The 126,272-nt window shown below is 43.1% G+C and overlaps 1 protein-coding gene across 7 annotated transcripts; it reads left to right on the top strand.

The window, feature by feature from the left end:
• The first annotated feature begins 12,256 nt into the window (after positions 1-12,256).
• On the top strand, positions 12,257-123,952 carry FGD3 (FYVE, RhoGEF and PH domain containing 3). Of its 7 annotated transcripts, none has more exons than XM_055709282.1 (19): positions 12,264-12,640; positions 72,745-72,915; positions 78,668-78,836; positions 79,999-80,596; positions 88,173-88,262; positions 89,484-89,620; positions 91,329-91,485; positions 95,500-95,638; positions 96,480-96,538; positions 99,519-99,665; positions 100,231-100,323; positions 100,766-100,845; positions 101,271-101,301; positions 101,809-101,910; positions 105,915-105,977; positions 111,913-112,035; positions 114,021-114,173; positions 116,658-116,798; positions 122,973-123,952. In XM_055709282.1, exons 1-19 carry the CDS (start codon positions 12,493-12,495, stop codon positions 123,195-123,197), a joined length of 2,826 nt encoding a protein of 941 aa, XP_055565257.1. In that variant the 5' UTR covers positions 12,264-12,492; the 3' UTR covers positions 123,198-123,952. The 7 variants fall into 7 exon arrangements, with proteins under 7 accessions (XP_055565258.1, XP_055565257.1, XP_027668403.1 ...); XM_027812602.2 differs by lacking the exon at positions 12,264-12,640 and adding an exon at positions 43,158-43,175; XM_027812600.2 differs by lacking the exon at positions 12,264-12,640 and adding an exon at positions 43,611-43,629.
• Positions 123,953-126,272: the final 2,320 nt, after the last annotated feature.

Raw genomic sequence — 126,272 nt, 5'->3', positions numbered from 1 at the left:
GGTTTGCTGTGCTTCGTGTCTATTGGCAAAAAGTCGCTGCTTACTCTTGCCTGACTCCAGATGCTTTAGTTTGAATAAATCGGGTAACTGGGCAGATTCAGAGCAGTGTGCAATTCTGTCAGCCTGTCTGAAGATGCTGCCGTGTTGGAGGGTGAAGCAGCTACCCCGCTGAGCTGGAGATAAACTAACGCGTCTGACTGTGCTCGGGGAGCTGGGTCAAAGAAAACTGACCGCTGCGTCACGGCTGTTGTCAGGCCAAGCCCTCATCTTCCATCTGTTCTCCCTGCTAAGGTTGTCTTTGGCCTTCAGATCTGTTGTGCTCAGATCCCGCTGCGAGCGTGAGCGCTGCCGTTCTCTCGCAGGCTCTTGTCCTGCGCCTGGGTTTGTGCAAGCTGCCGAGCAGCCAGGAGGTATCAGGTTGGGTCTTTGCTGCTGTTGCTTTAGAAACCAGCTGGAACGAGAATGAACCCCATTTTCAGGCACCATGTAATTTGTTTTTCAGTTGCAGAAACAAAGACACCTTACTCAGGAAGACCCGACTGTTCCACAGGGCTGTTCACTGTGGCTGGCACCTGCGGTTACGCTGCTGGCAGTGCGTGGGGAGAGGGGCACCTTCGGGATGTGGCCGAGTTGCACCTTCCTGTACGCTGCCAGTGAAACTACTTGTCTGACTTTGCATCACTGATCGTGGTTTTTAGGTTTTGTGGGTTTCTTAAGTTACTGCTTTTAGGTACAATACTACAACGGTAGAGGAAGAGAAACAGGTTGCATCTTTGACTTTTACCTTTTCTCCTTTGTGCTATATGGATGAAAGCCTGGGTATTTTTTCCCCCCTTTAAATAACATGAGATAGAGATATCTATCTTTTCTGACTGAATGTTTACTTTCTGTAAAAAAATAGTTGCTAAAAGCTTGTTGAGCCTTTAATTGGAACAAGGAGGGCACAGAATAGCTGAGAAAATGTCTTCTAAGAGCTGTTATGCAGAGGCTAAAATATCTTTCGTCACCTCAGTGAAATACGCAGTTAGGCTCTTGGTGATGTTCACAACCCCCCGAAGTTACCAGCAGTCCACAGCAGGACCAGAGCTGCAGCTCCAGAGAAGGGCTGAGAGCTAATGGTGATGTTTGCGTTCTGCAACACTTCTCATTGCAGAAGATGGTTGGGTCATGGAAAGAATGGTAAGAATACATGCCTTCTGCTCTTCCCTGTTGTTTCTTATTGCCTTTAGAGTGTTGTTATCATGAGCTCTCCTGATGCCTTTCCTGACTTGGGTTATACTCTTCATTCTCATTTATAAGGCTCTTCCCAGCGATGTAAAGTGGGACTGTCATTTTTGCTGCTTCGTTATATCTGTGGAGCTCAGGGTTCTTTTAGGAAACCTGACAGATGATCTGCTAGCAAAGCATCAACAAATACATCTTCTTCTATCTCTGTGTCATTTGTAGGAGACAAAATTGTTATTGCTGCTTCTGCCATTCCTCTGAAGGCCAGTTATCACCAGTTCCTGTCTCAGAAGGGTTGTTACTTTCCTGGAGGCAGAAAACTAGCAGAAGGCAGATACTGGTCAGATGCCAAATACCTATTTGTAGAAAAATTGGTGTGTTCCTGTGGGCATGAGGGGAAGGGGAAGTGGCAAGGGGAGAATGGAGGAAGTGGGGGGAAAGGGTGTAAGCATTGGGGCAGATCTAAAAAGAACAATGACAAAGGAGAGGGAGGTATGCAAGAATATGAAAGAGGCAGCAAGGGAAAAATGGCAGCAATGGATTAGGATGGACTGTTGAGCAGCTCGGAGCAGCTGGATCTGCTGTGGGCAGGGATTGTTTGGCACAAAGCCTAGGAACAACTCAATTCCAAGAAAGCAGCTGGCAATGTAGAGTAGTCTGGTCGTACAGACTGCATAGTGTGCGTTTCTCCATCTTAAATGCATCAGCTGGCACATTTATTAGCCATCAGGGGCGAGAAGGAGGCACACGAGACTACAGAAAGAGGGAACAGTGCAAGAAAATGAGGAGAACATGTGGGAGAGGAATATGTTTTCTGGCATATTTGAATGCTTTTTTGTGTGGTTTCGGAATGTCTCGTGCAAGTCTCCTGGGCTGCAGCAATCCTCTTTCTTTAAGCTTCACTTCATAGAATGATTTCCTATTAAAGTATATCAAGGTATTTCTTCTCATTAATATCAGAGTCAATCTAAGTGCAGCTATACTTACCTGAATATCAATATCAAGTGTAAGCAGGTACATCTGACTAGCCTTGGTTAGATTGTTTTTAGACGTGGTTTTAACTAAATTAGTTTCTGTGTTGTTATATAAAGAGAACTAAGTTTGCTACCCCAGCTGCCTGTGGAAAACTACCAGCCAAGTCAGTGTCTGTGTCGTACCAGCTTCCAAAGCTAAAATAGCCCAAACACTGCGATACTTTATCCTAGCGATGGACATGCTCCTGGGAGGGCTGGGGAATCCGTGAGTTGCAGTACTGTCTGGAAATTGTGCAGAAAATCATGGGCAGAGAGAAACAGAAGGATGATTAGGCAGAGAGGCAAGAAAGCCCGGCAGTGCTGGACGGGTCCACAGAGAGGGAGCCACACGGCTGGTATGGGTTATGTGGCCGTCAGTCCCTGCATGTTTTAGAACTTCATATTCACAGCTGGGATATCGCTGTGATAACCATCTCTAGCTTATTATCTCTGCAACATCCTCGGTAGAAGTCACTCCTTTAGCCCGCATTCGGTGCACCCTGCTAAAATGTGTAAGTGCCGATGCTGGTGTGAGTCTCCTGTGGTGGTGTGCGCATAAAGTTTGCAGGGTTTGTGCAGTCACAGGCTACTAGGGCTCCTGACACAAAATACAGCTATTCTCATGTGTAGTTGTTTATACTGGGGAGTCCAAAACTGGTTTAAGTAGTGTGATTTTTTTTTTTTTTTTTTTTTTTTTTTTTGCGCCAAGTGAGCTGCAAGAGACTAGAGGGGAGGGAAGAGCGCAAGTCTTTGATAGGCAGGACACCTGCCTGTTGAAGGCTTGATGGGAATGCTTGTGCGTTGTCCTTGCTGGCTGTTTTTTATTGTTAGTGCCCAGCAAATCAAGGCATAAGTCTGGACAGATGCGTTAAAATTTGTACGAGCAAATCAATTTATGCAGCATGGCTGGAGGATCTGGCCAATATGAAGGTGCCTTTTAAATTGTATTCTTTACAAGTCTGGCCATCACTGAAGATCAGAGCTGTTTTTTCTTCTATGTGGCATTTGTGCAGAAAGCGCCAAATTTCCAGTTCAGCCCCCTCACGCTCTGCTAATTAGGGAACTGCTGAATGTCTGGACCAGCTCTCTTTGTAATCTCAGTTCTGTGAAATAAGAACAGCTGTGGTCTAAGAGAAGGGAAGAGAATCCAGAATGGGAGATAAATATTGTTCCCATCTTTCCAAGAACTCTTTTCCAGATGTGAGGATACAGAAAAAAAAAAACAACAACAAAATATAGACGCTCAAACACCAATGCTTAAATTTAGCACCAGTGACTGGCTTTGAGGTCTTGCCTATAGAAGATGAAAACATTTTCAAAGGCAAAAACCATGAATAAGTTTACTGAAGCTTGCTGGGAAAAGACTGGATGCCCTGGTAATTCTTTCCTTCTCTCTAGTGTTTGGCAGTCTTGTAAAGGATTGTTTCATCCGTTAACTGAGGTTAAGGGTATGTTGCTGCAACCAGGACTTTAAAAGCTTTGCATCCAGTTTGCAGCTTTGCGAAAAAATAAATAAATAAATAAAAGGGAATAAGATAGAAAAAAAACCTTCCGCTTATAACTACACGGTAAAAAAATTGTGAAATAAATTATGCTTGACCGTGCAGCAGCAGCATCGCCTGCAGCTCCTCGGCCGTGTCGCTGGGGCGCAGTTCCGGCAGGCGGCCGCCAGGTGGCAGCGCGACACAGCGCCACGGGGCGGGCGCCAGGCGAGCGGCGCCGCGTCCCCTCCGCGCTGGGACCCTGACTTTGGTCTCAGTAATTCCTCCATTCCCCTCCGCTTCGTCCTCTCTTTAGTTTTGCCAGTGTTCCCCGTGGCTTTTCGCAGTTCGTCTTGAACGTGTTTCTTGCCCTTGTGACAAGTCGCTGGCTTGGCAGGTTTGGCCCGTCAAGCTTCACGGATGGTTACAGTGGCTGCAACCGATTACCCGAAGAGTCACGCGATAGACAATAAATGGAACCACAAGTGCAAAGAAGTTTTTCTGCTTCGTTTTTTGGATCCCTCGGGTAACTCAGCTCGGTTCTTGAGTGTATGCCACATAATCAACTACTGTGGGCTTGTGCTGGACCTGCTGGGACCAGGACCCTGCTCTGCCTGCTGATTTTAACGGCTGGTAGGAATGGGTTGTGAGCCAGCGAAAGCAGCGCGTTAGGTCAGCAGGCCTGCCAGAGCAGCTGCCAGCCAGCAAGGCTTCAGCCTGCACCCTCCGCCTCGCCCGCCCCTCACCGCGCGGTTGAGAGCACCGTCTCAGAACAGCATGGCCCAGGCTTCACCCCGGCTCAGTACAGCAGGCGGTGCCCGGTCCTGGGGCAGGCGGTGCCCGGTCCTGGGGCAGGCGGCTGCCGGCCAGTGAGTACTTGTACGGATTTCCAGCTCACCACTTTCCAGCACTACCAGTTTGCACGGGGGCTTTGCGAAAGGTAAAAAGCTAGGCAAGCGCTGCAGGGGGGCTTGCACCAGACATCCAGGCCCGTTGTACAGAGAGGAACAAAGCCAAAGCTATCGAGAGACATAAATCTCGTTACCTAATGGATCGCGTGGCCACACGTGCATGGCAGGTAGAGGAAACTCAAACACGGACTTTTATAGAAGGTGTTGCGCTTCGGCTCTCTTCCCCGTCATGCCTTCAGTGTTTGGGATCTCACCCTATTTTTAGAAGTCAGAGAACTAGAAATCTGCTCTTGCTTTGCAACTGATCGGGAAAAGATTTAATGCTGATGAGTGTACGCTGTGCTTCCTGCCACCGCCAAGCTACTTTCCATTAAGGAGCAATGGTGAATTCTGCATCTCTCGTCTCTTCATTCGTCGTTTCTTGCTGTTTCTGTTCTGGCTTGCTTCAGCACACATTTTGGGTAGGTGTACCTGCCCGCTCAGGACTCTGCCATGTACTGAATCATTCAGAGTCAGGATAGCTTTGCTTATGGAATGCTTTGTGCTTTGGCTTTGGTTGTGTGTCCTACTCATTATGCCTTCAATGGCAATTTCCTTACTTACAGATCTTTTTCCCCTTTTCAATGACTGCAGGAAAATCCAGTGTCTAGTCACAACACGATCAACTAGTCTGAAAAGTTACGAAGATGTGTCTAGCTGATGGCTCCCTTCTGCACTGGACCTGAACTCATGGTGTACCTTTTTGGTTACGATCACTCTTCACAAAAGAGAAATAATGCCATCGATGCTTTTACCACCTGGTAAAAAACCAACCCCCAGTGCCAAACAGCCTGTGTCTGTGATAAGACTGAATAAAAACATAGACTTTAGTGGGGAGCATCAAGGTATGAAGGCAAAAAAAAGAGGATGGAACTTTGCTACTGAATCATGGTAAGATGTGGATATCCATAGAGATGTGAATCATGGTAAGGTGTTGATATCCATAGAGATGTGGGCAAAAATTGGCCCAAGAGTGTTTCAAGCAAATTTGATAAGTACACAGAAAGGGCCTGGATGTAATGGCTTGCACTACCACTGCCACCTTTCCCTTTTTTAATGTCTCATTCTTCACAGAGGTAGAGTCTTCCTCTCTTTTTGCAGAAAGTATTTACACAGAGACATGTTTTGTTCCATTCTGGACACTGGTGGAGAAAAGTCTGAGACAGGTTATTCAGTTATTAATAATAACGGGGGGAAAAAAAAACCAAGTTGAGCAAACTGAGCTGCAGGTGACCGAATTCTAATTGTCAAAATGAAAAGCCTGGTTTGATTTGTTTATAAAGTTCTGCTGCCTAGTGCCGATGTAGAAACTACAGGAATGAATTCCAGTGGCTGCCTGCTACAGCTGGTGTCCTTTCTCAATAGGAGATGGACCTGCTACATCAAAAGTAGTAAATATTTCTATAGTTAATTGACAATTAAAGGCTGATAGCATTCCAGGAAAGACTTTAGTTTTCTCTTGAGATTTAAAGAAACTCCATCCTGGCTATGTAATTAATCTTCAGTTGTGTTTTTTCCCTCACAAGTGAAGTCATGTGGTAGAGTAGCTGGTGCGTGTAAGCCTCACAAACAGATCCGTAGTTAAGACCATGCTACTTAAAGCCTGCCTTTATTCATTAGAGCGACATCTAAGAAAATACAAGTATAAAGAAAACTAGAATCTAACATCTGTTGTCTATTAAGTGTATCCAAAATGTATGCACAAGGTAAAAATTACATCTGCTATATAATTCAGTAGATAAAGATCTAGAAATAAAAGCCCTTTAGCTAAAATGCCACTCACAGGTTCTGACTTCCAAGGAAGTTCAAGCTTTATACAAGTACATAAATTGCATTAGATTTTTGAAGAAGTCACGTAAGATGCTTACGCAGATTCAGCCTACCCAATAAATTCTATGAGGGGGCTGGCCCTCTTGACTCCTTGAAGACAGAAGATGCAAATTGCCTGCACTTTAATAAATCGGGTTTATTTTCCTGCTTTCCTGGGGGCAGATGTGGCACCAGATCCCCTGTGTGACAGCGAGCAGGCACATGGTTGCAGGGCAGGAGCTCTACGGAGACCTTTCTTTCCCTCTGCTTTGTGACTTAGCTCAGCCAAATCACGGACTGGGCAGGACTGTAATTATCACCATGTTAAATTGTAGTTGTAAGGGCAGCTTTGAGGGCTGCAGGAGTAAGCTGTGGGTAATTCTTAATACTATTGCGTTCATCAAGATCCTGGTAACACGTAGACCAGGTCTGTGAGAAAAGCAATTGATGATGGCTGGTTTGAAACTTTTATAAATGATCGTTTCAGAATGTTACTGTATGAGAACCTTCTAGCAGTTTCATGAAGGGTCAAATACAATCTGTTTTCAAAGGATGTACGTTTGTATTCTGGATGTTTTAGTAATAGATTATAGATTACATAAATATTGTACTAACTAATCACCATTTTGGTGATCTTTTTTCAGAGTAAAGAAATTCTACTAAATATTTTGGTTTCAGCTGATTTGCGGGGTCACCCATGTCACAGAATAATTACTTAATCGATGGGATATATTTTGAGTAACATAAAAAAGAGATGAGGATGATAAATTTTTCGAATCAAAATTCAAAAGAAGTCAGTGTTTGTTTCTAAGCCCAAATTAACTGTGACCAGGATGACAAAAATCAAGTGCTGTAATTCTCTCTTCCTGCTTAAAAGCTAAGCCTTACCGTCTGCCGGATCACTGGCGTGTCTTGCCATTTCTGGCCTCTTTCAGGCCAAAGCTGGAGTAAATTTCTAATCTAATGGTGCCCAGAAAAACAGTATTTCACTCTATTGTATGACAAGAGATTCTAGTTTTAGTACCGCTCCAATCAAAGCAACAAACTGACAGAATCTCAGTGTGGTTGATTTTAGGTTACTGAAAAGTTGAGGGTAAAATCTATGATGCCCTTTAGATTGTTTTAATATCTAACTAATAATTTCAGAAAAGGCTTAACCTAATTCCTTCTCAACGTCAAGAGTGTTTAGGTACCTCTCCTCCTTTCAAGTACTAGTTTATATTCCTGAAAGGCGTTGCTTTTGAAAAATACCACCCTTGATGCATGTGTGCCATGTCAGATGACTCAATTCGTAAAGCATATCTTGTTTTTGAGGGTAGTGCAAAATTGGAAATGTTTAATCGAATGGTGACAAGCTGTAACTCCTCATCTACTTTATAATGTGATAGAAAACAAGTTACAAACATGAGAGTTGAAAAAACTTTCTGGGTCGCTGAGTTCATCCCCCAATTCTGCAGATGAATGTACATCTCTGACAGCTTTCAGTAATCTAAAAATATAAATGCAAACCCACAGTAAACAGAATCCGGTACGTGCACAGAGGTTTCTGTAACACTGCTGTGTTCTGTTGTAAGTTTAGCCTTGGCGTTCTGGTTGCAGCTAGCAAATGGAGACACCCACTAAGAACTCGAGAGTCTGGTGGCTGCCACACATGTTGGCTTTTAGCTAAACCGGTCAGTAACACCTCCTCATGCTTGTCACACTCTCCTGTGCGTGTGGATAGTCACACGTTAAGTGTAGCTTTTCTGGTCAGGATATTAGGAGTCCTCTAATAGGGTCCTACCCTCATTTTACACCAGAGACACAAAGAAAGCGAGCGGATCCACCACCCTTTTGCTCATTAGTTATTTGTCCGGTAATATATGTATTTATATATATATAGCTCATTATTTGTCCAGTAAGGGCAATGCGATTATTGTTTTCCCCAGCCCAGCATTTAAAAGATTAAGAATGGCCCTGTTGCCTTCCTTAGGGACTCCACAAAGAACATTTTCAGTTGTGAAGATCAGGCTCAGGAAAGAGGTGACAAGCTCTGATCATTTATCTGTGATATGAATCTACTGCTGCTTTCAGAGAGTCCAGATAAAAATTCTGCTGTATATTACCTTAAGAAGATCTGAATCAATTTATATGAGAAAAAAAAAAAAAGTTAAATCAGCGTATAAATTATACCTGTGAAATGAGAAAGACCAGGGTTTGAAATGCCTCGATGCTGAGGAGAATTAACTTGATTCAAAATATAAGCCTTAGTAGTTATTTTAAGTTCAGCTCCTTTATGAAGTGGGGATAAAATACAGACTATTCCACTCTGCTATAAAAATCTTACGCTATAGCATAAAAGCTGCTACAGGATTTGTGTCTTGACTGGAGAACTGCTTTACTTTTATCTGCAGTTCCTTATTTGTGTCTCTCTGTTCTGTGGTTTGTTTCTTTTTTTTTTTTTTCCTCTGGATTCCTGGCTGCTCTGGTAACTGGTGTTGGTGAATGTGGAATAAACTTGCTTTTGCCCAAGGTATCATTAAAAAAAACAACCAACCTTACCTCAGTAGGGTTTCAGTTTAGAAATATTTCCCCTTGAAAGCTACCTTTGATGCATCATCTTTTCCCACTTTTTTGTGAATTTAAAGTGACAGAATAGATTTCAGTGCTACCATAAATTTTAATTTTTTTATTGCAATTGCTGGTTTCATCTACTTGTGAATGGGAAATAAAGCAGTACATCTTTCTCTGCAATTAAAAAGGCTCAGTTTCAAATTCACGAAAATGAGATTGCATAAATACTCAAAAGACATGTTGCAGTGATCTTCAAATGAAAAGTAGTCTCTTCAGAAAGGAAAAAAAAAAAGCTCTGATCAAAATTCAGAGACTTACAAATAAGGACTCTGTACACAAAGGAACTTTGTATATTCAGCAGAGTGTCATATGATGGCAAAAGCACATGAGGGTCACCCTGAGGATTACATCATCCGGAAGAGAACACAACATGCATCTCTTACATGAAGAGCATGTCAGACAAAACCCATGTATTTGCAAAGCCATAGCTTCTTGGTCTTCATTGTCTCATTAAATTTGTAAGAGGTTATTTTTACCCTCTTTAGATTTATCTTTCCTGGGCATGCAGTGGTAATCCTTATTTAACTGCAAAGCCTACCATGAGGGAGAATTAATTCGTGTTGAGAGCACTTTTCTTGTAAAAGAACATTAATGCCATATGACAGGCAACTTTTTTTCTTTTGGGGGTAGAAAGAGCAAGTATTTGTGTGAACTTTGCTAACCGCTTACACTTTGACTTTGCATTTATTGACCCTTCTCTCTTACCCTTGCATGCACGTGCATTAGACATCAAGGTTTTGAAAACAATAAAAAAAATCCCACAGTAAAGACCACATGCAGTAGACGTTGCCCAATGCTTCAAAGCTTAAAGAAGTATATTGTACTGTGTACAAAGTGCAATTTGCATTTGCAAATAAGATTTAATAAAGCTAAGACCTTAAGGTGCTCAGCAAGATCCAGTTCAGTGCAGAAGATTGCCAACCAGTTTCTGCTCTATTTAATAGAAGCTTTGACTCTGAGATTAAGCCTCAGAAAAGCAGAAGAGACAGAAATGTTGACAAGGCAGACTTGTTCCTATTACGACTTCCTTCGTGACACAGTGAAGGCGAACAGCTTGGGTGCCTGAGATAGGTTTAGGCGGAAGGGGCTTAACAGAGCTGGATACCTGCAACTCAATAAAAGGTCGAGTCCTGTATTTTTACTCAGGAGTCATAAACTGTGCTGAAAAGCACAATGCCAGGTTTTGCTCCTCACAGTTTTAAAGGATTGGATGCCTTTCAGTGGCGGTGGGGGGGGATTTAAAATATTCAGAGGAAGTGTTCCAGCAAACACCTCCCTGTTCTAACACCAAATCTGTACTGTTTTGCTTTTTTGCTGGTAGCATCTGCCTACCTTCCCAGTAGCCTTTATTCCTTCAAATCCCTAGCAAAGCTTCAAAAAGAGACCTTCTTTTATTTGTTCCTTATCTACTGGAATCACTGTCTGAGTCCAAGTTACTTACCTTGGTTGAAGAAATGTCTTAGATGTGAAGAAACTTGTATTGGCCCTTTGTTACAACCTTAGCTGGCTAGCAGCAACGGCTGCAATTTGATGTTTGCTTAAATTGTAAACTCCCTCCAGAATTAATCAACTGATTCTGGTCAGAAATACAAATTATATACTGTGATTGCCCAGACTGTAAGAGTTGAGAGCACCTTCAATGAAAAATGCTCTAATTCTCTAGAAGAAACACAAAGCAAAGCAAAATGCTGGCTAGGGTGGGGAAAGAACCGGACAGGAAATAAAATGATTTTTTTAAAGAATGCTGGTTATGTGGTGTTCTGGTACCATATCGAGTAGGCTTAAATGCTTAAAATAAACAGGTTTTTGTCTCAGCTTTATACTTCATAGCATGGACCTTGCTTTCTTGAGAGCAAAGAACCTGGGTAATTTTTTACAATGTTTGAGCTGGTTTCTGCTGCTGAGCGCCTGTCCTATGTAGCCACCATGCAGCAATAGCCGGTAAGCTCAGGTCTGCTCTGGTGGAAGTACTTCAGCGATGAGCCGCCTCGTTGGCCTGAAGCACAGGACTGACGTCAGGGAGCCATAACCATCGCACATGGCTACGACTGCGAGGAGCCTAACCTCTGAAATGGGTAGTTGTGTGTTGAATCTGTGTCTGCATATTAATGCTTTGAGGTAGGATTTTGAAAGTAACAGGTAGGATTTTGAAAGTAACAGATATGATTTCAAAAGGAACATCAAGAAATCTGGGTTGGTTCATTACTGAGAAATCTGTTCTCTTACGCTGGTTTAACTAGACCCTACTCACAGAGTTACTCTAGAACAGCAACTCCTTTTATTCTGGAATAGCTAGTCCGAGGAAATCCATTATATGAATTTCATTACAAAAATACGTTTCCATTCCACTGCACTATTGAAGTTACGCAAAAGTGTATTTCCGTAATGCGGCCTACATCAAAGCCAGACGTTTCAGGGATAAGGAGCAATGGCCAGTTACTGGGTAATAAAAAATGGACTAAAGCTCAACTTTAAAGTAGTTCACTTCTGAATGTACTGGTTTGGATTTTTTCCTGAAGGTAAATGCCTTATTCAAGGCAGTTTTACGTGGTTTCATTCTTTCGGAGACAGATTGCTTGATGCACGTTTTGGGCCTAACACGCGCGTGTTGCTCAGGGCTGAGCGGCCTGTTCTCCCAGGGAGCCCATCGCACCTCGCTGCACGGGCCGGGCTCTGCCTCGCCCGCCGCACCCCCAGCGCCAGGGGTGCACCCCAGCGCCGACATCGCCACCCGCCACCCGCCAAGGTGCGCGTCGCCCAGCCGCTCCGCGGCCGTGGCTGCGCTCCCCCCGCGGGAAGGACGGGGCCGGGGGCCCCCACGGCCCCAGCCCCGGCCGCGGGCAGCAGCTGGCGCGGAGCCCGCCCCGCAGGCCCCGCCCTGCCCGCGGCTTCTGGCGTGACTTCGGGCTTCGCCCCGGGGACGCGGTTCCCTGACCCCTGTGCCCTGAACCGGGAGCGGGGAGAGCCCCTCTGCGGCGCGGGCGGCCCCAGGGCCCTGCCTGCAGCGGGCCCGGCCGCCGGCGGAGCCCACCCGGCTGCCGTGAGGGGGCGCGGGCCCCGTCCTGCCCGGCGGGAGCCCCTCGCAAGCCCCCGGGGCCGCGCAGGCGGGGAGCCGCTTTCCTAGGAGCGGCCGGGCGGGAAGGAGGCGGCGGTGTCTTCCCCTCCCCGCCGCCGCGGCCTGCAGCGGGGCCCCCGCCTCCCGGCCGCCAGGAGCGACGGGCCGGCCGGGCGCGTTCCTCCCCAGGGCCGCGGCCGCACCTGGTCCCGCGGCAGCCGGCGCGGTCCCACTGGCCGCCGGGGCCGGGCCGGGGCGGGCGGCGCGGGGCCGAGGGGCGGCGGAGCCCGTCACGCCTCCGCCGCCTTTGGGGGCGCCTCGTCCCGCTCGCGGCGCCTCATGGCGCGATGCAGCTGCAGTGGGAGGGAGAGGAAACCCACCCCCCTCGCTCGGCGGCCGCCTTTGTAACCGCTCAGCCCGGCGCGCCGCCCGGCCCAACGCGCAGCAGCTCGGGGAGCGCCGGAGCGCGGCGGCGGGAGCAGATGGAGCCGGAGGGTAAGGCTGAGCCCCCCGCGCCGCGCCGGGCCCCGCTGCCCGCCCCAGCCGCTGCCCCCGCGTCGCCTCCTCTCGGCTCGGCGGGGGCCGGGGGCGCCTGGGCGGGGTGGGGGCGGCGGGTCTCCCCGGCGGGCGCGGGGGGAGCGCGGAGCCCGGGCCGGCCCCGCTCCAGGTGTGCGGGGGGCAGCGCGGCGCCCTCCCCGCCCGCCCCATCCCTCGCCGGCCGGCGGGCGCTGCTCCGCGCCGTCCCTGCGGCGCTGCCGGGTCAGGGCCCTCCTCCGCCCGCCCCTGCGCGGGGCGCCGGGCACCGGGCACGGCCCGAGCCGCGGGGGCGGGGGCCCGGCCTGGAGCGGAGCAGCCGGGGCGACGCGTAACCGCGTAACTTTTTTGTTCATTTTTTTCCCCTCGCCTCACGGGCGCGCTGGCCGGTCCCTGCGGCTGGGGCGCTGCCGGCGGGGGCAGGGCGGCGCTCGCTGGGCCCGGGGGCTGCAGCCAAGGCGCCGCTGCCCGCTGCCGCCCCCCGGCCGCCCCCCGCCGCCCCCCGCCGCGCCGGGCCCCCCGCGGGCACCGGGGCCTGCCCTGCCCGCGCGCCGGGGCTGCACGTTGGGGTAAATGTAGCACTGAGCTGTGTAAATACATCTTTAGTTCTCCTAAACCACATAAAACCGGTTCTGTGAAACACTTATTTTCGTAAGACTATTATTAACTGCATGGATTAAATTTATTTCCTGCCAATCCATATTTAGGCACTTATGAAGTGCAAAGTTTTTCTCCGCTCTCCTTTTTAAATACCTTTTGGAGCTGTTAGTGCTTATAATGTAAACCATTTCTTGTTGCAAATTGGAAACCTCTGAGCCATAATGGTCTGTTGCATTTAGCTGGCTGCCTCTTGTAAGCTGTACATTCTCATGAAAAAAAAAAAGGGGGGGGGGGGAACCACCTAGAACGAAAACCTTATGAGATTCACGTTTAGAAAATTGGCTGCATACATCGTAGCTGTTTTTTAAACCTCAGTACCTAAGTCACATTTTCCATTCCAAATATTGAGAGTGGTTAAACTATGTTAAAGGGATATACTCTACCTTGGTTCCCCTGCAAGCGTTAGGGAACTGTAACACAAAGGAAAATGGCTTTACAGTTTAAACGAGTCTGGAACTAACCACTTCTTGCAGCGCCTGATACACAGCAGCACCGGAGGGTGGAAAGGACTGTTGGCGATTGTTACTGACCAGAATTGGTTCTGTTGTCCAAGTGGAGAAGTATACAGAATGTAAATGGGATACATGTGGCAAGAAATACATTGATAAATGTATTCTTGCGTTCTTTGTAGGAAGTTTATTTTTGATAGAAAGCTAGTTTCGCATTGTTATTAGGATGTTTTAGTTACAGAGTTCATATTCAGACTAGCAGAGCTGTGTGTATAAAATCATACCCTGAAATAAGCAAGCTGGTTCTGTTCCTGATTTAGATTGTTTGTGACCATATTGTGTGTCGTGTCTCCTTACTTTAATGAAGCTAGACAAAAATGATAAAAATTAAATGGACCTTAAAGGAATTCCTTCCTTTGAAGAAATAAATCCTTTTTAAAAAAATGGAAGTTATCCACCCTGCTTCTCAGGTAGATAAAGGCTGCCTCAACCCAAGAAGGATTATGGTGGCGAGTTGCAGATCTGCCAAGGTTCCCAGTCTGCCCCGGATTCAGGGATATTCAGACAATTTGACTTCTGACATCTCCTAAACTGCGTGGGTAGCAGTCTTCGGTATGTTAAGATTGGAGATGGGTCCTCCCATGAGGATTGGAGCCTGCAGGAGCTGGAATACCTCTGTTAGCAGCCTCTCCTGCCATTAGTCATGGAAGGAGACAGATTCTCAAGTTAGATGCTTGTAGACAGGTGCTGTGCATATCCCACTGTATGCGTGAGTGTGTGGTGTTCTTGGCTGTGGCTGTCTTGAGTGAGAGATTATATCTGTTCTCAGAGCTGTGGCACCTGGAGTATGGTGATCTCATGGAAGTCTGTAGAGGCTAAGCTGGCTTGCTCTTCTTTGATCATATGCGCCCTGCTTGCATAGTCCTGGCTTGAATCATTCCTGAATGGAGCTGGAATTGCTGTTGTCCAGTCCCTGTTGGTGCAGTTCCTTGCATTTAAATGTATGTCTAAAACTCTTGATGAAAATGAAGCCGGGACTCTTTCTTGCTAGAGGAGCTCAGCCTCTTTCCAAAGATGCAGATGCAAGCCCTGTCAGCTATCTTCTGCAGAGGTGGGGAAGAGAGATGGGGCTGATACTGGGTTGCTCTTTCCTAAAGGAAACCCAGTGTAGTAATGCCATACTGACCCAGAGAGTTCTTGTGGATGGCTCCCAGACTCCAGACATCGACTGAGGTGATACTGTGCAAGGAGGTTGGGACTTCAGAGCTCGTTTGGTCTTGAAGTGCCTCAGAGATGCAAGAGAGGATGTTACGTTCAAACAAATAAAAATGGTGGAATCAAAATAGAGTGGTGATGGTCCTCGTGGCTTTTTGTGTGAGGTGAGGTTCCATAGCATGGTCCGGAACAAGGGAGACTGTCTTAGGTCAGTAGCAGTGGAAGCAGTTTGTCGAAACCCTGGGACAGTGGGAGGGAAAGACTTGGGAAGTCAGAGTCCAAGGCGATGACTTTTTATTTGTGCGTTGTTGGCATGGCAGTGTTTTCAAGACAGGCTTTCTGGCTGGGATTTTTCAAAGCATCTCAAGGGGTTTGTACCCAGAGCTCCCTGACCAGGTTGCTATTGCTATGTGTTTGGGGAAGCCGCCTTCTCAAACCGACCGTGTGTGATGGGGTGATTTGGAGACTGCTGCTCTCTGAAATGCTATCTAAAATCCAGGTGTTTTCCACTGTTTTTAAAAGAAAAATGAGCTAACTTCTGTAGGAGGTCTTTGGAAACAGCTTTGTCTTCCTGTGTGTCTGTAAAGTATCCGGCTCAATGGACACTGACTGAAGCTTGTCTTTTACTACTGACACAGATCAATAATAATGAATGTATTTTTCTAATTATTTGTATTCGAATTATTACCTTTTTTTGTTTTAGGGATCTTGTTAAGATTATCAGATGTGAGCAATATTGGTCTAAATGATCCTGCTTTGGTTACTGAGTGTGACTGAGTGGTCTGTATGAGAATTGAAAGGGCAGAGAGTATAAACACAGCAATGATTTGCTTAATGCTTGGTTTCTTCTTTGACTGTACACCGGTTTCTGCTAAAGCTATAAACTTGTAAAATCCTTTTGAGTAAGATTCATTTTCTTCAAGCAGTTTTGTAAACATTTAAAATATTTTTCATTTAGTAAATACTCAGAGCTTGAAGAATTTGAAACTGTTTAAAGGTGGCTGGTAAAAGGTAATAAATGCTTCTACTTTGCAGGGCTGGATGCAGATATGTTAGGTTTGAGTTGTTGATTATGTGGATGTTAATGTGTCTGAATGGAGGAAATGGTGTGGCAGATTAAAATTAGCAGCAACTGCTTTGGTATTCATTTGAGTTGGCATTACCAAATTTTAATGTGAAAATGAATGTTTCACTTGAGAGGCCTTGGTTTACGATTCTTGCATAATAATCAATATTGATAACCTTTTGCAAAATACGTCTCTGGTTCCAAATTCTCTGAACTAGTTGAAAGTTCCTTTTAAGTAAAAAACAACTTCACGTATGTTTCAGATATGGAACCAGAATTTGAGATAGCTTGAGGTAAGGTGGACTAAGGTACAAGTGGGAGAGAGGAGAGAGAAAATTCAAGGGAGCATCGTTGAACTCTGCTAGCTCTTTCCATGATGTGGCAGCTCCCAGGCCACGCTGCATACCTGCCGCCAGCCCTCGGTCTCTGTTTTCTTGTCCTCTGCCAACCCCTTCGAACACCCTGCTGAGCACTGAGCCCACTTTCCCCGAGCACAGCACCCTGGACCTCCACCGTGAAAATCCATGTGAAACTGGGGATAGATGTTTGCAGATGAGTGCTGTGTTCTCAGGAGCACAGGGTAGTTGGAAGCAGGCGGTCACGGCACAGAATTCCGGCTGGTTTGGAGGTTATGAGTCGTGAAATTTGAGAAGGCCTTTGTTGGTGGAACAATAGTGGAGGTAGGCTGGAAAGTCTTCCAGTAAAGCTGTTTGCCCCTCCCTCCACTCTCCCCTCTCCCATTCCCCAGCTATCTCCTAAAAGCCAGGTTTAGTATAACTGTATTTGCATTTTACACTTTGCAATGTCTTAAAATTTTATGTATTTTATTTCAGTTTGTGTCTTTTCACTTTACTGGCTATCATTAGGAGTTTCTGGTACCAAAGTACTACTGCGCGGTCACTTTACCTGGGTACTGGGCGAATGCTGCACTACCCGTGCAGGCAAGAAGCGCCGGTGCGCAGCGCGTGCTCCTGCAGTGCTGAGTGGAGCGACGGCCCCACGTTCGCCTCCCTTCCTTCGCTGGTAAGGCCACGGCTTTTTCTGGTGGCACTCACAGTGTACTTCTATGAGAAATACCCAGGGCGTGCAGTTGTGACCTGGCTACTTAGAGTTCAGTTACTGAGTTTAAGTGGCATTACTGAAAGCGCGTTGCCTCTGCGGTCCCTGACCGCTGCCTCTCAAATCGCTCTTCTGCCTGCGTTTTCTGGCGGTGTCGCTGACTTCTGGTGCTGTTTTCGTCTTTCTGTGAAATGCAGTTGTATTTCAGAGGTTATTGGTATTACCTGCTTCCTTGTTTTCCAGGTTGCACTTTTCTTACAGTTTATCCAGGCTTAGGACCCTGGTGTGGGAGCGAAAGCCCCTGATTCAGTTACTGTGGGAGGACTGGGCGGGGAGCTGGACGGGGAGGTTGGGGAGAGGAGGCTGGTGGTGTAGTATAACCTGGGTCCTGTCACGCAGGATTCCCTGCGGGGCTCGTAGGGGGCTCAGAGAGGTGATCTCATCAACTCATCACCTCCAGAAGCTCCATTAACACGGGGCTGAGGTTCCTACCTCAGAGCTGGGCTGTCTGGATAACCTTCAGATATCATCAGAATACTTTCCTCCCTCTGTCTTTCTTCTCTCCCTCTTAGCATGATCAGTGTTGCGGCTATGAACTCTAAAACCCCGTGACTCTTTGACAGTCAACTGTCAGCAGAAAAAAAGTTGCAGAAATGCTAAGATGGGATTTTTCTCCTGTGTTAAGACGCTTGATACCGCCTGAATGATGCAGCGTGCGTTGGTGGTGGGACTGGGAGGTCCGGGCTTACTTTCTCATGGCATCCCTGAGGGCTGGTCAGGTGAACGTTGGCGAGTCCTACTCTGTCCTCATGGCAGGCCGTAACAGCCTGGAGAAGGAGCTTTTTTGTCTTGAAGAAATGTATCAAGCGCTACCAACTTTTGTGTCTGGCTTGAATGCTGGTGAGCTAGAGAGGTCAATGTTATTAAGAGCAAGAATAACCATTTCTAAGGTTTTAAATTGCACAGGCACAACATCGAAATGTGTTGGAAGTATGGATTGCTGTTCTGGACCAAGCTCCTGACGTTGCTAAGAAGCTGTCATCAGGCAGAGGATGGAGTAATGTGCAATTCATGATCTTCAAATCTGTTGGTAGTAGCAGTAGTAGCAAAAGTATCTCTTGGGATGATAGAATCTTCAAGGCATCAACAGAGAGGGATGGAGCAGACTGCTGGCAACTGCTGTGAGAGGCGAGGAACTGCTAAACTTTGTAGATCCTTGTGAATATGGCTGTAATTATATTACTGTTATATTTTAAAATGCTGAAGCGTTGCTTTTTGAAAGGTGATTCTAGTTCTTGAATTTTTTCAAAGATTGATTTGATGCTGCTTCTTAGAAATTCTTTGGCCCGATGAAGATTCAAGGAGAGCGTATTTTTATGCTGAATTGCTGAATGAATCAATTTTGCGTATCTGCCATTTTTCTATCTTCAAGCATTTTGAATATTCTGTTGCTGAAGTATATAGAGGCACTGCTTTAAGTGTAAGTACCTCTACTGTTAATTTATGGTACTCATTGAACCGGTTAATTAACGTGAAAGGCTGAAACACTGATACTTTGGACTCTGGTTAGATGTCAGCCTGTTTCTGGAAGCCCAGCCTCTATGGATGGAGCATTTGGGTACCATGTACGTGTGCAGCAGGCATGTCTGTACACATCATCGCAGCAATGTGGATGCAGGTTTTTGGAGGCTACCAACCTTCGTGTTGAAGAATCTGATTTCTGAAAGTCCAAAGAGCCCAGTAGTACTGGTATTTTTTGGAAGGCAGAGAGACATTTAAATATCACTTGAGTGTCCGAGGTTTCTCCTGTTTATTTTAGACTTCTGAAAAGCAGGCAGGTGTCTAACTATAATGAAGGAATTTAACACTGGGTTTAGTTTTCTTAAACTCTTGGCCTCTTTTTATTCTTTCACTTTGAGCTTGCAGGCTCTGAGCAGAAATTCTCTCTTGGTAACTTAACCCTGAGCAAATATTTACATTCATGAGATTCTTGCTACTTCAGCAATCATTTTGGGCCTTGAGGTTGGAACAGGGTGAAAGTTACTGTACCAAACACTGGGGCTGGGGAGGGAGCAGGGAAAGGAAGCCTGAAGAAGCCTCCCAATACACTTTTACCATGTTTGGTGGGAATCACCTGTTTGGTGTATCTTGGTTGTCACTCCACACAAACATTGCCGAACTCCAGACTGAGATGTGCAGACACTGCGTTTCCTACCACTGGCCCTATGCATCTGGTGGGTGCTTGTGGTTTGAATTTCACATGCATCTTCAAATAAATAATGTTTGTGTAAGAACTGTAGTGATTGGAGTAGTAGAAGGGAAGAGTGAGATGGAAAAGAAGGTAATATCGGTGAGTATAATGCAAAAAACATTGAAAGGGATGTAGGAAGAGATTCTGGAGAAAGCGGTTTTTGAAGTTAAAATTAGTTAAGAAATCTGAAATTTGTAAAAGAGCAAACATGTACAAAATCAACCTGTGGACTGTGCAGAAATAAAGAAAAGGTTCTCCAGGGTACAGAACAACGGAGAACTGAATAAATAAGGGAGAGATCTCCCCCCAAAACCAGTGGATGAAAATACCACCAGATCTCAGCCTCCTGCGTTTATTTTTTTTCCTAGATTTTGCCGCTGGCCGCACCCTTTCTGTGAAAGAAAGAGGATGGCAGTGAACTCGGTTTCCCACCTTTTCTGGGAGAAATAGGCAGGCTGCTTGTGGCCGCTCCCAGCAGAGGCTGAACATGGATGTAGCTTCCTCTCCTGAGCCCTTCTCTGGGGTGCTGCTCAGGGTGATGTTGGGAGCCCTACAGGAGCGCTCTGGCCCTTGGGCTACAAACTGGGAGCCCTACAGGAGCGCTCTGGCCCTTGGGCTACGAACTGGGAGCCCTACAGGAGCGCTCTGGCCCTTGGGCTACAAACTGGGAGCCCTACAGGAGCGCTCTGGCCCTTGGGCTACAAACTGGGAGCCCTACAGGAGCGCTCTGGCCCTTGGGCTACAAAGCCCAGCTGCAGGCTTGGTGTGGGCAAGCTGCCGGCAGCGCAGGAGCACATGCACTCGCATAGGAAGGCTGAACTCGCAAGCCAGTACAAACTGCGTGTTGTAGTCCATCTTAAATTTGACAGAAAAAGGAATCGTGCCCCTGCAGCTAAATTTATAGTGTTGGTTGACATGGTTCTACTGGAGCCGTGGCTGAATCCGCACAAACTTACGCTGATCAAAGGTCTAGCCCCCAGGCTGCAACAGCGTATAGCTACATGTTGGAACTCTTAAGGTTTGCATTGAAGTAGCATGTGTGGTTTTTCTATTTGATTTCCCTCCCCCCCCCCCCCCCCCCCCCCTTTTTTTTTTTTTCTGTTTGTTGAATATCTGCAAAGCCCCAGGTTGGGGGTGGATGAATTTTTCCTGGAGGAACATCTGAGCCGTTCCAATTTCCTGTTGGGGCCAGGTGTGCCACCTCCGTGCGTCGCTCCCACTGGCTGCGGGAGTCAGTCACTGGTAGTTGAGTTTCCCATGGAGGAGCAAACGGTGCTGCCTGCTGAGCCCTCCTGGATCTGTTTTACTGATTGCTATTGAAACCCTTACAACCTGTTTCTCAGTTGTAAAAATGCAGATCCGAATATCCAAGTTGAGGGGAACAGTCCCTCCTCAATTATGGTGCAGCTGAGAAATGAATTTCTTAAAAAAAAAAATTCAACTTAAAGCAAATACATGCCTTGCCTTACCATTCCTAGTTTACTAATGGAAGTGCCAAGTGTTCACAGCTGGGGGAGACGAAGATTTCCTCAAAATAGTAAAATAAAAAAATAATAATAGAAAAAGTCTGTCTCATCCATACTCTCTGGAGCTGTTGGAATTGGGTCATTGCTCTGAGTTACGGCTGCTTGATTTGATGGTTGTGCAGTCAAAAAAGAAGTTGCTTCACTCGGAATGCAGAACAGATGCTTTTCTTATTCACTTGAAAGGGTAGTCTGATTTTTTTTTTTTTTTCTTTTCTTTTTTATTTCCCAGACCATGCAAGTCCCAGAAGTTATTTTAAAATTTGCTAATCCTCGTTAGGACAAAGAAACTGTGGAAAGCTAATTCTGAGGGTAAGAGAACTGTTGTGTTAGTTGTCCATCTAGTCCTGGGTTCAAGCTCTGCCCCTGGCCACAGCCACCACTTCAGCTGTGGAAAAACTTTGTAGCAAATGGTTACGGAACAGCTGGCACTAAGAGGTGCTTTTGTGTTTTTTTTCTTCCCCCCTCTATGCCCAATCATTTAAAAATTGGATTGTGTCTTAAAGCAGGAGGATTCATAAACTCAGAGAACTCATGGCCTCCACTGAAATAGAAATTTTCTTACGGCTGGTAACAGATTTAGGGTTGTTGGTATGTATTATTGTTGGTACATAATGAACAAATGTTCATTTCTAGTTGTTGAGAAAATACGTAGGAGTGGTGTCTTTTTTACTTCTTTTGGTATGTTTTACTTGTTTTGTTCTACTTGTATGTTCAAAAAGTATGTTAACAATAAACTTGGGGAGGTGGGGGACGTTCAGCTTGTGCACAGCCGCTTGTCCAGCAGAATGCTGCATTTTGAATTTAAGCTGATGCTCCCAAAGCAGGGATAAGGTGCTGGTAAGGTGCCCCCAGCTGGAGCACAGCGCGTGCCGCTCTGATGCTCCCTTTTCTCTCAGCTGTTGAATAAGGCTTCAAACAAAACCGCTGTTGAAAATTGAGCAGGATCTTACTTAATGATTATCTATGGCAGCAGAGCCATAGGGTGATGTTTTGTTTTAGGTTATGGTTGGAAACCCAGCAGCCTACAGGTGGTGCCTGGAATTTGGGAAAGCCTTGGTGAAATGCTGTTACAGGTGTTAAAGGTTGAGAGCGTAGGTTTTAAACTTGGCTTTTTGATTTCCACTACACGTGCTTTTGTACCTACATTGCTTGGCTGTCCCAGGCACACGCATATCAACTGCTAAGAGTGTATTCCAAACCTCCCAAACACACTAGATTGTCCTGTTTCATGATTGATTCCATCAGCTTCACCAGATGAACCTCAAACTCCTGTTGAGCCCTGGGCACCTGTTTGTCCCACTCCAGGATAACCGAGGAACCCTCATGTGCTGCCAAATGCCAGCCTCTCACTTGCTTTTTCCATTTCTCTGTTCTTGGTCTCTCACCTCTCCTGACATCTTGTAGTTCTGTGGTACCTTCAGGATATTCCTGAACGACATCTCTTTCCAAGATACGTTTCTGTTGTGGCATCTGCTTGGCTGACAGTCTGTAATAAAAATTAATAAAACCCAAGTTGTTACAGTTACAAGCTAACAGCATTGATCTTCACGTCCTTCTGGTGGCCAGATTGCTAAAATGCATGTTTGTACTTTCAGCCTTCTGAAACTTTTGGTTTTAAATTCAAAACGTTGAGGTTTGATTGTGTGCATGCAGTTTTGAGAACTGCATAATTGTGCTGTTGTGTTGCTGTTTTGGGGTTTGGGGGTTTTATTGTTTGTTTGTTTGTTTTGGTTGGTTTTTTTTTCCTTCAGAATTTGTGTTCCTCTATCTTGCAATGGAAAAAAACAATCTTATGTATTAAATCAGACTTTTCAGCATGTAGACTCTGGGTGTAACTTGCAGAATTCTGGGTGTGGTGATACAATAAATAACAAAATTGATCATTGTTGTCATCCCCTAGAAATGTGCATCCTACAGGGACTCCCTCAGCGCCCTACAGAGGAGGCACTTTGCACTAAAAACTGGTTTTTTTATTTCACCATGTAGAGGGCGAAAAAAAGATGAGGCTTCATGTAATACCCGTTTGATTAGTAAATTAGTATGTCATATTGATCTGTCTTTTGAAATGCATTAGAGATGTCTAAATGCCATCTACTTTAGTTTCTAAAAATACTGCAAAATCATCATTTGCACTGAAGGCCTTAATATACTCTTTTTGGAATATATTTTAAGTTTTTATTTTTAAAATGTTGGTTAGGATTTTCAAAGGGAGCACAGTTATAAAAGGGGAGCAGTTCAAATGTAACTTGAATCTGTAACTTCCATTTTGGTTTTATTTTTTTAAGACTTGAAAATCTGGTGGTAGTTTAAGGGTTTTTTTAATTGATGATTGTGACTGCAGTGGTGTCCTCTTGCTGAAAAGGCTTATGGCAGACCTGAAAATCAAGATTTCTGGCACGATGGTGCAAAAGAGAAGGCTGTCATTTAGTTCGCTGAAGGAGAGTATGCGCCGTGCTCCATTTTTTAGTTTTTCAGCCACTTTGGTGTTAAAAGACATGACCTGAAGGAATTTTGCATTTTTACGCCTGACACTTCTGCTACCAGGTATTGAGGGGAGGTCACACTTAAAAGGATTAACAGAGGATGGAACAAGATAAAACCTTGTCTGAACAGCCTGAGCAAGCAGTGCTTTGCATGGGTATTGATTCTGCTTGGACGTCTTACAATGTCAGTGGTTAAACAGTCGATCAGCCATATTGCATACCTAGGGACTCCTAGAGAAAAGGAATCTGAAAAATGCTTATCCAAAATAGAGCCTGGGCTGGAAATATTGGTGGTGATGTACAAGTTACTGTTAGATTTATATGCAGAGTTCTGCTTAAAATGATGCTGCTTTATTATATGTATTTTTAGATGGTGTAACAGCTGGGTAATAGACTCATGGAAATGCGTCTGTTGAATGGCTGTGTAATTAATGCTGTATAGTATGTTCGGAATAAAAGAACTGTAGTTCTCAAGATTGTTCTTCATAAGGACTGCATTTAGCAAATAGGCTTGATTTTCCTACGTTGCAAACGTGTAGAAACTGGATGTGGATTGTTGGATTGTTTCACTTTCATGTTTTGGCTTTGACTCTTACTGCTTTTGGGTTTTAGTGATGAAAAAGTGTTACCGTGTCTTTAGCTGACTCTTCAACTGACTCTGGATTTGTCCCCATTCCCTGCACCCTGCTGGTCTATTCAAAATGGTGTGTAGAGTCTTCGATTAGACTTGCTGGTATTGATTAAACTGTAGATTTTTTTTTTTCTTCTTTCTCATTTTAAAATATGTTCTATGTATTTTTAAGAGCTCCATGCTGGATGTCACAATTGCAGGATTCGAGTTAGTTTGTTTAAACAAAAAAACCCCAACAAAAACTGGAAGTCTGCATTTTTTCTGCATTGTTGTTTTTACATTTATTTAATGGCAGTCATGATAAAGTCTGATTTATGTAGGGTTTGTAGCATAGACTCAGCTGTGGTTTTCTACAAGCAGAATTGTAGAGAGCTTTAAGTGTTTGTAGAAGTTAGACAATGACAATATTTGGTGCTGCGCCCTGGCTGAAATATGTGGCTTGTAAAGTCAAGATACCAACATACATGGTCTCTTTTGTGGAGCTGGACTATGTGGGTCAGTGTTGCTGCTCTCTCTTCGGGCCCACCCATTAAGTCTGTTCTCCATGTAGTTGGACTACAAGGGCTAAAATCAAGATAAATGCATTTTCAGGGTTTCTTTTGTGGACTATTGAAATTAAATCTCACGTGGGTTTTGGTTTGGGTTTGGTTTTGTAGGGTGGTGTGTGTTTGGTTTTTTTTTAATATTAATTGCAGTGCACTCACTTCTTGAGAGCAGTCAGGATTATGACTTCCTTCCTTCCAGGCTGTTTTTCAGCACTGAGAATTGTCTTCTAAATATTTGGTCCAAACTGGCAGATTCATGCTCCATCAGAGAGACCTGCTTCCGAATCATTCCTGGCGCAGTAACTTTTCCAGAAGGAACACAAACACTTACAGTTTCTTCCTTCCCTCACCTTCTGTCATACTGACCATGTAAAAATAACTATTTGTGTTTAAATTTGAATTGTTTCCTTTTGCTAGTCTCCAAATTAGGCGTGCTCCTTAAGCTATCTTCTGCTAAGCCAGCTTGGAGGTGTCAGGACCTGGCTTGTTGGGGCTGAACCCGTACGCTAGGCTGAGGTACAACCAGGGCAGCTGAGGGTCTGCTGGCTGGGAAGGCAGCAAAATATTTGTTGCAGTTGGTGTTTGGGGGGTGGGGGGTTGTTTGGTTCAGTTTTTGTGTGTGTGTGTGTGTTTTTCTTAAGATCTTCAAAAATTACATGGCGTGCTGTACACATGACACAATACCTCTGTCCCAGTTGAGGCAAACAGCTGATCCTTGGTAATGTGAGCTCAGCTTTAGGTTGCGTTGCGAGTTGCCAGATCCGGGGATGAATTTCCCAGTAGAAAAGGAACGTTATCTTTTGAATTTGGTTGGCTAACCCTCTACTAAAAGTGGTCTCGCAATGTTTGCAAGCTAGGCCATGTCATAGTCTTGTATCATATAGCCAGGATTATTATAAACAGTGAAATGCTTTGCTCTGTCTGCACGGTCACGTTTAGTTTCATGGGTTTGGGGATGAGACTTCAAAACCAAGCACTGATCCTTGACTTTTCGTGTGGTAGGCACCCTACGATGCTAAGCAGACCCAGTACAGCAGAAGATAAAACAGTTACCAGTGTCTTGTCAGGGAAACCAGATTCTTCTGAGTTTATAGGGATTCAATATATCCCCTTGCAATTACTTCCAGCTTTGTAAGAAAATCGGTATTTATTTTGCTCAGGTTTAGGCCATAATTATACTCAGAGATCTGAACCAAGCTTGAGAGTTCCCTGCAAGTCATGGCATGAGTTTTCTCTCCTTAGTGTTCAAACGTTGGGTAATCCTTAGATTATTTTAAAGAGTGTTTTGAAGATACAGATTGTAAAGTAATGTCAGTGTCTTAAGATCTAGGATGCTTAACAGTTAATGATTTTCCTCAACATACCAGTGTCATTAGGAAAAAACCAGGCTATTATAAGTTGTTTTTCTACTCTCTTTTCCACTCTCTAATTGCAGGCTTGATATGGATTTTATCATTTAGGCAGCATGACGGACTTTGGTCAGTAAGAGTAGGAAATGACAGGGACAAATGTTTACTGTCTGCTACACCCCTCTGTTCCAATAGGAAAATAAAAGTAGGAACAAAACTATTTTATTTTTTTCCCTTCATGTTCCTCTTTGTTGGATGGGTGCGAGCTCATTACAAGGGAAATTAGTTGAAGAGGCTCCACATGGGATTCTGCTTATGAAGAACTTGGGGACGTCTAGAAAGACTAGATTTCTTTGAACCTGGGAGATGAGGAAACGTTGCAGCAGTCAAAGGTATCTGTCGTTCTCATGGTGGATATAGGATATTTTATGATTGGTGGCTTAGGGTGTTACATATATACTTGGGGCAGTGGGAAAAGTAAAATGCTGGATGCTGAAAAGGTGTGGGGGGGTCTGTTAAAGGAAGGAGCTTTGCAATGATCTTATTTAATGGGGAACACTCTAAACTGTTGAGGCTCTGGAATGACTGGGTGTCACAGTGGGAGCGGAGATCGCCTTGGCATCTTGTAATGGCTAACCAAGTCTAAGAGAAGAAAAGCATTTTCTGCATTTCTGCAGCTGTTTGCCAGTGCTCCACTGGTGCTGCAGGAAACTCCTAGTTCCTAATATTGTTAGGAATGCTTCACTGCCCCCTCCCCACCCCCCTCACGTTGCAAGCCTGAGTTACTACTGTGCTGGCAGGCGGCATACTTGGCACCAACAATAAAGGCAGTGCTAGAAAGATGTGTATTTAAGGAATCTCTAAGATGTATGTCAGGAGAAGAGTTCTTTAGCTGGAAGCTGGTGCCATAATGGAGTTACATCTGTTTGTATTGAATAAACAGGAATTTAATTGAGTCCTCGGAAGACCACAGTTCTCTACTGGAAAAAATGGGTGTTGTAGGAACTCTAGATATAGCCATGCTAATTCTTGTAAATCTCTCAGCTTCTTTCCATGCCCCTAAACATAGGGTTTGCAATCCCTAATGGGGTATGAAGACACCGCATTGAAGTGGCTTTACTTGGCACTGTGCTAAGACTTTCTGGTGCCTTGAGCCGTAACACAGCTTGATTCTGGCACCATCGCTGCACTGCAGTTCATAGAGGAGGGCTCTTCTTATCATATGTGCAGAGCGAGGAGCTTTTTATTCCTCTAGGACTAATAGCAAGACTGTGTCTTCACCGTGAAGCACCAGAGGTATATGCATGGGGCAGTGTACTGATCATTATTACTTTTTAAAAAATAAATATTTTCTCCTCCTTAGCTACCTTAAGTATTTTTAGATTTCACCCAAAACAACTGGATGTGGAATTAGGAGGTACTGGGAGGTAAGGTGCTGCTCGAGTGACAACTGTTTCAGCTTTTCCTGCGGTTGGGCAGACCATGTTTTGCACGAAGTCACTTGACAGTTTTTAATCAGGAGAAACCAGAAACTTGTCCCGTTTCAGGTACTGAGTTACAGTCTACACTTTAAACAACGGACCCTTTAGATGTTAGTATGCAGTATTGCACTTCAGCCCGACTGTGAATCAGCTATCTTTGTACTGAGCCTCGAGGTAATGCTTTTCGGTCTTTGTCAGCTCATTTGGACTTCTGACAGCTATTGAGAAAGTCGGGAAGAGGATTGGCTTCATTTCCTCTGATCTGTTGAAACTTTTTGTTTCTTCCTTACTTCAGCTGGTGCAGCTGAGGACTTTATTTGGAGTCTGAAAAAAAGAGGGTTAGGTTATTTGAATTGGAAAACCCTGCTGGAGTGGGGAGTTTCGGCTTTAAGGATGCCCAAAAGCTTGGGTTGGATCTAGGCGGCTTGTTACCAGCAAGGCAGCTCTTTGCACGAAGAACTGCATCCGTTGGTGTTTTGGATAACCTTTAAGGTTTCAGCTTGGTGTAAAGTGTGTAAACACATAGTCTCCCTTGCAGACAGATGGATCAGCGCTCTGTCTGTGGCATTGGCATCTGTCAACAGCAGCTGTCACTTGGGATGCAGAGGTGAGCAGTCCCTAAGAAATGTTTTTCCAGTGGGTGCTGCTTGTTAGAAATCCCTGCAGAGAATCTTGCTCTCACCTCCTCCTGAGTAGCCCAGACATTGTTAAAAATAATAATAATAATAATAATAAAAATGCTGCAGTAGTTGGCTTCTCTCTTGTGTCGGGTTTGGGGGAAGACTGGGTTTGGCTAGTCGAGGAGGCACGTAAGCAACTCTGGAAGAATTTTTATTATGGCTTCAGAAGTGAGAAACAGTTCCAGTTGGTGTTTTCACTGTTAGGATGTATTCTTAGGTTTTGATGTTTAGCAGTAAGTTGTGCTTGGGTAAAACATTGACTTTTAGGTTAAAACCATCAAAGAAAAGAAAAATAGCTGATGTCGCCTATGTCTACATCAGCAATAAATGCAGCCTATAGAAATGGATCTATGGAAGGGAGCTGGCGCTGAGGACTGTACGTCTGCCCGGTGTGTGTTTGAAGGGCTTTTACATCAGATGAGCTCCAGGTGGGCCCGGCAGCCCGAGTGCCTTTTGGCTGCTGGGGTGTGCTGGGCGTGCGCGCTCAGCGCCTCTTCTCGTTCCAGTCCCTCTGAAGGTCATATGCTCCGAGGCTGGGCTGAGCTACAAACCAGAATACGGTCGGGTGAGTCTGGCTTCAGAGGAGCCTCTGGTCAGAGCTGAGATGGGGACGGTGACCCACCAGCCCTGTGCAGGGGCTGGAACAGCCAGCTTGGTGGGGCCGTGCTCCCGAGCTCAAACGTGGCCTTGGCCAGTGTCCTCTGCCCAAACCTCTGATCCCACGCAGGAAAGGAGCATCAAAGAGTGAACTGATGCTGTATCCAAAAGGTGTATTTTGCTCATCAAATTAACTTCGGAGTAATGCTTGAACTTGATGTGGTCTTTCTTCTGTAGACCTTCACAAACACAGCCACGTTGCGGAGGCTGGGCTGCTTTCTCCAGCAGTCAGATTTTGCCGTGGTTTCAAGCAGTTACAAGTCGCTTTAGTGCCATCAATAGCCATGGTCTTCCACAGCAGAGGTGAAATTGTTTGAAAGGCCAGGAAGATGCTGCTGATTTTTCAACCTTGATTAGCAGTCATCTTCTTTCTAAACAGTCATCGCCTTTCTGAAAACTTGAGTGTTCTCCAAAGGTGGCTGCCCTGTGGTTTACTTACCAGGTTTGCTAAATAACGTATTTTAAAATCAATGCCTTTAATGTGATGCGTTTGGGGAGTGGGGGGTGTGTGTGTGTTGGGTTACTTTTAGAGTTGAAGCATTAAAAGTGATAGAAGTTAATCTTTTGGTCGTGATCCTGGCAAAGGCTTTTTTTTTTCTTTTTTTTTTTTCTTTTCTCTTTCTAGCTTCATTAGAAGTCTGTTACAGTCTGTCTTCTCTTCTTGGCTCGGTTTCTTCCCTTCATTGATAAGAAAGAGATAAAAAAAAAGAAATATTTTTTTAACATTATGATGTCAGAGGTAGTTAATCTTGGTTTAGAGGGAGGAGACCAGAATACGTGTTGAAAAGGCACAGAAAGAAATAGGAGGTTTGTTTTCTAGTTAAGTGTTTGCTCTTTTATTTAAAGCATTGCAGCATAACTGTTGGCCTTGATTAAGTTGTCTGATTTTTTTTATTCTTTTTCTTTTTTCCCCATGAGGGAAAACAGTTTGATGGATCACCAAAGGTGACTTTTTTCCTTTAAAGCCTCAGTTCCGGATTCAGTAGTTACATATGGATCTCAGATTACATTAAAAAAAAGTAATTTGCCTAAGGTTCTTTTGATGTCTTTGCTGGAGACATATGGGTTTTTAGTAGATTTCTGAATGCTTTTTGATAGCTTTTGGACAGTAAGTCGTAAATAAGTCAAGTTTCCTGAATTTCAGTAGGTACCTCAAATCCTTAGATGTGTCATGGGAGTCTTATGGCTGATCTTCTTCTAAACACCTGCACCTGATAGAAGTTTGTACTACTATTATTTGCATCTCTAAGGTAATAGGTAAATATTATCTTTGCTCAGTTTGTTTATTTTTACTTCCCTAGTAAAATTTGCCCTAAGGAAAGGTTACTTTCAGTGCAGTTCTGTGTCAATCCACCAGATGACACTTGATGCTTAAAGATGGAAAGATGAGTGGACTTGCATTAAAAATTCTGTATTCCTTTGTTGATTCAGAAAAAGAGTAAAATTCACAACTTATTTCCAAAATGTTTTCATATGGTCCTTGTAAAATTTTAGAAAACAGAGTAGACCAATGAGCCAGAACACTTTGCTGTAGCGATATTTTTTTTTTTTTTCTTAAGTATATCAAATATTATGTTGTAAAGAGTTCTGGGTGATGTTTTTTATCAGCCTGGACTCATGCCATCAGATACCGAACTTGGGAGATACCGACCTTGGGGTGAGCACCAGGAGGAACGCAGTGATGGAAGAAGTGGGGCGCAGTCCCTTTGTGAGAGATGCTGGAGCCATGTACACCTGCAGCTTCGTGCTTGTACCGTATTTATCTCAGCAATACTTTTGTACCTCTGTCACAGTTTCTCACTTCTGTTCGTCCTAAGAAGCAGTTTGTAATTAGAGGGAGGGAAGTACGAGACAGGTTGTATTTAGCTGTTCCAGGTCAAACTGTGTGGTATTTTAGGAGGCTTATAGATGTGTGAAAAGGCTCAGTGGCTGATTGGTAAGAAAAATGCATAATTTTATATGAAGTAATGCCCCTCCTGTCAAATAACTTTTGTTGCAGCTTTTGCTCTCTTCATGTCTTTTTCTTTACCCTCTGCTGAACTCTGCTAAGGTACTGTGCCTAAGTAATGTGATCAATTAAACTGCAATTTTTGAAGTAACGTGCCTCACTGGTGGTTTTTAATCAAAAGCTTTAAGATTAATCTAACATTTTATTGATATTACCTTTGAAATAATACAGCATAAGTAGCTAGCACATGAACTATGTTTCTTCTACCGATGGAAAACATAAATCCATGGCTGTGCCTTCCTTGTTTTCCAAGGTAACTTACTTGTATTTCCTTTTTATTTTATTAAGCAGCTGGTTTGCACAGCTCAGCAGAGTGTCTGCTCTGAGGCCCTCGGTCCCGGAAAGCACTTTTGCTTTATGTGGCTGTGACCTGGCATTAGTGGTTCAAGTGACTTTCTCTGAGACACTTGACGTTCTTGTTTCTCTGTCCTTGATGCTATTCGTGTTGATTAAAGGAGCAGTGTTTAACACAGGCATTTTCAATCTGATGCACTGGGGTATGGTGCCAGGATTTGGGAATTGTCCTGGATTGACTGAAGTGAAGATTGGTCATTTCCCCAGTGATTTTTTTTTTTTTTTTTTTTCTTTTTTCCTGGTTGGAAAATACCAAATCATGGCACCTGATATAATTCCTCTGGAACACTTTGCATTTAAACGTGCTCAGCATCCAAGATGCAGGCAAGGGGCTGGTGGCAGCACCCCTGGAAGTCTCTGCAGACCCGCCAGGCAGGGGGACCAGAGTTGAGGTGTGCCCTGGCTGCTGGCTTCGCTGCTGGACCTGAGAGGTTGCACACAGTGAGATGTCCTCGCAGTCCCGAGTGCTCAGTGCTGGATTTTGCTCTTTGAAATTACCTTTTCTGATGAGCAGTACAAAGTGTGAAGGGCTTAGTGTTTTATCATGGAATTTTGAAATCACAAATTCAGTGCCAGTATTTTTTACTATTTTAGTAAAAATGAATCACCACCATTTCACCCACCCCAGCTGATAAACCTAGTCTACCTTCTCTATTTTAATGCAATGTAACCTGTTACTGTTTCTCGGCACAACTGGTAAACGGCAAAAATGCAGAACAGGAGAAGTGAAGAGGAATGATATTTCTTGAAGATGTGGAAATCATCTGCTTAGCAGATGTTTAAAATAAGTCTTGCAACTATTCCGCTTATAGATGTGTGTGTGTGTGTGTGTAGCTTATGGATATATGCACATTCTTGATAGAAAGACTGAGTTCCCCTGATAAAATCCATGATCAGCTAGTGACGTTGCAGTTTATGTGTTGGCACGTTCACTTGTTGCCAAGTTTCAAATCTCTCCTGACATTCATCTTGGGAAAATTGAGGATCGGTCATTTTCGTTAGTGGACCCTTGCTCAGGAATTTAGTTTCAGTCTGCACAGCTGGAAAGGTTGGGTTGCTTGTCTGTTCACGACTGCTAATTTTAAGGAGCTGCAGATTTATGCTACGTGGCCCACCCTGTAGGTTTCCACTGTCTTTTTCTTTTTTTTTCTTTTCTTTTTTTTCCTCTCTTTCCTTAAGTTGAAGAGAATACAGAGAAGGCTTGGAGAGTTGCTCATGACCTGGCCTAGTGATAGGTTTCTTTCTAAATGATTGGGGGGGGGTGGGGGGTGGGGGGTGGGGAAGGAGGTGGAAAGAGTGGAGTGTGGAGCTGCAGGCATCTCCTGAGAGCAGACCAGAGTGGCAGGATGGGTGACTTCTGGAGAGCTGCTTCTCAGGGGTAGATTAAGAGCTGCTGGAGCTGAAGGCAGGCGTGCATGGGTAGTTCTGTAGTTAAGGTCCAGGTTTGCAGTGTTCAACATAAATGAACAGTATTTTATTTATGGATGCAGGATTTAAGCTGACTTTTGCAAGTCTGCGGTTCTACATTTTTGGGGTGATATACATTGTCTTTAGCCCAGGCAGAAGTTGAAATGTTGTCTGATTCAGTCAAAGGGTCAGTCTGGGATCAGTTTGGAAGGATGGTTAAGAATGAGTCGCTTGTAGCATCTCACCCAGACAGACTGAACTTTACAAGACCTGACTGTCAGGGTATCTCCATTTAGATGAGAAGTGGACAACCCTAAACACAGCTTGGAAAGTTCTTAAATGTCAGGGGGAACATTAAAGTTTGTGTTTGGAGGGCTGGCAAAATTGAATTCAATAGTTGGTACCCTTTGTGATTTGAATCTGAGTTTTTCTTTGTCTTTTATCATATGCACAGACTAAAAACACGTCCTCATCTCTCTTCCCCTTCTGTCTACCTCCAGCCCTTACACCTGTGCAGTATGTTAAAATAGAGGAATTCCATGTCTGATTGCACAAAAACTAAGCTGGGATGAAATAGTTTACAGGCCATGGTATGCACTTGTCATGGTCCCTGCTGCCATCCCTCTTCTCTTTCCCTCTGTTACCCAAATCCTTTGGTTTTCATTTTCACTTTTTTCCTTTTTTTCCTTTTCTTGTAATGCTTATGGTCAACTCCTTTGTTACTCTTTTTCTTCAGTTTTGTCTCAAAACCCTGTAAAGGAGTTACACTGAAAACATAAAGCAGTAATTCTCAAACAAGCTGAACTTTTAAACTGAGTGTTGAAAGGACTTTTCAAATTAGGCAATGGGAGTTTATGCATCCCTAATTAGAAGCAAAGCTAAGTGAGCATGACGAATTTATTGATTATAAACCTCAGCCTTGATTAAACATCTGTTGAAGCCCCACTTAATAAATTACAGCAGATTATTGCTGCCTGAGATGCAGTTATGGGGTGTTTGTGGGGCACTGGAGGAGCTGCATCTCGATACATTTTGTAGGACCAGTAAGAGCAATCTTGGGCTTCTGTCTGCTGTGTGAGGCTTGCTGCAAGGGTTAAGGAAGTCTCTTGTCCTTCTTAAAGCAACTTGTTTCCTTTAAAAAAAAAAGAAAAAAAAAATCTAAAATCTTCTCAAGGTGTACTACTGAAGGGGACAAAAGATAGCACATACAAATTTTTTTAAAGGATTTGAACAGATCCTGAAGGCAGGCAGAAGACTGTCAAGTTCCAAAGGCAATAAAGTTATTTAGCTTAATAGAAGTTTGAGCTTGCTTGTGCAGAAAATCATGTTTTACAGGTTGGAGGAGAGTATAGCAGGACAATAGTCAAGAGGTGGTTCAGTGAGGCTCCAGTTTCGTACTGTTGGAAATAATCCAGGGGCAAGGGTAATTTGTTTGACTCCACAGCACACACATTTTCTCGCTGTGGGAAACCTGGGTACTTCTTGAATATGGTGTTTTGCCTTTCCTTGCTTCACTTGTGCCCTACTTTTTTTTCCCCTGTAGTCCAACAGCTCCAAATTGTGATTTTTTTTGTAACTGGTACAGCAGTTTTCCACCTTTTCCATACAGGGATCCTCTTTTTTCGTATTCATTTAGCAATATGGAAAGATATTTCCTCCAGAAAATGGGTTTCTCGAGCCAAGAATACATTGCCAAATGTTTGTCTAAAGCATGTCATTAGCGTGGATGAAACAAACGATAACCAGCCCAAATCCAAACCTCTTGGCAGCAAACTAGAACAAAGAACTCTTTTGACTGTCTTGTGCCAGCCATTTAAACGCATGCAAAAAACTGTGCTTAAAAGAACAACATTCAAAATAGAAGCCCTGGGTGCCATAAAATGGGCAAGTTAGTGCAAGACAAGAGGGCCTGGTAACTTTGTTCCTCAAGCCAGTGTGTACTTCCATGGCTATTTGAAATACCCACGAACAAAAGCAGATCCTTCTCCTGCAAAATACTGGGCTTGTTATGGGTCCAGAGCATTTCTGGTTTGGCTGGGCTCTGGTTACGGAGCAGCACTCCTCCAGATAGCTGTGCTTTGTGCCCCATAAGGATACTGCAAAACAGCGGCTGGCAAAAATCAAAGAAACAAATCCATTGATTTGTTTTTCTTTATCTGGTTCCCTTAAGAAAAACCTGCTAAATCTCAGCTGGGAGGTAATTGAATTTCTGTAATTGATATATTATTCCATGTCAATAGAAATGTTACTTCATAAAGTGCTTTGGGATTATAATTTTTTTAAAAGTCTTTTGTGTAATAAGATTATCATTAAGCCTGATTAATTATGATTGAACACATTCCAGAATCCAAGATGAAGGCTCTAGAAACAACAGGCTTGAGTTGGTTGTAATTTTACAGATCCTTGTATAGCCACTGGTTTTTGATGGGTGCAATACAGAAGTTAGTAGGAATGCCCAGTTGTCTGTTGTTGTTTTGTTGGCTTTTTTTAATTTGTATCGATACAGTTTCAACTTTTCCCTTGGTGTAGCAAGATGCACTGATTTGCCATGCCAGGCAAGTGTGCTGCTGCTGGTTCCTGGCAGGGAAACTAGGTCATTTGTGGCTCTTAAGCATGGTAGAGAAATGAGCAATTGAGTGAATTGTAACCTTTCTCTTTACAGCAAAGGATAAAATGAAGGGGAAAATTAAAAAAAGACCTTTGCTTTGTTTTACATGAAAGCATACACATGTGCAGATAATTGCAAAAGCTGCAGAATAAAGCTTTGAATGCAAAAGCCTTTTTCATAAATCAGGAGTAATAGTCCATACTAAAATTGCTAATATAATCATGGTCTCTTTGTTACTGTGCAAATTTCCACGGAGTAATTTGTCTAACACCATTTTTGGTGTTTCTGAATCCATTTGAAAACAGAGTAAGAGAAAGCAGAAGACCTCTGGGTCCAGTTGGGTATTTAGAGGAAAGCAGTGTCAGGATCTGCCTGTGCCAGTGGGGGATACTTGCACTGAGCCTGAAACCAGCGCAGGGGAGAAGACTCTCATATTGCGGGGTTCTGTCACCTTTACTCGTGGGAAAATAGCTGTGAATTCAATGGAATTCATTGAATTAAGCCTTTCAATTTCTTTGGTTAAGCTTGCTGTGTTTTAGCATGTGGGTGAGAATTGGCCTCTCCTTAGACCATCACGTATTTACATATAGATCCTTATAAAAATAAGGTTTCTGTTCTGTATGATATTACTTTGATATAAATCTATGTATGAGTCCACCTGCCTGTTTCCATCTGCCAATGGATACCTTTAAAAGCAATATTTAATAGAGTTGTGAAAGTAAATCCAGTGCTCTTCCACTAGTGGAGGACAAGACCTTTCAAACATTAAACCTTGTAATGGTGGCTGCCAATGACTCTGCTTCAGTGCGTCATGAAGAGGAAGCACGTTCTTTGAAAGACGTGAAGTTTTGCTTGGAAGCACTGATTTAAATCTTTTCAGGAAATTATTTATTTGCAAATACACTTACTGCTTAGTGCAAATGAATCCATATGGTAGAATAGTGTTCTTTTTGCCACTTCTTGCATGAAATGCTGTTATGGTGCTAACTTCTTTGCATGGTGTCTATTCCCTGCATGTTCCTTTATGGTTTGGGTTTTTTTTTTCTGCACAGTTGCATATGCTGTTTGCATTGGACTGTGACTAATGTACAAATTTGCTTTCTGTAGCACCGGTGATGTTCTGCCAGTGTTTGAGCAGGGGATTCCCATAAGAATTTGCCTGCTTTTCCCATGTGCCAGTGAGGAGTTGTGTGCATCAAGAATACATGTACTTTATTTATTTACTTCGGGGAGTGGGAAAATAAAGGCTCCCATTTACTTTTTTTCTTCTTTTTTTTTTTTTCCTGAAATGATGCTGCTAGTTTAATAGCTGGTGCCAGAGGGGGAGGCAGCTCTTGTCACGGGAGCTGGGTAGGACAACCACTGACCAGGAGTCCATGCTCCAGTTCGGTTCCTGCTGTGAAACCTTGGCAACACTTTCCTTTTTTTCCCTTTCCTTTTCTTTCATTTTCAAGCATTCTTTGTTTAGACTGTGAACAAAGACTGATTTTAGTAAGTATTTGTACAATGCCTATCTGGCTGGGCTCTGCTTTCCTTTGGGATTTTTAGGTACTTTTGCAGTCATAATAAAATTAAAACTAGGCACTGGTCAAACAAGCTGCACTCAGGGCGCTATCACCAAGAGCAAAGGCTGGCGTTCCACACCTCAGGTATTCCAAAAAATGTGTGGAATCCACAGAAATGCAGACGATGGGTTACCTGCATCATGCATATACACACGTTCAGCTAATTGCAGAGGTTCATTCTCTTCACTGCCCCTTCCCTTCCCCCCCATCCCCACATCCTTCTGCACTCAAATTAGTGCTGAGTGGAGGAGACCATAACCACTAGTGTACCCCTGTGGAGACCCCCTCTGTGTTTTGGTGGTCATGGGCTGTTCTTTTTTGTGTGTAGAGAGGATGATATGCCCATGAGATCCGGCAAGACTGACTGTCTGGGATTTGGGAGGAGGATGAATAAAAGCAGATGTAGAAAATGCAGCCTCTACTGAAGGTGTCTGCTTGCAGTTTGCCCCATGAGCTGTTTTGGGAAGGGTCCATGGATTAAGTGCCTCTCTCCTTACTTGGCAAAATAAGCGAATGTGACCATTTTTCAGCCTGTCTTTACTTCTGGACTTTTTTCTAGTACGAGGGTGATACCAGAGCTTGACAGACCTGAGCACTAACCATGTGCTGCTCTCACACATTGGCTGCAGAGATTGGAGTTTTTGAAAGAAAATTGTTCGTTGATGTGTTGTGAATAAGTTTTTATTTCTATTGCTCTTAAAGGGATGATGCATAAAATTAATCATGAAAAATTACTGTAACAGCAGCAAACTACCTCTTTGTGAGTTTGTGGTTATTACAGGGAATGATTGTCAAGGTGTGTATATATGTATATATATATTAAAAATATGTGAGAGCATGTGTATGTATATATAAAATCAAAAATTATGTATATAAAAAATTTAAAAAGAGTTGGCCTGGCTTGTGCTCTTGCTAAGGCTGTTCAATGTTACGCACCGTTCAAAGTACACAACTGTGGTTCCCCTTGTACAAAGGCTATCTTTGTTTTTTATGTGAAGTCATGGTCTATTTAAAACTCTGTGTTTTAATAATGAGTTTCACTGGAAACTGGAGGAAATGAGACCATGGGGGTTTGTCCTGATAAAAACCAAACTGGAAATTGCAGAGTCAACTGTGAATAAATATGCATGTCATTTTATTGTTTCTGCTTTCCAGTTTTGTTCCTCTTTTGTAAATGTTTTGGAAGAAATTGTAAAGTTCACATCAGTGACTCCATCAAAGTAATTTCTACTTGCTTTCAAAGCATATACTGACCATGGAAATAAAATGAGAATGGAAAAAGGCACTTCACACCTTTCCTATTTGTTTCTGACAGATTTCATTGAATTGTGCTTCCAGGACTAACCTCCTTTCCCCACTTCTCGCAGGCTCAGTTCTTGGTTTTCTTCAGACGTTCCCCTGACGTGTTTCCAGACTAGGGTGCTCTGGGTGCTCCAGAGACTTGCAGGCCAAGTGTTTGCTGCTTAGGTTGCTTATCAACACTGCCTGTTGCTGCTGCTGATGATAATAATGTCTTTACTAGTACAATGAAATTTAATACCCTTATTGAATGCGTGGTATGAAACGGTATCAAAAATCTCTTATATAAAGACCCATTTTTCTAGTTTTGTTGCTAAATGATTTTTTCATTTTAGAAGAATTAGCAGACTTAAGTGGCTGAAGTTATTTGGGTGTTTAACATTCTTTTGACACCAGTTGCACCCTGCAAGTGATTTAAACCTCTCTCTTTCTTTTTCCTGCAGTATCTTAGGGGGCAGTGTCTAAACGAGTTCCAGAAATTCATCTGAAGAAGGCAAAATTTTCTGTTTAGTTTGTTTAAGCATAATAAAGCAAAGATGTTCAGTCCTCAAAGGAATGTGTTTTGACAGCAGAGGTGACTGACAGAGAGGCTAGTTCCATTTTCTTAAAATTTATTTGGTTTTCAAGAATCTACCTTGCACCTAAACAGTGCTAAAACCCCATTGATGGCTTAATGCTTCCAAGGAAACTCCAAGTGGATTGGAACAATCATGCCTTCAAGTTGCAGTGCCTCTGCAGTAATTGCAGATTCAGGGGAAAACAAAACTTAAATTGATAAACACTGTTCCATATTTTTTTTATTGACATTTTAAACCAGCCTTTGTTCTTAGGGAAGCATCTGTAAGTGCATATGAGGAATTTTTCTGCTGTTGTATGAGAAGGAAATGCTGGCTATCAGCAGAGATGGGTTTTAAAATGTTGAAAACTTAAGGAGCCTTGTGAAAAGGCATCTTTTTTAAAAAAATCACTTCAGCTTCCTTTCTAGTGGCTTGGATGAGGTTAGAATATGTAGAAAACCTGTATAACTCACAAAAAGCATCCTGGGTTGTCTGTCTACCCACACAGTCAGCACTGTGCGGGAGAAAATTATAAAAATACATATTGCAAACCACAGGCCATCCTCATATATAACAGATACTTCTATAAATCTTCATTTTCCTGAGCTGGTGTACTGGTTTGCTCCTAGTTGTTTTATCAGGAAGCTGTAATATATTCACAAAGTGTTCTTGTGTAGCTCTCTGCCAAATTAATAATTGTAAATTTTTTGTTAGGTATTTAAATTTAAGACGACATTAAAAAAAATGGTTCTTTTGCATAATGGCTTGAGTGATTAGTTGCATCTTCTGGGTTTTTTTGTGATTTTTGCTGCATGCAACTACTGATACTATTAATACACAGCAATTCAAGTATATATCAGGTGTTTATATCAGCCAGATATGTAGTGTTGGAGTTCAGCAAGCTGACAGTGTCTTCCTTTGTTTCATTCACAGGTGAATGTAGTTGTCAGAGTATTAAATAAAGGATAAACACATAACAGGTATCTCCTTGTTCCCTGTTTTGCTGTGTACATGATTTGAAGCGTTAGTTTATCCTTAATAATGGCATTTGTGTTTTTTTTTTTTAAATTATATCTCTATTTTTTTCTTCCAGCAAGAGGTTATTGATAATCTAAAAGCTACCAGCAAATGAGAGATTAATTCTTTTCTTCTTTGCTTGTGAACAATCCTAGTAAAAAGCTTAAGAAGATTACAGGAGGATCACATAGTAATAAATAGCCATTCACTTGTCACTTTTGTTCCATTTATTCTTTCTCGATAAAAGATTAAAGTTGTTCTTTTTTCGCATCGGCTTTGCACATCTGATATCTTGCCTTGTTACTAGGAGACATGGTATGATATGTATGTTACTTTCCTCGAGCACAGTGGTATTAGCCACTCCATCACAGGAATGGCTGGTAAGAGTCTGTTGCTGTTTCAGTGTTTGGAAGCCAAGAACAGTGATGATTTTTTATTTGTTCAGGGAGCCTTTGAAGAAACCTCCTGGCTATCCTTTCCAGACATACCTGGATATGTGTGGTTTTTATAGCCATATAGAAATATGTATATTCTTTGACTTTTGATAATCAATATATGCTATTCCTGCGATTTCTTGGCCTTCTACTGTGCCTCATTTATTACCTTAGTCTCTCCCTGGTGGGCTGCCTTTTAAAGAAGAGGGTGATACGTCTGAGCTGCTCCCATGTGAATTCCCCTGATCTTGCTGAGCTTCCTTGGTAGTCAACAGTGGCTTTTTAATCTGGTTTCCTGAGGAAGTGAGGTTTATGCATTGTGCTGCCGTGTCCCTCATTGCTCTTGAGACTACGGGCTCACTTCAGAGCAGGTTGATAAAAGGGGTAAAGAGCTCTGGAATATTTTTTTTTTTTCTTTTTTCTACAATTCCTCAGCCAGATAGACAGGTCCCGAGAGAGGAGGAGACAAGTGGGCAAGACCATCAGGTTGACAGCAGCCAGCTGGGCAGTGGGCACGGGAGTTGTTCCAGCCCAGCCCCATGCTGCACTGGTCGGTGCCTGCTGGGGCTGTGAGGGGCACAGTGGAAAGCTGGCGCTGGTGTAAGGGCATACGGCCAGCACTGTGCCGGGCTGGGCTAGCTGAGCCCTGCAGGGCTGCTGCCTGGCTTTTGGCTCCAGGTGGGCCGCTCTGGTTTCTGGCTGTTTGGATTTTTAAACCTTCTTAGCCCTGCCCCATTGCTTGTTTGCAGCAGCTGGTGTTTTATGGTGCTTTTTTGCTGTGTATGCGTTGGCAGATTTCATTCTGCTCTTCCTTGAGTTTGTGTAGGAACTGGGATTTTGCTTTGAGTGAAACTTTGCTATTAGTGGTTATAAAGAGTGTTGGTGGGGGCGCAGGAAAGCATGGAGAATCACGCGCTGTGTGCTGTGGGTCCCGTGCAATCAGCAAAACTGATTTTCATTGTGCTGTCACGAAATAAGTAAGATTTGCATTTTATTTGTATTAGGCTTTTTCATTTGTGGCCTAGTAAAGAAGTGTTGAAATCCTTTTTGGAAAAATGGGTAGAAATATGTGGATTAGGCTGTTTGCTCTCCGCTTCGCGGAAAGATGGTCTGCCTTCTCTCTGGGGTTTCTCCACTCCAGCAGTATGTCTTCTAGGGACGGTATATGTATAAATACAGTATTACTTCATCTTCGTGCTGTGAGATGTTGTTGAGGAAAACATTTTTTCATACTCTTCCCACCCCTACCCCCATTCCCCCTTTTCTCAAAGAAAAGATGCTCTTGCACAAGCTGCGTGTTGTCAGCTCCAAACTGAGGCAGAAATTGCTGCAGTGAGAGAGGTCAGAAAGGAACCTGGTTTACACTCTTTCTCCCACCAGTTCTACCCTGGCCCTGCGTGGGTGGGAGATGTCAGCCACCTCTTTAGGAGCACTGGGACCCCAGTGGTGTCTCCTTTTCCGCCACATGGGACCGGGGGGGTGAGGCGGGTGCTGCAGGGTGAAGGCAGCTGCTGCTGGAGCAGCCACCACTGTCTCTGCAGAGGCTGCAGCCTGACGGGTCCTTCCAGCCTGTGCCCAGCTGGCTTGTAACTGCTCTCACAGTGTCTTCACCTCGGCTTTATTCCGCGTGTGTCCTTCTGTACGGCCCACAGCTCAGTTCCCTTCTCTCTCCTTAACTTTTTAAACGAGCCTGCTGGAAATGCTAGGTGAGCATACGGAATTCCGAGTGGATTGCCTGTAGTGCTGTGCCTGCAAACCCAGCGCGGTCTGTTGGCTTCTTGGTGTCCTCTGCAGGGCAGCTGAGGAGTGCTATGTGCCAAGGTGGAGCTCTCTACTTAATAACTATTGTTAAAACACCTTTAGCAATTCCAGTGTGTTCAGAGAGAGTGTGTGGGGACTTTCATCACATGCAAAATGTCAATGCATCAGTAAAGTTAATGGTAAACTGATGTCGGTGGACGTTGCTGTGGCTTTGTGGCAAATACTGGACAGAGTATTGTCCTTTGGTCAGGAACATCACATTAATGTTGCTGTACCTAGCAGCCCTTGTATTGATAAAAATTAAATTTGTGTGAAATTTAATTGGATTGGTTTGATGAAATGTTGTTGGCCATCCTCAATGGGATTCTTTTGCCGGCTTCAACCTACCATGGATTATTTTTGTTGACTTTTAATGGGAACTCTGGCAAGACCCAGGGAGGGGGAGGACAGCACTGGTGTGAAGTCAGGGTCTCGCCAGAGGAGCAGCCGTGGAGCAGTGTGTGTCAGTGCCCACGCTGCTTCTGCTGATGGGCTTTCTTCAGTTCTACAAATGGCAGCAAAGTCATTGAGGTGATCTGTTTCATACTGTGCGTGATAATTGTCTGTAACAGCAATGCTACCCTGCATTTTAATGATAGGCTGATGCACCTTATCAAGCCTTCCTGAAACTAGTCATCCTTGCTACAGCCTCAGCTCTGCAACAGGTTCATCCTTGTCAACCTACTGTTAATTGCAATCGAGCATTAATTCCCATCTGTGCAAATTCAAATATGTAAATAAAGTTCCAGCTCTCCAGCTCCTCTTTGGAGGGCTCTTATACCTCACTTGTTTCAGCGTTCCCCCAGCGTCCCAGAGAAGTTTCATGCTTTTCAACTATACAAAATTTGGTGAAAATGAAAATAAGTGCAGGTAAAACAACAGTGGTAGTAGTAAATCCCGTTTTCTTCTCTGGGCGTACAGTCCTGTGCAGCCTGGCTTTAAAGCATCTCCGCTGAGTAGCAGCATTACCATCAGCGAAGCCCCCTCCTCTTCCCACATTTATTTCCATGGTAACCTGAGGAAGGCATTCTGCAGCCTCAAAACTACTTTTGCTCTTTCATCATGCAAGCTGGCATTGTCAAGGGCTGAGTGTATTCCTACAGCTTTGAATGAATATATAAAAAAAAAAAAAAAAAAAAAAGGCTGAATTTGGATGGGCAGTTGTTATTTGGGAGGCCCTACAGCAGGAAAGAACAGGCAACCTTGAAGTGACCTAGTGTCCGTACATTGCTTAGTAAGGAAAAAAACAGTCTTGCTTCATTAATTGATTAACTTGGAGGGTGGGGGTTATCAGAATTACCCTTCTGTGAAGCGAATGCGGCAATTTCCTGCAACGGCTTTGTGGCGGGGGGGAACGGGGCAGATGGCTGGCCAGGCTGTGCTGGCGAGGCACTGGTAAGCTTGCATGCTGTGATCTGTTGCAAATCTTGCTTTCTCATGGAGTCTTTAATGTCTTTTCAGGTATCGTTTAGGAAATGGTGTCTTAGCAGATGCCTCCTCTTTGACTGTGTTATGCGTTTGCCTTTTATTGGTGCAGAAGTGGGGATGTTTAGCAGTCCGCAGTGTGTGCTCTGTGTGAGCAATTTAAAAGCTGGTAGTAAAGCGTTTGCTGTGTTTCTTGCAGTAATGAGCTGGATTGATTTTATGATCTCTGTGGTGCATGCTTTCTAAAATCCCTATTTATGCAGCATTTGCGTGTAGATGTTGAGAGGATTTTATTATATTTGAGCAGGCTAAGGCTATTTGATTGCTATGTGTGATAAGAGTAACATGTGGAACTGGTAGTACTTGGTGAAAGAAAACCAACTGCATGCAGACAGTATCTGCAAACGGGGAAGAATGAAATGATGTAAGTAATTATTTTTTCAATTATTCTGAAAGCAGAAACCTGTCTGATGTAAGCATGGTCAGAAATATTTCAAATGGTATCCTCATCTTCTATCATCAATTAATTGGGCAGATTATTATTTTGAATTTTCTGCTTATGTCTGTTTCCGTGTTGTCTTGAGTACGTGAATCACAGTGCAGCAATAGTATCGATTAAAATATTTCAGGAGTGCTGCCTGATCAAAGGGTCGGATTGCCGTTTGCTTGGCTTGTGACAAGCTGTCAGGATTTTTGGGTTTCCTTCATGGCATTATTTGGCTGGGGAGGGGTGAAAATGTAGCTTTCTTCTAAATGTGCCTGAGTACATAATGGCTGGAAGTCACCATGACAACAGGGGGACCTGGGTCAGATTTTCTCTCCACCCCTTCTCTGTTTTGTTGTTTTCTAAATATTTATTTATGCCTTCTCTGAGATTTTTGAGGGAGTACCTTAGGGCTTCTGGCTTCTGTTGGTACGGGACTTTTAATGATAACTAGCTCTTAAAGTAAATTATGTTTGCAGGGTTGTCTTGATTAAGCATAGTCCCACGTATATAATTTGCTGTTCAGCTAAAGTGGGATCTAAACAAGGACACGAGCACCTCCAGCCGGAGTTGAGGGTCTGCCGTTCCTGCGATTCTGGGGTTGCAGCCCTGAAAACTTCTGCTGAGCTCTTGCTTGGTCCTGGGGCCTCCCACGTTCTCGTGGAATTGCCCTGTGGGATGTGGAGCCTGGGGACTTTTGGAAGTTATGCACAAGCTGAGGTGTAAGAGCATCTTCGTTCAGGCATGGCTGGAGTTTGGGACCAGCTCGGAGATGGCAAGAAAAAAAGTCTTGATTGCGGTCAAGAAACAAACACCCTTCTTTGCTAAGGGATGCTGAATGCACCTCCCAGGTGGAAAGAGGGTAGAGGCTTTTGCAAGATGTGCTAGCTGTTCCTTCCCACTTGTTGGGACTCACTAAAGATGTGCTGCCCAGGGTGGAGCAAGATTTGTCTTCAGTTCCCATCTTGGTCTGAGGCACTCAAGTTTCACCACTCACAGATTTTACCAGCCTGCCAAGGGTTAGACTGTACAAGGTGCTTCAAGCTCTTATGAAGTGTTGGCACTGGTCAGAAGGGATTGACAGACCAGGTTAGAGAGGGCGTGCAAGAAAGGCAGCGGCTGCAGCACAGAGGTTAGGAGGCTTTGTTGGGGAGTGGTGGTGGGAGAGCATCGGGCTGCTAGTCTCCACTCCCACAGCTGCAGGCAGGTGCGTGGAGTTACACTTGGGTGCTTACTTTGTGGTTCGTGCTTTGGGGCAACCCAACTCAGGAATCTTCTAGGTGAGCATTTACTTCGGGAAGCAGGTGTCTTACCTGGAGATCTCTCCCTGGTGTCATCTTGCACCTCCTCTTGGCAGAGTTTATAGGATGGGAGGAGGGAAGGTGTTTATTTCACACTTGTAGCAGCAACCTGTGTAATTTATAGTGAATCTAGAGGAAAAATTAGTAGTAGTAGGTGTTCTGTGGAGGTGACATTTCAATGTCAGCAGAGAAGGGTAATTATATACTTACAAGTTATCATCATACTTCTCGATGGAAAAAACCCACTGTAATTTGGGTAAATGGAAGTGAAAATCATTGCAGTTGTCACCTGTGCCTATGTAAACCTGGAGAAGTGTAGTTCTGTGAGATTTTCAGAGAACATACAGATTTACTTGCCCTTGTGGCAGGGTTGTAAGCAGATTTCAATATAGAGGCAATTGGAAAGTAAATACAGCATGACGGTGACATTTGTCTTTGTCTTAATACCCTGCATGCTTGGCATGAGAAAGTGAAGATCTGGATGTTTTCCTGTCCACTCCCATCAACCTGATGTTTTACTTGCTGCCACGTGAATAATATAATTACTTTCTTTAATTTGGAAAAGTGTTGAGTTCTGTCACGTGCTGGGGGCTGAGGTTCCAAGCAGTGTTTAACAGGAATTACCTGCTGCTGGGTAGGATCATGTCCTTTGAAGAACTGCATGTCTGCGTAACACAGCCTGTTTCCCCTTCTCCATTACCTGATGCTATCATTTTGAGTGTAGGAACTGTGCAGAAAATGCAGTCCTTTTGGAAATTCATCTTGGCTACCTGAAAAAAACAACAACTTCATTTGAGCCAGAGATTCAAAACAATGAGATACATCAGTGATGAGAACAGCAAGTAAGAGCAAGAGTCGGATGGAGTTAGGTTATATAGATTTTTGTGGTTACGTACTTTGCTTTCAAGATCCTTAAAGGTAGGAAACATACCGTAAATGCTAGAGGCAAAAACTGGAAAGTCATGGATTCTGGAGTAGTTAAAAAAAAAAAAAACCACCCACAAAACAAACCTAAACCAACCCCATCCCCACCCCCCAAGAAAAAAAAAAAAAAAAACAAAAAAAAAAACAAACACAAACACCCAACCACAACAAAACAAAATCTCTCTTATTCCCAAGGTCTTCTGTAAGGAAATCCAAACCAAAGGAAATCCCTGTAGATGTATGAAGACCCAATGGGGATAGAACATACCGAGAATGAAGGTGGCATTGTAACATTCTTGATGCTTAAGGGTCCTGGAGATTGAAATTACACTTTTTACTCCATCTGATTGGTGTTAACAGTGGTGCTTTAAGAGCTCACTGACACTCACCTGAAATCAAGGCATTTGTGTCTGGTTTTTTTTCTAATAATTTTTTCCATTTCTAAACGGGGAAAGGAGAGACTTAATTTCAGTCCTACAGAATAGGATCCTATTAATTTGCAGTATTTTATTAGGAACAGCCTGGGGTTGCGCTGTGTCAGAGGCTGGTGCTAGCCTGCAGTATAATCCTTCTTCTTGCTCTTTTGCAGCACATGGGGAGTGCTGTCATACAGACTGCCATGAAGAACTGCATCCAAGGTCCAAAAACCCTTTCCAGCTTCTAGGGTAGGCCTCTTCCCCCAGCCCCTCCAAAAAAGTGAAGAATCACCATAGTTGCTACATCCACAATTCATTGTTAAAGCTTGTTTTTATAGAGTTGTTGTTCTTTGCCTGCCCCCCCTCCAAAAAAAGAAACAAACCCAACCAAAACCCCACCAGCTTTCTGTATTTACAAGTTCCAACAGGAAACCAAAATTGAACATTTTCACTTAAGCATGGGATCAGTTGAAGTTTCATTTCCCCTATAAATGCAGATGTGGCATTAAAAAAACCTTGCCACAAAAATGATAGAGGTCTTGAAAAAACACTTCCCCGAAAAAGCTAAAGGTCTCAACCTCTTTAGTTATTAAAGATGAACTGGTTTTAACTTGGGTTAAATTAATTGAATGACTGGCCAAAATACTGTGGTCTGAGAAGGTGGGAAGATGAAACTGTTTATTTCGCTTGTAAAGGTGAGTTGGTTTTTAAGAAGAAATAAAAGTAGCGATGTTGGATGATACTTTCAATACTGCTCATTCCCAGTGAAAGTATTTTGTTGCAGAACAAGAGGTTTCTATTTTTTTTTTTTTTCCATGCCATTAGACAAAAATAATTGAGATGCAGTGCTTCTGCTTACTGGCCAGCTGAGTTGCTGAATCAGTTCATCGTTGAGTCAGTTTACTGACCGGACAAAAACCTTCTAACCAAGACCAGGGCAGTGCCTGAGGGAGCAGGGCAGGAGGACGCCTTCGGCAGAAGTGTGGTGTAAAACTGCACCGTTAGTCCCACCGTCTGTGTCTTGCACCTGTGTTAACTCGTGTCCTGTAGCACGGGATATACCATTTCTTCTGCTGTTGGATGCTTGAGCTGGTTTGCTAGAATGGCCTTTTCTGGAAACATCGCTGAGAGAAGCAAAATGCCTTTAACTTGGTATGCCAGCATGGAAATGAATAGGACACACAGAGGGCTAATGGAGCTCCTGGGCTGATGCTGTGAGGTGCTGAGTAACCCTTCCAAAGGAGCTGCCCAGGGCTCTTGTGTTCCCTCTGAGCATCCTGGACAGAGAAATACACAGAGGCTTCAGGACTGAGCCTGTAAAGAGTCAAATGCACAGAAGTACTAATCGGTGAGTAGTTAGGTTGTAGAAGACTGAGGCACTGGAGAAAGACTGAACATTACTGGCAGCTGGTGGGGTTTATGTTGCTAACAGAGAGACTGGAAAATCTCTTCTCTAATATTAACGCTAGATTCAGAGTTTCTAGTTGTGCTTTCTGTTGTGTTTGTGTGCTTAGCTGCGTTTCTGTTGCTTTGCAAGAGGTTAGGTGTGCAGTGTGTGTCTACATGGGCTTTCTAGATCCATTACTTGTGTCTTTCATCATGTCAAACAGCCCTAGCTGGAGTTGTCTTCCTAGTAATTGTAGATGTTTTGAAGATTAAACATGGGTAATTTGTTGCCTTTTCTGAAGCAATGCTTACAAAATTCAGTGTCTTCCTGACTTTCTGCAGGGCTCTGTCCTGCAAACCGCCGGGTGAGTGTTTGCATGGTATGTGTTGTGGCTGTGAGCAGCCCCCCTGAAATCCATGGGATTGCTCATGCCTCCAGCCATGTCCACGTTCAGGATTGAAAAACTTTAATTTAGCATCCCGGGTAAGGTCTGCAAGAGTTCGGTCTGGTCTGGTCTGTCCTCTCTCCGCCTCTGAGCCAGACGCAGCGTGGAAGCCGGGTCGAATGGTGCTTGCCGGCTGCTGTACATGGGTGAAGCGGTTCTTCTCGGTGACACGTTCATCCAGGCACAGCCATGCTAATATGGCTGGAAAAGAAAGGAAGTTGGATTAGCATCAAATTGTATTAATTGTGTGTGTGGTGAGAGGGCTGGGTCTCTGGTTTGGAGAGGAATCCACTGAATAAAGCTCACTGAAAATGCTGTGTTAGTAGGAGTTCTTTTATGGCTAGTGTCTGTATTTACATGGGAAAAGCAGTGTGGGAATGAGTAAGGGATGCTGGAACACTTGCTGCTGTAGCAAAAAATCAGCCACGTGTCCGAAAGGGTAAGATTTGGTTCTGGAAATAGGTTTCTTTCATGCCTTTGCTCATGATGCTGTGATTTGTAAATTGTCATTCAGTGAAAATAACTCTCAGTAATTAATTTTTTTTTCTTATCACTGGACTTGGTGTATCTTGTTAGTTTCTTGTCTGCTTCAAGGCGAGGATTGTCTGTATCTTGGAATCAATTGGGTTCTTTGCTTGGCGTTGTTGAGAATTGCTCAAACTATGCTATTATCATCAATGCTCATAGGAAATGAAAGCAAAATGTAGTATAGGTACAAACCCCGAGTAGCCCCACACCCCCTGCATTCATTAGAAACATAACTTTAAAATGTCAGGGGAAGACAGACAAACGTTCCCATTAATATGGTATTTTTTCATGGTTTCTTATATTTCCACAGAGGTGGAATTACATGTCTTTTTAAACTTTGAGGTAAGAATGGATAGCATATGCCTTGCTACGTACAATGGAACTTTCATGTCTTCCTACTTTCATAATAATTTTGTTTGGCAATGATTTTTAGCGTAGTAGATCAAGGCAGGGGCACTGGTGGTTAGATTAAATAGTGACATCTTTGCGATTGAGAGAGACAGGGTGCTCACAAAATTTAAATGTAGTTCTATCTAGCGCTCTTGAAACAAAGAGCTTTGAGAGAGTATCTGTAACCTTGATTTGAAAGATTGTTCTGTCTTTCACATGAAAATAAGTAATTTCTACTAGATGCATTTTCTGAGCAGTAGTCCCTTGTGCCTGTTCTGAGCAAGTTATTCTGATGGCAACATTTCATTTACTTTTTTTCTATTATTATTTTAAAAAAGAAATAGAATCGGATAGTCCTAAAGTATTGAGTTGACGGCTAAATTATCTAACTGATACATCCTCATTTATTCCTGCATTTGTCCTGTGTTGTGTGCCCAAAGTACAGCAGTTCAGATAAATGTTTGGTTTTGTGCTAAGGCAGGGTGAGGGAAACAGGAAAATCCTTGGGTTTTTCTTCATCCTTGTGTACTCGGAAACCGACTAAAGAGCTCTCTCAAATAGTATGCGAATCTATTTATTAAATTAATGTGAAATGTGTTTTTTTCTAAGCCACTTAATTAAATCTAGAGCGACGTGCAAGTCTTTCCAGGCTACGCTTTTGCTGCCAGCTTGGATGCCCAGAGAGGAGGGGCGAGCCCTGCGGGGTCAGGCAGCCGTGTGGGGTGCTTTGGGTAGGATACCTGTGGGGAGAAAGTTGTCTTGACTTTAAAGAAAAAGATACTGAAAAATGTCAGAAGTGTTTAAGAAATGAAGTTATGTATACTGGGAGCCTTCCACAGACACATTCTCCGCTTAAAACAGTGGTGTCCAACATTAGTTTACCTGTTGGCTCAGTTACTGAATGGAGCGAACAGAGGGAAAACAGTATAATGTGCCCTCTTTGCTGACTTCAGCATCATTTAAACAAAAAAAAAATCACTACATCATGTTGTTTCCATGGTGTTGCTTGTGGTTTTAAGGAATTCTTCAGAATAACTGATGCAGAGCCTCCATTTAAAGTGGGTGTTTTCCATCCTTGCATAATTGTTGTTGTGTTTATGGATCGAAAGCACAGTTCCATGGACAAAAAGAGCTGCCCTCCTGAAAGCAGTGGCACCTGCCCTCCTGCCCCTGTTCCCATGATCTGTGGCGTGTGCCCATATGGTGTGCCTGGAGTTCAGCTGGGGAAAGCAGAGAAAAGGAAAGTAAGGACCAAGAACACAAGTTTAACATGTCATCAACAGCTTATCAAAATGGCATCAGCGGTGATGCCAAAAGAAGACATCTACTGGTGGGAGAATAATTCCTCTGATGGATATGGACAGACCCATTGCTACATGTAAAGTTGCTCCTAATAATACTGTAAATCATAATTAGGGGAAAAAATAGAAGCATATTCAATGTGTGAAATGTGGCAGGTGTGACCATCAATTCTCATTGAGTAGAGAAGTTTGCCATCAACAAAAGGACGATCTTAGATAGAACCTGCAGTAGTTAAAACGTTTTTCCACCAGCAGGGCTAGCTAGTGGTTGTTACGGGGCCACTGGCTGCGAATTGCAGGATTGTGTTAGCCCAGAGTGGGTTCCGTGCTGCCAGATCTGCAGAGTTTGAGTTAAAATTTTGATGAGGGAAGTCGAAACCGAGGAAGAATTCAGATGTATCTTTTGGATAAAAATACCTTTGCTACAGGTTTGCTTGTAATAACAATCGTAATGAGAATTAGAGTGATAGGATTGAGTGGACTAATGATAGCTGCTGAAGGATACCAGATTTCATGTGGTTTTATTAAGCCCTGGACAATCCAGGTCCCCTCATAATGAGGTTTTCACCCAAGTACTGTTTCTCAACACAGCTATACATAATGTAGGCAGTTGGGTTTTGTGAATCAATAGTATTTTTTCATTCAATGACAAAATATTGCTTTCTTGTTTGTCCTTCACTGATCATACCACGATTAATACTTCCTTTGGTGGTATAGATTACGTTGCTTCCAAGCTTGGGATTTACATTGTCTACAATGGGCGGTGAAATTTAAGCCATTGTCCACCCGTTGAGGACTGTCTGCTGATTAATAGCTGCATTCTGTGGTACTCAAACTCGCTCCAATTCATCTGTGAAGAACTGGATTTTGGATGTTAATTATCCAGACAAATCAGCAATTGGTTTAAAGCATTGTTAAGGACAAAGCGAAGAATAAATAGCTCCTGCAAAATACGGCATCGTGAATAGTACTGATACTATCTGCTATAATTTGTCTGTCTAGCTTTGAAAGCACTGTGCGGAAAGATGAGCTGAGCTTTTTGAGATAGTGACCCGTAGTACATCTGAATACTAGCCTATTTCTTCCTTGATATTAAAAGACAAAAGAAAAATTCGTCATGTGCTTCTGTAAAAACAAACAAACAAAAACAAGCTAATTAAAACTTGGCCTGAATCTTGCGGTCCTCCTCAAAAGTGTCACTGATTTCAGTATCTGCGTTCATGATTTTGTGCTGTACAAGAAGTGTTGGCGAGGCGGGAAGTCGGTGCTCAGAACTGGGTGTTGGAACAAGTTTGGGAGTTGATTTATGTAGGGTTGGGGGAACAGTTGTGTATATGTGTGTGCACACAATGTTTAAGCTATGGTAACAACAGCAATGCACAAGCACACAGATTTATTCCGATTGTGAGAAAGGAAGTGAAGGCACATATAAAATAGGGTTTTGACTTAACAATGCCTTGTGTTGCTTCACAGCTAATGACTGCATTCTTGCCTGAGACGTTTTCTAACACAATTTCAAAAGTTTGTCCATCTAAGAAATGCGTGGGATTGGTTGTGTGATACGTGCAAGATCCTTAAGCCATTTTGACTATTACCCTTTATGGTTTACTAGCCAAACATTTGGAGCTGAATTATTTAGGAATACGTTTTTACCAAGCCGTCTTGCTGTCCATGTTGTCTTGCTTAATCTGATCTGCTCCCTCATCCAAGTACCTACAAAGTAAAATAGATTTAGAAATTACGAGGTATTGATTGTCTTTTGATTGTGGCTGAGGGCTGCTGATGGGAGTTTTATTTTGGCTTAATGAGACTTTCCTCTGTTAAGTTTTTAAAAGACATTATCTTTTTTTTTCTTGGAGAACTTAACATCTGAAAAATCTCCAGGCGTTATTTTCACCCCACCCTCCCAGTTCAACCTCTTGAGTCAAGTGAGAAAAGAGGATTAAATGCAATTTCTGCAGTGCAAGATACAGAATCCTTTTGTGCTGTTAGACCTTGGATCTGTTCTCAGGTAGCCTGAAAATGTTAATTGATTTGAAGCAGTTAAGGGATCAGTACTGGCCTTTGGTATGCGTCTGTTGAAGGTTTGGGTTGTTATTTTGGGTTTTTTTTTTGTTCTTTTTCTTTTGCCCTAAATAAAGGAATGGGATAAACCAAAATAAGAATTTTAACCTTGTAAGTATCCAGGAATACAACTGTTTGCGATCAAATTATGTCAGAACAGTAAGTTACCATCCATTAGCTCAGATCCTTAGTGGGCAACATGCGAGCTTTTAGCTTGCCCCAATTTTGAGATAAAATGTGTCAGTTTGAGGTTTCATGTTCTCTGTGGTCACACAGGCAGTGATGGCAGCTCTTTGGAGGAGGCAGGAATTTGCTAAGCTGCAGTGTCGGGGGGTGCCAGGTTAGTCTGGGTGAGGCGGGTGCTGCATCCCTCCCACCTGGAGTCAGCACCCGAGGGGAAGGCAGGCAGTTGTGTCGTGGTGTTACACGTTTACAGGCATTTCTTCCCATTGCTTGCCCGCTTCTGGAGCGCTTATCGCTGATAGCCTTTTTATGATGCAGTATTAGGTGGCATATGGATTTGTACCTCATGAAAACGGAATGAAAAAAATGACTGCTCAGTAGGTGGTGCCATGCTGGGGTGACTGGGTCTCTGTGAAATGATGTAAAGTGCCACCCATGGGCAAATGAAAATACTCATTTCTACAGCCATCGTGCAAGTGAAAATAAAGGCCATTAAACAGGAGCAGAGTATTTCATGTTGGTGGTGGTTCTTACCTACTCGTGCTCCTCTTGTTAGTCACAGAGTGACTTCCTCCTCCCCCATTTGATACCCTGTTGTAACTTGTGATTATTGTTTGACATTGTGGCTGTCATGGTAGTACCTGAGTGTGTCCAATGCATCATCTGCTTATTCCAGAGGGGTCTCAGCTTTGTGGTCTCCTTCCTTTATCAAACAAGGAAAAATTAGACGTGGGGGGAAAAAAATGACCTTCAGTTCAATCTAGAATAAATTTCTGGACCTCTTCATTCCAAATTCTCCCTGCCATCACTGCTGACCCCAGATCACAGGGAGGACCATGCAGCCAAGTACTTTCTCTGTTCATCTTCCCAACACAGCCCAAGCATTTTGCATTGCACAGTGAGTCAAACAAGGTAGGAATAAGCGTCCTGACAGAGTCCTCTGTGCTTGCTGCTGCAGGTGTGCCAAAAGGATGGATTGCAGTGTGTGTGTGGTGTGTCTGTGCTTCCTCAAAACGGCTTATGCAAGTTCTGCTCATACAGCTTTGCTCTGTCCTAGTAGATTTTGATTCCCAAGGGCAGGGCTTTCTAGTCTTTTATCTGTCTGTAAAATGTCAGTGAACTTGTATGGTGTGGCGTACATAATAACGCGAATGATGCTCTAGCGCTGTGGTATGTTTCCCTGGGGACGGCAGCGACTCCTGCCCCACCGTTCCCAGCCCTGATGGTGCTGACTCTTAATAGACTTGTTTGCATCCCCTTCGAACACCAAGACTAGTTGATGTGGCAGCCTTTGCCACTTTGTATGCAGTCTTTATGAATCCTGCAATCTGCCTTTCAGGCGATTTTTTTTAATTATTATTATGTTTAAGCATGACTTTTTTTTTTTCCCTCTCCAAATGCCAAAGCTCAGTAATTTTAGTTTAACGTTATCGTCTGTATTTCCAACCAATCACTGAGTGGATTGGAATGTTATGCTGTTAAATGTAATTACAATTTAAGTTCTACGTTCAAAGAAACTATTGTAATTTTTATGGCTCTAGCTTTTAGATTTGTAATTCTGAAAATGTTTTGAAATAAAATATACCTTGCTCTATAGAAGAATGAGGAATCCCAGGATATAATATGGTGTAGAATATGTGATAAATTGAATTTAAGTTGATATGAAAACTTTATATAGTTTTCATGTCTAGAATGAATTATTTGATTTAACTGTAATTTAACCCTTGTAATTCCATCATCAAATGAGATCAGTGAACTGAAATATTTGGGGAACATCTCTGGTTGGGTCACTTATTTTGAAAACTGGACATATTGTGTATGCTCTGCACTCTGGCATTCAAATATTACTTAATGTTTTTAAATGACATGTACAGAATTCTAAATTGACTTAAAAAGAATTAAACGTGTATTGACTTAAACATGTATTGGGTGTCCACTAAATTAAACATGTCGATGCAAAAAGAAGTGATCACAAACACAATGTTTGCTACACTTAAGCCAGTCATGCTTTTCTTTTATCAAATGCATCTCCTTATTTCAGGAAATGGAAGAGTGCGGTAGTATTCCTCAGCTGTACATCTTGCCCTCTATGCCTTTCTGTTAACATAAGCCTGTTGCAAGGCACGTTGCCTTTTTGTGCATCTGAGAATCCAAAACCAGCTGCTTTGTCAGGGGGAAAAAGTATCTGTTCAGTCAAAGAACAGTTTTCCTGGGTACCTGGTTAGGAAAATAAGGCTGCAGAAGTTACATTCCCATACCTAGCCAGGCGGAGAAGGTGCACCTCAGTGAGAAAGAAGACATCCTCCACTCTGATCTGGGACCAGAAAATGGGAGAGATTGACTAGATTTTTTTCCAGTTGTCTCTAGTTTTATTCTGGTTGTTTTGTCAGCAACCGTACATCTTGCAGTTGAACAAAATATGGGATCCTTCCTGATCGTTAGTGCAAATGATATTCTGAACTGGAAACCACCTCCAAGCAATTATTTTGCTTGGCAGTTACGGGTTTTCTTTTACCACAGTCCATAATAAAACCTAACCAGAGTTTTGCGATTTTGAGAGCACGGCTTCAGCTAAGGGAACCTGGGTATCAGGGTCGCTCGCTCTGGGTTTGTTTCTGCGGTGCATATGGGGGTGTGACACCTCAGCTGTGAACACTTCCTAATTACCCCCAGTTCTTTTATGAGCAGGATAACATGGCATAAGGCGCCTTCTGAGCACTAACTTTGTTTGGTGACAATTATCATGTATTCTGGGGAGGGGTTGCTCATCGCCTGCAAAAGCAGACCTGTAGTGCCGCAGGTCAGAGGTGGGTAAGCGGCCGTGTGGCAAGGTGATGTCAGTCAGTTGCGAAGTGGAGCAAGAGGGGCTGGAGCAAGCATACGGGTATAATCAGAATTTATTGCAATTCATGTATGCATGTGCTTTGCCTTTTGGGGTGTTTTTTGGTGTGTATTTGGTTTTTTGTCTTTTTGTTTTGGTGTTGGTTTTTGGTTTTTTTTTTAGTGGTTCTTTTTTGTTTGTTTTGGCTTGATTTTTTTGGCAGGGCTTTGGAGGGCTGGCAGTGTTTGCTGACACTGAGCAGTGTGCTGCCAAGGAAGCAGAAAGTGTGCTAGGGAATTTGGAGATGTTCTTGTATTACTATTTATTGTTTATTGGTTGATGCTGACTCAGGTCCTCGCTTCAAGTGTAAAGATGCTGCTCTAAAAGGTGTCTCATTCATCTCCTTGTGATGTGACGTTCACAGCAGTTAAGGCTAGCTGAAGCCAATATGCAATAATAGATCTGAAAAAACTCAAACCAAACAAAAATTATTTATCCATAACCCATTCTAAAGGAACCAATGCAATTGTGATGATATCAATAAATTATACTTATGCTGTTAATTGTTGTAAGAGCTCAAATTTATAAATTCATTGCAAGAGTCATTATCTGACATAATCTTGTAATGATCTTTTTTTACTGTTTTTCTTCTACAATGAAAATTCTTTGCATTTTTCTTAATAACTTCTAAATTTCTGCGATCACTTCTATTTTTAAATCCCTCCATTATTTGCAGTCATCCTTTCTCCTTAATAATGCAGCTATGCCAGCAAGCATACATTGTGTGCGTTGAGTATTCTTCATCAATAAAAGGACAATATGGAATAATGATGCATAAATTTCATTAAAACCAGTAATTATTGAAACAGTGACTGCCATACAGGAAATGCTATTTTATTAAATATAATTTTAAACACTAATATTCAGATGTGTCCTGTGCAAGTAACATGGTTAATAATCCTCCTCATTAGCTATGCATTCAGATTTGAAGATGCTAGTTGCTGGTTACATTTTATATAATGATAGACCGATCTCTTTCTTAGTTTATTTCAGGATTGAAAGCTATCACCTAAGCAAGAGAAAATGTATACTATTCTCAAGGTATTAATTTGAACATATGTTTTGGGTTAAGGACCTGATTCTGAAATTTCTACCTGATTTACGTTCATCTTGAGCTTCAATTTACTTCAAAGTTTCTTGAAAATTATTACTGGCAGAGTTGTAATGCAGTGTTGAGATGAGGTATGATTTTTTTTTTTTTTTTTTTTTAGAATGAAGATTTAGCAGTCAGTCAAAAGGTTTTGTTATTTCTGATTTATAACTGTTGTCCCAAATAATCACCTAGGTGCTTACAAAATGTCCTAATTTTCATGTCTTCTAGCTACTGATTTGATGAAAGCGCAATTATAGATAACAGGAGAGATGAAATGGTTGCTACAGATACAGTAAATTAAGTGGAGTGTTGTTGGGAAAACTCATAATAGTTCCTTTTAGTGCAGCTTTTTTCTATAGTCTGTGTCACAGGCCTTAGAGCTGGTGTTACTTTCTTTGGAGCTTGCCAGGCTGAAATAAACGTAAAGGATGCTTTATACTATCCCGTGTTTGTTCTGGCATCCAAAATACTGGAGCGGGTTCAGTGGTTTCAGTCTCATCCAATTTATTTATCCACAAGTTGTTTCTGAAGAACACCTTTAACCTTTCCAGGTTCTTTTTCTTGTTTTATTCCGTAGAGACTGCGGATCTCAGGTTGAAACAGCATTGATCTGGGCTCCAGAGATGTTAGTAAGGCTTTGCTCTCATTTCCTTCGTCTGCAAAGTACAGAACATGGTTGTGTATCCCCTTGGAGGTGGAAGCCAGGTGGAGTTGCACACCAGGAGCACCCATTGTAAAGCAGCTGTGGCATAACCTGGCAGGGTTGTATCTGCTGCGCGAGTCTCTTAGGGAAGCAGCGTGCAGAGCCTGGGGCTACAAAGGTCGTGGCAAGGACTGCATTTTCTAGTTAGCTGAGAAACGAGTGCAGCGTAGCATGGACCTTTGGGCGTCATTGTAGGCTGCCCAGAGTCTCCCAAAAGGGGCATCTAGGCTCTTGGTGGCTGGACAACTCCAAGGCTTCCACTGTGATGGCTTTGCAGTAACCGTGTTAGATCGCTTCGTTAGTGACGCAGCACTAAGGATGCTTTTGCTTTTAGCCTCTCAGTGCTGGACAGGCTTTTATAAAGGCTTCTTGAAACTGCGATTACCGTTGTGGCCTTGCGTGGCTCTCAGTCTTGCGATGCGCAGCAGAGGCTACCACAGTGACCTGCTCGCTCCTCTCCGGTTCCTGCCCATGTTCAACCTCATCAGACAGAAAGACACTGCTTTCTCTTGACTCATTTTCTCAATAAAATGTTTATCTTTCATCATGTTTGTATTAAATAGGAAAAAAAAATATTATTATAGATGACGTACCATTATATGTGTGTCCATCCTTGGAGACTGTCAAACCAGCTCCTGAACAACCTGCTCTGTGTGATCCTGCTTTGAGCAGAGGGGTTGGACTGGACAATCTCCAGAAGCTGCTTCCAGCCTCAGAGACTGTGGCTTGGTCATTTTCTGTAAAGGCATTAAACTTCAAGCAGAGAGTTGCCAAGTGGCACTCAGAGCTGAAGTATGTTCTCCTTTAATGATTATTGTGAACTACTGGAAACACACTGTTGTGAAACTGTTCTGTATTTTGCAGATGTGCAGCTCTGCTACCAAAATAGTCTATCGGTGTAAAGTTACTATAATTTTCCATGATGAAGTTGAATTTTCTTGACTTCTGTGGTATGGAGTGACAGCGCCTTGCGGTAACACAGAAAAAGTAGTCCTCTCCTGCAAAGCTTTTTTAGCAAAAAAAATTTTTAGCAAAAAAGTTGAGCTCAGTTTTACCTACATGTATTTAGTACCTAAACAGGCCCTTAAATGAGCAGGGGCTAATTATTTGTTTTAGTAAAACTAATAAAACAATTCAAAATTTGCTCTCCCTGTTGGTTAAATGAGAGCTCACTCATTGTGATGTGTGCCATTAAGAAGATTCACAAGCACAGCAACTGAATTGTGTGGCAGTCTCTCGCACGGTGCTGTTGTCATTAGCAAAAAAATGTAATATGCTTCTAGTAAAAGGAGAAATGAAGCACATGAAGCTTTTCTTTTATGTCAGTTTCAAACGAAGGCTGGAATCTCGCTTATAGGCACTAGCATCTGGATGTTTCTTGACTTTGTGTAGAATAGTCTTTTAAATCATTGGAAGGTGAGCAATGTAATGCTTCCCCCTCCCTCCACCCCACTTCACACCATACGAACAATTCTGGGAATTGCAGGTCTGCCATCTTCCTCTTTTGTTCTTGGGAGAGAATCCCCAAGACCGTAAATCACCCAGATACAGGTAATCTGAAAGGAACAAATTGAAATGGCTTTGGCTGGGGTAATTTGTTTGTGTCTTAGCAGTATGAAATCTCTTTAGGTTTTTACAGTAATGGATTGCTCTGATGTTACGATTCCTGTGTTAAAGCAGTAGAGATGTGAAGTCCCAAGAGTGTTATTTGCTTGAAATATGTTCTTTGATTTGCATAATCAGTGTAATTATAAATCAGGTCTCTTTCATCATAATGAAAAACATGTTACCTGTCAAGGGGAAAAGAAAAAATAATAATAATGTCTGCTCATCTAAGAGGAGAGTCTCAGGAACACTGAGTAATGGTTCTGCCTGCATCCCTTCATCAGAGGCCCAACGTGTGCATCTTCTCCAAGAGGCTGTGTGTGGTGGGTTGACCTGGGCTGGACAGCAGGTGCCCACCAAGCCGCTCTGTCACTCCGCTCCTCATCAGAACAGGATGGGAGAAACGAGGATGGGGAAAAAAATAAAAACCAAACTTGTGGGTCAAGATAAAGGCAGTTTAATGAAGCAAAAGTCACACACGCGTGGAAGCAAAGGAAAAGAAAAGACGATACACTCTGCTTCCCATCAGCAGGTGATGCTCGGCCCCTTCCTGGGAAGCAGGGCTGCAGTGCGCATCGTAGTTGCTCTGGAAGGGAAACGTCATAAATAACGAATGCCCCCCCTCTTCTTTCTCCTTTCCCTTAGCTTTTATATCTGAGCAGATGTCACACAGTATGGAACATCCCTTTGGTGGGTTTGGGTCTGCTGTCCTGGCTGTGTCCCCTCCCAGGACCGTGCCCACCCCCAGCCTGCCGGTGAGGCTGGGGGGAAGGTTGGGATGCAGCCCTGATGCTGTGGGAGCGCTGCTCGGCAGGAGCCGAAGCACTGGTGTGCTATCACCACCTTTCTGGCTACAGTACAAGCACAGCACCGTGAGGGTGCTGCGGGGCTCAGCCGGGGCCGATGCGCTGGGTTGCAGACATCTGGCATCAGTGATGGCCCTGAGGTTGCCAGATAGACAAAGTGATCGCTTTAACTTAGGAAATCTGTAGAGAAAGCGCAATAGTTGCAGCTACATGCTGCACTTTGCCCTTGGTGGCCTTTCAGCTGTTCTCTGAGGACACTGCGTATAGGAATCACAGACTCTCTCTATAAAAAAATACAGTTCTTTATGGGGTGTGCCTTTCTGGGTGGCCGGGGCAGTCCCTGGGTGAGCATCTTGTGTTGTGCGAGGAACGGCCAGGCTGAATCTGGAGACCAGAGCTAAACAGAGTTAACCAGAAAAAGATGGGATGAGAAGCCAGTCTGAACTGTAGAGAGGGAGAGGGAGGGAAAGGTCAGTTGAAACACAGCTGCTGTGCTGCAGGACACCGCGGTGGTGGTGTGCAGGACTCGGCCCAAGAGAAAGAGAAATGCCCCTTCTCCTTGTCAGCTTGCTAGAATGAGGAGTATGATGGTAAAATTCTGATGAGAAATGCTTGTCTATCAGTAAGACTTCCTTATAGAGCGTTCTAGTCTATGTCAAGTGCTTTTTTTTTTTTCTCTCCAGTCATGTTGTCTGCCCAATACTATATAATACCACTAAATTTTTTTGTAATAGGAAAACAGGAGCAAATTAGAGAGAAGGGAGCATTACCTGCCATCTTCAATTAATCTTTTTGCAAAAGAGAAAAACAAAGCAAAACAAAGTTTTATGAATTCTGGGTTTAATTATAATTGTAATGAAATATATGAATGAAACTCCAGTCTCCCGCCGTCTTCTAAATTAGGCACCTGCAACAACTCAAGCTGGACTTTTGGTATCTGGATCTTGCCTGTGTAGGAATTAAGTCTGAAATCTAGCACTGAAGTTAAGTAAGTTGCTCTTCAGAACACAAAAGTAAGACTTGGTTGCAGCACATTGATGAGTCTGGCGAGTCTTCTCTCCTTGCCAACCTGCCTGGTGCAGAGGAATGTTGTTTGGCGTCCCTGCTTGGTGGCCGATCTCCTGAGGTGCACTCTGAGCCCTGTTACTGGCAGGGCTTTCGTTACCTGCAGCATCATGGCTGAGGTCTGCCCCAAGCTACTTCTCCTTTACTTTGTTGCTCTTTATGCCACAATCTTTCTATGTCATTTAACCTGCTTTCCTTGCTAGACTGAAGAATCTCAGGGTTGTTTTTTTTTCTTCTACCTTTGGCCTTGGTGTCACTGGAAGTTACTGTGCTTATTATTTTAGCCTACAGTAATTCTATTGTGTCATCCAGGGGGAAAAGTCAGCTAAGGGCTTCTCCCAGAAGAACGAGTTTTTCATAGCCTGTCTGGTTTACTTTGTTAAATCATAAAAGTTCATAACTTTGCCTTCCAGTTGTGGAGATTTGATGTTCAGTATCCCCCAGTGTTTACTTTCCATATACCTATGTGGAAAGCAGGCTGAGTGAAAATTTTGAGAAAACTGTAGCTAAAGTCAAGAATTGACTTACCTGTGAATACTGTCCCACACTAGAATGTGAGATTAAAAATATTTTTTTAAAATTGAAAAACTATTTTCTGTGTGAATGTCACTGCAGGCTTGAAATTATATTGCCAAAGTTTGGGACCATATCTGGGAAGATGCGTCCGGATGCCGAGATGCGATAGCAATGCTATTGCACTGCACAGGTTGCTGGCGGGTGCTTGTGTCGGAGTCAGCTGCAGAGATGATAGGACGCAGACTGGTACTTCCCAGAGGGGTACAAAATGTAAGCAAAATAAGAAAGAATTACTTCGGTACAGGTTTCTCACAAAATGGGAAGAAAAAAGCTCGAGGGTTGCCATTTAGAGAATGTGAAGGATCACACATTTTACCGTTGGCATTGGTCAGGTCATTGTCATAGCCAGCAGTGTTATCGACACAGGAACAGAAATCAGAGCTAGAAACTGAAATACCAGAATTAAATTACAAGAGAGAACACACATGACTACTTAAAAAAAAGCCCCAGAAACCCCCAAAAATTCATCAACCCCCACCTCAACTCCAGCAGGGTTTAAATTAAATTCACTTAAAAGTTTATTAGCCAAGAGATGATTACCTGTGGATTTTTCCACTCTGGAGACTTGCATCCATCCAGTGCTTGGGTGACGGCGGTGCATGGTCAGGAGCTGCTTCCCTACAGTCCCCCATCCTCCGAGCAAGGTGTGGTGAGGCTGGAGGGTGTCCCTGGGGTGCCAGACTGGGAGAGCTGCGTGCCTCCTGTGGGAGCTTCTGGTGCCACCCTGATATGTGGGGCCGACTCTTGTGACGGAAGAAACGGAGGCTGGGGCCACGCGGCGTGGCAGCCGGGTCCTCGGCATCCCTGCGGATGCTAGCGTAGGGCTCAGTTTGGTTTAAAAAGACAACAAGGCTTTTGTTTCTTTTTTTCGTGTCACTAATAACCTCAGGAGGCGAAGGTAAGCGCTTGCCGTCTGTGGTACCGCATCCTGTTTTGTACAGGAAAAGAAAATATTTTTGTTTTGCGGCTTTAATGCGCTCATTGTTGGTTCTGACAGAGAATGTATTCTGTGGGGCTTTACTTTGGTTTCTTTCACATTTTCCTTTTAAGTGAGCATATTTTTATTCTGTTCTCAGTATGGTTTTTCTGGTCACTCCTTCCACCCCTGCAGCTCCCTTGGAGTCGCCAAGCGTCCTGGTCTCGGCTGGGACACAGTTCATTTGCTCCGCAGTAGCTGGTGCAGTGCAGGGTGTTGGCTTTGGTGTGAGAGCAATGTCGACAGCACTCTGATGGGTTTGGTTCTATCTAGGTAACGTTTATACCAAATCAAGGACTTCGTTTCTCAGGCCCTGTCAGCGAGAAGGCTGGAGGGGCATGGGAAATCGGGAGGGGAACACAGCCAGGACAGCTGACTCGAACTAGCCAAAGGGATGTTCCGTGCCATGGGACGTCACGCTCGGTGTCTAACCCTGGGGAGGTTGGCCAGGGCTACTGATGGCTGCTGGGGGACTGGCCAGGCATGGGTCGGTGGGAGGTGAGCGGTTGTGTTCTGCATCACTTGCTCTCTTCTCTCCTTTCCCTTTGGATTGCGTTCCTCTCCCCTTCTCTGTCCTTTTCGTTATGACTGTTGTTATTATTATTGGTGGTGGTGGTTTTGTTTTATCTCAACTATTAAATTGTTCTTATCTCAGCCCTCGAGGTTTACATTCCTTTCCAATTCTCCTCCCCATCCCTCTGGGTGAGGAGGAGTGAGCGAGCGGGCGGCTGTGTGGCACTTAGTTACTAGCCAGGGTTAAACCACGATACCAGTGTCGGGAGCTAGTCCTTGCTCCCTTTCAGCTGGGTTTTATCCCTTTGCCTCATTTTCAGCAAGAATTGGCTTGGCGGCCTGCTATAAAATAAGAAATATCAGGTTTTTGTTAGGAAAAAATTACCTTCTGTACAGTTAGTGCTAGATTCTGTCTTTTTCTCCTGTAAAGTAGTTTAAATGTTCTCTGTTGGCAGCAAGTTGAGTTGATCCTGGGTTACACCTCAGCAGATCCTGTCATTCCCGCTTTGGTGGGAATGTGGAATATCTGAGCAGCCTTTTAAGCGTCCTTGCTTTGTGTTGCCTGGGGGTGATGTGGTGGCCAGTTGTATTTGGAGCAACATAACAAGCCTAAAACTAGAAGTGCGTGCCTGCTTGGGTTTTTGTTTTGGTATTTTTTTTTCCCCCTTGCCCCAGTGTGAGGTTGTGTGTAATGACTTTCTAGCAGCAGAAGTTCTGAGAGATGCTTGTTTCTGCCTTTTCTTTACCTTGCCACGTAATAAGTATAAAGATCTCAGTAGGGGTTTGGTTTACACACCTACGTTGAGTAGTACTGTAATACAGAATTAGGTGTGAGGCTCGTCGCTGTCGCTCAGAGATCTTCTCCTGACTGTTACACATTATATAAATGTATATACATTATATACATGCATATAAGTGTAGAGCAAACACTTGAGACTCATTTTTATAGCCAGTTTTTAATAGCGGTTTGCCAGCTAACCCATATCTAAGGGAGAAGCCCTAGTGACCCAGCTGCACCCAGCGGGCCTGGGAGGTAAGATCGCCTGTGTGTTATATATATATATATTATATATATATATATATATATATATAAAAAAAAAACATAAGAGGTGTGCTGGCACCTGCAGTCCTGCTTTCTGTGCTGAACTGGCCATGCCAGCAGCGTTTCTTGCTGGACAGGTACGGATCTGGGATGTGAGGTTTTTTAATTGATGTGCAGGAGAGAAAGCAGGGACTGTGCTGCAGTGCCCTGCCTGGGCGGCACCGAGTGGGACAGGCAGCGTGCTTTAGTGTTGCGGCGAAAGGGCTGATGTAGGTCTGTTGAAAAGCTAATTCTCTGAGTCAAATTAAGTAAGATTGAAAGAATCATTAGAATTCTGTAATGATTTCTTTAAAGCAGTTGTGGAGTAATCTCTGGCTGCATGATCAAGGGTGAAATATCCCAGAGGCAGAGGAGGGTTTGAGTGGCCTTGCACAGGCATCTGGATTAGATGCTGTTCTGGCTGGGGCAATAAAAACAAGATTGTAATGAGAGATACAGAGACTGCACCAAAACGGGCATGTAAAAATGGAGAAGCACTAAAAGGAGTTACAAATCACGAGGGAAACCTCAGCCCCCTCTGAAGACAGTAGTGAAATAGTCAGTGATCAGACAAGTACCCTTCGTTTCAATGGAAGCTGCGTGGAGCTACGCTGGCGGCTCTCAGCGTGAGCGCACGGGGTGGCTGTTCTTGGGGAGCTCAGTGCTGGGAGCGGTACTCAGCAGAGCAACAGGCTTTTGGGACCTGTTTTGAGAAGAACAGAGACAGTGAAAGCTGAAAACTTTTCTCAATAATATGCCTGTTGTGATTCTGATGATGAGGGCTGTAAGGTGTGTGCCAGGGCCAGTGAAGCGCAGCCTTGAATCACTCGGATGAGGGCAGGAGCTTGCTTTAAAAGGGTCTGATGAGGTCAAAGGTGGGAAATCTTGATGCAAGTTTATGGAAAACGCTGACAGTGATGTTCATCAGTGACCCTCGGGATGCTGTAGCAGTGTCTGTTGAAGGAAGCATCCTCACTTAAGGCACTGAATAGTAGTCAGAACAGGATAGAAGTATACCACATCCCCAGAATCCCAAATCCTAGCACTGCAGGTCTGGGGAAACTAGTGGTCCTTGTGCTTTATATGCACAAGTGTGTTTATTTTAGCTATTTGGTTCTTTCTCTGAAAAATCCTTTTTTTTTTTTTTTTTTTTTTTTTCTTCCCCTTCCCCCTGGATGTGTTTCTGTGGTGGTGTAAGTGCGTTAAACTGCATATACCAAATTTCTCTCGATCCTCAGACTAAACGGTTTGGCGTGGTTTGCAGGCTTTGTGTTTTTCTCGTAAGGAAACAAACCAGCAGCCCTTCTGCAGCTCCCCAGGGATGGCGCTTGCACTGAAATGAAGCGTTTCATTCAAAAACTTGACGTTATGTTTCTTCCTTTATCGTTTCCTGTGGTAGGATTCTGCTGGAAGAGAGGAGGAGAGGGAGAAGGAGCACTGAAAATTTTCAGGATTTTTGATTGAGATCTAACCAGCTCCATCCCGTGCCTGCTGAATTGCATTTATTTTCACTTCTAGAGGCTGTTTTGTGCCAAACTTGGCACCTTTATCTTCAGAAAGCTCTTCAGACACCCCAGTTCAACACTTTTGGTGAGACCACTGAGGCCCTTCATTTCCCAGAGGAGCTGTGAAGCAGCGTGAGAGTTTGAGTGCTGGGAACTGGGACTTGGTTGGTTTCCATGGCATGTCACTGCTGTTACTGACTGGTCTTGCATTAATATTGAACTTTAATAATAATATTGAAACGCAGAAAGCTTTTAAAAGAGAACTGGCTTTCCCTTCTTTTCTGCTTCAGAAAGATTCAGGCTTATAAACCATCTGCATCCTATGTATAGTGTTTCAGACGCATATGAAACTTAAAACCAAAGAGTTTTTCTGCAGACTCGCAGCAATCTCCTGTAACTTCTGCTTAGTAAAGCTCCTCTGCTCACATTTGCCACGTTTATATTCTTTGAGTCACCTAACCGCACTGATGGTAGGAAGTGGGAAGGGGGATGGTCAGTTCCTGTGAGCATGGCATTTTAAGCCATGAAATAAGAGCTGCAGCAGGAGCTGGTCTCCCTTATTTTTGGTTTTCTTATAGCTTGAGAAAATAAGAAAAAATGTGGGGGTCTCTGCTCGAACACAAGTAAGTGATACACATCTCTTCCGATACAGAACTGCAGTCCATGCCAGATTCTCGCTTGCTTTCTAACATAATGTTTTCTTGATTTAATCTGTTTCTGAAAGCTTATGGTGATAATTTTTGGTGTCGCTGCTTTTACTGAAGTTGATGTTTGGGAATATCAGAAAAATAGACGTGGTGTGAAATAACTGTTGTCAGTGTCATTGAGCTGGGTTTTATGGAAGGGCGTGCATCGAGCCCCGGCGCACACTGCTTTACATCCCTGCTGGGGAGCCTGGTGGGCTGTGGGCAGGAGGGAGAGGAGAGGTTTTAGGTGGATTTGAGGAAGATGCTGGAGTTAGTGAAGCAGTGTAAGAGGGAAAAGAAGGGTATGTCTGGTGGCAGGATGGGAAAGGCTTTGCTCCCTCCTGCCTAGCAGGAGAGGGTTGGGAGGCAGTCTGGTGCAGGGCAACGTGTGAAACTGGAGACGTGAGGAGAAACAGGCACTGGAGCCGTTGGTTGTGGACCACTCTAAGGATGGTGTTGGGTGTTTGTACCTGACTAACAAGCAGGATAACATGCCATTACTGGAGCTGACAAAAGGAGATAAATTCCATTGCAATGTGTGGCAGGTAAAGCTGTCACCCTGGGTTTTCCTGCAGCGTAGTGGGTGCTGTAGCTTCTTTAAAGACACCCTCACCCAGCTGTGTCTGTAACACAGCCTGAGCATGAAGGACAGAGGGTTACACTACTTGCCAGATTCCTGCTGACACAAGAGAGACATAATCAGCACCTTTTAACTCATGTTAGAGTTCCTCTTAGCAGGTTGTGGGTTTTAAATTCACATACATACATTAGCTCTGCCCTTGAAGCTCTTTGCTGTCGAGCAGTAGGTTTCTGCCTTAAGAGCAACCCCTTCTCCTGGAAAGGCTTTTTCTAAGGGTGGAAGGGGTGAAGAGAGAGAGAGAATTTCACTGTCAGTGACAGCATTAGGGAATGCCCAAGTGGCTGTTCCAGTTGGAAATACAGTGATGCTCGCACTGGGCATAATGAAACCTGTTAGCAGAGGTTAGAGGTGCATGGCATGTGCCCAGTTCGCAGCCAGATGTTGGGAAGAGCCATATTCCTGCTAAGGATTGTATTAAGATGCCTGGGCAAGGAATAGCTTTCAAAGTAGCTCTACATGTTAACACCCGAGGGTTTTGTTGTTGTTGTTTTAAATTGGTTGGTTCTGGGCACACACTTAATTGTCCAGACTCCTGTTAGCTGCAAAAATGTCCTTTACCATTACACAGATTCTAGTTCACTTACCTTTGTGTGTTTTCCTGCAGACAGGTTTTTAACCAGACTGGTGATGGTTGCTTTTCCATTTGATGTTCATGACACATATTACAAGACAGCATTAGAAATGGAGACACCACTACTGGGTGCATTTCTGGATGCAATAACCAGTTTGCATCTGGAATAGTTTCACATTTAGATGCTTGAAGAAAGATTAGAAAATTATGTTTTCCCACGCTTGAGTTGGACCTGATGGGTCACATTACCTGATGGTACGTCACAGCCTTTTGGAGCTGTTGACTTCTCTGATGTTGCAGAGAGCCTAAAACACTAAAGAATTAATAAAATGAAAGCTCCCAGAGCTTGTTTAACTGGTGGACAACGGGAATGGGTGAGTGATGGCAGTGATGGCGGGAGTAGGAATGCCCTTCCACTGCTTGCTAAGACTGTTTTCTCTTCCCTGGAGATGGCAGGGAAGATTGCCCCAAGGAAAAGTAGCAAGGGCTCCATGGCTGGGGTCGTGCTGCCTGCAGGACAGCCGGAGCCCTGGGGAGAGCCTGCCTTTGCCTAGGGGTATCAGGTTTAGGCATGGCAGAGGGCTTGAGAATTGCCCCTGAGCAAGCCCCCCTTGAGCAGGCATTCAAAGCCACGTTCGTCGTTCTGGATGGATGGAGAAATCCCCCAAGGTATTAATTCTTGGTGAAAGCAAACTTACAAAGTAGACGTTGTTTATCAATGCCTTTCCACTGTGTCTAGCCTGTAGAGTGTTTTTCTTTTAGTCCAGCATTTGTCATCCCTTTTACTCCTTTTACACTCTCCGTGCCTTGTGTGGGGGTACAGGAGGTGGGCTCGTCTGTTGAGGTGTAGGCTTTCTTTGTTTCAGCAGAATACTGCAAAAATCTCCTCCCCTGAAAGAGGGCTGGGTGAGGAGTCCTTCCATCGGAGCAGCAAACGCAGGATGCGCCAAATCTGTACCTTGTCATAACAGTTCGGGTTCTTGCTGCTGTCTATCACAGGCCTCCAGGATACATTTTATTTTAAACTGGGATTATTTTTGAACCTGCTGCCTGGAGACCAGGTGCCAAGCACAAGGTCTGAATCTGGCAGGTGCACTGGGAGAAAAGCTTGAGAACTGAAGTTCGGATTCTTGGGGTCAACTGGTCTCTTTAGTACTACACTCAGTGGAGCACCCACAATCCTTATATTTTATCTTAGCCTAATAGAAAAATGTATCACACCCTTCAAGACTGTGACGGCGTCTAAGAGAAATTCCTCAAAAATACAGGCTTGCTTCTGGGTGCAGACAGGTTCGTGAGGGTAAGGGGAGATACTTGAACAATTTCTCTGTGCCATGAAAGAGCTTCCCGGCGGTGCTGAATTCTATCAGAAAGTCTGAAGTTATTTTTCCATTTTAATGAAAATTGTGCGTGGTCTTAGACATTTTCAGAAGTTCCCACTAAGTTTTACCTTAGTAGGAGCTTTAAATGCGTATTATTTTATTAATATAATGCAAAAATTATCTCTGGAAAGCATCACCTGTGTCCTCTGCTTGGATTGGTTTTGAACAGAGAAATTGTAAGCAGCATTGTTCCTGTGAGTACCATTACAAACAGGCTGTGAAGTGCTTAAGCTTAAGTAGGGTAGAGACACAAGGACTGTGCATAGGAAAGCAGAGTTTTACACGTTTGGAAGTGTGTGCTCAGGTTTTTAGAGCTCTGCCTGTTGTGCATGCTTGGGAGGCATGGGCACGCTCCACGTCCAGGCAGGCTGTGACTTTCTGCCCAGAGCCGTCGCAGGTAACCAGGGATCAGGTGAGAAGTCAAGTCAGCCAGGCTCTCTGGGAATAACCGTTTATTCTTATTATTAGCCCATTATAAGGTTTGGCTGTTCGCGTAAACATTTTTTGTCAGTATGCACGTGCTGGTACTCTGCTCACGTGCTTCCGTGGCAGTTACGGCTGATCTGTCTAGGGGGGTTTGCACAGTCCGGCGCTGGACCAGAGGGCGAAGAGGAGGTGGGTTCTGTGTCGGCTCCTGCCCGCTCAGTGGGTGCAGAAGGGCAGGCAGGGGGGGCCGGCACCCACTCCCTCCTCTGGAAGCTTCTGGCAGAACCACGGACGTCTTGGGGGTGGCTACCTGGGCTGCCCCTGGATCTTCCTGATGGTTGTCCCTCGTCTTTTGCATTCCCAGGGGCACCCTGGAGCATGCTGGGCAGACAGTGGGTTTTACTTTCAGAGAATTCCTTGTGAAATAATCCAGGAAATCTTGTTTTCACAGATCATTTTATGGCACTTGAAAAAATATGTAAGGAAAGTGGATTTTTGTCTTGTGTGCAAAAAGCTGCCCTTAGGGGCCACATTAGAGATGAATAGAGAAGAACCATCTTGGCTTAAATTAAATAAAAAAGAATGAAAGCCACTTCTGTGGTTTCACCCATGCATATTTTTCTTGATTTAGGGCCAGCACTACATTTGGTATTTAAGGCACTTGTGGCTTTCCAAGTTCCTCCTCTTTCCAACTACTTACTGATTTTATTTTCTTCTTTGTGCCCACTTGCTCTTTGGATGTGCCATCGATAAATGCATGGGTGAAGTGCAGGCAGTAGGTGAACAGCAATATGTTCTCAGCAGTAACCTATATATGCAATACGTAACATGATATAAAATGCTGTCTTTTTAGAAGACAATGGTTTCTTTTGGTTTGTTTTTTTTTCTTTTGTTTTTGTTTAGTATCGGGTCTTGCTTAATGGGAAGTGGCGTAAGGCTTCACTAAGTATTTACTCTGCAAATGCCTCTGAGCACAAGTCCTAGAGCATTCGGAGCCAAGCTCAGAGCTTGTTTCAGGCAAGATGGACATGGTTTTTCAGTAATTACCAGTGGACGTTCTTTTGCCTTGATTGTTTGACAGGATTATGCAGTAGAAGTGAAAAACCTGTCTGTGGATTTATAAAAAAAGGATCAAAGCGCTCTACTTTTCAGTCACATAAGCAGGTTTGCAAGAGCTTTTAGCCTAGACATGAAAGAGTTGTCTAGTGCTTACTTGAAAGCCAGCAAGTAAGCACTAGCTCTTATTTTTATCAGTAAGAAAGGTGGTTGGACCAGCTTTCACAGTGATGAATCTCGGTAGGGAAGAGCAAGGAGCTGGGGTTTAGTTCCTTTTGCAACTTTACAAATGATACCAACAAGACAGTTCTCTTCCGTGGCAGTGGCTGGGGCGGAGCAGGGAACGCTTGGGGCAGCTGGTAACCTCATCCCAAGTCACGCAGGGGTAGCTGGGTGGGCTCAGGGTGCCTGGCTGAGGGTGCCCAGGGATGCAGCTCCCGAGTGCAGGAGGAGCTGTGGCTTTCCTCCTCCCGCTGCACGCGGGGACCGGCCGCGTCCCACAGCTCCCACAGGCTTCGGCACTCGCCGGGGCTGGGGCTGGTGCCACGCTTCAGTGGCCAGACAGCACCGCGTGGTTAGAGGTGTCTTCTCATCTCTTCTAGAGCTGATAAAGGTACAGAGGTTTGTCCACTGAGAACTGGATCGCGGAAGTAATTCTTGGGAAAATACAACGTGGCCAGGTTGCCTTTCAGTCGCAGGCACTGGCGAGACACTGAGTTCTGTCGTCTGTATGCCGCCCTTTTTATTTTCTGGAATTAGAGCTTCTCCCTTGTGGACTGTTTTAATTTCTTGCTGTGTCAAGCTACTGCTAATAATGAAGTTTTAGGCCTTCCCCTAGAGAGCCGGCACGCTGCGGCACTGCCGCTGTCAGAGGGAGCCTCGGTACCCAGAGCCCAGGCAGCTGTGTAAGCTCTTTCTGTGATGATGTGTTTGCAATAATCTATTAATCTGCTCTAATAATCTCCTCTACTTTCACTGCATTTTCCTGATAAGTGAAATTATGTTTGAATAAAACCTAGTACTTAAAAATTTCTGGTTTCAGCTGGAAAGATGTTTTAATAGTTTGTCTCAAATCTGCTGAAAAGCAGATTTTATGGTGGAAATGCTAATGAAGCTTCAACAGCAACAACTGGCAGCCATTTGGAGGAATTCGGGGGTTGTGTATTTGGGTGGCAGGGATCAGATTTGTGCCATCTGAATCTATTTTGGTCAGCAAAATTGACTTTAATATTTTATGCTCATTTAAAAAAATAAATAAATCTGAATTGATGTGCAAGCTTCTGCATTTTGAGGCCAGCTCTCAGCTAATCTTCCCTAGCAGTCTGTACAGCTCAGATTTCAAAGTCTTCATTCAAAAGGTCACATCCTGATTTAATACCATTAGTATAAACCCAGGATAATTTAGTTGATGTGGATGGAGGTGCTTGTCATTTCAGGGTTTTGATCTTAATATAAATCTGGCCCAGAGCAGGTTGCCTTTGTGAAGCTAAGGCCGTGTTCTTGAGCCTATCACAGGGAGGCGAATATTGATTTTTCACATTTAGATGAATCCTTTCTACATGATGCAGGTCACCTCTCACTCCAGCAAGATGCTGGTAATTTCTGTTAGTCCACTTTAAGATGGATATTTGGAAAGAATGTTTTTCACGTTTACTTTGCCTTTTTTTAATGGATTAGCATTCAAATTTCTACATTTGATACATTTTCCGCTTCTCACTACTGCCAGAAGTATATATATTCATGTGTTCATACGCAGCAATTTCAAACCGCAGGGGTTTTTTACCTCTTTCTTTTTTGCTGCCTTAGGACACACAGGTAAAGCTGGCATGAGGATTTCATGTAGCTGTAGGCTTGCCACAAGTCCAAAAAAACCCTAAATACAAAAATGCAGTATCCACTGTGTGCAAGTGGATATATGGCTTTATTTCCACAGTCCCCACAGAAATTAATCAAGAATGCTAAATTAAAAGACAAACAAAAAAATTAATCACTTCTTTCTTTGTTTTCCCACTGGATCATATCTTAATGGCATCTTGTAGACTGGAGCCTTTTCAAGGGACATTAATATTTTATGTAAGGAGGATTAATAAATAGCAGTAAAATGCAGCTTGAATGATTAAATCTCCTGAAGGAATGGTGCTTGTACTGTTCCTGCCACGTGGGACACATTTCTAATTCACAGTAACTTAGGTGTATTTTGCCAAATAACATGATGTGGTATACTGGGGCACTTGCATTTCTGTTTGGAGGAATCCTTTTGAAAAAAATTTAATTTTTGTATTTACTCTTTTATTTTGAGTGTCCATAGTAAAGAAGCAAGTAATTAATTAAAGATAGGATTGCCAAGATTCCACCTCTCTTGTCAGTCAGCTAATTTGACGTGATTATTAAGGCTGGATATATTGCTTGTAATAACTTGTGAGTGAATGGCTCACCCCTTATCTACCCTCCCTCCCTTTCCTCGGGAACTTAGATGAAATAGCACAAATTTTCTTTGGGATTAACAGCATGAAATAAATACTGACTTTTTTTTCCCCCCACTCTCCCTCAGGTTGCGCTTGCTCTCCTTTTCAAATCAAATGTCACATTGACTCAAATCCGGTGTTGGAAGCGTGCGGGGAGCTGCAGCACATCAGCCCAGCGCAATGTATCCATCAAACTGGAAGGAAGCCCAAAACCAAAACTCCGCTGGCCAAAATGCATCCTCTGCAGAAACCCCAAGGCAAGTGGCTTTGTCCTTCTAGCGATTGTGCAAGCTTCTATCGCACGTGGAGTGTAATATTTTAAAATGAATAGCTTTAATTTTTAGGTCACAGCAAAATAGGTATTTTTATGTTCTGAGGTTCAATTACAGCTGGTAGGGTTTTATTATCTTCATTTTTTTCAAACGTTACATAACCTCTTAGGGAAGCCTTCAAGAAGGAATTGATTCAGGAACAGATTACTTAACTTGTCAAATTGTGTTTCCTGTACTGTTTATATGCCTCATGCAGCTGCAAAGTTTAAGATTAATTTAACAATATTGTTTTCATTCTTTAATAATTTTTTTTTTTTCAAAAGTATTTAGTTAAGAATAGCTCATTGTTTAAACCTGGTCTGTTTTCCATTTATTTTAAGAACTATGCATAGCAACAGGAAATGCCTAAATGGAGTGAATGTATTTTAAAAGTGAGAAATGGAAGCTAAACCAGTCACGTGCAGGGGTAGCACGTGGGCTGCAGTAATTCCACAGACCTGCCAGACTCACAGCAAATAGGTGGCAATCCCAAGGTGTTGTGGAAGAGCAGCCAGGAAGAAGCATCTTCCAGCTGGGCTCCAGGCAGGTCTTCAGGTCTCCCCAGGCTTTTCTCCCTAAAACTTCTGAACACTAGAAAAAGACTGCAGTAAATTTCTTGGTGGAGGATAAATTGTTTCCATGTTTCTCCATCAGTGCAATGACGTGTGGTCTCTGTAATGTTTGTCAAGCGCCTCCACTGCCACCACCCTCTGCTTTGCAGAATTGGTTAAAATACTGTATGTAATGGGCACCTGCCTTAAGGTAGTTGCAGGTGCAGAAAGCGTATAATTTCAGAGGTGTTTGGAACAAAGGAGCGTGACCCCAAAGAAGATAAGTTTGTAAACCAAAAATTTTTTAAGAAGCATGCCTGTCCGATACGTGGCCATTGTCATGTAAGAAGAGAGAAGGTATTTTGGTCACTGTCAGGGTGGGTGTGCTGTGCAAACTGAGCCTCTGCACCACCACCCCTCCCGTTCAAATGCCTATACAAAAGTAGTTCTCTGATACACGTTCATTAAACAACTACAAAGAAAACTTTGTATTTTCTGACTCTGAAAGTAGTCCTTGAATGTTAAATTGGTGTATGAGTTCATTCTTGAAACGTCTCATGAAGTCTGTGTATTTATGGAGCTTTTACCTTGAGGTCTTGGTTGTTTAACTGGTGGGTGTTCCATGAGTGTTGTTAATACTAACAATAAAAAGGAATGGCAGAAGTGTCTGTTCAGTAGGAAATGGAATTAATTCATCTGGTGCAGATCCTTTGCTGTTGTTCTGATTGTACTGATTTCCAGTTACTGAGGACGTAGCTTGCTTTTTATACATAGGTATCTCAGAAAAGTTGGAGGGAGCCTACTTAGCTTGATTCAAATCATGCTTAAAATTAGCCGTGTAGGTTAGTGTAATCTCTTTCCATCACCGAGATAGGTACTGCTTCTTCCTTCTGCTGTTCACACCCATCCAAGCTCTCTCTCCCATTACAGCCATAAGCTTAGAACCAAGGAAGCCAGTGTATCTTACTGGTTAATGCCCTGAAAAGAACCAAAGAAGCCAGCATATCTTACTGGTTAATGCTCTGAAAGGAGGGAAATTTTTAAGGTGGTTGTTGAGGTGAAATAAACACCCAAGGGTAAAATGCTTTCTTGACTAGTTACTCTTGCTGATACTTTTTTTTTTTTGGCAGGACTCGGTTTGTTGGGCTTCTTGATGTCACTGTAAAAAGTAGCCCAAGAAGAACAGGAGTCCCAGTGAAAATTCCCATGAGAGACTGTTGAGAAGTACCCAACAGTCAAAAATCAGGCCACCTCGTGTTGTCTTAGACTAAGCCAGGTTAGCCAAAGCTACAAGTCAGTCTTACAAGTCTTGGATGTGCCAGTCATCTTCTTGAAAGATACTTCTTTGTCATAAATTTTAAATGATGATTTTATTATTTCACTTCTTTATAATAAAATTACTTTTTAAAAGTATCTGCAGTTAGCTTACCTATGACAGTAGAGAACAATAGGTAACGATAACTTTGCAAGGAAGGGAAGATGTCACAGGGGGTTTTCTCTTCACTTTTATTGAGTTTGTAAATTTGAAATGGCTTTTCTCCTTTGTATAGTTCATTAATCTCCTGTTATATACCCAGTAAAGAGAGAAAAACAGTTCACGCCTCTCCAGGAAAATTAAATCATAAAAATAGTACTAAAAAAATAAGTTGTTTTTATTGAAGTTGACATTTCTCCTGTAAACCATCTTTGCTTCCTCTTAGTGGCCGTGTTCAGAAAAAGTGGTTGTGAGAGTGTGGTGATTTTCTTGCAGCAGACATAAATCTTTCCTCAGTTTCTGATTAGTATTTTTATGCAGCAGCCTTTCTTCCTAGGGCTTTCTCTCCCTAGAGCTACAGTGATCCCTCCTTAAGGCCTCTTTCTGTTTGGTTTGTTTGGTGGGATGTGCTGGTATCACCACCTGTAACTCCAGGAGCAGTTCTCTACCCCTACCCAAGGCTGTGCTGTTGGGTCATTTATTCTTTTTTGAGTGTATTCACTTCCCAGGGGATAACCCTTCATAACCTGCTTCATCACGTCTATTTTTTTAAGTCTCTTGTCAAGGGACATTAACTGAAATAAGTAAATGTGCAAGTGTGACTCACACCGCTTGCATTGCTTTTTATTAGGTCCTCCCAGCTTTCCCAGTGAGTCACGACAGACCTGCCACCACTGGGATGATTGATGGGGACGCCTCCATCAAGTCGCTAATAAATGTGTTTTGACTGTTTGCTTTACTGTAGAGGAGGCAGTTCTGAGAGAGCACTTCATGGGCTGGGGGGCTGAATTAATGTGGTGGCTGAGGTGCTTGTTTTGCAGTGAGGGAAGGGTCCTTACTCCCGGCTGCTTTACAGACCCAGGGCCAAGCTTGGGCTGTAACTTCCCCCTGGTTATTTAACCATGCCTTTCTCTTTTCTCATTCTGTCCTGCTGCTTCTTGTTATTTCAATTGTTCCTTCTGCAACAAAAGATTCCACATCTTGGTTTCTGCTTCTTCCAAAGAGCCGTGAGCTGCTGTGTAAAACCTTCAGCAGGAGGAGGACTGGGAAAACACCATTCCAGTGAGTGGCTTCAGCCTTCAGGTGCCACCTGAAACGTGCTCAGCGATACTAATATCCCTTCCATGCAGCTGGGTTGCTTTCTTCACCACTTTACTTGTTGGTGCGCAGGACGGGCGCTGGAAGCTGCATCCAAGGTCCTGCTGCTTTGTGGCTGGGACCTGGCGCGAGAAAATAGCAGCACTGGTTCCTGTGTGGGCTGGGACTGGTGGGAGGTGGCTTCAGAGGGCAGCCAGGAGTTCTGCTTGGGCTTCCACTTCGGATCCCGAATCCCCACCTACAAGCATCACCTACTCTTTTTTTTTTCCAGGGCTGACTGTGCACTCGGTGCTGCTGCTAACGGCACGTGTAAGAGGAGCTCATCTAGTATTGTTTGGTTTTACTGTGCAGATCTTTCATTCAGTCTCTTGTGGAAGCCTAAAACGGCTTGGGGTTCACAAGTCTGTGTTGTGCTGTGTAACTGCTGCCTTGTAAGTTCTGAAGGTAGGCTTTCTGTGTCAGTGCTGGAGTAGACAGCTTAGGATTTTGCTTGGTAAGTATTGCTTGATCAGGTCAGCAGCTTTGTCTCCCTGCTGATGTCTCAGTTTCTCGAAGTTATTTCAGTAAATAAAAAACCAGTGACTAACAGCAGTGTTTTTTCCTCCTCCCTTTTTGCCCAGCGCAGCGTGTGCTGCCCGGGATGAAAGCGCTTCCGTGGTCGGCAGCGATGCTGCCGTTAGCGCACACGCTCTGGCAGTGGGCTGGGGGCTGTGGACTGATCTGAAGCTGTATGAGGGGCCTGACGGGGGCTGGGGGGGGGGGGGGGGGGGGGGCGCGGGTCTTGCCTGCCTTGTGCACCTTCTGTACAGAGCCTAGAGCTTGCCTTTTCTCACTAGACATGCCAAATGGCTGTGTGGATACTTTTTTCTTTTTAAGTTGGGGTTTTTTTTGGTTTTTACAAGGAGAAATGTGGCCGGGCACTCACTGATCCCACAGCGTACAAGTGAAAACCTGGTGAGCAAAACGTAGAGCTCCACCATCCCGTTTATATGAGAGATGATTTTCTTTCCCTGCTTGCTTGTTTGTTGTTCCAGTGTAAAATAGGTTTTGTGATGGTGGTTTCAAAATTGAACTGTAACGCCTTTATTTTAAGACAGGAATTCCAGATATTTTTGGGGACTGGGCGAATCAGTCCTTTTATAGGATGTGTCCCATTAAATCTCAGATCCTTAGAAGATGTGATTTTATTCTTTGGTGCAGAAATAAACTCAGTAATATGGGTAGTTTAAAACCTGACCTATACTCAGAGCTCGAAACCTCTTGAACAGTCTTCATCACTGACCTGAGACAATGACCGTCCGTAGCAGCTCAGCATCAGCTGGAGCAGGGAGGACGTCTGGGCTGATGTGGAGCTCACAACAGATGCAGAGCCTTCTGCAGGGCAGGGACAACAGGAATTGGCTTTTTGAGTGCATATGCCTCCATTTAGCCCCATAAAGAAAATAACTCTGAAATTAACATTCAGAACAGTTACTAATTAAAGTTCTATTACAAAGCTAATCACGTTATGCTGATGCGCCATATGGACCATTTAAAAATTGGAAATGCTTGAAATAAATTGTTCCTGACGTGTTGTTTAATAAAACGCATATTTAGAGTTTCCTCATGTAATACGTTCACGCTTTGGATAGTCTAGACTGGCTGGGGTACTTGGCAGCACCCTGCCAGTAGCCTGTACTTTGGGAGTAACCACGCAGTTGTTTTTCCTACCTTCTAGTGCGAGGTTGCTTTCACTGTATGAAACTATAGCGACACGTGAACCTGTTACCATGGGTTACTGCTTGCGTATTTCCAAACCCATTTACTCTGCAATCAATATAAGGTCTGAATCATTTTTTTAAAAAATTACTTTACATTTAAATTCTGGGGGTTTTTTTAAGTCCTGTATTAAACTTGGTGCCTTTACCTCCTAGTGAATCCTTAAGAAGAGCATATACATTCTTACAATGTGTTTTATTTATATCGTGTATAACTCAGTGTAGAACCAAAAGAGGAAGGAAATTTGTGAAGACTGTACCACAGAAGAGAAGGGGGAGGGAGAATGAAAGGAAGAAAAGCTGTTACGTTCTGCCTGTGACATTTTTGACCAAGGCACTGGAATCCATGGTGGGATTGTTTATGGGGGATTTGTTTTGGGTTAAGAGTTGTGTATGTGTGTGTGTCCACCCCTTTTTTTTTTTTTTTCCCAGTGTAAGAGATTCAACAGAGTGCCTGAGTTTTTGAAAGGTCATGGGAGGGGAAACTTGTTGGTGTGATTGAGATGGTGAGCACATTTGCAAAAATGAAGTGTGAGCTGCGCATCCTGTTTGGTAACAAGGAAGCGGTAAAGTTCTGTGAGCCTCTTGGTTTGCTAACACATCCGATACAGCTGTAGAAATACAAAATAGAACCCTGTCGTTTTTCTTCAGCAGCTTGCTTTGGTGTACAAAATACTTTGGGACTGCACCTGTGCCATTTATAAGGGATGGTGAAAGAAGGATACCCCTCGTTCTGCATTGAGCGCTTGGATTTTGTTCCCAGTAGGGTAAAGAAGATGGAGATTCATCCTCCTACTTTTTCCCCTCTCTTTTACTAGTACCTCCTAAGCCTGTCCATCTCAAACCTGGGCAGGAAAGAATTCCTCCTGCACCTTCTCGGCCTTTGCCAGCTGATCCCAAGTCGTCGAGGAGCTTAGCACCTGGAGAGGAAGAAATACCAGTATCAGCAGGAGTCAACACACTCATTGAGAAATTTGAAAGTATTAGGTAAATATGGCTTTGCGAGATCTGCTTTTAATCTCCATCTTCTGCGTCTTTAACTTAGAATATAACAATAGAAAACATTAATTGTAATTGTCACGTAGAAGCTCCTCTTGGGATGTTTTCTACTGGAAGTGCAAAACTTGACTGACTACACAATGATTTTTTTATTTCTTTTCTTATAAAAGCATGTATTTCAATGACTTTTAGTTTGTAACGTACAGTTGTTCTTAAGGAGCTTAAGCCCTGCTGAATCCGGTAAGTGTTCTACCAGACATAAGTGGCCCAGAGTCTGCTTTCAGAAAGTTGATTTAATGTCAGGTTAGGTTTTTGCATTATATGAACTTGATTATCGGGATTGAGTTTTCTGCTAAGATTCAGCGAGTGTCAGCCATACTGTTAACTTGCTTCTTGGGGACAGAGGAGAGTTAAATCGCAACGTACTGTGAAACAATGTCACACAGAACAGCATTTCCTCTGAGACTTTATATATGAGGCATTAAATAGGACAAAATATATGTATTTTGCAAACACATGAAAAAAAATCACTTAGCTCATCAGGCAGATCTCTCTGAAGACCAGATCTGCCTGATGGAGTGATTTTTATTTTTTTTTTTTATTATTATTTTTTTTTTTGTGAAGAGGGAGGTGGAGACAGAGGCACCACGCTGTGCCATGGAGCATGTTACCACCTGGGTGAATCTGGTGGAGTGTCTTTCAATCTGCAAAAGCGGTGCCTTCTTGTGCTTCAAAAACATCCTCTCTCTAGCAGAAAATACTGTGCCCCAAAGGCTTTGTTCTGTTGAAGAACGTGAGTTCCTGTTTAAACGGACCCACCACAAAACGCTTCTTTTAAAAGATGATGATTCCTCCCTCCCCAAACCTTCAAACCGGAGTGTTCTTCAGGGCAGCATTGGGAGCGTTAAAGGCCCAGGATTCTAGTGGGGCCATTTCAGTAAAACTTACGGCTAGAGGTGCTGGGTTTTTTCAGAGGTTGTTGGGTGAATATTATTGCAGCAGTGTGCGCACGCTTGCCTCCTAGGATTGTCGGGGGGTGCCAGATATATAACTTGAATCAAACGATAATCAGGCCCTCTGTCTTTTGGGGCACTCTTGAAACCTCTGAATGTTAATGGGAGTGACTGTGGTGCTTTGTCTTCACCCGCAGGCAACCTGTGCATATTCTTCAAAGAAACCAGCTAAATTTAGCTCTTAAGATGGAACCTGGCCTAGACTCATCCAAACAGCCGAGCTCGTGTGACTGTGATACGGTGGCTTCCAGCAGCTCTTCCACAAACGAAAAAAGTGAACCGGATGAAAATGAGCCAGACGTACTGTGCAGCGTGGATCTGTCTAACACAGACATAATGAAAATTAAAGAGCTAAGCATAGGCGATAACAAAAGCCATGAAGACTGCACTGCTGTGACTGTGAGCAAAGAGCCCTCTGGAGAGCTTGGCAATAAAGACTCAACTGCAGAACTGAACGGTAATGGTAAAATTCCCAACAGAGACAGTGGCATTGACAGTCCTTCTTGTAGCGTGGCAGGGGAGACTTTCCCCAGCGAAGAAGGTGCCGAGCAGAAGAAGCCCAGTGTAGCTGGGAACCCAGGGGAGATGGAACCTGACAAAAAAGGCACCAAACCTGCCTCTGCCGAACAGAAGAGAGACTCTACGCAGGATGAAGACAGTGACATTGACGAGGGAAGCAGCGAGGAGCAAGAGACGGCAGAAGCACCAAAGTTAGAGTATTTGGATGTAAACAAGGTAAGGTAGCTTGTGCGTGGCTCTTCATTGCTCTGAAACAGTTCCTGACTCTGGCCAGAGATCCCTTGCATCGCTGTCATACGTTGTTTGGGTTTTTTTGTTTGGTTGGTCTTACGTCAAAGGATCATGACAGTCGTCATAATTTCCTGCTTGATGCAGGACACAACTTGTTCCTGACCTAGCTACTGTCTTTTAGAAAGGTTCCCAGTCTTAATTTAAAAGGTTTCATATAAGAGCGTCCATCATAGCCAGAGGCAAGTTGTTAAAACTTTGAGCGCTTTTCTAAGTAGAAATTCCCACCTTGTGGTTCTGTTTGGGTTTGGATAGGCTCAGCTCCTGGTTGTTAGGTCACGTTGTTTTCAGTGGGGCTGCATGATGTGCAGAGGGCTGGGGCTGGCTTGACAGTGCCTTTCGCAAGGTCAGGGCCTTGCATCCTAGTAGGACATGCAGGATGGAACTCTCTTCTAACAGCATTTTTTTTTTTTTTTTTTTTTTTTTTACATAAAGTCTGTGCTTCTACAGGTGTGACTATTTCTTGAGTGCAAAGAAGTTTTTTGGAGGGTAGATATATCAAATTACTCTTTAGGAAGCTGCAGCTAAAAGAGATTCTCTTTGAATCCAGAGTGATGTAGTCCAGGCTGTTGTGTATTTGCTGCAGCTGTATAAAATTAATGACAGATTCCTCTGATTATCTGTTAATCAAGACAGTTATTTTTAGAAATAGTGATGATAAAATGGGTTAGTTTCTTCCAGAAAAAGAAAACAGAAGATGTTTTGAGCAAACTGTCTGCAAAAGATTCCACTTTTTGGTTGGTGGGTTTGGGGGTGTTGTGTGGTCCATCTGTCCATCTCCATGTCCATGTCCCGTCCCCTGTCCCCCGTCGTTGTCGTCCGTCCGTCCCCCCCCCCCCCCCCCCGCCATCATGACTGTAAAGTTAATATACTGGATTTTTCTGTTTTTTAGAGACTGTGATGAGTACTAGCAACTAGTGAACTGTAGCATTCAGACCTTGGTTTGTGCGAATCGTGTGGTTCTGCTGAAATCACCAAATATATCCCAATTTGTATATGGCAAGAGCTTGTCCCTTGGGAACTACGGCAGTTAAAACTCATTCACTAGCTTCTGGGTCAAACTAGCCAGGGTCCATTGAAGGGTGGTGGAGGTGGCATGTGGGTATGTAGTGCACAAGAAGCTCTGTCTCTCCAAGCAAACGGGTGCTGTTTCAGAGCACAGTTACGTCTCCGCAGTGTCCCCTTTTTCTCCAAGAACAGGAGGCAGCCTGCTGAGGCAAACATACCTACAGGAAGGCATGAAAAAGCCCCAGACTTTCTCTGATGGGTGCATTGCTTTATGCTGCCATTCCTCCTGCTGCTTTATCTCAGGCTGGTGCGACTGGCCTCCCGTTCCTGTGGTTCAGATGCTGCCTTTGTAGCCGGTGGCTCTTCCATACGGCATTGCCGTGCTGCTCTTTCTGCAGGTGTGATGGATGGCAAATCCACCGGGTGCTGGCCCAGGCTCAGGCAGAGGGGACCGGGAAGGACCCAGCAGAGCCAGCAGCAGTAAGGGCTGTTTCCCAAACCCAGCTGCTTTCTGTAGACAGGGAGGACGTGATCTCGTTCACCTCTCTGTGAGTCCACAGTCCCACTTGGCAGCTGCTGTGGATTCCAGAGGAGGAACCCGGTGGCCTGTCCCACCTCCACGAGATGCAGGGAGGCACTGCATGTATCGGACGTGACCACCCTGGGCGTGGAAGGCTGTGGTGCCGACTGCCTTGGGCTTGTGGAGGAATAAATCCATGGCAGTATGGGTCAGGGGATCCAGCAGGAATGGAGGGTCTGTGCTGCCGAAGGAGACCTCTGTCTTTTATCTCCTGTGCAAGAATTTAATGTGGGGTTCCGCAGGAAACATCTTAGTGATGGAGAACCCAGTGAACAAACATCTGTCTATTAGCACGTGTTAACACATCATCTAATGCATCCATTGACATCTGGTGTCTCCAGTAGTCTGCAGCGAAAGCTTGTTTACCTCTCAGATGGGCAGCACCACCATCGTGGTGCAAGGCTTCTTGCCTGCTGCTGTTGGTTTTCCCTTGTGCGTGTGTTTATACGTACACACACACACTGTGACATACCTCAGTTACTTTATGTTCATAGTATGTATGTATGTGCATGTGTGCAACTGAAGTGCTATTTAAAAGATTGTTTATTAGTTGCAACATGCCAGCAAGAAAGTAATGCATTAAATTAAGAAAATCTTTCATCTGAGAGTTAAATTTACTGTTTGGACTAGGAATGCAGTATCAAAACAAGTGTGGCAATCCCAAGCAGAAGACTTTACCATATGATTAAGAAGTGCTTTACTGACAAATACCAATGTTTTCTAAAACATCACGAGTTTTGATGGCTGTTGTTAAGTCTTGTTCCTTGGGTTAAGTATCCAGATAGTAAGAAATAATGCTGACAAAACACAGTTGTGAGGTTATAATTCTCTGTAGTATGCTTGGTGAATTTATGAGAGACATATCTCTAGGGGAAGATTTTGGGGTTTTTTTTGTTTGTTTTCTTGTGTTACTCTTCTTCCTCAAGTGCATTTATGTGATGCTTTTCAGGTTCTCCCTTGAATTTTGAGTTGGTTTCACCATCCAAAAGGCTGTTTTGACACTGACCAAGCCGCACTGGGTTAGCTTGCTTTTGCAGCCACGTGGAGGGGGAAGGCTTAGAGATGCGCTGCCTCTTCTGTAGTGTAAGGAAGGACTGTGCCCTCTTCTAGGGATGTGTCACGTGAAGCCAATTTATGTGTTAGGTGTCCACATCATCCTCCTGCTCTCCTCGTTGATTCTGTTGCAGGTTTGGGGCACTATGGACTAAGGATTAGGGTTAAGGGCTGGAACCTCCAGCAAGGAGAGCCAGTGCCATTTGAAGTTGACTTGTTCAGTAGTTATTCTTAGGCTGGAAGTTCACATCACCCTCACCAAAAATTTTCCAGAAAGCAAGGTATCTTCCCTACCTGAAGGAAGAGAGGAGTGTTTGGTTGCCATCAATTGCTGGCTTGAGAACTGGGGAGGCCCCAGCTCCTCCAGAAAGCTTTGTGTCGGGAGCCACCATCTTTTTCCGGCTTCCCCCTTCCTACCCCTAGTACCAGGCTTTGCAGCTGCACGATGGAGGTGTCCAGCACTCATTCAATATGCAGGTTTCCAGAAAGCTTTGTTATATTTGGAGGAGGATGCATAAGAAGTACAGCTGCAGAATGATTTAATGATGGCTCAGTAACTCCTAGGATATCAAGTTAAGTGAAGCTTATGAATAAACATAAGTAGGAAAGAGAAATCAGATTTGCTTTTTACTTCTCTAATTTTCTACTTCAGATATCTCTCTGTCTACTACTCAAACTTTCACATATCCCATGGCCAGAGGAGTAACGTTGCCTGATATATGACTCGCATTGTTTTATTTAGTCTAGGTTTAGCTCTGCAGTGTGATGTGGCTTCCTTTGGGAGTCTGCAGCACAGTCTAACAGGTCTCACTATTAGCACAAAATTATTGGAATATGTTTTAAAATCTCAGGAGTGACTTACTGGTATTTCCAGTTATCTTTTATCAAAATGAAAATGAACAAGGGGAGCTTATTCGTTTTGATAATGTCTCAGAAAATGTCAGGAGCTCCAGGAACTGAAGCATGTTAGCCTTGATGGTTACAAAAAAAAAAAAAGTGACATAAAAGTGAGACTGGGGGGCTGTCATGCTCTGTAGTCATATACCGAAGGCTTCTGCCAGCTGCTTGGCAGCAACAGAGTAATGCTTCTGAGACGGCTAACACTTCTTCATATATTTTTATTTGGGTATTTTTCACTAAGAGTAATATGTGCTTGCTAGTAATCACCAAAAAATGCCTTTCTCCATCTGTCCTGCTTCCTGCTGTGTAAAATAGTAATAATGAAGTCCCACATGGGCCCTGTACAGTCACCAACACACACTTCCATTCTGCCTGTACGTGGCTGGAGTTTCACTTCTGATTTCATTGTACAGTTTGTGTTGGAAAATGTGACCTGCAGTCCTGTAAATCAGACATTTGGGTAAGATTATCTCCGTGTATAGTCTGAAAACAATTTGCGTAGGTCAAGGTTGTAGCCGTAATGCTGGTTAAGAAAAATCAGATATGTTCTCATCATCCTTTTTTTTTTTTTTTTTTTTTTTTTTTTTTTAATATCCTAAGGAAAATGAGATATCAGTGCAACAGAGATGACAACCAAGCATAGGACAACTTTCCATTATTGCTTTCAGCATTTTTGAGTATGAAGTTTTCTGTGATCTTTCTGAGACTTTCAGTGTTCTTTGTAAGGGTGACTGGTGGGGTTTTAAAGCGTAACTGTATATGATTTTAACCTGAGCTGTATCTCAGCAGCTTTGTCACAAGATTTGCTGAAAGCCTCTTGTGATAGAGATGCTGACTGAATATGGTTGTGCACCACCAACTGTGTGAAAAATGGTTGCTGAAGGGTATTGCCTGAGTTTTCTCACATCAAGCCTTTGGTTTTTACTCGGTGGGTGTCTGGCCAGCTCAGCAAGTGGGTTCACAGGCAGCGGTGATGGGCTTGTGGCCACTTCATTGCACAAATCATTGCTATTCCACAGTTGGTATCTGTGATGGGGTACCTGAAGAGCAAATGCATCCCCCGCACACTCACAGCTGGGAGTCTGACCTGTATGAGACGCTGGTTCTGTTTGTTTTCAGGCTGGGTGTTTCATTTTGCTTTAAAACGTTTTATGGACAGTTACATCTGGAAATGAATTTTTGAGCCTTCCGAAAAGAAGTGAAAGAGCATCCTGCTACTGCCGCTTTGAGCGCTGGGGTGAGCTTCCTGTGTCGTGAAGCCAACACCTACCGCTTCCCTTTTCTCCTCCTCCTGGTGGCCCTGCCAGCCAAGCTGATTCAGCAGGGCTCTGCAGGAGGTGTGCAGCTGTAACACGGGAGCAGAGGACAGTCGTAACACGCAACAGTTGCACCAAGCAAGTCGGTCAATAAGTGCGTTGGGCGAAGCAGGATGTAATCCGCGTTTGGGTTTGCAAATTTGTTCTCCTTTAGAAAGGTAGACCATTAAATACCTCGTTCATAGTGAACCGAATGATTCTGGCTTTGTCAAAGCTGCCCTGCCATGGCACAAAAGAAGATTAGAAGAATGGGACTGCCTCACATTTAATTAATTAATCTACTGTTTCATTTAAAATAATATGTCCATCGAAAGGCAAGTATGTTGCAAATTAGTCTAAAACCCATGCCTATCTGTCCCTAGCAGACAGCAATTGAAGACAGAGTTGCTCTTTAAAACCGAGCCCAAGCTGAGACTCTGTTCAGCCGTTGTTTGGTATTTAAACAGATGTCAGCAAGTTTCTTGGAAATATAAACTGATTTGCAGATGGTGAAGGTCAGGAGGTTAAAAAGTGCCTACACTGTGTAAAGATTTACTTCTGAGAACAAATGTATTTGGTTGGAAATAATTATTTTTCAGATTCTGAATTCAAACAAATGAAAGGATGCTCTTGGCAGCTGGCGAGCCGGCTGGTTACGTAAGGGCCTTTCATTCAGGCGCTCTTCTGTGCCCAGCAAAACTGCCGGATGAATTCTTTCTCAGTGAGAGATCCTCATCGTTGGAGTTTGAACAGCCAGCAGTGCATTTCGTTCTAAGCTGTAATACGTTGTGTTTTCTTGTAACAAATTCAAAGCTTTGTTGTGCTGTGAATTCCGTGCCCCTCCCCCAAATATATATACATATATCATGTGAATGGATGGATCAGGATGTTGTGTAGCATGTTAGAATAGCTTAAAAGAGTATTTGAGTTGGTTTGAAGTAATTTGAGTAGGGGAATCGGCAGAGTACCTGTCAAAGCCTTATTCATGGTGTGGTTGCCTGGCTCCCGGTTTGTGCCTAGGAAGAGAGGGATTGCTTCAAGGAAAGGCTAACGCTGTTTCTAATCCAGAAAAGCTGTTCCCCTTCCTTCAGCTAATACTTGCATCACGGAACTGTGGGTACTTCATGCTAAGCTAATTGTCGTGTGTTCATGCATTTGAACTTCATGCATTCTCGTCAGATAACTGTGGATCTGATTTGTTCACATACATGGCTGGCTTTGGAAAGTCCTGGAGGTCTTTCAGCTGTATTGCAGTTTGCCTAAATGTGCGGGAGGGTATTTAAGTATTTCTTGACAACTTTGTTGGGAAACAAAATAAGATTATGTGGAATAATCTTAAAAGAGAGCATTTGTCGTTTTCTAACAATCTGATGGTGGCTTCTGCAGGGTTGTGTCTAGAAATGCCGGCCACAAATGCTGGTGAGCGCACAGATACAGGCACTTGGGATGGAAAACGCTACTGCTGGTGAGGGGCCCAGGTGCTTCCTGAGCTGGAAACAGCCCTGCCTTTTTAATAGACACCAGCTGGACTTGTGCCCCATGGGTTTGTCCAGTCCTTTTGTGAACCTGCCTGCAGGTTTACTTTCTACAGTGACATGTCATTTCAGGAAGCAGGTCTTGGTCTTGAAGCAGCACCTTGGTAATTTTATTTGATGCCCTTTAGTGTTCCCATGGAAGGAATAGTGAGTAATTGCACCCAGCTGGTGCTCTGTATGCCATTAATCATTTATACATCCCTCTAACCTTCATCGCAGTTGTCTTCCCCCTGCCGTCCCCCCGCCAATCTGGCCCAGTAAAATTTCCCTGCATTTAATCATCCTTACTGCCTCTTCTGCATACCTGTATTCCCAAACACAAAACAGCCAGCCCTCAGTTCTGGACTGGTTGGGTTGTATGTAAGCCTGGTATTTGAAGTCTAGAGCCTTGAGAAGGTATCTAGAGTTTGTCAGAAAGCTAAAGCTGGTACCCTAATAATTCAAGTACTTCTAAGCACTCGGAGAACGAAGAGTCTGTGTAGCTTTTGGCTAAACTGTGAATAAAGTCGGTGCTTCATAATTGCGTTTGGGTTTTTTAATTATTCCTTTCTCATTTTATTTTTTTTAAATGAGCTTAATGAAAGACTTTCACTGAGTGACATGGGTCAGATTGCCAAAAACTCTTTCCAGGGAATGGGCCAGCGTTTAAAGCTGCATAAAAATCTTAGAAATATGCCGTAGAGAGCAGTGCTGTGCTGGCCATGGAGAGAAACCTGGGGCCAGACGGGTCTGGTTACTAGTTCTCTTTTCAGTCAGAGGACCTGAATCCAAAAAGTAGAACTGTTGATTTGCACTCCAGTGCCTTAGTTACTAAATGCACTAGACTTATTTCCAGATTTGGAGGCTGTTTCTGGTTCTTTACACAAAACCATAATGAACTAGAGTGGTGTCCTGACCAGTCATGGACTGCATTATTAATTGCTCTTTTCAGAAAATAGCTTTAAAAATGTCTCTGAAGAAAACTGATCCTTTTGAGTGGTGCAGAGCTGATTCTGAAATGTGTTAACCCCCTTCACTTCAAGCTTCTCTACGGGCAGGGAATTTGGCCCACTGAGAAAATGGAAAAGAGAACAGCTGATGAAACTTAGGTTTGTAGATGCAGATGCATTCTGTTATTTGTAACTTTTTTTCAGTGTACAGAGCCCCAAAAGCTATTCAACATTGCAAATGAACTGCTCCATACCGAAGAAGCATATGTTAAAAGACTCCATCTGTTGGACCAGGTAATTCAATTTTGATTAAACTCAGCTTTCATTTCTATGAGCAGCAGTGATGTTCCTGTTCATCCCCTAACCTATAGCCCAATAGTGTGAAAACGCTGTTTGTAGGTGGGAGATGGAGTTTGCTTGCCAGCCTGTGTGCCGTGGGTCCCAGAGGTGAACTTCTGGCAAGAGAGTTCCCTGAGCTGGAACCCGAGGATTAGGATGGCAGAAAGAGGAATGGGAAAGCAGCAGCCCAGGGTAGAGACACCATCAGCATTTGGTTCCTGCCTGGGTGTGCATGGAGAGGAAATCACAGGGACCCTGAAGGCACTGGGAAATTATGAAATCTGTGATTGCCACATGGGTGAGCCCCATGCTCACAGGGAATAATTATTTTATATTTTTTTTTTCACCCACTGTCTTTCATAATTGTTTGACCATCATGTTTACACGTGGGGATAAAGTAAAACTGGTGTGATGAGCCTGAACTTTTTTCCTCATAAGCATTAGGGTGAGTCTACACAGTTCAGGCATTTCTACAATTATCTCCAAGGAAAAAAACAAACACATGAACGTGCCGGGAAGAAGTAAAAATGAGGATGTCTCACATTGCTAATTAAGTCCTTTTTAAAAACAAGGCCGGGGGGGTGGGGTGGGGTGGGGGGGTGGGGAGGGAAGAGAAAATTGTACCTTGCTCGAGATCTTGTTAGAAGCTGTAACTTGCAGAGTCCTCTACCCTCCGACACTGGGACATCTATGGAAGACTTTCCAGTGTTTGCTTTGGATGAGCAGAGGCTGTTTCAAGACCTTAGTAATCTAGGGAGTGTCTTTCCCTTTTGTTCAGTACAGTGTAATTTTTCACACAGAGAAACAAAATAATCACATGGTTTATTTTGCTTCACATAAATAGGAGTAAGTGCTCTTCAGGGACTGGTTGTTCTTTGCAACTTGCACTTCCAAAGAAGAGATGTCTGATCTTCTCAGTAGTTTCGATCTTTTTTGACTTACCCCTCAGAGTTTTCTAATTTATGACTGTGGCCCATAGTTATAAATCTAACCCTAATTGACAGTGGGCTTAGGTTCTGTAAACCTCCTGAAAGACCCCAAGGACTGACTACCAGAAGTCAATAATTGTAGCTCTGTTCCAAGGCAGTCAGCTTTGTAATACTGCAATCTAAAGCCAGCGTGTCTAGCATTGCTTTTTGTAAATATATCTTGGTACTGTCTTGTTGTCTTACACAGGTTTTTTGCACTAAGTTGTCAGAAGCGGGTATTTCATCTGAAGTGATAACGGGCATCTTTTCAAATATTTCTTCCATCTATTGTTTCCATGGACAATTTCTTCTTCCTGAGCTCAAAGCAAGAATTACACAAGAATGGTGGGTAACTGTCGTTATAATTTTTTAAAAAATACATTTTCAGGGAAGTACAGTAACTGCAAGGCCTAGTCTAATTCCAAATTTTTAATTGTTTAGTACAGTAGTTCACTTATTATTTAATACATTAGTGTGGAGTCTCTTAAGCATTTAGGACTACTGGAATAGACCTGAGCACTCAAAATTTCCAGAGTACGTTGTGAGAATTTTTTTCACTCCCAAGTGTTGCCAGAGCTGTTTTCCTGACTGTATTTCCACTCTCTCTATTATTGCAGAACTATGAAATTGCAGTACTAGGAAGGAAGGAAATTGCTTATTTTGGCCCATAGATGAAGTATTTTGGCCCAGTGTGCAGTATTAAAAAAACGCAGTTACTTCTAAAAGAAGGAAAATGCATCATCATGTCACAGTCTAGACTTTGCATGCCATGTTGGAGACATCATGAGAAACATCTATTTTATATTTAATGAATTTTATTATGGTTATATACAATTTAATTTAATGTTAAAATCAGCATCATAGCAGCCATCCAATGGAAAATCTGGACAGATAAGATAGATGACTTCATATCTATAAATCTGCTTATGTCTGTTATGCAATCACTTCTGTTGGGCACCACAGCATTGCATAAGTTTTTACTCCAGAATTTGTTGGCCTTCTGTTTAATATTATTGGTTACAGTGTATAGGTACTTTCTTTAAGCACATAGGTGTAGGTTTTGGTTTTAGTTGGGTTTTCTTTGTTTCCAATGACTAATAAAGGTCAAATACCAATTAAAATTTGGCAACTGTAATAAGCTGTAGACAGGGCAGAGATGCAGCAATGGGCAGAAAGGTTAATTGTAAAGCAGATCTAGGGAACTTGATTTGAGGTGACACAGGGGCTGCAAAGAACGTCCTGCGGTGGAAGGTGCAGATAGTGCTGATTCTGCTTCTTTCCAGGTACCCCAAATGACAAAGACAAGACCAGAGGTCGCACCTCTCTGGGCTGAGCCCAGTTTTCATGTAGTTCATCAATGACCAGGAATAAATGAGTCTCAGCACCTTTGCGCCTGACTTGCATTGACAGGGACAGGTGTAATACAAGGGGAGGAAAACTGGAGAGTCTGGAAGTCAGAAGAGGGCCTGTGAAATGGCTAAAGAGGGTCTAAATGGCCAGACTGCAAGTCACGAGTTCAGCAGGAGGGAAAAGCTGGGGGGACGGTGGCTGGTGCTCTGCCTGCCCATGAATGTGGTGACGAAGATGTGTGGCTGCCACTGTGCCCAGCCTGGGGGCTCCTCTAGGCGTACGTGTGTCTGGCCTCTGGGGCTGCTCAGCTGAACTCGGCAATCTCTTTGCGTTAAAACCTCTTCAGATGTTTGGCTGTGATGGAAAAGATGATTTTGTAAAAGTAAGTTTCCCACAAGATTTTGTGCTGAACAGCAGAGAGATATAGAAGTTTCTTTAACAGCACATAGTCAGTTTGAATCTGATCCTCGCAGAAGAGAGTGACGGTGGGGGTAGAAATATCAGCCTTGGTGCATGCAGATTAAATGTTTAAGGCTTAGTCTGGGGTACCATGTAGATCACACTGAACTTATCCTAAAATATCTTAGTAGCGTGTGTGTGTAAGTGCTTGTGCACATGCGAGAAAGACTTACAGTTGTGTTTTCTCTCAGAAAATAGTATTGAGTTACAGAGATTTCAGTACTTACTTGTCTCTTTCCTATAGGAACATCAACCCACGACTAGGAGATATCCTACAGAAACTTGCTCCTTTTCTGAAGATGTATGGAGAATATGTAAAGAACTTTGACAGGGCAATGGACATGGTGAACACATGTATGCAGAGGTCCTCTCCGTTCAAAGATGTTGTTCAGAACATACAGGTATGTTGTTAATTGGCATAATACAGCTTGGAGAATCCTCATTTGTTGTGTGAGAGTTGAGGGGGTTTTGCCAGTGCATGACACACAGTATTTAGCTACAAGATAATAGGCCTTTAATGCTAAAAATATACTATTTTAGTGGCAGTCCTTTCTTCTTTTACTACATGACACGGATTTTTCACATAGCTAGGTTTTTCTCTGCTCACATATTTAAGAGTAATCAAAAGTCACAGAACGGAAGTTCGCCATTGGCCCAGCAGTTCTAACAGTGAACATATCCTTTTATAAACTTTTGTATTTCTCTTCCTCTTTTAATTGCTTTTGAATAAATACATTTTCATTCCGAGGTGTGTCTGTTTGGGTTTGGGCATGTCACTGGCAGCATCTGCTGTTGCTCTGATTTTTCTGAGGGTCATAAAGTGGCATGCAGCTCATGGTTTGCAGCTCTGCGGGAGGATGCTTAGCCTGGATTTTCATGTGTTTTAATTATACAGAAAGCTGCGTGGGGAGTGGGGAAGAGCTCTGCTTGTACTGGCAAGTCCCTGAAACCTCTCTCTTGCTCTCAGGCCCCGGGCCAGCTGACGGGATGCAGCAGGTTCCAGCACACTTGCAAGCATCCCTCCACGGGTGCTGGGAAAGCAGCTAAGGTCCTTCGGGAGGGGAGGGCTGGCGGGGAGCGGGTTAAGCTGGGGAAGGAGCACAGCTGCCTGCCCTAAATGGGAGGATTGTGGCTGGGCCAGCTGTCGGGAATCAAGTAATCCCCCAGCAAGCTGGGAGAGGAGAGGCCCTGCCTGCAGGGTCAGGGCTGCCAGCCGGTGACTCAGGCAGAAGCTTGGAGAAGCAGCAACTGGGGAAGGTCCTCTCCTACCAGGCTGTCACTCCACGTGGCCTTTTCTTAACCTTTTTCTGCCTGAACCCAGCATGCTTTCACTGAGCTGCTTCGTAGCAAGCAAAGAACATAAAAAAAAAAAAAGCACACAGGCGTTTTGCTGTCTTTGGTTTGTGCTCAGCCGCAGATGTGGCTTTCTGAAGTGTTTTGCGACAGTTTGCGACTGTTTTCCCTGCAGCACGGGCATCTACCCACCCTAAAATTCATCTGTTTCCTCTCGCTGCCGAGCTACAACAAATGATTTGTGGTAGCTGCCAGCCTGCAGAACGGCTCTGCAGCTGTCCGAGACGGTGAGCATTCCTGCTGTTGCTTGAGCAAAACTTTCTGGCAGGCAGCATGAACACAGTGCATATCGGAGATGCAGTTCTGAAGCCTACTGATGACAGTGTTTCACTGTAGGTTATTTTAGCGGCAACATGACAGCATCTGTCACTTCTGTCAATGACCATAGCTGTGGGAGGCAAAGATTTCTCCCAGAAAACTTAGTCCGGTCATCTGACCTATCTCTGCCATCAAATGCCACAGTTACTTTTCAAAATACTGGTTGAAGTCTGTTGTGATCCTGCAGTAACCCCCAAAGCTGCTAATGCAAGTTACACAGCTTAAGGCATTGACAATTATTAATTGCGCTAAACTAGGGAAAACAGAAAACAGAAATAAAATACTACTTTTAATTGAAGGACTGTGACTTACTAAGTTTACTTTAGCTGACCTTGAAGATACACGTACTTTCTTTTCGGTTCACATCTACCTACTGGCGCCAAAACTTGGTAGCTGGTGAGTTTATTAGGGGTTTTCTTTTGGAATGAGGAGAAAATTTACATCACTTAAGTACTTTTTAATATATATTTCTGGGTTTTGGATTGTCACATTAATTAAACACAGAAATAAACATTTATCCTTCCTCTAGTAAAGTCATTTGAATTACAGTATAAGTTCTGTAAATTTTTAAAAATTGCATAGCATTAAACTTTTCCTATTTGGAACAGTTTATTTTTTACTGCTCACTTTTTAGAGAGGAACACTTGGCATGTGGCTACAACTGACATGAGCCTTGAAGAGACTTCCTCCTCTGCTTCCCTATTGCTCTTCAGTGATAAGGTTCATCCTGTTGCAGGAATGAAAAGACAGTGGAGAAGGTTATAGTAAATGGATCTGGGAATACAAAACAAGTGCTAATATGCAGTAGTGCAATTCTGTGCCCCTTTTAGTTCTTCCCGGAATCTCTGATTCTTTCTATCTCAGTTGTATTTTCTGGGAAACATGGTGCTGTAGAACTGTGAGATAAGAAATTCTCTCCATCTCCTATAAACAGAAATATATTTCATCCTCCTGTACTGTGACAAGTTATTTCTAAAAACAGATTTACATCTTTGAATTTCTGGAAGGATAGTTAGTATTTTTCTATCAGACATTCGTTTCATCTCCAGGCTTTGCTTGGAGAATCGGGCGAGTGTCAGCAGTGTGTTGTGGGCTGTAATATTTATGAAGAAAATTGCAAATACTTGAAACAAGCACCTTTCTCTAAGAAAAGCATACTGAAATTAGTGTGGTTGTTGAGGGGTTGCTTACGCTAGAGCAGACCAAGACAAGGCATTGCTGAGCTGATGGGAAAATAATGCTGTGAAGAAGAGCACACGTGTGTATATATGAGGTCTGCAGGGTGATGTGGGATTCAGGAGTCAAGTTACCTCGCTAACAGAAACTTCCTGTGTGCTTTAAAACACGTTACTTTCGCTTAATGTGTTTCTCATTTCTCCGTCCCTCTTTTAACTAGAAATACCCTTTCACTTCATAGGGATCCTATGAAAATAAGCACACTGCAACACTCAGCACCATTGCAGGCAGAGCAAATCAGTGCCTTTTGGGGTCATATTTAGTGTAATCAGTCTCAAACCTACCCCACTCCTTGTCAAGTTAAAAAAAAAAAAGAATTTGAGGCAGCTCCTTCTTCAGAAGCGGTATGTGAACAGTGTGTCTGCTGCTCATACAGTAAGCTCCAGCAAGTTACCTACCCCTGTGGGGTTTCTGATTTTATGTCGTCTTTTGGGAGAAAAATGGTGCGTGGGGCCATGGATGGGCAGAGTTTTTCTGAGCCTGTGGAAAAGACATGCAAAATCTAAAAGGAGATTGTTGCATGTCTGAGAAAATTCCAGACATGGGGCAAAGGTTCACGTGAAGCCTGGCAGCTGTGGTATCTGCCAGAGGGCAGGGGCTCTGCAGAGGGGCCTGGCCAGGCCGGGCCGATGGGCCGAGGCCACCGCATGGGGTTCGAGGGGGCTGAGTGCCGGGCCCTGCCCGGGGGTCACACCAGCCCCAGCAGCGCTGCGGGCTGGGGGCAGGGGGCTGGGAACTGCCCGGCGGGGGGAGGGCCGGGGGGCGCTGGCTGACGGCCGGCTGGGCATGGGCCAGCGGTGTGCCCAGGTGGCCAAGGAGGCCAAGGGCTTCCTGGCTTGTGTCAGAAACTGTGTGGCCAGCAGGGCCAGGGCGGTGACCGTCCCCCTGCCCTCGGCACTGGTGAGGCCGCCCCTCCAACACCGTTCAGTGCTGGGCCCTCACGGCAAGGACACAGGGGCGGGAGCGTGTCCAGGGATGGGCAATGGGGCTGGGGAAGGGGCTGGGGCACAAGGAGCGGCCAAGGGAGCTGGGGGGGGTCAGCCCAGAGAGGAGGGGGCTCGGGGGACCTTATGCCTACAACTGCCTGACAGGGGCTGTAGGCGGAGGGGGTCGGTCTCTTCTCCCAGGTAACAAGCAACAGGACAAGAGGGAACAGCCTCAGGTTGTGCCGGTGAAGGTTTATATTGGATATTAGGAAAAATGTCTTCACTGACAGGGTGGTCAAGCACTGGAACAGGCTGCCCAGGGAAGCGGTGGGGTCACCGTCCCTGGGGGTACTTAAAAGACGTGTAGCTGCTGAAGGACATGGTTCAGTGGTGGGCTCGGCAGTGCTGGGTTAATGGTTGGACTCTGTGATCTTGAGGGTCTTTTCCAAACTGAATGAGTCTATGATTCTATGATAGCTTGAGAAGTTGTTTCTGTGTGTGAGTAGTCATTTTTCATCGCTGTTTAAGACCAAACATAGGAGCAAAACCAAATGCTTCTGTGCTTGTTTCTGTCTGTTACAGAAACAGGAGGTGTGTGGGAACCTGACATTACAGCATCACATGCTTGAACCAGTGCAAAGGATTCCTCGTTACGAGCTTCTCCTAAAGGACTATTTAAAGAAACTTCCAGAAGAGTCTCCAGACAGGAAAGATGCTGAAAGTACATGTAAACTCCTCTCTGTCTAATGAACACAATAAAATCTTGGAAAGTTTTGTCTTCGCATGTTCAGATACTTTCAACTACAGCTGTGGTAGAAATGGAGATTTGAATTAATCAAGTTATTGCTGAACATAGTACAAAGAGATTTTGAATGCTCTTGAGCAGAGAAGAAGAGGGTTGATATGCCAGCTCTAGGAATGAAGGGAGCTTTGGCAAATAAGCAATGACAAAGTATTGAAGTTTGTAATGGTAGAACATCTGGCATTTTTATTTAATTCATTGTATGGCCAAAGACAAACACAGGAGGACATCCCATAGCCTGAGGAAGAAAGTAAGAATGGTCTTACATGCTTGCCAGGAAGGCAAGTTAAACTCTAACTCAAAAGAACAGGAGAAACGGACTTCTGTTTGTGATCTTGACCAAAACATCGTTGGTATTATCATAAGCACACAAGTCCTGTTTTAGGAGAACAGTCTAAAAAATGTGCTTATGAAGTCTCAAGTGAGACTTAAGCTAACTTTTAGTAGGTTGATTGGTAGAGTGTGGTTTTTTTTTTTGTGTGTGTGTGTGTCACTATGTGCTTTGGCTCACCTAGACTTTTAGGAGAGAAAGACTAAGCATTTAGATGCATGTGGGCCAGTTGAACATGCAGAAGTGATTGTGTATATATATAACTGCTTATAAGCATTCCTTTTACTTTATGAAAGGAAAGAATATAGTCCTTGCTTTTGCAACAGCAATTTTGCAGGAAAACCAAGTCAGTGAGGTGTAAAAAAACCCCAAGGTGCTATAGACAAATACCACCCAGAGAATGCATAACTGTTGCTAAATTTATTGCAGAGTCACTGGAGCTCATATCTACAGCAGCGAACCATTCGAATGCAGCGATCCGAAAGATGGTGAGTAGGAATTGCATAATGGAGTTGTAATCTGACTGAAACACTTCGTTGAGCCAATGGTCCCCCATTGCAATAGCCTCAGTGAAGTAGGCTGGGGAGAATTTTCAAATACAGTGAGTCAGAAGTAAAACATCAGTTGGATATCTTGAGTTCTTTTTATCATAAATAGTCCTGTTGTGGTTACCGTGGTTTGTTGGGCCTAAATTTCACTTTTCTTGTTCTTAAGGACCCAATGGGTTGAAAAAGGAGGCCTTCATAAAACTCGTTATTTGCTTTTCATTGAGAAATACTGAAAGTGTTACAACGAGGTCCATTCGCAAGGTGTACTTGCAGATTTTCACACTGATTTTTCAGTCCTACAGTCTTTACCAGACTGGAGTTAGTTTTTGTTTGATTTTGGCTCATCTTAAATGCACAGAGTGTGCATTTAGCATGTGTCAGTAGCTTTGATAAGCTGTACTTCTAAAGCTGGGCAGACTGAGACCATAGAGATTTTGAATGTTAGCATGTGCTTTACATGCAGAATATACAGGTTGTGTGTTACCATTGAAGTAAATGGACTTCATAGTTACAGATATTACCCCTTTTGTGCACCCAAGTGCCTCAGGAGCTTTTGTATCTAATAAATCTGAAATGCTACAGATCAGGCTTAATGCTTCTTGACCATTTGTGGGTACAAGGTTTACATCCCCTTCTGTATCAGACCCTTACTTCCTTCCCTTGGCCGACGGGGACACCATGAGACCACGTTTCCTGAGGCTGCAATGGGGAGGTGACCAGCTGATGTCTGTGTATTTTCAGTATGTCTCAGTGAAAACCCATTTTGAAACCGTATGTTTCTATTTTAGTCTAGTGTGTTCTCTCAATAAGGATACACTTCAGTGGAAATTTTTCTGGTTTGGGGTCTTGAACAACTGTGTTGCTGGGGACTGTGTACAGTATCTCCAGTGATGGCAGGAATGTGAAGCCACCAGTTAGCTGCTTTCTGCATTGGATACTTTTTCTGTTAGTACACAAAAAGCTGTTAGAAAAGGGTGCTATAATAATTTTGCACACCCTGTTTATTGCTGATAATAACCTGAAGCCTTTAATCAAGCTTCTGATTGCATTGAATTATTCTGTAATGAATAATTTTTTATTAATCTGCCTAAGCAGAGACTTGAAGGAAAAATACCCAAGTAAGAATTTCAGGTTTGACCCGTGTGGTTTCCCAACTGGCACATCCCAGCAGAAGGTGCCGTGATGTGCTGGGGCAGTTGGTGGGTTGGTGGGGAGCAGTGCAGTGTGAGAGCAGCACCGTCCCACACGCGTGCCTCTGCAGAGCCCCGCACGGCGGCACGAGTGGCTGCGGGAGGTCAGAGCCAAACCAAAAGAAAAGCAAGGGCTGTAGCAAAATCTCTGAAAGTTAGTGGAGGTTAGAATTAATTGTTGGCTGCTTCCTCCTGTTATGGTGTAGTAGAAGTAGTAAATCATGCTTCCAAAGCTAAATTTTCCTAGAGGTGCAGATGTCCCTCAGGTTTTGGATCTGGTGTTCGTGTTACAGCTTCTCCTTTAAAAAAAAAAACTTGATAAGTTCACTGGTTTTTATTTGTTTTTAGATTAGTGGGAGCTCTTGCTCATCTTCCATTTGGTGGAAAAAATCTACAGCCTTTTTGGGCTGAGGTGATTTGCTTATTTGTTTTCAGCCCACAGCCCCCACCTCCCATTTTGTTTTGCAGTTTGTTTCTTTTAACCATTTGGGTTTGATTGGCTTTTTTTGGTAGGGTTTTCTGGCTGTTCATTTGTTTAATCATTGGTCAGAAGAATTGGTTAGGACAGGAACTGGTGTGATGTATATTTGTGGTGAAAATTGTGAAGTCCATTGGGGGTAAAAAAAGTGTGTAAAGACCTGAAACTCCGGCTTAATCTATAGATAGGTGGAGGTACAATTTAGAGGTGTGTTTGGTCATGTATTTGGGTGTCACGGTGTAGATCTCTGGCCTCACTTTCTGACCATTTGCTGACAGTGCCATTTGGAGCACCCCAGTCCAGCTTCTGTGGGTGAAAGCCAAACCTTTCCAAATGCTGTAACTCAGCAGCAAGATTTACACACCTTCCTTACTTTGACTTGTTGAAGCTGCTGCAGTGCTTTGTGTGGGTGAATTAGTTGAAGCTGCAGGTGGGTGAATTAGTTACCTTTATCTATTTGAATACCGTGCAGAGGGACTTTAATATTTGGATGACTTAATATTAAGTAGAAAGAGTGCTTTGCTGAAAAAGAAAAAGTAATCCCTTCATAAAGAGTTTTGAACAAGACGTAAGGATGTCTGAGTGACATTAAAACTGTATGTTAGGCAGTTTGTCCTGGCCTGTTTCAGAGGTGCTTTTTGCCGTGGACGTCCCTGCGTAGGATTGCAGCATTCCCCATACAGCTACAGTTTTAGACTTTGCTTAGAAAATGACCATGAATATGAATTTGCTTAGAATATGACCGTGCTTCCTGATGGAGACTTACCTGCCCTTCTGTCAGCAACAATGCAAGAGGGGAAGCATCTCAGAAGCTGAGAAACGATCATACTGTAGCAGAAATCTTAGTCTGAGGTGTGGCGTGGAAGCTGAGTTAATAAATTTGGAAACAATTGGGCAATATACTAGTCACCAGCTTGGCCATTGATTTTATTGGACCAGATGCCATTGCTTCCAAAGATAAATCTTTATTGTTGAATAGGAATATCTAAAAATATCAAATAGCTTGACCTCAAAACATCATTAAAATTGCCCAATCCAAGTGTGACTCGTGAGTGACTAGTACAGAGTAGGGGAAGAGTACTGAAGAGTATGGAGCAGGTATTGATCAATTTTTGAAAATGCTAAGCTATAGCAGAAGTGAAAGACTTTTCTTTCCTACTTACATACACATACCACAGAAATGATACTGTGGGTAATAGACCAAGTGGAATAATTTTTTACATTTACATTGCCGGGGTTTCTGTACTTGCAGGAAAAGATGCACAAGCTTTTGGAAGTCTATGAACGACTCGGTGGTGAAGAGGATATTGTTAACCCAGCCAATGAGCTCATTAAAGAAGGACACATTCAGAAACTTTCAGCAAAGAATGGCACCGCGCAGGATAGATATTTGTTCCTGGTGAGTGTTTTTGTTGTCCTCTTATTTTCAGAGATATGCTCTGAAATGTACATTTCTGTCTTCCTAAGCTGAAAGACAAGAGCATTCACCAACTGAGCCCAGTTAGTCCTTCCTCTGAGCAGCGGCTTTCTCTTGATGCTTTTTCCTCGAGGATTTCTTTCCTTTTCCCATGCTTGTGCCCTGTGCCGATGGCTGGTCAGGCCCAAAGGGGTCTTTCCCATGTCTCTCCTCAAAGATGGTGTTTTGCTAAGCGCCTGAGGCAGTGTGGTCCGGCTGTGCTACCTTGCTGCCTAAGACGGCCAGCTCTCACTGACATGGGGGGAATAGTCCTTGTCTGCTTTCAAGGCAGCCAAATTGGTACCAGAGAGAGGGGGAGAAGTGGGAAGTGACTGGTTGACATGTTTCTGTCTGTTCACTTCTTTCAAACGATATGTGAGCCTAGCTTGCTCCTTAAATCTCCTCTTGAGAAGTACATCTTAGAGTAACACACCCCAGTCCTAAGCCGTCAAAATGCAAGCTCTGTCCGGTGTGTGATGCCTTAACTTCAAGCTTTCCCTTGTTACAGTTTAACAGCATGGTGCTATACTGTGTGCCAAAACTGAGACTGATAGGCCAGAAGTTCAGTGTTCGAGAGAAGATGGACATTGCAGGACTACAGGTTTGCACCTCTTCTTTTCCCTTGTTTTAATGCTTCCCCACTCGACAGCATCAGACCCCCTCTGAATCCAAAAATATAACAATATCTGTATGGAGGAATATAATGCAATTCTGAAATCCAGCTTTGGATCTCTTTTTTGGAATTTTGAGGTCATCATCCAAAGGCAAGTAAAAAAATGGTGACGCTGTACATGCTTTGATTGAAAGCCTTCCCTTGTCGCTTCGCTGACACAGGAGATACCTTTTTCCCCTACTGCTGTAGGGGACTGGTTGGTGATACAGATTCAGAAGTTTTGTAGCAAGACAAGTAACTATGTAAACAATCCTTTGTTTTTCTACCTCTGTACTGTATTCTGAGTGAACTTTTCAAGTATTTTTAAGTCATTAAAAATGATTGAAAGACGACAGAGACTAGGCAAGAAGCTGACGTGTTCTTTTTACAGGTCCAAGAAATTGCCAAGCAGAACGTGGCTCATACATTTTCAATAACAGGAAAAAAGAGATCACTGGAACTACAAGCTAGGTATGGTGCTTGTTCTGTATTTTGAGGTTTCTGAATATTTATGTAGAAATTTATGATCTAGAGGATATGGCTGTGCTAGTATGACATAGCTTTAAAGCAGGAGAAGAGCATCAAAGATGCATAGCTTACGTATGCAAGGGGATATGATGGTCCTGAGTCAGAGTGTGTTAATGTTATATTGATTTGCTTTATTGAATGTTTATGGTGTTTACAGTAGTGCTCGTAGGTTCCAGTGTATTAATAACTCAAACATTTTTGGTATTTGGTAATAATTGAGGCCAATGATTATTAATAATGTTTATAAAATAGTGGATAGCAAAGCTAAAATCTTGATGATATAAAGCTGTGCAGATGTGAATTGAATTTACTGAAAATATTGGAAGGAGAGTTACGATGTTTTCTGTATTTTTCTTTTGTTTTAACAGAACAGAAGAGGAGAAGAGGGAATGGATTCAGGTTAATACAAAACCATTACGATATGGGTGGAAATCATCATGCAGTCAGCACCTTCTGGTTTTTTAAGTTGGTTTTGGGGGGTTCTGAATGAACGAGTCTGTGTGAGGAAGCTGGGTAGTCTGGCAAAGCCGCTTATGGAGAGATGTGGAGCCCCAGTCAGGGTCCCACCGCAGACCCACTGTCCCCAGGTGGTGTACAGGGGCTTCAAACAGGTTCCCATTCCCTGCAGTCCTCAGCCCAGCGAGAGGGGAGACTGAGATGTCAGAGATTGGCCCTCTGTATTCTTGCAGTCTGTCTTTGCAGAGACACTGACAACAACCGTAGTTTTTTAAGTTAAACAGTAGTGAGTTAACAACAGCACTCGTAGGTATTAAGGTTTTTAAAGTTTCCATTTCGTTTACATAAGGATTTTTCACTAAAATTATAATCCTAACCATCTTCCTATGAGAGAATTTTTCCAAGCCTCCTTTGTGATGCTTCTCATCTTTGCTGGAATTTTTGTCTCAGGTCATTCAAGCAACAATTGAAAAGCACAAACAGAACAGCGAGACATTTAGAGCTTTCAATAGCTCTTTTTCTCAAGAGGAGGAGCATCTTCCCGATTCCTCAGTAAGTATGAGTGCTTAGTTCTCCTTTGCTATAACAGTTTTACCAACAGTTAAGCTAGACTTAACACAGCTAACTAAAATAGTGTAGTCTTGTTCTTGATTTTTATATTACATTACGGTACAGTTGGCTCAATTTCTCTGGCTCTCAAATGCATATCAGTCATAGTTACTCAACCATGCAGGTATGGAATAAATTACCCAGGGTAATTCGGTGCAAGAGATCTATCAGTCATGTTTTCCAGACTAGTGGCTCATTTAGCATAACAGGTGTAATTCTTCAATGTCACGAGCAGTTGGCTGTCTGGAATGATGTTTGTGTGCCTGGGAGGTTTTCTTCATTACTTTTCCCCATCTTCTCAGAGCTGTGTTTTGGGATTATTTCCTGGTTTTTATTTTATAATTATTTTAAAAGTTTTAAAGAGTTGGGGAAAAAATTGATGCTTTCAAAAATACTATCTTACAGATATTAAATACATTTGAGAAAGAATGCTTTTCAAGTAAATACACAAAATAGTTTTGTAAGTTTATTCTGCTTCTCTGCAACTGTAATTTATTACTCTGTGCTGTGTTTGATAGGAATTTTGGTTTTAAAGTGTTCACATAAGGATGATAATATCTCTTCATTTGACTTGAAAATAATGGTGATAACCTTAGCCACAGTCATTTGCTACAAGCTAAAGAGGAGAGAGCCTGAAGGGGGGAAATTTTTAGGAATTTCATGCAGAGCTGCCTGTGTGTTGATGATGTGGTCAAAGGTGGTAAATCTTGGAGCACAGGCAGAGAAGGTCCATCTGTAGAGATTAAACTTGGCGCCCTTTTATCTTCCTCCTCCCCCACTTTTCCTAAACTTTTTGTTTGGTTTGTTTTTTTGTTTGGTACCTAACCATTTTTGAAACCTCTCCTTTCCCAGATCTGATTCAGTGACTCCGTATTGCTGGATTTTTATCTGACTGATTCCCAGGGAGCTCAGGAGAGATGCTAGATATTCCTTTCATCCCAACATTAATCAGGCTGACAGCAGAGATCATTGCAAACCTTTGCAGAGTCTAGGATCCTGTTGTTAGGATCCTGATAGCAGCCAGCAATGAGCCATTTTCAGAATACGGTGTAGCTTACTGATCTTGAGCTATTCATCAGCTACAATTACTCAGAAAAAATTGGAAAACTATCAGTTAATGCCTATATTTTTAAGTTAACTCATGGATGCCTTCAGAACCAGGATGCTTTGATGGAAAAAAAATGTTTTGCAAATAAGCAAACTGCTAAGCACACTTCTTTCTATCCAATTAAGACACAGTGTCTGTTCAACTTTATTATTATTATTATTGTCTTGCTTTGTAAATTCCATTTTATTTTTCTTCTGTGTTAATGGTGTAGCCATAAAAGTCAAGCAGAGCAGAAATCTGGTTTATCTCCTGGCTGTGATATAAATGCAGTATGCAACTTAATTTATTTTATTCCATAATGCTAACGTGCATTTTTAGGAGATTAGCTTACCTAGATAATCAGCTTTGAAAACGAATGTCGCAGCTAAATGTGGCAGAAATCGCTGCCAGTTAAAAAGACCTGAAGGTAGTTCTGTAAGGAAAACTGGACAAATACTGAGAGCGTTCTTAGTAGCAATAAGCTGCTGTAGGCAGCATCCACCATGCATCTCTCATCATATGTATGGAATATTGGACAGCATGCTTTAGAGGAAAAAATGACAATGATCTTCCTATTTTTTCTCTCATGAGTCAAGAAATAGATATGCATTCATGGATTCTGGGCTGGATCTGTAACAGCTACCAGAAATTGGACTCTGGTTCTAATAAGCCTGTAGAAAAATAGCCAAATTGCTTTTCTTCCATCCTTGGCCATACATTTGATATGTTACAGTGCTTATGATTGATTGCAGTTGCATGACCAGTGCGTGCCTTAGCACGCAGTTCTTACCATGCTTTTCTTTTCCCTGCTGACTTACATAACCTCGTACAAGCATTAGGGGTTGATCTTCAGCCTGTAATTTGCCTACAGAAGACTTGTGGTTTTTTGGAGGTGCAGAGACCTGACGTTTGACCCGATTCTTAAGATTATGCCTGTGTAATAATGTACAGAAGTTAATAAACTCCCACCTGTCAGGAGGTGACTGGGGAGTCATTGCCAGTCATTCCCCTGCAGGGTGACTGCAGCCGTGGTCTTTCCAAGTTTTTTCAGAAAGCTTCAGGGTCCCTTTGTGGCTTAGTTCGTTCAGAAAGAGGACACTCATTTCCCTGTTTTCCGTTTTCATCTGCAGCATTTCAAAGCCATTTAAAGGTTTTGTTTTGTTTTGTTTTTAAAGCTGCCTGATAATGTTCCCAAAGAAAAGGACCTCTTTCACCACTCCTTGATCTCAGGGGAGCTGGAGGCTCATGGTGTGTGGGAAGGACGCAGTTTGTGCGTTATTAGAAGACCAGCAAGAAAAAGTGCCACAGCGAGCTCAGTTCTGTGGAACTGGCATCCCTAAGATTTGAGACTTGTGAATGCTTCTGTTAGTCAGATCATGATTTTTAGACGCCATTAAATCATTATTATTTCCCATCCCTGTTTCTGTTCCTCCTCCTAGCTTTGGGGTGGTTCTGACAAACGTGATTAACTGTCCTCCTCCGAACCAAATCCTACACGTTTTGAGCAGTAATGGTAACGTAAGGGGGAGAAGCCCTTTGGAAATCTTTTCCAGGTTAAGAGTAGAGGGTACTTGATTTTTAGCACATTAATCCAAATAAATATTAAAAGGGCACAGGGATCTGAACAGGCAACTAGAAGAATTTACTCTTTATCCTAAACCTGCTGGGGTTTTTCTCGATCTCTCCTTCAGATCCCATTTTCTCTCCACATTTTGCATTTTCTTTCCCAAGCCTTATGTCACAGCATACAGGTGCTCCTTTTACTAGGATCTAAATACCTGGGTTGATTGAGATTTCATTGGAAAGAAACCCCTTTCCACAGGACTGGCGAATAGCTGATGTGAAGACCCTAGGGTTCTTGGGTTTTTGCACAAGCAGAAATAGTTGGCTAGAGTCAAGTCCATGATGCTTTCCTTTAATTAAGTGGCATTCCCTGAGGAAATGCGCCGGGATGGCACAGCCCTAGCCCCAGGGGATGCATTTGCTCATTTGCTTGTTCTCAAGAGCTGGTTGATTGTATTAGTATATAAATAGATACAACTAGGTATCAGAATGAATAGCTCTTGAATTTGGCCACTTAAAGCTGCAGTTTGGGTTGTTTTCAGTAACAGAAATTACAGCTTCTGACTTTCAAATGGGATGAAGCTAGAGTGCAAAAATGCACTGGAGATTTGGATGACCTGGAAGTATGAGATGTCTAATTTACAAAGGAAGAATGACCTATGGGAATAACAGGAGAATGTATCTTAAAAGATTCTAATATTTTGAGAATCCCTGGTAAACTAGCAATCTCCCAGTAAATTAATGACAGGTGAGATTGTTTTCATTTTAGGATGTAGTCTATGATTTTACTGTAGGCAAGCTTGTTGTTTGCTCTCTGTGTGTGTTGAATACGTACAGAGAGTGAATACATATAGATGCCAGTTTGCATTTATTAATAGATTAAGAGATGTATTGCAATTAAGAAAAGCTTAACGGCGTAGTATTTGAATGGAATAAATGTTCTTCCTTCTCTGAATCTGCTGACTACACAAAGCACTTGCTTGTTTGGCTTGCAGGGCTCAAACGGAGCGGTGTAACAGCAAATGTGGCCGTTTGCTTTCTGCAGTGCTTGTGGGGGATAGGCACATGCTGCCGTGGGAAGCAGGCCTGGCAGCCCAGTGCCATCTGTAAAGTCACACGCTTCATAGTCAGCCCAGTATCTGAGGGTAGCTGAGCACATGTGCAATTAAAGTGTATTCACAAGTAAAGAGTTGAGGGGCTAAAAGCAAATGATGCTGCGTTTTCTTTTTCAGTGTTTAATATAGTTTAGGAAGAGTGTCCGTGTTGAAATAGGTCTGTGTCATTCTGTTCCCCTCAGACAGCAAGCACCAGCTCGGTGGAATCGATGCCAGGAGCAGATGGTGGTGGTGTGTTTGGAGGGGTAAGTAATTTGAAGCTAATACTTTCAGTAGAGCAAGGTGGGGCTAGGGGGGTTGCGGGTTATATTTCTTTTGTAGCAGGGAAAAAAATCGGAGATACTTCAGTCTAGCAGTTTATATTCTGCTGTCCCTTGCTGCAGCTGTGCTGTCCTTAACTTCTTGGCACAGTGATACCCACCACTACTTGCAGTGTTTGCAGCGTCAGTGAATTTAAATCCTCCCCTTCCAGATAAATGCTGCTGGCATGTTGTGAGCCTAGTTATGGGGAACCTACGTGGAGGGGTTGGTTGTTACATTTGTAGTACTGGGGGATTTTTGTGGGGTTTTTGCTTGTTTTCAATTCTGATAGCTACAGTGAATGCTTGCAGGGAGGAGGGCAAAGAGAAACAAGGAAACCTAGCTGGTTAACACTGTCATAATATGTAACTCGGGATTTCATCTGCGGAACTAAATTTTGGTTAACACTTCTTTCATAGCGTGCTTTTCATGTTTCTGCCAGTACAGAGGAGGAGATGATAGTACTTTCATACATCTCTGGCCTGTAAGTGATTGGCCGCTGCAAAAGCAAAATATACTTTCAAAGGTATTTTTCATTTTGCTCTGTACAACGTCTGTGACTGCTGCTGAGGCAAACTCATTTTGAGTCCTTGATAAGGTTTATTTTTTCACATTCTTTTCTCTGCCTTCTAAAATCTTGTCTAAGAATAATAGATTTTCAGGAAATGGCTTAGGGTCAGCTGAGTTCACTGATAAAAGCTCCAACAAGAAGAAACAACAACTAAAAAAACCCCCTTACCTGCTGAGGCTTACTATAGGATATTATGTATTAACATGGCCTTTTTAATTACAAAGGACCCACTTTGCAGGCTTTTCCAGACCTCTGGCCAAGCTTGTAACCTACTGGCAGAGTTTACAGAGCATCAATGAAAAGCTGTTAAACAAGCCAGCAACCTAACCTATACAAACCAGAGCTTATTAAAAATCAGTGTTTGTAATTAGTGTACTCCTTGCTGTTAATTGTCTGCTTGCACTTCGTATTTTCCCTAAGCAATTTTTTATTTATTTGTAGTCAGTTTTGTGATTAGTGCCCCTTTTCCTGAGTTACAGATGCTATAGTGAGCTAGCTGCTTAATGAAAAAGATGTTTTATATGGTACTTAAAAACAAACACATAAAACATACTGTTGGTCTGAAGTTTCTTAGGGAAATGTAAATTTTAGTTGTAATAAATTTTAGATCTTTTTAGTTGGTTATAAATAGTTGTGTCAGTGATTCGCATGGTATATCTTAACACATGAAGTAATTTTCCTTAAGTTGTGTATTTGAAAAAAAAAATCTAGTTCCTGAGATAGAAAAAAAAAAATACGGAGCTGATCAAAAACACAAACTAAAAATATCCAAAATTGTGTAGTATTGATTCTGGGATCTCATTCTGCTGTATTGTAGCAAATGGATAACATCAGCGTGAGCAGTGAATTCAGCTGTTGGATGCAGCTTTAGAAAATATCAATTTTTAATGATGACGTCCCTGTAGAAACATCTCCGTGAGTGCATGAGCAAGTGCACTCTATGCTTAACAGCTTCCCCATGCAGACCACTTGGTGGTAGTGGTGGTCAGCAAACGAACATCTTCCTGTGGTTCTGCTGAGTCTGCTGAAGAGTCTGCTGGGGTTTTCTTCAGTCTCGCTCGTTAGCGTAACCAGACAGTGAAAACCTCCTGCAGGAAGCATAACCTACTTGCTGTGCAGCGTTGTGGGAACAGTTTGCTGCGCTGCACCGGTAGCACACTTTATACTCGACCTATATGCACCAGGAAAGTGCAAGCTAGTGGAAGGTTGTCTTGCATGTAACCTTGCTTGTAACCTCTACTGGCATAGAGAGAAACAAACTAAACAATTTTGCTGCATTACAAAGTACAAAATATACCACCTAATTTAAATTAATTTATCATGTATATTCAGCGTTTCCAGAAACACCTGCTGATGTTCTGCCCCATTGCGGGTGTCTCTAAATATGTAATTTGTAAATGGAAAATACGCAGCTGTATAAGCATGAGAAGAAAAAGATTTGAAACCCCTTTGTGGCTCCTGCATCCGCCCATAGTAAGAGTCTCATCAGACCATGTATATATTGCATGTACAGCATTGAGGCTTAATTTCTACCTACTGACCCAGACAGAATGAAATATGTAGCAAGCAATAAATGTCAGAACAAGTCTCCTGAGCCCATTGGGTTTTGTGCTGGTTCCTACCACCTGTTCGGTGTTTCTTCCCAGCTTTTCAGAAGCAAACCAGGGCTCCAGTGGTCCACTAATGATGTGATGCCTGCTTTCCTAAGCAGGCCAGCCGCAGCCTTAGCCTTGCAGGCCCTTAGCTCTAGGTGTGAGCTGTACCTCTCACTGGGGCATAGGCTCTTGTTCCACCAAAATGTTAAAGTTGGAGGAAACTGTCAAGATTTAGTTAGATGCAGCTATGGAGTAAAAGCAAATTAGTGGTCAAAACAGCCCAGTCTGAAAGGATTTACTGTAGATCCTGGCTCTGAACAGATTTTATGCAAGTATTTTCCTGTCAGACTAACCAGCTTCAAAACAGAGCTGGGTACACCGAGACGGATGAGAAATATGACAATTATTCAAGTGCCTTAGTACCAAGATATTCCAGCTTCAACTGGGGCAGCTTTGTATTAGCTTCCCTCTTAACACAGCTTGTGTAAGAAAGGACAGGGTTGCAAAGTGACTGTTAAGTTTATCTTTGACGAACAAGGTTTGTGGATTACAATGCACGTCCTTGTTTTCTACAAAAGCCTCTCTGTTCGGATGGTGTACAGTTAAGAGCACATGGCAAAGTCAGCTTCCTGAGCCATCGCTGGGTGGGATGGGGGGACTGCCCATGCAGTGAAGTCTCATGGTTTTCACAGGGGTGGAAAGAAAAAGGCTACTTAATTCTTTTCCAGTGTCAGTGGTTAAATAACATAATATTGAATAAGTCTTTCTTCTGTAATCGCTCATTGGAATTTGCCAAATCATAAGGAAAATACATTTTCATTTTATTATCTTTTCTACAGCTGCAATAGCAATCCTTCAAACTCTTGTGTTCTCACTGTATTCTCATAATGTTGAGAAATATTATGAAATGTTGCTGGTATTCAAACACTTAAAGACCTCTTTATGCAGGGCCTTTTTTGATTAGTGAAGTTAGTATTAAATGCTTGTTGTGTGCTACAGCACAAGTTAAAATATAATGATCTAAAATAACGGCTTATGCAAAACTGTCATAACAAATCTTGCCCAATATAAACCCAGTCTGCTTTCTTTCCTTTGTCAAATATGGGTCATGTATTTCTGAAAGTGAACAGTATCCAGACTGTTTCACATTGAGGAGGGAGCCAAATACGAGATCCATTAGAGGAAGTATTCAACTTGAGCCTTATCTGTGTTACAGCAACATGCGTATGGGTGATGATGGATATTCCTGCCGAAGGACAAATCAAATTAACCAATTTCTACACCAAGCAGTCCCTTCAGTTCATGTTAGAGGAACTTCAGCATGTTTCCTTTGCAGGCATGTGTAGATATCAACTGAAAGCCAAAAACTGGTTTTGTTTAACATTTGTCAAGATTATTTTCCAGTCACAGCTCAGGAGGCCTTCATTTATGCTCTTGCTATTCCAGGAACACTAGTGAAATTGTTGTGAACATAAGAATCAAAAGACTGGTTATGCTATATGCAAATTTTAACTATTAAGAAAAAAATAAGCTTGGCTGGTGAGGAAGTGCTCTGATCTAACAACTTAAGGGGAACCCTCCCTGGCCAGTGGAAGGAAGATCAGTCTTCTAAAAAATTAAATAGCTTTAGCATCAAGATCAGAGTGAAAAACAGATGACTTTAGCCAGTGTATGCGATACAAATAAAAAAGTCACTCTGTAAATTGCTGTTGATCAGTAACAGCTTTTCAAATCACCCTAATTATACGCCTTACTTGGAGGGGTCTAGTAAAGTCTGAAAGGAATGTTTTTACCAGTGATTCATCTGAGGCATTGTTCAGTTGGTGTAATTCAATGTTGTACTGGTTACATCTGGTTCTTCACAAGAAAAGTGAAATACAGCACTCCGCTGATGTGTGTGGGAGGACTTGGATTTGCAAGCATTCTGTTTTGCTGAGCAATTAATATGGACATGTATGGTGGTATAATAGTGATTTTCCTGAATGAACGAATCTGTATGACTGTGCTTCACCAAGTTGAATTGCAAAACGTCCTATGTACTTGTATACAAGTTTGAAACGTTGCTATTGCAGCTATAGAAAAGATAATAAAAACTAAAAGATCCGATCCAATTAGAAGCAATTAGTTCTGGTTTTGTTGTGTAATGCCATTACAAGCCCGGGTGGTTTCAATTGCTCTGCTGAAAGACAATTTAATTGTTTCCCTCTGTAACCTGGGAATGGCAGGGCAGAGACCCAAGGAAAGATGGGAGTGGTGTCAGCTTTTAAAATTTGATAGTGTTTTTTTTCTTTTTTAATTGGCCTTGAAAACCTGTAATAGTGACTTCTGCAGGTTAGTTGGAATCACTAAGGTGAGACCTGAGGGCAAATGACAGCATTTCCCTGGCGCTGGTGGCACCTGCATGGTGATCTGTGGGCAGCCTCTGCTAATTGTAATTGCTGCTGCCTTTCCTCCCACCCTCACGTGCCTGCATCTGCCTTAAAAAGAGAAATTTGAGCCAATTGTTCTGTCTTAGGTGGGCCTAAGCTGTGACTGAGTGTGCATGGGTGCTTTAAAGGGAGATGGGGGGTGTTGAGGAGCCCAGAATCTGTGTAACCTACAATGGGCCTGATCTTTGCCTGGTTGGTTTTTCAGAAAAAAATGTAAAATACCTCTGCACTTTTGGTTTAGAGGAAATGTCCCGCTAGTCTGTTGAACGATTGTGTCAAGCAAACAAAAATGAAGAGTTATCGAACCTCTGTGTTCGAAGAGCTGTGCCAGAGGAACGTGTTCCAACCCCATCCTTCAGGCTGGGTGTCCCGGCAGATGCTGCCTTGCTGGGGGTGGCCCGGGCTTACCCCCCAGGAGCTGCACATACCATGCTGACAAGGAATGAGGAACAATATTTATGTATTTAACAAAAAAGAAAACAAAACAGAGGGTCTGCTTGAAGTTCTGTGGGAAGCTGTATTTTTGTGAACTGCACGTTGTCATGTTAGTGGTCTTCAGTTTATCAGAAAATTGTACAATTGTTTAGCTGTACTGAGTGACTTGTATGTAACAGCTCAGGTGCATAGCTTCAGAGGCTGAACTTGCTTGGCTTTCTAGACAGCTGATGGAAAGTGTCTTCTGCCAAGAGCAGCTGATAGCAGGTCCCTGGCGTAGGCGTCTCTGTCTTCCTGAGGAGCTTTATCATCACAGGCTGGGAGGGAGCCTGAGGAAACTCCTAAATTAAGCATTTGTAGTTGGGTCGTGCAAAAATCCACTGTCAGCACCACTTGCTTCCTCGACCGAGCTGCTTCCCCCCAAACCTTCGCACCCTCTCCCCACAAACAGCAGTTTACAGCGCGCTTACAAAGTCAACGTTTACCTTAAGCAAGTCGCGCTGCAGCAGGGAGGAAGAGGTGAGGGCCAGAAGGAAAGCACTGAAGAAGCCCACGTTGCCCGTTCCTCCTCATCCTCACCAACAGACAGTGAGGGGAGGTCGGTCCATGGCACAAGTGGGCAGGGAGGGACTTGAGGCATCAGCTTTAGCAATCTGCAGTCACGTAATGCAAGCCCAGAAACCCCCGGTGGCTCGGCCGGCCGGCCAGTTGTGGGTTGCCAGCAGAACCAATGTCAATCCTTTCCTAAAATGGTGTGAAACCCAAAGACCACCTTCGTCAGTAGGTCTCTGAATTGTTGAGTAATCTTTTTTTAAAAAAAAAAATCACCTAGTTTTACTTTTCATTTCAGAGTGATTCCTGTAGGAAATCTTCCAAATCCAAGCGAGACAAGGAGAAACAGACCTGCAAGAGCTGCAGCGAAAGCTTCAACTCCATCACTAAAAGGCGACACCACTGTAAGCAGTGTGGGGCCGTAAGTATCAGAATGCACTGAGCTTTCTAGTTTCTTCTGCAGAGACTGTTGAAGAGAATTTATTTCTTTTTTTTCAGTGCAGGAACTAAGATGTTCTCATTTGTGGCAGGTCATTGACAGAGCAGATATTACCACTTGCTCTGCTCCCTGGGAATCAGGGGAAGAAAGAGCAAAATTCTGGTTTTGCCTAGTCTGGGGCTGTTTTAAAGGCAAATACGGTGCCTCAGTGGATAAAAAGAAAGGTGGTACTTTCCCTGGGAAGGTGTGTGTATCTGGGGAGGGAGCTGTCCCCTGTATTTTGTTTGCAGAAACAGAATGGCCTGCTGTCAGCCTCATTCACACAGCAGCTCTTTCTAGGGTGGACAGCTGAATATGCAATATTAAAGATGGGTGGGTGGTTCTTTCCCTAAAGCAAAGTTGCTGAGAGTTGCTTGCACCAAAGTGATGTCCTCCTCCTTGAAAAGGCAAAAGAACCCAGTCCTAGAGATTGAAGGCCAGGTTACTGAAGGCACTTGGCCGCTCTTCCCCAGTGCCCTGTGCTGAGAGCTGAATTCTCAGGTGTTTTTTTGCAAATCACAACCACAGCCAAGATGAGATTGATTTCTGTAAGATGACGTGAAACTTGCCTTCTGCGGCTTGAGTTTCATGGTTCACTGTTCCTAATGTAACTAATGTTATTTAAATACCATTATTCATTTGAAGTGGAGATAAATTTTCAGCTGAAGAGAGGCGCAAATATATATAGTTAAGATGTTTAAAGAAACCTCAGTCTCAGCAATTGAAATAAAATGACTGTGGAGGAGATGCTTTTGCACTGGAGTTGGGATTATTCAACCTTCTGGGTTTGTTTCTATTAATAACTACTAAAATAATGAAATATATTTCTGGAGGTTTAAAATATTCCATTGCAAAGCTCAGTATTATTAAAGGAATTACATAATAGCTTTCCCGCCATGGACGGTGAGATAACAAAATGACTTTATTAATAATTTATTGTTAAACACTTGTTGGTTATGCGATGTTCTGTGATGTGGCAATAGCATTCAAATTAAAGAAGTGAATTCTTCTCGAGGAAAGACTGTCATGTTTCTAAAAATGGTAGCTTGCTTCTCTTCATAGAACCCGGCTTCCCTTAACACTTGCTGAACTAAGGCAGTTGCCTTCGTACAGTAATTAGCGTCTTGCAGTGAAGCGTATGATTATATGTACTTGTACCTGAAGGCTGTTTGAGGTGTATTCTTGTGCAGTAAATTTGGAATGGATGTTGATCCAGGCTGCCTGCCCCTGCCTTGCATGCCAGGGGAGCAGCTTCTCTCCCTGGAGCAGCGGTGCGATAGCGAGTGGTAGCGTCAGAGCTTAAGTGTGAAAACATGTTCCCAAGCTGCAGATCCATTGTTCTTCACGAGCGCTGGTTTCGTGGGACTGATGTGTCCTTGTATGATCTTGGCAGCTGAGGAAAGGAATCAAAACTTGTTAATTTGGCATCAGACAAAGAGTTTTAAATGGATAATATATCAGACTGTGCTTTTAAAATGGTCGGTCAGTTTTGGATTCCTCCGTTCTGTCAGGCTGAACTTGATGCCTAGTTGATGAGGAAGTCAGCCACCTTTAGTCTGGAAATCAGCCCTTCCTAGGCCATTTTTTGATTGGCTTTAGAAAGCACTAATTGCTTTGTCATCCTAAGCCCTTTTTGACTTACAGAGGCTTATAAGAAAAGAAATTCATACTTGTGTGGTGTTAATCATAAAGTATTTCCCAAAAGGCGTATGTTTTCTTTAATTAGGTATTTTGGTATGCAGCATGGGTTCACAAAAAAATAATTATTGATGAAGGTAAAGAAAGTAAATATTATATTGGTCACTCTATCTTATGCTTACATTAGTTTTCCGGATTTAACTTTAATAACAACCATTCTGCAAGCCATTTTCTTTGGAGAAGCGTTATGTCTTAATGATGGCTAATAAAGCACCATCTTTCTGATACAGGTGATCTGTGCAAAATGCTCTGAGTTTAAAACACTTGCAGATAACAGCCGTCACAATCGAGTGTGTAAAGAGTGTTTTCTGCAGTTACCAGCAAGCCCATGCAGCCCTGGAGTGGAAGCAGTCGGAGAACAAAAGAAAAGACTAGCTGTAGAGGTACAGTATTTAGCTAAGAATTTTTGGTGTGCTAGCTGCCCTTGTGAGTCTCTCTCTTCTATTATTTTTTTTTAAAATGTAATTATTTAAAACAAAATTTATTACCTTTTTCCCCCCACCATGATATTTGACCCTCTGGCCTATAATTTGTATGGAATGTGCATGCATCCTGAATGCTGTTTGTAAATGGCAAGCGTTCATTGTGGGATGCTGATCAGACAGGGATGCACACAGATTTTGCAGCTAGGTTTCAGCTTTCAAAGTAACCAAAAAAAGAGGAAAAACTTCTGGTTTGTTTTTGTTGTGGGGCATTTCAAATCTTGAGTTGTGCGCAATAACCACTGGCAGAACTTGACAAAATAAGATTTGCTTTTTCACTTTTACACCATCTAGAAGATACTTTTGCACTCCTTATTTCACATCCTGTCAAAATATTATTGAAGGGAATTTTTTCTTAGTTGATTGTGCAAAAGTATGGCATCCTTCTGAAAGACTGTCAGGATTCACAGAAACTTTCTGTAACCTGCTATAAGGCAGACTCTTTTCTCCAAGACTTCACTTCCAGAAATGATGCTGTGTAAACTGCTGCTTCACAATTGACACAGATGTCAACAAGCTTTATACCATGATAGCAGCACATCCTACCCTTATTTTTTACAAGAACAAGAAACGTGTTGGCAAACTGATTTGTTTTATCCTCACCCACAACTGAACCTTCTCTTACCAATGCTTTTTTTAGACTGTTGGCAGAGCTGTGAGTATCGTTGCGTGCCATGCTTTTCATGGACCACCTTGAAGAAAGGTTTTCATTTATTTTACCTGTGAAATACAGCCAGAAGTCACAGATATGTAAAAGAGGACATTCATCTCTGTTGAAAGTGGACCCACAGGGACATCAAATTCTGGAAAGACACACTGAGACACAGAGAACTTAACTTCATTGCAAATCGTCCTTCCCCCTGATGTGCTGACCTACCACCATTCTGCTTTGAGCATGGCATGGAAAATTAGGGAACAATTGTGGCCTATACTGAAAAACATCTTACCTTGAAAAACATCTTTCTGGAAGCTACCCCTCAGTGCCATCAGACTGCCTTCAGCCTTGTTATACCCTTCATGAGAACAAAACTGCATGGAAAAGAGCTAGACTGAGCAAGAAACGTAAACCTGCCAGTGCATATCAGAGCTCCTGTAATAAATGCTTCCTCAAATAGTCTTTTTAGACCCTGCCCTGCTCTGCTTCCCAGCACATTATATTTCTTTCCAGGCTACTAAATGTACCTACACAGGTAAAATTATACTAGCATCGTGTCCCAGAGTGAACTCTGCTGCTCAAGTGCTTTGTCAGGTTTGTACCCAAACACATCCAGAATCTCAGAAATACAAAGTAGGGTAAAGCTAGAAATGCACGTTGCCCTTCCCTGAGCTACCACATCTGCAGAGTGCGGAGAAGATTCTGGATCTGGAGCTTGATACCATCAAAAACTGCAGATACACACTACAGCTATGACTGCAGATGATGAGTGCTTAGAATGCATCAGTATAGTCTGTGGTATCTCATAATAAACTTTCTAGCACTGTTTAAGCAGAGCTGCTTGCCAGTAAAGTGAAAATCTACAGCTACCCAGCCCAGAGTTAATCTGAAAAGCCAAAAAGCAAACCAGTGAAACGTGACCTATGGCTTTACTTTAGAAAGCAGATTACAGCAGAAAACTGCAAAAACCAAAGGAAAAGAGTCATCTTTCCCTCATACACTCAGGCTTCTAGCCTTCTGCTAAATCTTCAAAGGATCAGGTAAAATGCAAGAAACTAGGTGTATAAAAAAGAAAGATGAGAGCTGGTCTTTTTCTTTCCCTCCTATTTACATTAAACTTTCTTAACAAGCTTAACAGCAGCTGAGGAGATTGCCACTTTACAAATGTTATTAGCAGATGCCAGAAATTCCCAGGAGACTTCCGTGTAGAGTCTGATATGAAAAGGAGTTTTACTTTTCTTTTGCTTTCTATCAGAATACAAAAATTTCTTTCAATCTTTTTTTTGCCTTAGTGCTCTCTGATTTGGCTCACACCTCTCTGCATCCATGCACAAGAGTATCCATTAATACACCTTTTGCATTAATTTGAAATCATCTCCCAGGCTACTTTGCTAAGCAAGAAACTAGCTGCATCATCTTAATTACTGTTCTCAATTTTCTTGGTGGAGGTGGAATTTAACTTCAAGTCCGCTGGGAACAGTAGCTCAGCATCTGCCTGTATTATGTGGAATTGTGCTATTTCTTGACGGTATATAATAATGACTACACTTTTGTTCAGCTATGGGCTATCCAGCATTTGCCCTACAATATTAATTGACTCTGGACAACTTGTAAGTATTTTTCATACTTAATTCTAAGTATTTTTGCCCATGTAAGCATCAGTGGAAACAGCCCTTTTTTCTTTTTTCTTTTTTCTTTTCCCTCTTTTTTTTTTTTTTTTCTTCATCCAGAAGCAAAGCATCTTAGCAGCCGAAAATAGCCTCTTCAGCAGCTACCTCCAGTTCCTTGAAAAAGGGAAGACTTGGTACAGAATGTGGGTGACCATCCCCAAGACTGAACCTCTTGTTCTGTATCTGCAAGGAAGTAGCCAGGTAAAATGGCATTCATGAGGGTTAACACACAGGAAAAAGAGAAAATAAAAAGCCTAAGTTTAAATATGTCAAACTGAGAAATAGGTCAAAGGATTTGGCTTGGTTTCAACAACAGAAATTAACTTGGTATTCTGAATATAGCACAAAGCCTCAGAGATTTCAAATTTCCTTGTTATCTGTAGTTACTGCTGATATGGTTGTGAGCAAATATTTAAGTTCATAGCTTAGCTTTTCCATTTTTCAACAACAAAGGACAAAACAAGGATAATTTGCTTATGTTTTGGGGTTATTTTGAGGTTTCAGGCAGGTATAGTCAAAGGTTTTATTACCTTGTCGTTAGGGAAAGCACTTTCCTCTAAAATGTATAGAGCTGTGAAGCAGTCTGAATATTACAATTGCTGGTTCAAGATTTTATTCTTTTTTAAACCTAGTTCTGGGCCAAGGGGATGGAGGAATTTGTGGGAATGTAGAAGTTCTTCGGCCTGAAAAATGGACTGTGTTTGCTAAAGCTCCTTGTCATAGCATCATGTGATTTTTTATCTTTATTTGAAATAATTAGCGTTAAGCATTTTTTTTAAAGTGTGCTGTTGAAGCTAACTAGCATTTGTGTGTGGTGAAAGTCCAGTACAGAAATGCCCATTTCCATGACAGAATATGCAAAATAGAAGTATCAGTCATGCTTCCTCAGTGCTGAAGGTAAAGAATGACAATGCTGGAATGAGATCCCCCATATCCAATTTTTTATGTGGTGTTTGACACATTTGTGTACAGCTTTATCTCCTGGGTCAGACAGAAAAAGAAACGGGTCCAAATTCAGCCTACCATTACCCTGCTATAATTGTAGTGCTGTGAAGGGTTTGCTTTTTATTAACCTCAGTTTGTATGGCTGTAGCTAGGGGCAGTCTGGGAACTAAAGACTACCAATGATTTTATAAAGCTATTCAAAGTAAAGCTTACCCCATTGCAAATGTTCAACAAGAAGTACACGTTGTCCTTAGAAGTGTGTTCATTTTGCTGCTTGTCAGCAAGAACACCTCTGGTTTTGAACAAGCGTGTGTAATGATTTAAGCGTAGCGTTCAAAGAGACTGAAAGCCTGAATCTGGAGCTCCAGGCACAGCCCACTTGGCTTCATCTAGGACTCCAACCCCACACTCGGGTAAGCTTCCAATTCCTCCTGCAGGCAGCGAGCTGCCTGGCTCTCCTCCTAGTCAACAAGAGATGCATGACTGAAATTACAAGTTGAAAAAGCAAACAGCCTCAGACAAAGCACAAACTGAGTGCAGCAAACCCAATCTTTACATCTCTCTGGAGTCAGAGTCTGGGGAAAGGAAAAAAAGCTTCAAAAAGCAAAGCAGAGAGAATGGCTTCGCTGCATTAACTTTTCAACTGATGTGAAAGCTGTGCCTTAGGAAAGGACTAGTGCAGGCTCCGTAGCCTGTACAAAGTAGAGTCTCTCACACAGGCAAGCTTGGGGAAGGCAAGTGGGAACGGGGAGAGGTCTAGATTCTTTGGTCTTCCTCACCCAGGAGCAACGTGTCATCTAAGAGATGACCAGAACAAGGAGTTGAGAGGAAGCAATGCCTCTTACACAGTATGACCTAGAAAGATATTTTCTCTAGTGCCCAACTAACTGTCTCGGGACAACACAAATAATAACCCATGGGACGTAGATCAGCTGTATTTAGAGCATAGCAGAATGATGCTCAACTCCCGGGGGCCCCGTCCTGACAGTCATGCAAAGCTAGGGCTGGAAGCAGGAGGAGCATCTGTGCTTCAGATGCTACATTCTCTGGTCCATGTCCTGCCATATTTGATCTTGAGACTCTGTTGACATTACTGGTAAGATGCTATTTTTTAGGAGAGAGCAGTGCCTTGGGCACTGATTGTTGATTTTTATGACACTTAAATTTAGTGGTTAGCGCCCTCCAGGTGTGAGAGAAATCTTCCAGTAAAGCTGCAAGAAAGCATACAGGGCAAGGTTGATCTATCTTACATTCAGTAACTGAGCTCTTACATTCAATAATCAAGCCAGGATTTACTGTTGGGAGTCACCAGTTGCAGGCTGACACTATAAACAACAAAAATTAATCCCTTCTTCAAGGGCCTACCATTCTCCCTCGGATACTTTCTTCAATTTGCATCTGACTGAAGGAAAAAAAAATATGAAGTAAATCCCATTCTTTGATACTAACGCAACGTTCTTGTTAGTTCTGGTTTGCATAGTATACACTAGGCTTCCAAGAAAAATCTCTTCCAGAGCTGCTTTCCTAGTGGTTGAGCATCTGGAATCAGTCGGGCACCACTCTGGCTCGGATGTTACTTTTCCAGGTGTTCTGTTTTGTACAGCCACCTCGATGTTATCTCACAGACATCTTTAGGCCTGCAAAGAAGCATTTCGGTGCCTAAAAAAAGACATGCCTTCTGGGAAAAATACTGGCAACAATGGTATTAAAGGTCTTGAAACACAGACCAAGCGAAGCATGACTGTAGGAGTTTGAAAGTTGGGAGATTATTTTCAAAAAGAACAGAAAGAATAGCACCTCTTGGGAAAAAGGAGTAAACCAAGCTGAAGCTGGAGCTTCTGATACAGTAAAAGCCATCACAGCTTCTGTTCTTTGCACCCCCAACCCTCACACCGAAGAAGGGATGCCGGTGCAGATGGAAATAAGTAAGACTCACAGGCTTTGAAATAGCAAGAAAACTGCTTTTTTGCTTTAGATCCTTGTTCCAGGAGAATGAATTAATCCCCTGAGTGTTCACGGTTTAAGTCTTGCATAAGGCTTTATGCATGAGGATAAAATTCACAGCTTATTTAGGTATGGAAATCATACCAATTTTATCTGTCCTCAAACTGAGACAGAATTTGTGCAGCTGTTTGTCACATGTATCTGAGTGGAATTAGAAGAGCTTGCATATAAGCAAAGACTACCTCAGGCTTAAGGCTCAGCAGTTTTACAGAAATGTGTCTTTCCAAGGGCTCCACCTGGACCTTCTGTCCCCATTGGCCTTGTAAAATGCTCAGCTACCTCCACAGCTCTGATATGAACTCACACCTAATTGAGAAAGGCACAATTAAGGAGTCCCAGCTAGCTAGAGAAGTAATGAATTTTGGAGAAATACGGAGGGTAAATCTAGTACAGCAAGAGCTAGTGTATACAATGATTACCAGGTTTGATCCAAGAAAAGATTTTGCTTTATAAATTCTGAAGAAAAATATTTCATTCATCATGTAAAGGTGAGTTACTCCTAGAAAGTAAGGGAGTAGCTGGTAGTTTGAAGTTGAGCTCAGGTTTTAGAGTTTTGCGGCTTCTCTGTTGGCCACATTTAGGTGAAGCTTTAGCTGGCCCTGCACGAAGCTCTGCCTGTCCTTCTACGTGGTCCTGCAGAGCTTTGCATCTTGGCTCACCGTTGCGTCATGGGAGTCTCTCAATGATTTGTGCAAGGCTGGGATTAGATCGTAAGTGGGTTGAGTGGGAGTTTGGTGGAAAACCCAGGGATTTTCTAAACCTACTCAAAAGTAGGAGGGAAAAATAGTAGTGGTCCATCAGTGGGTAACTGTTGTTCTGTATATTTGCCTAAGAGAGCTTATACGCCTCAAATTGACACCCAGTGCAAGAGGGATGTCTGTGTGGAGGGGTGCATGAAATAGAACCGCCTGTATGGTGGAACTGGGCTGTCCGTTCCCAAATCTTAAGCCCTGGATATTGGAATGGCTCTACTAGAGCAATAAACAAATGCTGCTGTAATTACCTAGATAAATAACCCATTAGTATTATACTGCTTAGAGTCGGTAATGCTTGTGATTACTGACAATGTCACATATCTAGTAGACTTTTGTGTATCGCTCAGTGTCTCAAGAAAATGATTGAAATCAACCATAAAGCGGAGCTCTTTTCAGCGCTGGGTAGTTTGGTTTGATGAAATACTGACATCATGCAACCCTAGTATGTTGCATACAGAAGTATTTTTAAAAAACATCCACCAATTCAACCAGCCAAATCCAGTAGGCTCTTGAAAATGGAACATGAAATTTACCTCTCCGTAAGGCCTGTAAATCCTACTTATGTGCTCGACGTAGGGCCTGAGTTCCTTGTGGGTGCGGCATAGCCTCTGGATTTGCTAAACTCCAAGTAGGAGGGGAAGGGCTCGGTGGCAGAGGCAGTCCAGAGATGCTCCTGGTCACACAGGGTGACCTGGTTTGGGTGTGTGCTATGACTTGAGGCCGAGTTCTTCACCTGAATTTGTCAGTAGTGGAGCTTTTCAGAAATAATTTAAATGCCTTCCTTTTGGATCAGGCAGGTACAGAGAAAGTGGCAAAGGCATCATATTAAGAAAAGGGAGGAAGCAAGACCAAAGGCAGTCTGCTTAATTTGCCTGTGTCTGCACACGTTGGGTAGGTGTAACGTGTACAATTCAAACATCAGTTTGCTCTTGCACTGCACTTCTTGGCTACAAATGATACCATTTTTCATCGTCATGGGCAGCCTCCAGTTTCACATGTGACAAGTCGTAGTGTCTTTTTCTAAAAGAAGATTGGTGAAGCAGGCATGGTTGAGCTTGCATGTGCTCTTGTGCATTTTGCGTTCATCAGTCCCATATTTGCTTGCTTCAGCACTGCCATGTATGCAGGTCTAGAGCCACTCTGTACATGCCAGTTCAAACTTCTGCATGTGCAAGACCTCCCTGTTTATATGGATGCGGCTGTGGTGGCAGGATCTAGAACTTGTATACTACTTTGAAAACAACTGCTTACACTCAAATAGGAACTGAATTCTTTAGTGTTTGACCTAAAGCCACCAGAAATCTCCTTGAATAGTGCTTGGTCTTCAAGCAGATGGACTCTGGCATTTTTTGCGTAATAATAACAAGTAATAGATTAATAAATCAGGAACCCTGCATTGATTTCATAAAACGTTGTAGACATATTTTTGACTCTGTATTTTTTTGCCCTTTAGTTAATGTATGTGTTTGCATTGATGTGAGCAGCTCTGAAACATGAATTACTTTAGCTGACGTGTTAGAAAAGTAGAGGGGTTTGCCATTGTTCTCAGAGCTGTGGTCCCCTTCCAGATTACTAAATCATCTGAATTCGGTCTGGGGCGACAAGAGTGACTTTGTCACCTCTTTGTGGGATGCCTCGTTAGCTTCGGTATGAGGCTGCTACACAAGTAGCTGCTATGACAGGCGACAGCTTCTGACAGATGCTTGATGTCTGTGTGGTTTAAACTTGAGTTTGGAGACCCGCCTTTGAAAATGCTTTGCTGGCATCAGTTGGAACGAGTGGCTTGGTGATGGCACACCTTGCCTTGCTAAAGTACATCTTCCCCGAGAACTCAGTAGAGGCTGGCTGATGCTCAAGATGTGACTGTTAGAGAGGTGTGTTCCACAATCTGAGCTTCAGCCTCCTTGACAACTCTGAAAGGCATCATAAATAACTCTGTATTTCATAGTCACTTCCCTGGTCATGGCCTTTGTGTCTCTCGGTGTCCAGCTCTGCTTATTTCTCTCCTCTGAATCAACCTTACAAATGTCCCACAAGGTTCAAGAGGGGTTGCACTGAACTATTCTCAGCTGGATTGAATTGCCTGTACCTAATGCAACATTTTTTTTGTTAAAGGCAACATGCATAAGTTATGTGAAATTATAGGAGAATCCCCATCCATGCATGCCACTGCTGGATCTGTATTCTTACTGCAAAAGGGAATCTCTTAAATAAGAAGAATAAAAAGCACCGATAAGTCATTGCCTTTTATTGTTTTGAGTCAAGCAGTCAATATTGCCTCTTCTCTGTTTTCTGTGCTGTAGTACTGAAGGAGGAGCTGAACGCACACGTACTCTGGAACTGCATCAATGTGCTTACCGAAGTGCGCGCGTGTTCCCCCGGCGGGCAGGGTGGCAGGCTGGAGCTCTCAGCCGGGGGCACGCACCCAGACACCCCACTTTGGTGAGAGTTGTGGCATAGCCAGAGCGTGTGTGCCTGCTGGCCATGTCCCAGGTGTAGGGTAATGCATCTCCAGACATGTCTTACTACTTCGAAGGTAGTTCTAAACTGTTTGAAACAGGTGGTTTTTTTATCCCCCGGAGAGGAAATCTTTTTTCCTGCACAGCATACCCCTGCTTCTCCCATTTCAAATACTGCTTGTTGCTGACTTTTTGTATTTGTTCTTCTTTAGGATGGACGGAGCCTACGTCCTATTCCTTTGCTGGGATACGAAGTCAGTTTACCAAGTTCTGGTGAGAAGTTTGAAGTGAAGCATGTTTTTAAGCTTTGCCAGTCCCAGCAAACTCTGTATTTCAGTGCGGAAGATGAAGAACTGCAGATGAAATGGATGGAAATTCTCACCAAAGCAGCCAAAGGGGAAACTGAAGATGTAACTGAAGGGCTTGGCAACCCATAGAGCAAGTTCTGTTTAGTTTCTTTGCTACACGCTATAAACCATCACTTGAATTTGGTATTCATGGCACTTTGGAATCTGTATGGCTTTATATTTTCATGTGTCTGCATAGGAAATTCAGTGGTTTCTCTCCTTTTATTGTACATTTCTCACATACGGTAGTTACCTGGCATGTGTTATGTTAAAGGAAAAGGTAGTTGTAGTTGTTGGTGGTGTCGATGCTGGTTTTAAAACAAAAGACAAGGAGAAAAGCATTAATTTTAACAAAGCTAATGGAAAACCATCAGTCTCTTGTTTTCCTAAATGTATATTTTCCAGTCCTTTTGATTGCTGTTCAGTGCAGGATGTGTATAGTCTGTGATTAGTTCTATAAATGCTGCCTTTAAGTTAAATGTTGTAAAGGCTTGTGCTGGCCACTGACATTCCGTTCTCTGTCCTTTCTCTCCTGGTAAAAGGTCTTTGTGAAATGTGAGCAATGTACTGAATATTTTCTCTTTGCTAAAACTATGTCTCTGCTATTTTGAGATGACCTGTTCACAAGACAAATACTGTAGAAGGGACTTCTAAAAATGACTGCAAACTGTGCAGAAAATAACATTAAGAAGCCTCATTGATTTTAAGCATTTATAATATTGTTTTGTTTTCTTTTGAAACCAATACCTTCCTTCCTTCTATTTGAACCCATTTTGATGTAAGTGAACAAACATTTTATACTGCAAACTGGGTTGTGATCAATAAACAAGAACATTTTTAGTACACACAGTACAAAAAGGCGACTTTTTTTGTTGTATTGGTTAATTTAAAAGTGACCTAGGATTTATTTATATAATTTGTAAATAATGTTTCATAAGTATTTCAAGAATTTTTAAAAGATCTCGGCTAAATAACAGGATTTAGTGCATAGAATAAGAGATATTTGTATGAACTGAATTTGTAATTTAATTTTTTTTGTTCACCTGTATTTGTCTTATTTTCAGACTTAAGTGCTTATCTAATTAAATAAACATTCGTGCAGGTAACTCCTGAGCCAGATTTCCAAGGCACAGCAAGCTTTAGGTCAACATTTAATATAGGTTTACCAAAAAAAAGCAAACAAAAAAAAAAACAAACATGGAAAAAAAAAAAAAGCGGCATGTCTGTTCCTAGTGATAGTAAGCATGTAGTACTGATAAAAATTAAATAAAAACTGTCACAGTACTGTATTTTTAAATGGTTTGGTTTAACTTTTGTTTCCTCTTCAGCCTTCTACATTTTCTGATATTGGTAGAAAGAAAGAACTGCTTCATACAGCCAGAGTTTGTTAGGATTGTTGAAAATTAGCGATCTGCATCAGTGAGTATTGTTCTTACCTACAGAAAAGAATTTGGTTTTCTTCCTTGCTTGGGCTTTGGTGGTTTGGGGTTTTTTTTATGCTGGTGAAATACATCATATGCCTGAAGTCCATGATGCTAAAAATCAGAGGCCATGTATTTTATTAGCTACTGGTAAAATTTCATGAGACTTGCATCTTCCCTCTCGTCCCTACCTGCCCTCTCGAATCAGTTAGCATGAAAGATTTCTTGCAGAGTAATTTTTATCATATAGTTTATGAAAAAAACCTCAGTGTGTGTTATTTTCTCCCCCAAGCTTCCCTGAAAGTGTAAAGATATAGAATGCTTGCCTTGAAAATTTAGTCATTTTGTAATATTTCTGGTTTGGATTTTTGTTGGTGTTGGGTTTTGTTTGTTTTTCAGGGTTGGGGTTTTTTGTTTGTTTGCTGGGGTTTTGTTTTGTTTTGAAGTTTTTCCTCTGTTACTCCACTTGCTTTGTTCCTTTTCTTTGTTACCAAGAGAGCAATGGGAAGGGAGAATGGTAAACCAGAACAAAATTAATGCATCTGAATATATCTTTCATTTTCTATTTTTATTAACCAAGAAAAAATCTTTAGCATACATTTTTTGCAATTTTCCTCCATTCTTTTTTTTAACTATGTCAAAATACACATGTAATGACTTTATATTCCTCAGTTCACCTTCTTTTAAAAAAAATAAATATAAAAAATAATTTGTATTGTGCCTGCAGTGTTAACACATGATGGCACCTGTGGGCATTGGCGGTACGGTTCTCACGGAGCAGCCTTGTTTCCAGCTTGTCTTTCCACTTTCAGGGGCTGTGGCAAGGAACGTGCCTGGGGAATCTCTGCTTTATGACTAAGCCCCAAACAATCAAGAGCTTTTATAGTTTCAAGCCAGCAACTTAAACCTTGTCTAGAAAACTAATACAAGTCCCTTGCAGAAGATTCCAGAGCTCTGTCCGCTCTTGTTTGATACACCATGAAAATGCCCAGCCTAGAGACTGAAAGGAAACGGGTGATGGTGTCAGAGCTTGGGATCTCATTCCCTCGGTCATGGTTGGCAACGTTAGTGGTACTTCTCCAACTTTCAAAGCCTGATTTAGCTCCCGGTGGAGCTGAAGGACAGTCTGTTGGCCGCAGCTGAAGCTGCATTGTGTTGGGGTGAGTTACCGCTCATCCGTGTTGAGGCGTTGTTCAGGCTTTGGGTTATTCTTTCCTGTTCTTGGGACATGTGTGTCATTTATATAAATGAATTCAGCGGTATGAAGGCTGAGAACGTGATTCTGGGAGATGAATCTTTCAAAGTATCTGAATGCACATCTTTTAAGAATACGGGAAATAATCACTTCAGACCTCCTTCAATCCTGGTTAGTTCATGTGTCCTGCCACACCAAGGAAATAAGCTGCTTTCCCCCACACCCTTTTTTTTTTTTTTTTTTTTTTTTAACTTATAAACACAAAAGAAAGCCTGAGACAGTGGCAGCCTAGTTCACATGATGATAAACAGGCATGCCAAAATTGCAGTCAGCTAGGCCAGGCAGGGGTCCCCGAGCTTCCAAAATCTGCATTCTCCCTATTTAATTTTATAGCTGTGCACTCAAATTCTAAACCTCAGTTGGTCCCTGGCTGGCAAATTGATATGGCTTTGGAGTGCTCTGGGGAAAGCATCAGTAAATGTTTTCTCTCACGCAATGCTCTTCCCTGAGCACATGTGTTTGATTACTGCCAGAATCAGGGTGCTGGTT

The sequence above is a fragment of the Falco cherrug genome, chromosome 4 (assembly GCF_023634085.1).
Source record: "Falco cherrug isolate bFalChe1 chromosome 4, bFalChe1.pri, whole genome shotgun sequence".
Lineage (NCBI taxonomy): Eukaryota > Metazoa > Chordata > Aves > Falconiformes > Falconidae > Falco > Falco cherrug.
The sequence above is the reverse complement of the archived record's forward strand: the minus strand, read 5'-3'. Positions and strand labels throughout refer to the sequence as shown.

Bases quoted from the DNA above. Each gene is read 5' to 3' on its own strand.
- FGD3 (XM_055709282.1), top strand. From the start codon at position 12,493: ATGCAGCTGCAGTGGGAGGGAGAGGAAACCCACCCCCCTCGCTCGGCG. The intron at 96,539-99,518 runs GTGAGTAGGAAT...CTGTACTTGCAG, and splicing joins ATGCAGCGATCCGAAAGATG to GAAAAGATGCACAAGCTTTT. The intron at 116,799-122,972 runs GTAAAATGGCAT...GTTCTTCTTTAG, and splicing joins ATCTGCAAGGAAGTAGCCAG to GATGGACGGAGCCTACGTCC.